The following is a 144,179-nucleotide window of genomic DNA, read 5'->3' as shown; positions in this document are numbered from 1 at the left end:
GCCTTGATCGAGAATCTAACCGAAAAGAAGATCAAAATCTTAAGGACTGATAATGGGACTGAATATGAATCTATGGAGTTCCATGATTTTTGTAAAGAGGTTGGCATAAAGAGGGAGACTACTACACCATATACTCCTGAATAGAATGGTGTGGTGGAAAGGAAGAACCGTACGATTGTGGAAGCTGTCTGTGCCATGCTCCATGATCAAAGACTTCTGAAGTTTCTATGGGCCGAAGCTGCAAACACTGCCGTATATGTACAAAACCGATGCCCTCATCAAGCATTAGGTTCCAAGGCTCCTGAAGAAATGTTCACTGGTAAGAAACCTGACGTATCTCATTTTAGAATTTTTGGAAGCCCCGTATATTTTCATGTGCCAAAAGAGAAAAGGAATAAATTGGGTGCATCTGGAAAGAAAGGAATCTTTTTGGGTTATGGAGAAAATACTAAGGGCTATAGAATTTATGTAGCCGGTCAAAGTGAAGTCGTGATTAGTCATGATGTCACCTTTGACGAAGATATGGCCCTCAGCAAGGTGGACAATCTTCCGACTTTGAGGAGCTCTCAAGAAGCCGACACCAGGGAACCAAAAGAAAAGGATGATGAAACAATGCCTGATGTGGAAGAACCCATGGTTCCTAGTGATCCACCTGAGCCTTCCTCTTGTAGGAAGAGGCCCTCTTGGCTTGGGGGCTACTTGATGATGCCAAAGGACACACTGCGCCCCGAGGAACCTTCTGTGAAAGTAAGAAACCCAACAGGTATCAGGGATACTTGACCATCATGAGCACGATCATACAAAATGAGCCTTCATCATTCTCAGATGCCGTCAAGCATCAAGTATGGAAGGATGCTATGACCGAAGAATATGAATCTATTATGAAGAATGATGTCTGGGAAGTAGTTCCCAGACCCCAGGACAAGACAGTTGTCACTTCTAAATGGCTTTACAAGATAAAGCATGCAGCAGATGGAAGTACAGAAAAATATAAGGCTCGTTTTGTCGCTCATGGCTTCTCCCAGAAGGAAGGTATAGACTATGACGAGATATTTGCACCTGTTGCCAGATATACCACCATCCGCTTGATCATAGCCCTTGCGGCTTCACAAGGATGGAACCTACATCAGATGGATGTCAAGACCACATTCTTGCATGATTCGATCAAAGAATAGGTCTACGTAGAGCAACCCAAAGGATTTGAGATTTATGATCGAAAATCTCATGTATGCAGATTGAAGAAGGTTGTCTATGGGTTGAAGCAAGCACCCAGAGCATGATATGAGAGGATCAACAACTACTTGATGAAGTTGGGATTCACTAGGAGTGAAGCCGACCCTAACCTCTACTTTAAGGTTGAAGATGAGAAACCTCTCATACAGGTGCTGTATGTGGATGACCTCTTCCTAACAGGTGCATACCATCTCATTCACAAATGTAAGAGGGAGTTGGCTTCTGAATTTGAAATGAAGGACCTAGGACTGATGCACTATTTCCTATGACTTGAAGTCTAGAAGAAGCCAAGGGAAATTTTCCTATCTCAAGGAAAATATGTGGTGAAAATATTGGAAATATTCGGTATGGTGGACTGCAAGCCTGTAACTACCCCGATGGAGCTTGACTTTAAGAAGTTAAGCAGTAGCGTTGCTGCACCTGTTTTACGAAATGCCACCAAGTATCATCAACTCGTTGGAGCATTAATGTTCTTAGTGAACTCCCATCTAGATATATGCTTCGCAGTCAACACGTCAAGTCAACATATGGTTGAACCTCACCACATACATTGGATTGGTGCCAAGAATCTGTTAAGATATCTTTGTGGCACAATTACATATGGGTTAAGATACACTGCCGAAGATGTGAGACTACTTGGATACACTGATGTGGATTGGGCAGGCAGTGTGGTGGATTGTAAGAGCACTTCCAGGTGTTGTTTCTCCTTGGGATCTACTTCGCTATCCTGGATAAGCAGGAAGCAGAAGTCGGTGGCTTTGAGCACCGCTGAGGCAGAGTATATTACTGCTAGCATGGCCTCCTGTGAGGCAGTCTGGTTGTGAAAGCTCTTCAGTGAGATGTTTGGATTTACATTGGATACCACCGTGATCCTATGTGACAACTAGAGTGGGATTCGTTTGTCAGAGAATCTTGTATTTCATGATCGCTCCAAGCATATCGATATCAGGTACCACTATATTTGAGATATGGTGCAACGAGGAGCAATAAGGCTCCAACATATTGGTACAAATGAATAGGTCGCCGACATCCTGACAAAGCCCCTAGGGAAGGTCAAATTCTTGACTTTCCGAGAATGACTTGGTGTTGTTCAAAGACCCTCTGATGAGGGTCTTGTATGATGTATTGAGCTTTGGGAGCTCTGGGGGGAGGGGTTGTGGGGTACTTCTTGGAGCGACATATGACCACAGGGTAAAAGAATCAAAACTTTCCCTGTAACACCCCGTGGCGACTATGTAGCAGGATGATTAGTTCTCCTGTGAGGTCTGGATGATGTGTTCTCCATGACGATTATGTAGTAGGATGATTAGTTCTCCTGTGAGGTCTGGATGATGTGTTCTCCATGACAATTGTGTAGCAGGATGATTAGTTCTCCTGTGAGGACATGATTGATTAGTTCTCTTGTTGAGGCATCCTACCCATGCAGTCTGGGACTCATGGGAAGTACCTCTCATCTGATCAATGAGCAGGGAAATGAGGATAGGGACCATAGTAGTATCGATGGACGCATCGTTGTATCTACCGTACGCCCTATGCTAGGATGACCTTCATTGATATGGGATCAATGATACTAGTCTGGGACCAATGGTAGGAGTTGTACCCACTATGACGCGACTTCGGGTCGGTTGAGACTGGTCTAGGACCAGTGGTATACACTCTGAGACTGACTTTGAGTCAGTGGAGGATGATACTGGTCTGGGGCTAATGGTAGGAGTTGTACCCACTATGATGCTGACTTCGGGTCAGTTGAGACTAGTCTGGGACTAGTGGTACACACTCTGAGACTGACTTTGAGTCAGTATGATGCATTCTCAATCATTTCTTCCTCTTCATAATTCAGACAAAGTAGAGTAGATCAGAACATAGCAGAGCAGAGCAGATCATAACAAGGCAGAACAAAACAGAGAAGAGCAGGCAGGATAGAGAAGAGCAGAGCAGGGGTCAAGTTGTACAGGGCAGTGCATTTGATGTATGAATAGTAGCGACCGACAGACAGATTGCAGACGGAGTTCTCCCTAGTTGAGAGGGAGTGTTAAAATTGGAAACTAGGGCCAAACTCCATGTGGGTCATCTTATTCATGGTTGATAATATTTTTATTAGATTCCTCTCATCGAGAGGTGTAGGATTGATCTAAAGATCATCCAATTCCGATAAGTATTGATGGAGATATGAATTTATTTTGATTATGGAATAATTATCAAGCCGACCTACAACTCATGTAGGCTCAAAAGCCCAATAGTCGCATCTATTCAATCATCAATAGTTGTGTATAGATACAGGAGGTCTTTTCCTCATGTGGAATCACTCAACTCATCACATCTCTCTCTCTCTCCTGCACAAAAAAGAGGCTCTTCTCCTACTGCGCAGAAAGAGACTCTTCTCTCACACGTGTGGAAGGAAGGTGCAGAATTTAGGGCTGCAACTGCAAAACCAAAGTTTGACTATTGTTGACCATTAGTATGCCTCTTAGAAATTGTAGGTGAATCTGGATCTCCTCTGAAGGTCGCATTTTTTGGTGAAGGAATCAAGCTGATCCGACGGTTAGTTTGCAAGATATTGTTTGCCCTAGTTTGGCTAATCTAGGGTTTCCTACTGCTGATGTAAATCAGATTTATGTTCTATTTCTCTCTGCTGAATTATTGAAGATAAAGGAAGATTTGATCAAAGGTTTTCCCCACATTGGGGTTTGTCCCTGGCTAGCCGCCACATCTTGTGTCTCTTGTCTTGGCTTGTTTTCTATTGAAAGTTTAATGTTCTATCTGCAATTTACTTTATGTACATGTGATTGCTAATCTGTGGATAATAATAAGAAAGATAAATACACTGCTATAAGCATAGAACATACCATAACTTAACAATATTTGACCGAGAAGTAGCAAGTGGAGGTTGCTGAGCTAGAGTTCTCCCAAACTTAAGCATCATAGTGTTGTGTCTTGTTAGGCTGTCAAGTTGTCTACCCTATTTTGTCTTATATGGGTACAAGTGTAAAATTTAATATTATTTGTAATTATGTTATAAGTGAAATTCCAAGTGTCAATATTGGAATATGAAGAGTAATGATGTAATGTAATGAGTCATTTTGTAAATAAGTTGAAGATAGTCCAAAGGTCATGAAGGGGAGGTGAAGAGTCACCCATTCTCATTATAAATAGAACCTCATAACTCATGTAAGGGGATTTTGGGAGCCAACATTTTGGCTAATCTTAGGCTTAGAAGGAGCTTGGGAGTATTGCAAAGAGCCTTGGCTTCTCCATAGCGTAGAGTGATTATACTTCTTTGGAGGAGCAAGTGTTCTTTACTTTAATGTTCCACTATTGGGGCTAGTGGTCCATCAATGGTGTATGTATTAATGGAACTTGCACTTATAATAATAAAATCAGAGATGACATGCCTTCATGCATATGTTGTTAATATAGTAGGACTATTCTTGTTGTATTTGAAATGTATGTTATTTAACTTATGCTTATGCTTATGAACTATTTCGTTTGGATTTGTATGAATCTTGTTGAATGCATGTTGTTGCATTAATTCATCACTTTAACTTGTGGACTATTCTGCATGTTAGCTTGTGATGTCATTACGCTCATGCGTCCCTTTCAAGTTGCATATTATTACAGGCTTCAAAGGGGTGCACTTCCTTTTACCTTCATGCATCGTACTTGACTTTTCATAGGGTCACACACTTTCTCTCACCTGTAGTTACCGTACTTCACTCTGCGCGTTTTCCCAGTCAAGGCATAACATTACCACCCACTGCTGGTACTCCTACTCCAAATGGTGTGAGGTCTAGTTGGGACTTCATATTAGGGAGATCCCTTGAATGCCGGAGATTCCAACACCTTCAACATTTCTAGTGCTAGAAGGAGGGCTAGATGACAAGCTAAGCCCTTGAAGTCTGTTTTGAATTTCTGCACTCATTTAATGACTTCTTCCACAATCATAACCCTGACATGTTTTTCTATAAATGAAATAATGCAAGTGTTGACAAGTATCATAGATGAATTTTCAACTCTCAATTTCGATGGCGAGGGTGAGACAACCTTGTTTGAGTATACTGCTTATTTTCTTGATTTCTGCACAGAGCACAACATCCACTATGAGGATGTTGGCTGAAGGCTGTTCATTCTCACGTTTGAAGGGTGCATAAGGGAATGGTGTTGCACATTACCTGATGCCTCCATACAATCTTTCGAACATCTTGTCATAGAACTATTTCGCTCTTTTTATATGTATGATTGTAAACGTCCGTGCAAGAAAATTTTGGAATTGTGAAAATCACCTGATGAATCACTATGTCATTTTCACAATCGTTTCATGCATTTTTGTTTTGAATTTTCGAAAGATGAAGTTGATTGGAAGTTCTTGACAGGAATATTTCAATATCTTGTTCACATTTTAGAAAATCCAGACGAACTTGAATCTTTTGAACCTCTCCCAACATACCTCATTGTTAAAGCTTCTAAATTTGCGATAGATGAGGTTGTTGTTCCAAGTGACCCTCCGTCCCCCTCCCTTCAAACAACTCTAGTTCCACAAGTTGAGGCAGGAGAAGTTGAAAATTCATCTATTGATTTACCACCATCTTTAACCACCTCGCATACCTAGAATTTCACCGCAGGTTTGGACTATCAATCTGATGGTTGTGATGAAGTGTTATCTCCTCGTCCTCCATCCTTTGGTCCTCCAAATTGTGATGTTTTGTGTTCATCGCTTTTGAACCTCCCTTTTGATGTTCACGAGGATCAAGTTCTAGATGGAGTTGGTGTTGAACAACCAACCTACGGTATCATTTTCGATGAGTATGTATGGGAGTCTGAATAAGAATCCACGGTAAAGGATTACCTCCTTCTCTCAGCACCTCTTCCACATTATCCTAACATTTTCCATAATTTTGTCATTCCTTTTGAATCTTATGAAAGTCCAATTTCTGTGGATGTTACTACTTTCAATCGTTCTCAGAACACATGGAATTCCAGTTTTTCATCTGAGTGCGAAGAGGAATTTTTTTTTTCTACCTGATCCCGCAAATCTCTCATCTTATCTTTTTCGGAAATATAGAGGGTGAAATTTCTCTTTTTTCATCGTCCCTTATTTACAATTTGTTAGATCATGAGGATGCCTCTGTTTGTAATCTTGAACTTTTTGACCGTGGATGTCATGATTGTTTCATTGATTCATTTGATCGCGATTTTGATTTTTCCACTATTGATCTTTCTTAACCATCGATCTTTGACGATCCATCTTCTGATGAATTTGAACTTCCCCAAGCTATCGAGGCACTTCAGCTCGAGGTGATGGTTATATCAAGTTCCCGTATTCTTAAGGTCAATTCCACTTCCGATAAAAAATGTGTTGAATTTTTCCAAGCTCCTCATCACTCTCTCGTACACATTGAAAATCGATCTATTTTACAATTTTTGCATCCTCCATCTATATCACACGATCATATCGCTCAGTCATTGGAGGAGTCTTATGTGGCGAGCACGGTCGCAAAGAAAAAATTTTCTTCTTTCTTCATGTTCGCTCGTCTTTCAAGTTTGAAATTTTGTGCCTGCATGTCTTTGACTCACAGTGTGTTTAAACACCATGGTGCATCCACAGAGTATCTTCCATGCGCTTTTTGTTTTTACTTTTTTGCGTGTTCATTCAAAATTCGAACATTTTGGTTTGTACTTTATTATATTTATTGTTTGTTGTTATGCTTGTGTAACTTTCTTAACAGTCATTCTGTCGCCTACATAGGCTAACCAATGCACTGCTTGCTGCATTGGAAGTATCACTTTACGTAAGTTTGGCCTATTAATTGTTAGGTTAGGAGAAGGAGTAGTTGTTTTCTTTTATTGTTTGTTTCTTTGAATTTATTTCTTTCACTTTTTTCTTCGCTTCTTTCCGTTTGTTTTTTCTTTCTTTTCAAGCATAGGATAGCTCCTACATGAGACCATGTTTGGCTACTCAGACAAGCTTGGTGAAATCCAAGAGGAAGTTTTAATGCTATCAATGTTTGGTTATTTGTCTATTCCCTCTCTTTATGTGAATATTGAAATTATTTTAGTCGATGATACTTTGATGGAAATTACATTCCTTTCGGAGAAAATCACACGTGAAATCACGATTCTTGCACTTTTAACTAGTACTGCCTACTCTAATCTGTCTCCTATTTTCGGTTAATCCTTGTCAACTAAGTTGAGTAGAGTAAGGAGGGGAGGAAAACCTTAACAAGTATGTCATAGGTGTATATAAATATCCTTCTCTAAAGGGACAACCTATACAAATATTAATAAGTTGGGATCCCTCTTCCGCCCCCATGAAATAAATAAGTGCCTATGCAAAATTATTTGAAAAAAAAATGAAAAATGAAATAAAGGGTGAAAGAAGAGAAATGCTTCCATCGTAGATAGGTGAAGCAAGAAACTCCATTGGGGTACTGTCCAGGCTCGTTGGCGGCGAGGAAATTCATGTGTTCCTAAAGTGATTCCGTCGGGGTACTATCTAGGCCTGCTAGTAGTGGAGCAACACCAGAGGTGAAAACTAAGACTCTGACATTTTCTTTTACTTGTGCATTTATATACTCCTCATCCCTAATTGAAACAACTTAGTCTGACTTGGCTTCGTATGCGTGCTGCTGATGAAGAGAATGGTAGGGACTATATCTTTAACTCAAGCTAAGTGAAGAAGTCGTGACAATCAATGAACTAAACAAAAATTTTAGAAGAGTTAGACATGTGTTTCATGAGACAAGGTTCATATAGAGAGCTAGAGTTCTACCAGTGTGTCGCTAGTGTTGTAGCGGCTATAGCCACCCTCCAAAACTTTGCTTATGCTTCAATTTTGGAGCCTTCCTTCCTATCCACTAGAGCTTATATTACATTGATCCATGTATTCATGCTTCAACTGAGACACATATTTTCATTTGTGCTTCTGATTTCTTGTTTAGCTAATCTTTCTACCTCACAAGCTAATATCCCAACTTGGTCTCACAACAGTTCTGGGTTTGCCTCCAAAAACTACAAAATACTTGAGGGAAAGCATCCTTGATGTTGGGAATTACGCAGTTCTGATTGGTAGTCATCCTTGGGCTCATAAAATGTGTAGTCAGGGAAGGAAATTGAACAATGAGCCCAAAAATTGTGCAATCCCTCACTGAGCTCAGAAATTGCGCAGTGCACTGAGCCAGAATGTTGCCCAGTTCCCTATAATTATGTAGTCTTTCCCAACAGTGTGCATGCAAATTTTCCCTAGAAAAAAGAAAAAAAGAAAAGAAAAAAACATCCCTAAAAAACAGGGATCTATTTTTAGTATCCTGAAGGAGGAACTTTCTTTATTTTTGGAAACTTTCACCAAGTGTCACTTTTTCCATGATTTTAGGAATGTGCGTCATAAACCCTATTTCACTCAAATCTATTTAATCGATGCTTCTAGAGCTCATTTGAATATTCGACCTTGGATCTCTAGCATTCCTGAGGAGATCAAGGAACCTTCGATGCGATGATTGTTGCTTTTTCGGGTGATTTTCACTTTTGTCATCTTTTGCCGCTATTTCTGTTGCTTTTTGTCGTTTCGCTTGTGTGAGTAATGTTTCACTTATTTCTCTTTTTTGCTACTGGTGTTTCAACTTGTAGAAGTATTTTTTTAAGTTTTTGTTCTCCTTTCACAAGTGTCGCATTGGTTTTCCTGTTTTTGCACCAATGGTCGTCGTTGTGGTGACTCCCCTCACGTACTTGATTTTACTTTTGTTTTATCAATTGTTGCACTTGATCTACATGTATTTACTCATAATTAGTCATATCTACACTCAATCTCACACGATATCTCAGATCTTCTCATTTTCCACACTTCCTTTGGGCAGGTCTGCAGTTTCCTTAGCTGATTTTCACTTTGCCCAGTTGGGAACTAAGAAATCCTAAGGCTCAAGCCATAAGATTGGCCTCTCGAATTGTGCAGATCGCAATACAAGTAGGCCCCAACTGGAAACTATGCATTTCTAGGAGGCAACATGTCATCTTGACCATTGAGACTGTGAAATGCGTAGTCTCTCCCAAACCACTGCCCATGCTGAACTATGCATTGCGCAGTTTCAAGCCACAAGCTTCAACTCTAGCTGTTGGGACTGTGTAGTGCGTAGTTTTGATAGGAATTCATTCCCTCTTGTCAATGAGAATTGTGCAATCCTCCGCATCAGGGGCTCAATTTGTTTCTTGAACATGCCTTGGAATTAGATTTGCTAAAGACTGATGTTTGCTTGCCATGAGTGTAATTTATGTCCCACAGGTACAACAGTTGTTGATAACCTCTCCAACGGTCACTATTACCGTAACACTTAAGAGAGCTTCTTCAAAAGAAACCACTGAAAGTAGTACTAGGGAAGAAGTTGAGCAAGCGCCATCAGATTTTTCAGTGTATGCAGGCACTCAATTGTTTATAGAAAATGGATCATCACTGACATGGAAACAAGTTAAGGATGATTTTGCAAAAGTACTTTGAGGTAGACTTAGAGGAATGACAGGTGTATCGCAACATCCAGCAGTCAGAACTATACAAGGTTGGATGCAATTATCCAACCTTCCCATGTGCAGATGTCATTAGTTGGATTGTCTCACATATTGATGAGAAGACAATAACATTGAGCAGTGCCAATAGACAAAAGCTTGCCACCTTCCGGGCAGAAGGCTATTAATGCATGTATCACTTGCCCAAGCTAGTAGAGAGCATGGAATCACTTTTCTATGCCACCCACAGTTATGTGAACACAAGAGACATTGTCAAAGGCTGGGTGAAAGAGCCATCAAAGTTTCGACAGACACCCTTCAGAGCAAAAACCTTTCCTCAAGGGGGGGAAGTCTTATTAGACCAAGTGGCAAATGAGAGGAAGTGTTCAACTAGTCAGATATGTTGGCTCGATAGTTGATGCCGATGTAGCACAGTCTCAGAGTCCTCCCGATGGTGAGTGAGCAAGGTTTTATATGTCTTCATATTTACTAGATACAATTTGTGCAAAACATAAGTTCTTAGGCATGAATTGGACATGGACACCACGAGAACCTATTGTACATATCTATTGCAAGTTACTTACGGATTGTAGTTATCAACGAGTAATGGTGCATCGAACTGACCACTTCATCGTCCCGCTTTACAAGCTCATATTTGAAGAAGATCCACCTTGCATGTCACAAGGAGAAATAGAGGTGATAATAGACATCATAGATTGGTATGCCCCACCAGGTGGCACGTTCCTTAGAGTGTTTGGTAGAGAGAATCCTCTGCATGTTTTACCAAGGTATCTCATCGACAAGCTTTTCATGTAAGAAGTGTCATATCATCTCGCCACAGGGTTGTTAGCAGCATTTCATAGGAATAAGAACGAACCATGGCTCAATCTTCCTTTGCAAATTGGATTATACTAGATAAAGAACTTGAAAGTAGTGGATATTGAGGGAAAGGAGATAGTGAAGTTTTCATTCGATACCCGTGACTTTAATCCGTATGATCCCCGTGATATTTATAAAGAACACTATTTGAGAGTTTACTTTCCATGGATTGGTGGGGCATTCCATTGGCCAAAGGAGGATCCATGGAGGTATTTCTACAATGCCTCTAGAGTCCGTGAGCCGGTCAGTTTAGCAGGGACTTCACATAATGCTCTACAAAAGATAACAACTTTGGAAGAAACAACAACAGAAGGAAAAAATCCCATGCAGGACAAGGGAAAGAGGAAGATTGTCAATAGTCCATAGGGAGAACTAAGATGCAAGATGAAGGCAAAAAGTATTACAATGAAAGGAGTTTTGAAAGTAGAAGAAAATAGGAAGTAAAGGATACAGAGAGTAGAGCGAAGGAAGAGAGAAAAGCAAAGGTTACAGGAAGCAGAACTGAAGTTACAGGAGATAGAGTAGAAAGTAAAGAAAGAACAAGAAGTAAGGAGGAGAGAACAAGAAGAGAAGCGGAAGCAGGAAGAATAAAAAAGGCAAGGCACAATGACAAAGGAAACAACATTGATACAGGTTGAATAGCAAGAAAATAACCAACCAGAAGCTGAGGAGGAAGGTGAATAGATGTAGGATCGGGAGCTTACTCAGTAGATTGAGCACTTGATTTAATTGACAGACATGGAGATGGAACAGGAGCTACAAAATGAAGATGTTGATCTAATGCCGAGCGCACCACATGTCGTCACTTAGTCTCCACCACCTCCAGCAGCAAAGCTAACTCCGAGCGAGGAAGGGGGTGTTGTTCCCCTTGATGATGATCTGGTAATGGATGTGTAAAATTTGTCACTCGATGAGTTCCAAAAGAAGATTGTACAAGCACAGAGAAATAATTTTCCGGATGATCATGCATCACCTACATTTGTTAGAGAAAGGGTGATAGTGAAAGACTGATCCAAGTGGATCTCCAGACACCAGTGGCATGGAAAAGGCTCAAAATTCAAATTGGTGAAAAGATTATGAACTTGACATCAGATCGAAGTTCTCGTCGCCTTGATTCCAACAGTGCGAACCGCACTCCAATCCGAGTCTGGATGAAGGAGATAGAGGTAGTCAAAGTTGGGTTGACTTTTTGATGACTGGGTAGGATTAATGAAGGCACAATTTGGAAATTTTCTGGCGTACAGAATCTGGCCAATTCCAGGCGAAATCGTTGCCTGGATAAAATGACTCCTTCGGTCAAAAATCGAATTTTCAAAAATGCGCAATTTTTGTATATATGAAAAAATATATATATCCACATAACAACAATGTTAATTATGGAGGGGCAGGCCATGACCCTCGGCCCCTCCCCCCATCCCACGGAACGGTTACAACAACAAACAAATGGGGTGGGCGGCCATGACCCCGCCACCCCACACCACGGCTCAATGTATAATGGGTGGTGGGCCGGCCCTTGGGGCACGGACCCAATCATGCCCAAAAAGAACCATCGCCAACCTTAATTGCGATGGAGCCAGCAGAGGTACAGTGGCGGGAAGCCCAAGGTGGGCCCATCCCAACCATATGTTAAATAAAGGACTTGTGGTATTAAAAAAGGAGGAGGCAGGGTTTGACCGCTCGACCTCCTCCATCATAACCGGATCATAAACCAACATGCCAACCGTCAACTTGGGAAAATCTGCCGCAAATTTATATTTAAACGCAGTTTATCAATGTGCACAAGAGAGGAGGTAGTGCATGCAGTTCGAGGCAAAATTTTGCAAGAGGGTCGAATTTCCACTTTGTCAGATTTTGACAAATTTTATATGGTTGCAGAATTTCTTGACACCATGAACGCAATGGCGCTTTCCGTTTCTCCATGAGAGTTTTGCATTTTTCGGCCATTTTTTCAGTATGGAGGTATACAACTCCTTTTTGTAATTGATGCTTGTACTGTTCTTTCTCGTGCCACTTAATGAATGAAGGCCTCCCCATTGATCGAGCAGGGCCCAGAGACGTAGTCCAAGTTGAATGAACTCCGTTATCAAGTTCTGTTGTCATTTTTTTCATACTTTACGTGTTTCTCCTCTTCTCTCATGTGCACATTAAGTTTTCTATGTTAAGCTACAATTTATGCATGTAATTCTTTAACACATCTATAAGCAAAATATTTTGGGATCACAGACACTAGGAAGAATCCAAAGGCCATTGTCGAAGCCAACTTGGACCATGCAGGAGCAACAAGATCAAACATTCAATATTTGATGGTAGAGAATGAGCAATTGGAACAAAACTTGCAAGCTTATAGGAAAGAGGAAAAAAAACTCCGAGCATTAGTACAAAATGCAATTTATGCACAGGTTTACTTAGAGGAGATGAGAGTATCAATACTCAAAGAAACCATGTAGAAGGTCTATGAGGTTTTTATCACCGCACATAAAGCAGTTGTATGTTTGCATGGCTTACTATAGCAAAGCAAAGAGTTTATTAAAAATCTCAAGAACATACAAGTTTCCATTACCTATGCGCAAGAGTGGACAATGCGATACAATGGGGCAATGCTTGAATTAGTGAAGAAAATGAAGCCACAGGGAGAGCTAGAGAAAGTGAATGTTCAGATGTTGATTTAGAACAACAAGCAACTCACTCATTTATTGGTAGCATTCAGTCCTCATATGTACGATTGTTTAGTAGTTTGGATGTCTTGGTGAGAACACACCAGATCCCATCAGTCGGTTCACTCACCAAAGCCAAATCCAGGAACCAAGTCCGATAGAAGATCAATACTTGGAGAAGTTGAGACATATTTCCACCAAGGAGGATTTAGAGTTGAATGAGTAGAACATGCAAAATTACATCGGTGGTCCAACCCAAATCAAAACAATGTTGCTCATGCTTTAGAACGAACTTGAAAATCGTTCTAAAAAATTGCACCCAGATGCCATGGAGGTTATAGTCCGCTTCCAAGCAGACACCATCACGTAGTTTGGGCACATCATCACACAGTACCGAGCTTTACACCAATATGTGACTGAGAAGCAACAAGTGGAGGTTGTTGAGCTAGAGTTCTCCCAAACTCAAGCATCATAGTGTTGTGTCTTGTTAGGCCGTTAAGTTGTCTCTACCCTATTTTTTATTATATGGGTACACGTGTAAAATCTAATATTATTTGTAATTATGTTACAAGTGAAATTCCAAGTGTCAATATTGGAGTATGAAGAGTCATGATGTAATGGAATGAGTCATTTTGTAAAGAATTTGAAGAGTCATGAGGGTAGTCCAAAGGTCCCAAAGGAGAGGTGAAGAGTCACCCCCTCTCGTTATAAATAGAACCTCATAACTCATGTAAGGGGTTTTTTGGAGCCAATCTTTGCCTAGGCTTAGGCTTAGAAGGAGCTTGGGAGTATTGCGAAGAGCCCTGGCTTCTCCATAGTGTAGAGCGAATATACTTCTTTGGAGGAGTAGGTGTTCTTGAATTTAACGTTCCACTATTGGGGCTAGTGGTATGTCAATGGTGTATACACGAATGGAACTTTTGATTATAATAATAAAATCAGATCCGAAACGCTTTCATGCATATGTTGTAAATATAGTACAAGTATTCTTATTGTATTTGCAATGTATGTTATTTAACTTATGCTTATGCTTATGAACTCTTTCATTTTCATTTGTATGAATCTTGTTGAATGCGTGTTTTTGCATTAATTCATCACTTTAACTTGTGGACTATTCAACATCTTAGCTTGTGATTCCATTACGCTCATGTGTTCCTTTATATATGCATACTATTACAGGCTTCCAAGGGGCGCACTTCCTTTTCCCTTCGTGTGTTGGAACCTTCATGCATCGCACTTGAATTTCCACAGGGTCACACACTTTCTCTCACCCAAAGTTATCATACTTCACTCTACTCGTTTTCGCAGTCAAAGCATAACATTACCATCCACTGATGGGACTCTTACTCCAGATGGTGTGAGGTCTAGTTGGGACTTCATATTGGGGAGATCCCCTGAATGTTGGCGGGTCCAACACCATCAACACTCTCGCAGCTGTTAACGGATCTCATCATTGATTGGTAATCATATACTGTTTGCCATGTTCAACTTCGACGCATTCATTCATATGGTTAGACTTGTACTAGCGATTGGCGGTGATGAAGGCCCTGGATCTAGTTTCATCCATCCAAGTTGTGTGGAGTTTTCACGAATGATGTACAAATTCATACTATATGATCATATGGCTATATTCATATTGAGTCTATTCGAGCATGGATCCACGATGTATGTTTGGTGGCCATGACTTTGATTTGTTCAAAAGGATTTTTACACATTTCCATACTTAGGTCTAGAGTTATCAATATGTTATATTGAGTATGGGAATGCCTACCTCAGAGATGATTTCATTATTATATTGCACTGTGATCCTTGATTGTCTACTTTTGGGTCTCTTACCAATTGATATATGATCTGAAATTTTGCATGACAAAGCACTTCATCCCTCATACACGGTTTCTGACTTTGCACTTTAGAGGGCAATATGTTACACGTCATTTTGTCACCATTAGGAAAATTACCCCAAATATCAATCCCTTTCTATTTGAAGAACCCTTCTCAGTAATCCCCTACAAAGTCAGAACAAAAACCATTTTGAAGATCCTAAGAATCCTGGAATACATTGCTTATAAACCCTAATTTTAAGCAGTGTCGCACCTCTCCTAGATAAAAATTGTGACACCATAGGTTAAGTCATTGAAACCTACGTAGAGTGATGCACCATTCTCCATTACAAGTGAGACACCCTTTCAACACGTGTAAAAATGAAAAATTAAAGTCTAGAACCTTGTTGAGGAGTCTTCCCTTAACCAACTAGATCTCGAGCTCCTACCTCTTTGGACCTCATCCCAGGAATGATGGATGTCATCCCCCTTATCATGGAACCAATCCCCTGTAATTGTGGATCTCATCCCTTAGAAGATGAATCTCCAAACTCCTCTCCTCTCCTATAAATATAATGCAGACTAAAGGATTAGGGGTTGACTTTTGAAGTACCCTTACGCTATCAAATTGAAGAGTGAAGGCTTATCATTGCAAGAGGAAGGATTGGGGATTTCTTGGAAGAGATATAATGAAATCAAGGCCCAAAGGGTTGTAATATTATCTTCCCATTGTTAATACAAAGCACACTATTTTTCTCATACAATGTGTTCAATGTGGATCTCATCCCTTAGAAGATGAATCTCCAACCTCCTCTCCTCTCCTATAAATACAATGCAGATTAAAGGAGTAAGGGTTGACTTTTGAAGTACCCTTATGCTGTTAAATTGAAGACTGAAGGCTTATCATTGCAAGAGGAAGGGTTGGGGATTTCTTGGAAGAGGGCTAATGACATCAAGGCCAAAAGGGTTGTAATCTTGCCTTCATATATATATATATATATATTGATATTTTGGTTAGAAATAGCTTGAATTCATTAATATATTGTATGGTTTGATCTTGTGTTGTTTTTGTCATTGCAGATTCCATTTTAGGGATTGAAAATGGAGCAGGATCTCAAGCAAACAATTGATTGAAGGCTTATTTTGGTCATCATGTAAGTTTACCTTTGAATGATTCAACTATTTCACAAGAAGAATTAGTGTATTTTGTTTGATTTTTACTAAGCTTGGTTTCCAAACCTAGGGAGATCTTGTTCTATCTACAGAACAATATTTGTCGAGATAAAAGTTGGCTTTTGGTTGTATTGGGCTTAGTCATCAAGGGAATTTGTGGAGGTCTATTGACTAAAATATTCTCTAGAAAATAGATATCGCTTATGATTATTCATGTTGGGAGGTAGATATGAGTGAGGTACAAGGATATTGTGGACCAAAAACAAGAGATTATGGCCAAATGAACTCTTGGTAGGGTCTAATACAAAAGTTGCATGCAAATGTTGATGTCTTTTGGGAAGAGCTAAACAATGAGATGGAAGAATATTCTCTCCTATTCCTTGTGAGATCATATTCCATGTATATTCAAGTGAGCATTTTGAGGAGTCTTGTCTAGAAGAGAAGGAGAGATTTAACCGATTAGATGAGATCTTAGGGAAGCAAGTTGAGACTTGTCCAAGGACTTTAGAGAACGATGGAAAGGGAATGTACCTTGTTGTTAGAGTTATATGAGTTAAAACAATAGTATGAATAGTCAACCATATGTGTGTTAAGGTAGAAGTAAAAAGTATACCAATGATGGGCCAAGAATGAGGCATTCACAGGTACAACATTGGAATCAGGGAAAGGTTGGAGTATGGGGTTCTTTTTGGAAGGGAATCTACACAACTTTAGGGTAGGAAGATTCTAGAGAGCTTACTAAGAAGATGCAAGTATATTCACGAGGGTTGGCTACCACAAAGAAGGATGCTTTTCTAGTTGCAAGGAAGACTTCACTTGGGAACACCTCATAGGAGGGCCAATATTGTATCATTTACAGGCTAATTACTTTCATTAAAAATGTGTTGTCAATAAATTTGAGTAGATTTTAGATTCGAGGACCTCGAGAGGAGAAAATAATAACCATGACGTCTTTGTCTACAAATAATATATGGTAACTTGGTATCTTTATGGAAGAATTATCATAAAGAAATAAGTGTTTTATTTATTATTTTATTATTATATTAATTTTTCAAAACCCTAACTAGAAAATCCTCTAAGATAGGTCGAATCTTTTCCTAAAAAATTAAGGTAGCAGATAGTATATTTAGCCATCTATTTTTATGGAATCTCACACTCAACAAATTATTTTCCTGGGCGCAAAAAATTAGTGAACCTCTCTCTGTAAATTAACCCAAGCAAAACAAAAGTTCCATTCTTCTGTTTAAATTTACAAAATCAAAAGACTTCCTTTAAAAAAAAATGCAATAAAATACTTATAATTTCATAAAAAGTAATAATCATAAGAAATATTAATCCATGCATTTTGTTAATATACATGAAATAAATTTACTCTTTCTTCCCCTAACTTCTTAAAGGGCATATATTAAAAAACCTCCCACCATATCTTTATTTATAATCGACACGGGAAAAAACACTATATTTATCTCTATTAATAAAACAAAAAAAAACCAAAACAAACCATTGTAACAATACCATTACAATAAATATTTATAACCAACCTTCTTTTTAGATATAATAAAATATTTCCATTTTATTGTCATTCACATGTAATTATAAATAAAAATAATAATAAAGAAATTCGATAGGAATTTTTATTATATATAATACTCAAAATTATATATAATTTTATTGAAAAAAATAGTTTTATTTTTATATTTTTTTATAATTATTATATTTATTAGCGATTAAGAATATAAATTTCATGATTCAACAAAATTGAAATCTATATTTTCATATTATATAATTACATCAATTTATATGATTAATAATTCTATTTTTTTAATATTATTTATAATTTTTATATTTATTATTTATTATTGAATAAGAATATAAAATTTATGGCCCAACAATGCTATGATACCATATGTAACATCCTTAATTATTAATCATATAAATTGATGTAATTATTTGTATATTTTAAATCAGGGGTGTTACATATGATATCAGAGCATAGGTTTCAACTCTGTTGGACCATGAAATTTATATTCTTAATCGATAATAAATATAATAACTATAAATAATGTTATAATTTTTTTTTTTTTGGGTTATTATTGATTATCCCCCGATCGGGGTGATGAAGTGGGGTTGCACAGGCATTATGACTGACAGAAGGAGAGGACGGCCAGGACCGCCGACCACTGCCCACATGCTTGTACAACAGGGCGTGGTGGCGTCCTGCATGACTGCGGGACAACCTAATAAGAGAAGTGGCATAAGGTGGGCGATTATGAGGAGAGAGGGTGGCGAGAACGGTAGCGGCAAAAGGATGGGACGTAAGGTAGGTGTGAAGGGATATGTGAGGGTGGTAAGAGTAGGGAGAAGGAATAGAACACAGAGAAAGGAAGACGGGAGCAGGGCAGCACAGACGTTGGAGACTTCTTGGGCTGTGCATATTGAATCCGGGTATGTTTCTTCCTGTTTCTTTCCTGTAATTCCCACTGAGAATTATAGTATGTCGAGCGAGGGTGGCGAGCTCTGGCACTTTGGGAAGGGGCTGCGAAGGGGTAGGCCTGAGGATAGGGATGAGGGGTAGAGGGACAACCTAGAACTACAACATTTTAGGATCCAGGGCATAGGCGCGACCAGGGAGTGCAAAATTTTGATAAAGGGTTGGCCCTGGGAAACAAAGGATGGGAATTCTCGGGAGGAATGGAGGTTAGACTGCACGACCTCTTTCCTCAGACTGTGGTGGGAGAGAGCCATGAAATCCCAGAGCGACAGAGAGGGGATGAATTGGGTGGGAATTCTTAGAAAGAAAGAGATGCTGAAGGAATGGAAGTGTGAAGATTTTCTAGATCTAATGTTTTATGTTGATAACTGTAAACAGGGTTCTGATAACGATGAGATGGCTCGCCTAGGTAGAGGCAGGGGCCGCGGGGGTCAAGGGCGTTCGAGCCAGGCAGCAAAAGAACCTAGCACCTCGGAGACCGCAGAGCCCAAAAAGGGTAGGAGACCCATCGATGTGGCGGTCAATGAGGCGACCAGAGCATACAAAGTAGGAACAAATGTTGGCATCCGTAAGTTGATTCAGGAGATGGAAGGCAGCATAATGGAGGAAGACTCTGAACCGGAAATGGAAGATTGGAGGGACCTCATCCCTGACCCAGGGAATACTAGGGGCAGGATGTCTCTATTTAAACAAACCTTGCAAATATATTGGGTCATGAAGCGACTGCTAGCCAGAGCTTTGGAACAGGTGGCAGGGGAGATGGCGGAAATTACCCGAGGCATGCCCGACCTCAAAAAAGATCTGAAGAATATGAAAATTCTGTTGTTTATGTAGGACAACAAGCTGGATAGGATCCAACACAGAATTATGGAGCTGTCTCCGGCGCTGGGAGACTCTGCTGCAACACCGGTCATTGTGGATTCCGAGTAGGATGATAACAAGGATTAGTATTTTATGCTCCAGGTTATGCCAGACTTTTTAGCGGATAGCTTTTATTTTTCCTGTCTTAGTATGTCTGTTAAGACCTTAAACTGTGTATCTAGTTGTGAAGTGTATCTAGCTTGGGTGGAAAGACTTGTTAAATTTTGCTACTGGATGGCTTATAACAGATTCAAGTGGCCAACAGACTTGGTTTCCCATTTGGGCAAGTTGAGGCCACCCAGATTTTATATATGGAACAACTTGCTATTATAAATAGAAAAGAGGATCTACTGTAGCTTACAATTTTTATTTATCTATTATCGATTAAGAATATAAAATTCATGGCCCAACAATGCTCTAATACCATATGTAACAACCCTCATTATTAATCATATAAATTGATGTAATTATTTGTATATTTTAAATCAGGGTTGTTACATATGGTCTCAGAGCATAGGTTTCAACTGTGGACCATGAAATTTATATTCTTAATCGATAATAAATATAATAATTATAAATAATATTATAAAAAAAGAGAGTTACATAAAGGTTGTTACATATGGTATGACATCATAGGTTTCAATTCAGTTGGACCATGAATTTTATATTCTTAATCGATAATAAACGTAATAATTATAAATAATATTATAAAAAAATACACTTTGTTGTTACATATGGTATTAGAGCATAGGTTGCAACTCTGTAGGACCATGAATTTTATATTCTTAATTGATAATAAATATAATAACTATAAATAATATTATAAAAATAGAGTGTATTTTCTTATTATAAATTGATGTAATTATTTGTATTTTTAAATCATGGTTGTTACATATGGTATCAAAGCATAGGTTTCAATTCTCTTTGACCGTGAATTTTATATTCTTAATTGATAATAAATATAATAATTATAAATAATAATATAAAAAATACTCTCTTTTTTATAATATTATTTATAATTATTATATTTATTATCGCTTAAGAATATAAAATTCATGGTCCACAGTTGAAACCTATGCTCTGATACCATATGTAACAACCCTGATTTAAAATATACAAATAATTACATCAATTTATATGATTAATAATTATAAAAAAACACTATTTTTATTTCTAGTTTGTTTATTTCTCCCTTTATTCCCAGTGCTATAATTATTTTTTCTTAGTTTAATGTCTAAGAAATTATGGTTTGTTTATTTCTTCCTTTATTCTCGGTGCTATAATTTTTTTTTCCTAGTTTAAAGTCTAATTTTTTTTATGCTTGACCTAATTTTTATTTTTCTTGACATATAAACAAATAATTTTTATAATACATATACATATAAATTAACTAATTGGTTGATGAAGTGATAAACATTTAATTTTAATCCTCTATTATATGATGATGCCTATAGTTAATGAAAATAAATAAATCTAATAATCTAAATAGCTAATTATTTAAAAACAAATTTATATGTTACAAAAAAGGAACTTGTTACAGATTTAGTTTCATATAACTTAATAAATAAACAATTTAATGAATTAACAAACTAATTATTTATTCTTTCCTATTATAATACAAGTCTTTATATAGTTTATGTATTTTTAAAATAATAAAGAAGATAATCAATTATTTAAGATTCTAGTCTTAATTTCAGTTCATAGAAATTAGTTAAAAATAAGATATATTTAGTTAAAAAATAATAATGAATAACTTTACCAAACAAACTAATTAGTATTATTTTCCCTATCCCTTGTCCCAGTCAAATGTAGTCGTTGACCAGTGCTTTCCTTGGTTAAATGTAGCCATTTCTTTCTAGCCGTTGAATGATAGATCTCTCTATTTAACTTGTTGTCGAATCTGGTTCTTCATCTTGTCCTGATGATGAAACACTTGTTGTTTCGAAACGTGTCGACAAATGAATTTTGATGTGATTATCGCCGAAAACCTCTCTATAAACTTGATATGGATCACAAAAGCCTAAATTCAATAATTATTATATTTATTATCAATTAAGAATATAAAATTCATAGCCTAACATAGTTGAAACCTATGCTCTCATACCATATGTAACAAACCTTATTATTAATCATATATATTGATGTAATTATATGTATATTTTAAATTAGGTTTGTTACATATGGTATCAGGGCATAGGTTTAAGCTCTGTTGGACCATGAATTTTTATATTCTCAATTCATAATAAAAGTAATAATTATAAAAAAAACACTTTATTTTTTATAATATTATTTATAACTATGATATTTATTATCGATTAAGAATATAAAATTCATGGTCCAACAGATTTGAAATCTATCATATGTAACAACCTCGAAATTAGAACATACAACTAATTATATCAATCACGCGGTTCATAATCAACACACGACTATTCAACTAATTAGCATAGAATTTTCCAAAAACACGAGTAGAGATGACTTACATGTAACGACAATATTCCTTACTCATGACTCTGAAGTTAAACGCTAGATGAATCCCACTAATCGCAACAAAATTTTGGGGATGACTCTCCACCCAACCATAGGCTCTGTACTACTGCCAGAGGATCCTTTGTCCCACAACATTTTTCTCCCAAGAGAATGGATGAATCTCATCTTCCTCGTCATCCATTAAATAGACTAAACAATTCTAAAAATGGAAAAGGATCCACATGCACAGATACCTTGTGCCAACATGCCAACTTTTATTTTTTTATTTTAAATTTTACTTAATTTAACTCTCTCTTATTATCCTACCGCACATTCAAAGATTACACATTCCTTTTCAGTTTGACTGCGCATTACTTTGCAATTTGACTAAAAATCAAATAGTAATTTGTAAAGTTAACATTGTAAACATATAAATATTTAATTTTTAAAATATTTTATTATATTTTTATTTTATTTTATTGGTTATAATCTTATTTTCTAATGATTACTCTGCATTAATACTTGTACTATTTCAGTTATTATTGTTATATTAGTACTGAGATTGCACTTGTACATTTATGACAAATTTAATTAAAGAACCACCATCCACTCACTAACCTCTGGCTTTTGACGAATATTGCTCGAATGATTTCTTAGTGCAACCCATGAAATTTGCATTCACTAAAGTAAAAATAACTCTCCACCGTAGTCCATTATTACCACAAATCACTGGAAAATAACTAAACACTCTCAAATTCTGTCTTTCACAGCATTGGAACCATTTATAGGATTATTTTATTTGATTTCATTATAACATTTATTTGATTTTATTAATTATTCAATATTTAAAGTTACTATTTTTTTCCTCATATTATGGTCATTATCTTCAACCAAAAAAATTGGTCTTCAATAATAAAATTATATGAAGTTTTTAAATTTTGAATTAAAAAATTATTTTTATGTTGGTTTTCAGATTATCAAGGGTGCCTGTGTGGGCTGCTGCATGGTTGACGTATAATGTTGGCCATATCGCGGGTCCATGAAGTGGTAGAAATAGGTCCAAGTTAAACAGCTCAAGATGCTCCAAAAAAACCGCCGCTATGGGCATCCTTTGTCAGTATGGTTTCTTTATCTCTCAATCGTAGCCATCCAAATCAATGATCATGATTATGGAAATTGGCAAAAACTATAACCAAGACCATATTTCTAAAGAATGTAAAATTTGAACAATAAAATAAGCACACTGATTTAAAAATTATTTTTTAAAAACTTATATATATATATAATATGTAGAATTTGAATAATAAAATAAGCATACTAATTTAAAAACTATTTTTTAAAAACATATATATAATATGTAGAATTTGAACAATAAAATAAGCATACTAATTTAAAAACAATTTTTTAAAAACATATATATATATAAAAGAGTACAAATTATTAATATAATATAATATTATTATAATGATTTCCTTATAAACCAAGAAAATCCTTTCTTGACACTTGAGAGAAACCATATCTATAATAATTCAATTCATGAGGACTTATCACTATTGCCATATGCAACAATACTTAAACCCACCTCTCTTTTCATTGAACCCAATTGTGGTAAACATAATAATGGAAGATGGAACCTTGATCCCCAATTGACCTCAGTTCACCATGTCTCCATTTTATTTGGCAATGAGGTCAAAAAACAATCCTCAAATGCGGAAATAATTATGCAGAAATTGTCCATACACATGAAAACAAAATCTTCTTGCTAACCTGAATATATTATAGTTTTTTAAAGCTATGTTTACACATGCATTGAAATCAGGGTCTTGCTCTTTAATTGTATAGATCATAATTTTACCAATCAGTAAAAAGTAAAAACTAAATTGATCAAATTTTAAAACTTAACAATTCATTTTTCTTACATTATTTTAGTTATATTTAAACCAAGCAACATGATTAGTTACTATGTAGCACTTGTTTTATTCCTTTTTACTTTTTGTTAACTTTACTTATTCTTACTATTTTCATAGTTTACTTCTATATATTTATTTATAACTCCAGTTTATTATTATTATTTTATGTATTTATTATTATTATTATATTCTCTTCATTATTTATTATTTATTTACTATTATTATCTTTTCTTTATTGTTTATTATTTATTATATTTGCCGCAGGCATGGTATAACACATTCAATTTTCCTTGCTATAACACATTCAATTTTGCCTTTGACTGGGTATTAGTTTGTGTTTGACAAAAAAATTATGATTCTTATGCATTTTAGGAATTCAATTTTTGTTATTATTTAAATTTATTTATTTGTAAGGTGATTGACTAAAATTGTTTAGTAACTTCCATTTCTATTAGTTATTAATTTTTTGTTATTTGTCTTTTTTTTTCATGAATTATAATACTTTCACAATATTTTCAATTTAAAATGACTTATTATTATATTTAAAACATATTTCATTGATTTAATTATAAACAATTATATATATTAATAAACATAAAACATATACACATAGATATCAAGTTGTCTTTAGTGCAACTTTTTGGAAGCTTTTCTAGTGGATTTTTCTGGTCTAATTTCTCTAAAATCCGGTAGGAATTCATTGAAATCACAAGCTTGATGGGTAACCCCTGCACAATAGAAGTGCCTTAGGGGTTTTTCAAGCTGTTGAATCCATATATACAGTCAAAAAACTAATTTAAATAACACAAATCAAGATTTCACCTCAATTTTTTTTCGCTGGATTCCAGCACCAAAAACTCCAAAAAGTCACCCTAAAGACAACTCCAATAGATATATGTATGTTAATATAAACAATATTAGTTAATCATGTTTCTTATTTTTTGGTGATAGCATTCAACAATACAATATTTTATTATTTGTTTTATTTTTGTAATGAAATCTTTTTCTTTGTTATTTTTTTATTTAATTAAGCTATATTTAAACTAACCGGCAAGTACTAGCTACTATGTAACCTTTGTTTATTATTATTGTCTTTTCTTTATTGTTTATATATATATATATATATATATATATATATAGATATATATATATTGTAAGCTTGACAGGACTACATCTTCATCATGTCCAATATATCAACCCTGATCGGGGCAGAGAATTGAATTGGTGACTTCACATCAAGGAGTGCCTTAACAGAGCACCCCCATCACTGTCTATCGAAGACCCCATGGACAATATTATATTATATTATTTATTATTATTATTATTAGGGGGCATTACACTCTGATACAACTAATTCTTTCTATTTTTTTGTGACAAAAATATCTTGTTTCGGCTCTAGCCTGGGCTAGCCTTTCCAGTTATTTTCTATTTTCAGACTCAAGCCACTTATTTTCTAAGGCCCCAACTTTAATAATTTCACCTCCATCCTGAGCTTTTGGGATTACTTCTATCATTGAAGTGTGTTGTTTTATTTCCCTTTCTCTTTTCCCTCCTTTGGGATATTGGACGAGTGGCAAGTTTGTTTGTTCCCTTTCTTCCATCCTCTACTTCACCTCCTTATATGTTCAGACATATTGAAACACTAAGTCATTGAGAAGGGACTCATGTTCATAGGAATGAAAAAGTTTCACTAACCTGCAGTGTTCTTTGATTACGCAGTGATGTCTCCTAAAAACATGTGTGAGGAGCTTAAGCTCTTTAAGATTGTCTACTTTTTTTATGGCTTGAGGAAACTTAGTCATGAGTGCATAGTAATTGATTTTTATGGGAAAGCTCGACCACGACCACTTAGAATTGTTGGTTAAAACCAACACTATTCCAACTCTGATTGTCTAATGAGAAATTTCCCTTAACATTAGTTGATTGGGTACCAAATGCAAAATCATGTGAGGGGTCATCGAACAATTGTATATTTAAACGTGTATGTGATGCTCTTCACAATACCAAATTCCCGAACCCTCTAAGAACTTTTCTGGTTTCTTCAGATATCTTAAGGGTTGGAGAATTGAATAGAATTTGATGCATTTCGACCAAGAAATGGTCAGAAATCTCGTAGAAGAACTTGGGGTAGTAGTTTGCTCACAATTCTTGATAGTAGATATGAATGGGTGGAATTTTAGGTGTCCACTTCCATTCATGCTAGGAAACTCATTGGAAACACAAAAGGTATCTACTAGGCCGCTGAAATATATAAAGAGGGGACTTAATTTGTTGGGGATTCCTTTATTTTTAGGAGGGCCTTTAATAAGTTTTTTGATAAAATGCTTGAAAAATTAAATATGCAACTAGTGGAAACTATATTTTCCGCTAAAGGAAACTATTCAATTTTAAAGTGAGAGGCATTGAACTCATCATTTAACCTTCCGATCATCACTGTGGGATGGTGGAATGGTGTATGCAGGTGTTGAGTAAGATAATTCTTGTTGGTGCACTCTATGAATAATTCATTGTCCACCTCCATCCCTTCATAATTTTGATGAATTTAGGATGGGTGGCAAATAAATTGTCTAGGAATTGCTTGTTTAGCTTGATTTCAGGAGGCTTGAGATGATAGAGTCTAGTTGAAAACCTTAGCCTTCAGGGAGGCCACAACTTCCCCTATGATCTTGACTATGGCTTCTTGTTGTAGATTTCCCTTTGCTACTACCCATCTCATCATGTCGTTATATGGCATTGTGGGTTGTCTTATGGCTATTAGATATATATCAAAGTTCCTTATATTGCACATTTCCATGAAATCCTCATCATCTACATCAAATTGGGAGTTGGCATATGTTTGATATATTTCCCCCCCCAATTGGGGTACACGTTGGCCACATCAAAGACTTTAGTATCCCCGAAGTAGGTTTCATTCATAGGAGGGTATAACAAAATGGGTTTAATGACATTTAGATTTTTTCCCTTGCATTTGCATGTGTTTAGACATTATGTTAACTTTCTATGCCTTCAAAACGTAGATGTAATAACATATTTAAGTTTTTTAATGTATAGATTATTCCTAATTAAAAGCATATACATAAAAATATTGCTTAGTCTTAGAAAAATTGAACTCTATACTGGTCATCCTTGAACTGGGAAGCTAGCTTTGGTGTTGAAATACATGAGAGTTGAGAGGGGAATTACGCAAATACTCGACTTAAAATTAGTGAAAGTAGGGCTTGAAGACTTCCTTTATGATGATTAATGGCAACTACGAGAAGGATTTGATGCAATCCTGGGAAATTATAATGCAATCGAGGAGAGTATTAATGCAATTCAGAAAAGATGTCAGTGCAATCAAGGAAAGTTGGCACATTTGTTTTCACCATACATCTAGTTCATGTGAGGATCAGGGAATTGATATCAACGAATCACAATATCATCGTAAAGAGGTCATGTCGATAGCCCTTAGGCCAAGTAAATTGGGAAAATCCATTGGAATGTTTCAAAGAAAATTGTGTTATTCCCCTTGCGAAAGAGTTCAATGGAAAAATCCTTGTAAAGGGCATGGTTGACTCTTGGTGGAAGACAAGGGTCAACGTTGAATAGGAATAAAATGTTAATGTCGGGAAAGGTTAACCTAGGAGAACGTTGACTATTGGGACTTCCTAAATCTTGATTTTCCAAATATGGAATCGACATGGAGAAGTTGGAGAAAGTAAAAATGAAAACAATATTTCACAAAAATTATTTCTGCCACTTCTAACATATGATATAGGCAATTTTTGGGGACTGGAGACAATGTCTCTAAAAATGTGTCGGTGTTGGAGAGTCTAAAAAGGCAAAAAATTTAATTTTGTGATAATTAATTTATTTCCAATCCCTGACATCCAATACAAGGAAATGCGAGGAAAATAAAAGAATATTCCGAGAGATCGTCGGTGTTGGAGAGTTGAAATAAGAAGGTTTGATAATTGATATAATGGATTCTAATCTCCGACCTTTGATATAAGGCGTTGTAAGGGAAAGATAGAATACCCTGATGAGTGTTTTTAAAGCCTTGGGGCCTATTCATAAGGGGTATTCAAAGAATTTGTTTGGTAGTTTCCTTATATTTATGGGAAGAAGACTATGGAGGGACCCCGACATGATTGTTGGATCTTTGCCAATTGTGAGGGAAGGGTTTTTGGGCACAATACAACTAAGTACGAAGGTAAAATTGAAGGTAATGATGAATTTATTTGTTGGTTGCATTGATTTCATTTAACATACTTCATCTCCTATATATTAGAATAGGATTGGATGAATAAACTCTTTAGAATGAGCATTAGATCAGTTTAGTTTTGGATTCACTTATCACAATTTCCTTAGTTAGTTAGTTTTAATTTTTTCTTGTGTGTGGTTATTTATGTGCTTACTAGATTAGTTATCTACTTTGCCTTATGTTATTTATTACATTAGCTATGCAATTTTGTTTTAGTTAGTTGCTATTTCATTTTGATTTATTTCCACATTAGGAAGGGATAAGACTTCAGTCCAACTCCCTCTCAGTATTTTACTCCTATGTTGTGAAATTGTTTCAAGTGACAAGTGGAAGATTATGGGGTTTTCACATCCTCCCCTAGTAGAGCATGTGTTCCATAGTTGGACCCAATTGCTACCTCTCATGTCAACATGGATAAATATATTTTTCAATTGCATTTATCGATGTTTTAGACCCAAGGTCACAAGTCAAAAACCTCGTAATAACCGTGTAAGTCTTTCTATTTAGGTGACCTATATGTTTTGATGGTCAGCTATGGCTTATCCTTTTGGGATAATTCCTTGGTGCCTTCATCATGTATAGGATCAAGAGATTGTGGATGGATCTTAGGGATACCCATGGTTTAAAGGAGCCCTAGTTATGTAGCGATGATCACCGTTGTATGGGCTAGTCCAACCAGCATCAAAGTGCACCTATGTTTTATGCATGATTATGAGTTATAGAGTTTGTATGTGGCTTTGGCCTTGTTTAGTATTCCTTAGACAATTCTCAACATGAAATTCTCACAAAATCAACATTTTCACATTTTCCAAGGCAATTCATGTTTCCTAATGCATGTGGTCTTGGAAGACAAAAATTCCATTTAGTCTCAAAACACTAAACCAAAATCTTGATGAAATGAGACGTTGAAAATTTTCCAATATGTGAAGGCATTATCAAGAAAATGACAGTCAAAGGTGGCCCAATAGTATGTGGGGGAATCTAGGTGGCATAATAGGGATATATTTTGACAAATGAGAAATGCAATATGTCAAAACTGATCTACAAAATTAACCCAACAAAACCCATGTTGTGGAATTTCCAAATTCCCTAGGACGTTGGAGATCCTCACTTGTATCATGAAGATGTCCTTAAATGATGCCACATGTAGGTCAAGGGACTTAGGATGGAGTCAAACTTGACATAAAAATTATGTAAAAAAATTAGTTGAACAAAACCTATGTGGTATAATCCTCAAGTTCTGAAAGGCATTAGAGATCTCATCAAGTGGCCAAATCGACCCTCTTATTATTTTTGGGGTCAAAATTATCCATTTGAAAGTCAAGTTAGTTGTTGGATCTATTTTGGACAAGAAAGTAGAAGGTCAAATCATCTATCCAAGGATCAAAGTGAACCACCAAGGAACTAAGTCAAGTTATTCATGGACCAAAGATGAGAAAATCAAGCAATTTGAACTCTTAAACCTAGCCATCGGGTCATCTAAGTGGACCCTTGAGCATCATTTGACTATTATTTTAAACCTTTTTCCTTTTTGAGGTCAATGCAAGTGGAATATTGGACTACCAAGGGACATTTGAGCAAGTCAAACTCTTTTAGTGGACAATTTCATTATAATGAAAATTATTTTGTTGAACTTACTTAGTCTATGACATGCAAATGACAAATAAAATATAATCTTGTATGAAAGAGGGTGAACTAGCCATTCTAAAAAAAACTAATAAAGGCTAGTCTCTCCTCTGTTTTAACTTGTTATTGATTTGTGAGATCATATTGTGCCATAATAAAGAAAATTCATTTTGCTGACTTCAATGTAAAAGCTTTGTGTGGGTTGGGTTTTCCTATATTTTCCTTTCTTGATTTATGTTGTAATGAGACTTAAATATAAAATATCTACATATAAGTAAAATCAACGTAGATTGAAGGGACAATCCATTGGGGCACTATATTATTGAAATTTGGGTAGCTTTGGGATGGATTTCGGCAAAGGAAAAACCTAAGGCCCAAATGAAGCCCATTTGTCCCAAAGAGAAGAAAGAAACATGATTTAAAGTGGCACAAAGTTGGGCAATCATTTATTAAAGAAAACATATTTAAAAAGGAAATTTATAATTTGTATTCTCCCTCCAAAATTTAAACTGGCTCTCAATGCTTATGTCAACCTCCTCTATTGGACGTGGCCTTTCATATCCGAATACAAATATAAGTACCCTATTATTGTTCATACAAATGATTTTATCCATGATTATGAGATTTAGTATGGTTCATTATAATGTGTAAATGGCTCGCACAGGTTCGTATTGCATCACATGAGCATCACATCTTAGAGTAGTGGCTCATATTATCCTTCTCTTAGCTCACATTACATGATGCATCATACTTTTGTTCTTATATATGTCCGTGGATCAATGATTCACATACATTTGTGGCTCACCGGTGCACATATATTTATGGATCTGATCAATGATTCACATACATATGTGGCTCACTAGCTCGCATATATTTACAACTTTGATCGATGACTCACATGGACTTATGACTCACTGACTCCCATATATTTGTAGCTTAGATCAATGAATTACATACATATCTCTCAGGTGGCATCAATACTTTATAGTAAATCGAATTACAGTGACGCGCCATCCTTGTGGCTTGTAGTTGTAGTTTGATTTTTGGTTATGGGGCATCACTCTATATGTAGCATTACAATGTCTCGATATTTATACGACACAATGGCTGGGATCAAATCAAATTCTCTGTGGTACACAATATTGTTGTGACATTTTCTTTATCTATACAATAGGGGCATCATAATTATTATTTGAATGACCCGCATACATTATAGTAACCTGCGTCATAATTATAGGCATCAGAGGCATCCTAATTAACATCACAATTATAATCAGTGGAGTTGTAATCAACAATGGCATCACGCCAGTCATTACAGTGGACACACAATCCATGGCTTAATCTATTAAGGGGTTTCGTATGCTCAAATTATATGTGGATTCTTTAGCTTGCAACACATATTCAGTGGTAACATCTCTTCCATGAATGCTATACTTTGTGGTGGATTTTCTCTCTACAATGGAATTGTTATCTTTACAGTGCTTTTAATGTAGGAACATGATCTTCATGTATATAACCTCATCAGTGACTTTAATGCAAGACAAATGATATTCATATATACTTATGACAATGATATTGATATGACATTAACTTTGACATGATTGTAACCTTATATGGATAGTAACCTTGTTAACAGTGTGTCAGTGCCATCGTAACAATAAATTTTATATGACAAAGACTTTGACATAGACAGTGACAATGATCGTAACTTTTATATGGAAGTGACAATGATACATGTGAATAATCTTGCGCTTATGATACCTATGATATAATGACCTTGCTCAATGATGACAAGTGAATTTGTTATTATGATATATGATGACAATGAGATATGTGATGACTGTGATATGGATATGATACAATGATATGAAAACAACTCTCTCTTGGACTTGTGTGATTAATAGATCATTCAGTTCACAAATGAAGTTGTGAACTGAGGAATGATGTGATTGATGTATCTCATTCTCATTATAGTTTGTATCTCAACTGAATACTTGATGAATATCTAATATAAGAAGAATCTAGTTAGTTTTTCTCCCTTTGTGGGTTTTTCCCATGGTCTCTAATCTAACTCTTTGTGTCTCAATTATGCATGCTTTTCTTCTACGGTTCTTTATTATTTCGTTGCATTGATGATGTTATTGTTCTTCCTACACAAATGCTAATGACGTTATGATGTTATGGGGTGAATGATGATTTTTTTTATAAATGCAATTATCTACAACAAAGAACAATCTAGCCCTAAAAATTAACATATATAACCATGCATATAAAATGGACTACACGTTAGTTTATTTCCTCTTCTTTTTGTAGGTGGATCACATGGATAAAGGTTGGACCATTCTTTTGAGGAGATAAATTCAACTAGGAGAATAATAGCATTCATCTCAGAGTTGACCCAAATATTGAAGACATCTTACAAGAGGTCGCTCCTAGTCGATAAAATTTCCATAAGTGTCCCCAAACACACAATTTTTATCAACCATAAATAAATCTTACGTAAGGGGGAAGAGTCATAGTATATATATATATATATATATATATATATATATATATATATATATATATATATATATATATATATATATCCTCTCTAGCCTTATTTCAGCATGTCATATGTCCTTGATCAAAAACTCAAGGATAATCACCATGACAAGGATGTGACAAGGCCTACCTATCACCTAGGAAATACAACAAATCTAGAATTCACTTTATTATTCTAGAACTAATACAATCTAGAATAAATTATATATATAGAAAAACTAATTATATAATTATTTAAATAAATTTGTGGATTATGTGGTTAACATTCCCCCCTTTAATCTTGAAGTTTATTTTTACAAATGTGAGGTTCTTCTCTAAACTTGGTGAACTTTATTTTTCCTAATGGTTTAGTGAAAATATCTGAAATTTGATCTTTAGATGGACAATATTCTTGCTTGATGATGTTGTTGTTGATGAGAGTCCTGATGAAGTGATACTTGGTGTCCACATGTTTGGTTTTATTATGAAAAACTGGATTCTTGGCCATTTTGATTATTGATTGATTATTAATGAATAATGTAGTTGGTGATTGTTGAACAATACCAAGATCTTGTAAGATGTGGTGTAGCCAAAAAATTCCACATATTGCTTCCCAAGATTAGATTAATTCTTCTTATGATGAATAATTTGCCACTATTCCTTTATTTTTACAACTCTAAGAAACTTTTGTTGAACCCATGCTCATTAAATAACCCGATGTTGATGTTTTCTCATCAATATCACTTGCACAATTTGCATTTGAATATGCAAAAAGTGTAAAGTTATGGTTATTATTGTAGAGAAGTCAAATATTTTGTTCCCTATATGAATTTGAGGACCCTTTTAGTTAAATTCCAATGACTTTCTCTAGGTTCCTGCATAAATCTTGAAAGAATACTTATTGCATAAGACAAGTCTAGACGAGTGGTAGTCAAGTGTTAAAATAGGAAATTACGGTAAAATTCCACTTTGGACAACTCATTTGATGGAGATGATGATTTCATTAAATTCCTCTTTTCGAGAGGACCAAAATCGACCTAAATATCATCTAATTTGGACAAGGGAAAGTGTTATTTTGAATTATGAGCCCACATGTGCATATTTGATAAGGTCAGCCTTAAAGCAAAATAGACACCCTTGGAAGGCTATAAATAATAGTGACCTCTACCTCATTTGAAAATTATCATGAGACATTATTATATTCTCTTTCTTGGATTTGGCTCGCATTGGTATGAATCACGTCTGCAGAGGAATGGGTTCATTCGAAGATGAAATTGTAGGGTCCAAAGCTCGAATCTCTATTTTAGGATTTTGGGCCCCAGTCGTTGGCACGCCACAGGAAGAAATCGACCACAGTCGCTCGCTAACTAGCTCATCCATGCGACCAAAGAATCTGAATTGTACACACAACTCTTCTTCCATGTGACTGGCATACAAGATTTCATAATCACAATCGTAGGCTCTCTAAGGGCTGAATTCGACCACAATCGCTGAATCTCTAAAGGCTGAATTCCACCACAGTTGCTAGCTTACAAGCTCAAGAGAGCGACTAAAACTTTCCAGTCGCACCCATGACTCCTCCATGTGACCAATACCTAAATGTTGTTTTCCAATTGTTCGAATTTTTCGCCCATTGACCGTAGGGTTTGACAGTTGACTGCAGATAGTGAGAGTTCATTACAGGCTTCTAAATCAGGGTTTTTGAGTATAAGAATTAATGGGTTCATTTTATGGATATTGTTTAGTTTATCATTGTTGGATAGGTTTATGGTTGAAGATATGGATTATTGTATTCTCATTTATTGAATCATTCAATGATGATATAATAAGAAGAAGAATTTGAAGGGTATTCCACATAGTGTGTTTTGCCTTGGTCTCCAACCAATCTCGGTGTCTCTGTGTGAATGCTTTTCTTCTATTGTTCCTTTATGTTTCCTACTGATATTGTTATTTATACATAGTTTCATATGTTGCTGAATAATGTTATGATGTTATAGGGTGAATTTAATGCGTTAATGAAGAAATACAATTATCAAAGCAAAGAATAATGTATCCCTAAGAAAAATTAACATGGTATCAGAGTTGGGCTGAAGAAAAGTCATTGAAGATCACCCCTATGATGACACCATTGATGGAAGGGAGAGGATGGAGGAGACCTAAAATAATCCTAGGGTTTGAAAGAAACCCTAAGAAATTTGTGTATTAGGGTTTGATGGATATTATGAGGTTAGGGTTTGAAAGAAACCCTCGTTTATGGCAAAGATGTGTGATACAAAATCTAGAAACCCTAGCATGGTCAATGTGATATATTTGGTGAAGCCCTAGATGGGATAGTTTTTATTAGGCCTGGTTTATGATGAGGTTGAGGAACATATATTGAAGGCAAGAAGTGGACTATGAATATTGGTGGGAGATTATCACCTATTATTGAAGATAAGAATTTCTTGATTTATGATGCTCCTTTATGTATTTACTTTTGTTTATACTTATAGGTTTGATTATTACCTATACTTCCTGCATGTATATTTGAGTATTTGGTTGGTTCTAAACTGTTGATGAGTTGTGATAAGTGGATCCTTCTTGAGGATCATGGGTAATGCAGGAAGAGAGGAAATAGTAAAGGTAACACATTTCTACTAGATGCCTATGCAAAATAGGAAGGTGCACAAGTATTTGAATACTACAAGGTATGCATGGTATATTGTTTCAATGTTATGTTTCAACTGCAATATTGATGGCAAGGTAATCCCTAAGGTTTGATGATAATGTCCTCTTTACAAATGGCTCATGGTACTTATGACGAGATGGTGCACTTGGTATTGGACAAGTATCTTACATTCTATATTTTTGATATATTGGTATACTTAATATTTAGCACACATCTCTCATTACAAACATGATGGATTTCATGATGATGATGACGATGATGATGGTTAACATCCACTGAGACCAAAATTTTGTCTATCGAACCTAAATAAATGAATTATTTAGTTTGATTTAAGATTTTATTCCTATGCTCAAAAAGCTTGAGAGAAGCCTCCCAAGCTCACTATAATTTTGACAATGTAAAAGGCTAGGAAGGTCAGTATTGCAACAAAGATTTTGAAACTGAGATCTAATGTGGTTATACGCGAGGCACTCTAAGAGGAAGTGATTTTCATCCTCGATGTTCGTATTCTCACAGAGATGGCAGAACCTTTCCATCCATGATGTTTTAGGAATTGCCCAACGACCCATTTCACTATGGAGCTCATAAGAGTTCATTCTAATCTTGGCTATATTAAGTTTCTTCTTTGATCTATTTAAAACAGAGAGACACTTTTGATATTCTAGGGTGGGGTTGATGACCTCCTTATAATATCTTAATTTTCTTTTAGCTGCTAAATATTTCTCACACCACATTTTTTCTTTGAACTTAGAAGTAACAATACTTTTAATGTTATTAATGTTTTGCAATGCAACATTCTCTTCGATCTCCCAATGGTTTAACCAGGTCCCGGTGTCTTTATATCAACCTCATTTGAGCCTTAGGTGGTTTTGGCTGGAATTTAAAGCTAGCTTAGGAAGTCTATGGTCTCCTATGTTATTGAGTTTGTGCTTGTACAACAGAAGCCTAGTCATAGCTAGGCTCTCATAGAAGGCTAGTTCATTGATTCTTATATAAGGTAACTTGATTTGATTATTAATGAGTGTGATGATGATAGCAGTGTAACAATGAGATTGATTTTCATGATCTTCTTGTTACCCTTGGCTAAGTTTTAATGAGCTTAGTAATTATGGCATATGGTGAAATCAAATGTTGTGACTTGATGGATTAAGTTATGTAATGTTGTGATCATGATTTTTGAAGTATGCTCCTATTAACTATTAGACATTAAACCTTGATGGAAATATTGTTGTCATGATGTAATGATAAAGTAACTGATGCTAACATATGACCATGATAAATATGTGATATAATCTGACTTTATGATCTAACAAATTTGCTGATGCATGAAAAGATTATAGACATGTTGATGACTTGAATGAATTATTGACAAATCCAAAGGGTGGCAGTTAATCAGTTTCTCTTATTATGATATTATCTTGTGAATTTTTTGATTATTATTATTTTTTCTTTTGATTTATATTTTCCTATCAACAAGACTAATTCCAAGCAATAAATAGAAGAGGACACAAGATATAGGCACGCAACCAGGAAAAAACCCCTCTAGGGGAAAACTCGGTCAAAATTTTTCCTTCTGTAGATTATAATAGGATGAGATGAACAAGACCCTTACAACTTAGAATCAATACTACCTCCATCAATCAAGTCAATATTGTCATGATACTCACTAAGATAGCACTGGAATTTTTCCACTGTGATATCATCGAGACCTTCTCATTGTGGTAGCATTGAAATCTTCACTGTGATGTATCACTGAAAGTATCCACTGTAATGTGAGTTATGTGGTAATTGTAATGCGATTTCATCTCTACAATTAGCTGAGACTTGTCCAATGTAATATCACTGAATAACATCGAAACTGTAACACTGTAATAACACCGAAACTATCCACTATGATTTCTGAATCCAAGCTTCTGTGGTTACCCAAAAATTATCTCTGTAATTAGTCTGAGTTTTCTATGTTGTGTAATGCGAAGAACTTATACACATATATATAGTTGTTGTCCAATATAAATGAGTCAACACGAGTATTCGAATAATTGTATCTTTATATAGGCCGACATGAGTCCACTTTATGGAATTCGACTTGACGATGAGTCCTTTGACAACAAGGAGACTTTGATGGATGGAGGAGTCTTCAAACAAAATTGACTTTAACAATCCTAAAGCCTATAATGGAGGCTTTACCTACAACAATTGACCCAAGCATGAAACCCATGCTTTAACAAGCCAACTAAATTAATAATAAAAAATCTTTTTGCTTTTATTTTTACAAATATATTACATTTTGACTTCTAGTACAATTATGAAGATCGAACCTAGCTATATTATTCAACACTCCTTCTTAACTAGGGATGTATTCATATTTAAATATAATCAAATAGGTACATGGAATATGTCAAAACATATCATCTATGAAGAAGTTTAGGCACCACAATGCCATGGACTAGATTCCTGACTAGGGAAATCTATCCAAAGTCTGTCAACAATTTAGGCACCATAATGCCACAAACTAGATTCCTGACCAGGGAAATATATCTGAGTGGGACTAAGATGGAATCAAGCTTTCAACCTCTCTAGGTACTATCAAGCTTACTTTCTAACCATCAACCCAGGGATCTAGGTGTGTATCCTAGGTCAGAGCTCTATGACCAACACCACCCTCCCAACTTCGGGACCTAGACATAAACAAAAAGTGTCGTCAAGATGTCCTCCCAGGAAATGCTTCACTAGCAAAGCCTCAACACTACTTGATCCGGTAGATAAAGGACAAAAAATCTCTCCTGATCAAACTAATCGATAACTAGCATGCTATTAAAACTTTCGAGAGATTTACCTGTACAAACACAACCCCAATCAATAATATATTCTCATAAATAAATACAAACCTGCAGGGTCTTCCAATCGACTTGATGTTTCTTTTAAACTTTTCATAGTAGGACTTAGAGATTTCCCAATGAATCCTGACAGAATATTCCTCAACCATGCAACTTCCTTTCCTACTTCTCATGGAACAACATATTTCATAAATCGATTTGGCTTCTCAGCAACCCTTCAAAAATACATTCTCAAATTTCCTTCTCTCACTCATGGCCTTCATTAAAACTTAGGACTGTTAGTCCTGATCTAACCATATTTGTCACTCCCTCTTAGAGAGGATCTAATCATTCCTATACAAGGAATGTTTTCAACCATCCTCTTATCCTAGGGAGTGTTGGCTAGTTGAATTGTTTATGAATTAAACATTCAAGTACCACATTAATTGTCAACCAGGGAAAGTCTTTTTATTTCAAAGGCTACTGCGTACTGTATGTACTCAAAGTCTAAAAGCATCGAAAAGCTGTAGTATACGTAATTCTTACGCTATGTCATTACAGTACTTGTTAAAATAAAAGCAATTAATTAAGACTACGAATCTGGAAAGCGAAATGATGGATGCTCTGTTGGCAGAGGATCAGGACCCTATCCTCCAGATGGGGACGTTCAGCACCTGCCCCTGTAATCAGATTTACTAATGCACACTGCATTCTCATTCACCGGTGAGAAACAAACTCAAGTGATTAATGAAACAGAGTACTAGCAAAACAAAGAATACCAGAGGTAATGCTATCAAATCCAAGCAGAGTACCAGAAAGGAACTATTGCACACTTACACACTTGACAAGAAAGTAAATGGGTGAATCTTGTGAAGAAGGTGGGCCCAGTCCCTCTCACAAGATTCCCCAGGAAAACGAAGACTGGATTAAGTGCTCAAAACAGTTTTATATTCATCTGCCAAAAAGATTAAATACAATAGAGTTCAGACTTGCTGATGTTCTCAGAATCTCTTCTTACAAACCGACCATCGACACTGACTAATCCATTTTTCATGTAGATGTCTCCTCTTTATAGAGGAGACATCTATTACAATAAAGTATTACAGCCTATTCAGTTAACCCATCTTGTCAAAAATAAGCAATTCAGAGTGCTGTTACAACAGTATGATAATACATTCTTTCTTGAGCTTTGGCTGTTACACAGCGGGTAACTGACTTCGACCGTCTTCTCGGGATCTTCATATTCCTTTGCCATTTCCCCATGCTGTTCCTGATTTGGGCCATGCTGACTGTGTTCTTCTTTCTTTAGACTTCCGCTTGATTATGCCACGTCAAGGTTCTTTAAATAGTTGCCATCTGTTGTTCGTGGCTGTTACAAAATAGCTTGCTTTAGGTAATTGCTGTTGCTGACTGTAGCAACTACGGAGTTGCTGCTTCTGGTGTTGCAGCAACTGCGTAGTTGCTGTTTCTGGTGTTACAGCAACTGCGTAGTTGCTGTTTTTGGTGTTACAGCAACTATACATTATAACTCCTGCAAACTTAAGGCAATTATTTGACAATTTAGTCAGCGTTTCCAAGGATAAGTATAAAGATATTCACGAATATGAAATAAACAATTAAACATAGATATGCGGAAGGTTACTTCATACCTTGGGGTCAATATGTCATTATAAAATAAAAGCTTTCAACTTATGACTGCAAAAGGATAATAATACGGCAAAAGATAAGGTCAAAAATAGGTCAATTGTGAGTCCCAACAGGGAGATTCCTTTCATTCAAGTTCCCTCTTAACCTAGAGATATTTCATCCAGGCTCCCTCTTAACTTATGGAGTTATACTTCTTCTTTATGACATTAGAGAATATTTTGTGACTTCCATCCTTCATATCATGCTTATCACATCAAATTTTCTTTTGAACATCTTCACCATATTGAAGATGATGTACTTGCACAAATTTAAATAGCAAGTACAACTAGATCTATAGAAGCATGAAGTTAGCCATAAAAAAATATTATAATAACAGAAGCATTAGATTTTACAAACATAATCAGCAAGAGACTATACTTCAATACTTCAACTTCTTGCCCAAGTTTTGTTACAAACCCTAAATCACATACACAACTCATTAAGATATCAAACTCATCATGTCTAGGGTTTCAATATTCTTTCAATGACAAGTTATTTCATATAGAAAAACCTAGAAACAATTCAGATTAATTCATCTATCAACTTTCAGAATTCATATGTCAGACTAACTACTAGGATTTTCTACAAACCCTAGATTGTAGACATGAGCTACAATAACCATTCACAACTTATTAACATGACTAGCTTCTACTAGGGTTTGATGTAAACCCTAGATTTCTTATTTACAAATTCTCAACAATTACCATATAGATTCATATATTCTAGATTGTTATACATACTAGAGAATTTAACTACTACTAGGTTTTAGTTGCAAAACCCTATATTTCTTGAACAACATCATCCTAGAATATCAAACTCATACAAGGGCTTATATTAAACCCTAAGACATATGACCATCAATAATTAGGTCACTGTAACAACCCTGGTGAAAATTCCATGTAAAAAATATATAAGGCCACGGTCGATGGGACTCGTATTCCAAGCTGAATGGTGGGGGAAACATCCTAGTGGGTGTTGATTCGGTTTATTGTGGCTAAGGAAATTGGCAAAGGCAATGGATAAGGCTTTGGAAAGGCATGAGGAGTTTATTGGCATTTTATTTATGAAAATAATGGAAATTAGGAGAAGAGGAAGGTGAAAGGTCACAGGTTGCATATGAGGAGGAAAATGAAGGAAAATAATGGAAAATGAAGAAAATGGAGGCCCAATTAATAAAAAGGCTTCTGAGGATTAGTTGGAAAGCTCTTGGCTCAAGTTTTTGATAGGTTTTGGTGGAGCTCTCTTCTATTCTCTCTCTCTCTCTCTCTCTCTCTCATACTCTTGGAGACTTAGAGTTTTCTTGGAGCACTTTTGGTGGGTATGGCATACTTAGATTCTTGGAGCAAGAAGCTAAAGCAAGAGAAGGAAAGCGCAAGAGGGCATCGAGACTGACAACTAAAACGACATTTACTTGCAGGTACTGAGTTGCATGTATATTTTCCTCACTACTTTTGGCATGCATGTGGTTTATTGGTCATGATCTATCACTGGCATGGAGGATTGCTTGAATTGACAGTGGATTTTCCTAGCATTTCCATTTCTGGATAGCCATGGTGTTGTGGGTTTATTTGCTTTGTTTTCTGGTCAGTTCTCATGTTTCCTTAGCTTGGGTTGAATTATTAGTTCCTGAAGCCTTGGTTGGAAAAACAATTTGGAAGCCCTGTAACGACTTGGGTTGAGTTAATAGTCTCGTAAACTTGGCTGGACAAATGCTCTAGAAGCCCCATAACAACTTGGGTTGAGTTACTAGTCTCATAGCCTTGGTTGGAAAAACGCTCTAGAATCCCTTGGTGGGTTGAGTTACTAGTCCTAGAGCCTTAGTTGGACAAACGCTTTGGAGCTCGACAACAGTTGTGGGTTGAGTTACTAGTCCTGGAAGCCTTGGTTGGACAAATGCTCTGGAGCCCGACGACAACTGTGGGTTGAGTTACTAGTCTTGGAAGCTGGGTTGGAAAAAACAATCTGGAAGCCCTGGAAGGCTTGGATGGAGACCTATCTGATGATGGTTTTGAGATGTCCGACCGTGAGGTGGAATCACTGTTTTATGGGTTGAGGTGGGTGGCCTCTGGAAGCCTTGGATGAGTTTTGATTGATATGTTCTATGAGATCCCATATTCATGCTTGGAATATGGCATGGGGGTGAATGGTTGAAGAGAGATTTGGCTAAGCCATTCTACGATCAGGTGGAATGCGAAAGTCCCATCCCAGGTTAGATTTTGCATCATCAATAAGAGGTTATTTCTCCTTGTAGTTCTATGAGAATTATACTGGATTATATGAGGTTTATATGGCTGTGATTTCATTGATATTTCTGTCCCTATTATGCTGGTTATGCATATGTTTCATGACAATAGTTATGCATGAATCTCATCATGTTTTTAATTGTAAATGGATGAACAATGTATCTATGACCAAATGGATGGAATGGAAGTTAATGGTGTTGAGGCATCAAAGCTTCATGGTGAATCTCAGATAAGTATGAGACCCCTATGCTCAGATCTGTTATTTACACCTGTAGATTACATATTCGTGATATGTTTGACGAAATTCTTGTCATGGCCAGTAGGGTTCTAGTCAAGGTCTTAAACAAGTATTTGCTTTAGTATTATCATTTCCATGTTATTTTATTATTTTGAAGGCATCATGTCATTCTGGGCAGTGACCTGGCATCTGGTCTTGAAAAAGTGGCTCAAATCCCAGGGACCCTGGCGTAGCACTAACAAAAAGAGTCTCTCGATGCTGGTAGGCAAGCCTGTGAGAACGACTTGAGGTTTCTGGATGATGTCATGCCTATAGCATGAGAGTGACTGGGGCCTAAGTTGTCCAAAAGTTTAGTGGGACCCAAGGGAAAACTGCTTGAAGTGTTGGATTGGTTTTTGAGGGTCCTAAAGCTGTTGTTGAATCTTTGGATGGTGTGTTTCTGTCAGTTCCACTTCCTTAACGTGACTTAGGAGGTCGAATCATATCATAGTGGCCTCTCGTCGCATATTTACTTTGGCTGGCTGGTTGCTTGGGTAGATGTGGGAGGAGGGTGTTACAGAGTAGTATCAGAGCATGGTTCATTCCTCAGACTATATGGTTTGTTTGTTGGTCATGCATTCATGTCGATTTCATGTGTGTTTCTTATGCTTGTAGTCCATGTGCTTGTTGCATTTTCATGGTGTTGAGAATGGTTGTGGTGATGTCACCATGTGAAGGTTGAAGGTGTTGTCATGGAGTAAGTCGTTATGAGTGTATGGTTGTATATGCATTTGTTATGCACGTTAGTGTTCACATGTTATTAAGTGCACATGATGTGGTTGTTGTTGTCATGCATGAGGTCATGGTTTGTGTAGTTGCTATGGTCATGCATTGATGACTGAACTCTAGCTAGAATGATGTGTATATGGTATTATACTCATGTTATACGTTTATATGCAGTTTTTATGCATGTATGGTATTGGTTATAGTTATGCATGAATAGTAGGTAAAACATGCCTTGTGAAGTCATTGTATGCAATTTAGGTCATCATGGTGTTATTGGTTGTTATGATGCTAATGTGTTGGTTGAGATAGAGCAGGAGATGTAGATCATCATAATGAGGTTGCGAAATTAGACTTTGGGATAATATTAGATACATGTTATGTCTTTCATTCTATTGATGTTATGGTTACATACATGATAGATGATGGTTGATTAATATAGTCATATGCACATGTGTCAGATAGTCAAGGATGATAGTAACTTGTGGTTGTATGTGTTGTAACATTATTTGGTTTCAATAAGTTAGTATATTAGCCAACAATAATTTTAAAATGTTAAGTTAGGATATGGATGCAAAACAAAGAAAATTTAAAATGTTAGGCCAATTTAATGTTTTATAGGCATCCATATCAATAAAATGATAGGTGTTAGCTGCTCTAAACAAAGAAAGCAAAAGAGAAATAAAATGTTAGGGAAGTAAAAAGAAAAGAATGACTTCATTTCATATTTTTATAAATGCATAGGCTGCTAGTCAAAATGCACCACATTGGGAAATGTCAAATGTTATCTTCACGTGCAAAAGAAAAGGCAAAGGAGTAAAGGTTTGCTCTAAGGTTTTATATATCAATTAATTTTGGTATTAATCCCCATTCCTAAGTTTTAAATCCCAAAATCACCCTCCTCTCATATTATCCTCCACCCACTTATTCCTAAGTTTTAACACCCCTCTCATACATTGCAAATATTCCCAACTATGCAGTAAATTAACTCCCGCCGGCCCCACTGGGTGTCCCATCACGTCCTGTTAACTCTCCCCAACCTCTCAATCCATATCTGCCCATCTACAAAGATCTGATGGCCCACACTATATTTCGCCCCCCCTCACCATCTCAACTTTACTAGGGGGGGGGAGGTCGGAAATGGGCGGTATTGCAAACCACGCCCGCCCCTACGTGTCAACATTATGGATTTTCGGACCCCCCTCGGGCGAAACCGCTAACCTCTCTTCCCCCCCTCTAAAAATCAGTTTCCCTCACTCCCAATAACACTCTTCTACCCGTTGCGCTGCCACCACTCATCTTCCACCACGTCATTCGCCCATTAACTCCACCAATTACATCCGCTCCCTCCTCAATTAAGCTGTTAAGTAGTAAATGGTTTAGCCGTTAATCCAACGGACCCACACCACCTTCAACCGAAAGCCACACTGTTATATAAACCTCCCTTTCAATTGTTAACAAGTTACTGAATTCATGCACTGTCACTATCTTGCTTTGTTACAGGTTTGCTGGGCTAAACTCCGACGTTTTCACCTGCCAGCGACACTGTCTGCTAAATCGTTTTCAGCCTATTGCCTCTGTTCTTTCCCCCAAAACTTGAATCCTATCTGTGTATTGAAACCTCAAATCCAATTTTCACTCCTATCCTTAGCTTTATTCCAAGATGCCTCCAAAGGACAAGGGACCAGAGGAACCTGTCAATCCTCTAATCTATCCCCCCATTGATTTTCACCACATCCCTTTGGTTGACAGAGACCTTAAAATCCATGAAACTCTCTGTGAATTTGACCTCTTTGAGATGTATTGTTGGCTCGAAGACAAATACATTGACAAATCTGATGACATTCAGCTGTGGGAGTCCAATTTACCCCACTATATTTTTCCATGTACCCACAACACCCCTTGATTTGTTAGGAAGTGTCATGCATCTTATTTTCCAAGAAAAAGGGCCATCATTAACCCTAATGGAGAAATTCTGTTTACTATCACTCCTCAAGCCATAGAATAGATTATGCAAGCCCCCACAGTAGAGAATGCCACCCTTTTTTCCTATGAAGCACTTGTTGAACTTTACTATAAATTAGACTTTGCCATGAGGGCCAAAACCATTGAGTTATTACTTGACAGAAGATGCCCCATTGCCAAAGAAAAATTATCTCTATCCCTCCTCTATTTTCCCTGAGGGAGCCAAACAAATCATCACAGTTGTCTCCTACCTCCTTGGCTACTACTCTGTTGTGGAACTAACCCAGAAATACTATAGATCAGATATGAAAATATAAGACAATGCAAATAAACCCAGAAATAATATGAAATGATTCTCTTTATTGATCAAAACCCTTTAGGTAGGGCAACACCATACATTCACTCCTTAAGGAAGGAGAACACTCCACAAGCCATATGCCTGTTCATACAATAATACTTCTCTTCATCTTCATATCCTCCATGTGGAGTCTCTAGCCTCTATATAGGCCTCATACATACAATACCATGCATCATTACCATGGTTTCCTCATACCATCAACTAATACCATGGACCCATTACATTATTATTAACTACTTGTGGTCCCTTACATGACATGGGTTAACCACCTTATTTATTACTATGGCCCATCCCATTATTACATTATTACCTTGGGTACCTCCCTTGGTACCCCATATTACCCCCCCTAGGTATATAACTGGGGGGTAATATGGGGTACCAAGGGAGGTACCCAAGGTAATAATGTAATAATGGGATGGGCCATAGTAATAAATAAGGTGGTTAACCCATGTCATGTAAGGGACCACAAGTAGTTAATAATAATGTAATGGGCCCATGGTATTAGTTGATGGTATGAGGAAACCATGGTAATGATGCATGGTATTGTATGTATCAGGCCTATATAGAGGCTAGAGACTCCACATGGAGGATATGAAGATGAAGAGAAGTATTATTGTATGAACAGACATATGGCTTGTGGAGTGTTCTCCTTCCTTAAGGAGTGAATGTATGGTGTTGCCCTACCTTAAGGGTTTGATCAATAAAGAATCATTTCATATTATTTCTGGGTTTATTTGCATTGTCTTATATTTTCATATCTGATCTATAGTATTTCTGGGTTAGTTCCACAACAATTGGTATCAGAGCACTTTCTTGGGCAAACAGTGGAGATTTTTTTTTTTATTTTTTGCAGGGTTTCGGGGGCGGCGACTTTGCAGGTCATATCTGTACATTTGGGTGCAAGATCTGTAAAATATAATTACAGATCTGGATTCTTTGTGCAAAAATAGTCGAATTCAAAAAAAAAAATCAGTTGAATCGGAGTCCGGATGAAGGAGATATCACTGATCTAAAAATCAGTGGGGTTGTAGACAATTTTCAGGGCAGCGAGTTTTGCGGAATAGATCTAGAAGTCCTGGTGCAAGATCTAATTGTAGATCTGGAATCCTTGTGAAAAAACACATGATTTCAAAAAAAAATCAGTCGAATCGGAGTCCGGATGAGGGAGATATCGCTGATTCAAAATCAGCTCTTTTTGCAGAAATTTTGGGTGACGCCGGGAGAGTAGTCGCGCAGATATGAAATTATAGTGTCTGAATCAGGATTTTTATCACATGGGCAGATGCAAAATGGTTGTTCCATTTCTAAAAACAGGTTATAATAGAGATTCTGAGCAATATTGACGGATCTGTGACCATTTCAATTTTTCGCCAATATTTTTGTGATGGCGGGCCTAGATCGCTTTGAACAGGAAGACTCTTTTTTGGGTCGTCTCACTAAGCTCCGACAGACTGGTACAGTGGAGGAATATATTACCGCTTTTGAAGCCTTAGCCTTCCGCACTAAGGGTCTCACAGATACATTCTTCAAGGACTGTTTTATCTTCGGTCTTAAAGAAGCCATCAAAGCTCAAGTTCTACTTCACCACCCTTCCACGTGGATGGAGGCTTGCCAGTTAGCTCGTCAGGTCACATTGCCTAGCAAAGATTTTATTTCTACAGAAAAGAAGGAAACTATGGAACCTAAAGGGTTACTTCCTACTGGTATATCCTTATTGCAGATTCATGGATTGATTCAGAAAGAGAAGATCATTGTTTCTATCAATCCTAGTGGTAAACATAATTTTATCAGTGTTAAATTGGCAAAAAAATTGCAAGTCCCAGCAAAACAAATTGAACATACACAGGTGGATCATGAGGATGTTCAAGTGTACAAGGATTTGAAGATTTCTATGGATAAATATGTGTTGCATGGTGATTTTTATGCTTCAGATATGGATAATATGGATCTTGTTTTGGGATATCCTTGGATGGAATCTGCGGGTACAATCAATATTAATGTGCAGAAGAAATTCCTGAAGCTATGGTATAAAAAGAAGAAAATTACATTACAGGATATTTCCATTAATAAGCAGGTAGAATCCAAGGAGGTTGACGCAGAAGATGTTCCAGGGACTGACATATCAGATGATGAGCAGTTGATGGTCGATAATCAAACACAAACAGAGGCTGAAGCAGAACAGGTTACTGGTACTGACACATCTGATGAGGGTTCAGTGGTTGAAGTCATATTGGAAAAGAAGACACCACAACAGGCACCACAACAGGGTGAATTAAAGAAAAAGACATCGTGGGTTAAAACTTCAACATATCATCACCCACATCACCCCGCAAGACAACCATCAAGATGGAAACCAAGTAGTCACATGACGGATAGCGAGGAGAGAAGATCCACCCACTACACATCAACACAGAAGAGCTGCCACAGTCAACTTCCATCTCAAGCGAGCGAGGCACCAGCGAGATTGACGATTCACCTTTCTCTTGGATGGCTAGATGCACGTGCATGGTACCAGTGGACTACTCTTTTGAGTAGATCTTATTATTTGTATTCTTCTCATGTTTCGGGGACGAAACATGCTTAGGGGGGTGGAATGTTATATACCTAGGGGGGGTAATATGGGGTACCAAGGGAGGTACCCAAGGTAATAATGTAATAATGGGATGGGTCATAGTAATAAATAAGGTGGTTAACCCATGTCATGTAAGGGACCACAAGTAGTTAATAATAATGTAATGGGCCCATGGTATTAGTTGATGGTATGAGGAAACCATGGTAATGATGCATGGTATTATATGTATGAGGCCTATATAGAGGCTAGAGACTCCACATGGAGGATATGAAGATGAAGAGAAGTATTATTGTATGAACAGGCATATGGCTTGTGGAGTGTTCTCCTTCCTTAAGGAGTGAATGTATGGTGTTGCCCTACCTTAAGGGTTTGATCAATAAAGAATCATTTCTATCTATTCTATCTTGTTATTTCTTGGGTTTATTTGTATTATCGTATATTTCCGGGTTAGATATACAACATACTTTGATCAGTGGATAGATGAGGCCATCATAGGATTTCTGTCCATTTTCTCTGTTGATTCTAAACCCTACATCATGTTTAACTTTAGCCAATTTCTTGTAGATTCAATTCATTAGTAGCTTATCAAATTCCCAATTGAGGAGGTATTCAAGTATTCTTCTGTGTTAGTTTATATGTTCTTATAATTTCAAGGAAATAACATCAACCTTTCTTTACAAAAGCTGGATGCAGAAGGGAACCAGAATTTATTCATCTTCTGGACTACTCTGGTGATGAAGGAACATAAGGAATACACATATAAACAGTTCATAGAGATGTTTGTGCGTCTAGAAATCAGTTTCCTAGGCGCTAGGATAGAACCAAGGATCAATGAGGAAATTAGAAAGGTGTTGCAGCTATCAAACCAAGTTCATACAGGGGATTGGTACCTATAAAAAAACTATACAAAATTGAGAATATTTGGGTGTGAGCTTGCACCTTATAAGCTGCCTAAATTCCTCCCAATGAGGAATTTTGCTCTAGAGTACATCAAGAAGATGCTAAATATGGATGAAATCCACTTTGTTGCTGCTAAGAAGAAGTCCCAGTTCAAAATCAAAACATAGATTGGGCCTTTCATTGGCAACAATAGGGCAGCAGGGGAAGAAGTAGATAAGATACTAAAAGAAATGCAGCTCAACCTTAGCTTCACTTGGTCATTTGATCCATTAGGGATCATTTCTAAATTAAGAGTAGAAACCAAATCTACTCCTTATTTTCACACTGTCAGACCAGAGATAGAGAAGTACAAAAACCAGTTAGAATGGGTTGAGAATACCCTACAAGAGGCAGAAGAGCAGCTGGTATCATCCTCTACACTACAGACTCTTACCATGTAGGAGAAAACAACTAAGAGAACCAGAGAAGAAGAGTCCCCTTCAGGGACTGAAATTTTCAGTGAGGGATTCAAAATTATGTATAGGAAGAAAGCCAAGCTTAGTTCTAAACTAAGCCTCAGGGAGGACTCTTAGTAGGAGATCATTATCACCACTAATGAGCCACTTGTTTCCTCATTAGTGGGTGATTAGACTACACTATATCCCACTACCTCCACAACTTCACAAGATCAGAAAATTATGGAGACCAACACACCTACTATAGGGGAGGCAGAGAAAATTATAATGGACATTTTTTAGGAGATAAAAGTAAGGAATGCGACCTTGAAGATTAACCTGTACAAACAGTTCTGGAAGCAGACTTCTAGTTCTCAAAGAAGGTTGTTAGCAGCCTTTGATTTAGAAAAAGGGAAAATTCAAATGGCATTCCTCCAGACACAGGTTCCCTAGTGAAAGGCAACATCAGAATACAAGAAGACAACATTTGAGTTTGATGTAAAAGACATACATCCCATTGACCAAATGGAGATGCACAAGAAGACTGGTGAAATGATATTTTCCATTGTAACTAACACTACTATGAGTTTGTCTAAAATGCAGGTTACATTTGCAAATGTCTAATCACAATTGAAGATGCAGAAGGTCTCTGCACTTGCCAAAGACACCAGGATTAAAACTCTGGAGGACTTGGTGATTAAAGTGGGTTATGACCCTTCAAACATCAATGCTGCAAAAGAGCTTATAAAGAAAAAGAATTTAGACATAGAAACATTAAGGAAGCAGTTAAAATTTCTAGCTACAGAAGATCCTTTGGCCAAGGATATTGAAGAAACAGAGACAGAAAAGGCAGATATGATGAAGCTCATCATGGAGTAGAGTGCACAACTGAAGAAAATGGAGACATAAATGGAGAAGTTTATTAAAGAGAAGGAGAAAGCTCCCAAAATGACTGTTCTCCCTTTGGAAGCACTCCCTATCATAGTTATTCCTACAACCATATATTCTACAACAAGTACAGGGGATGCTGCAGATTAGTTGCAAAATGTAGTACAAAGCATGTATCTCCACACTGAAGAGATCAAAAAGTTGCAGGATCAAGTGAAACTTCTACAGGATCATCAAACGAAGACTAAAACTTTTCATGTAGAAGAGCTACAAAGAGCTCAAAATCAGATAGATGCATGAAAGAAGTCAGCAGTTGAGTCTTCTATTGGCTACACACTGGCCCATGTTAAAGAAATCATCTGGAACAATATCATTGAAGAAATAGATGAAATATGGCCATGTATCTAGATAATATTTGAGCAGAAGGAATTGATGGAGAAAGCCAAGCAAACCATTTCTACTATCAATGCTGAATTGAGAGAAATTCTTGCTACAACCAACAACATCATCAAGTTCCTCAATTCCAAAAACATATATGAGCTGGATGATCTAGGAGTAGATGAAATAACAGAAACCATTATGGAGTAAGAAAGTTCTAATAAAGAAGAACTTGGTTGTACAACTGACAGAGAAGTGTCACACTCTAGAGGTAGTAGTTAACAGGTTTTTCACTAGAATAGATGCATTGAACAAGAAAGGTCTGCCTTCCTTATTTGTGATCAATGAAAAATTAATGACCAGGGAAGACTACATGAAGAAGCTTCAGGACATTGCCAAGGATAAAACTAAGTCTTCCAACATCAAAGGTGCTATGACAGGGAGAGTTTTTTACAAAGCTATCAGAAACGTAAGTTTTATCCAACACGAGATAAAACACATTTTTGCATTAAAACCCACTTTTTCTAGGAATATTTAGGTAGATGAGATCTACCGCAAGGTCACAAAGATCACTATTCCAGAAGAAGAGCTGTGGGAAGGTTGTGTGAATTCCAAGATTAAAAAGACAGGTTAGGTTCACCAGCGCAACACCCAAATAGTGGCCACTCAATAAATGTTCTCCTCCAAAGCAGGGCCAGATGTTTAGATCACTTCAACATATGCATTCCTTTTGATTGCATTATTTCTTTTCTGTTAGCTCTAAGTTAATAATAAAATGCCATGTCACTCAGGCATTAATTGTAATATTTTAGTAAATTTTGTTTAAATACTTCATGGTGTCGAAGTATTTGGGGTTGAACCCTTGAACAAGTTATCAAGCAGACTTATACTAAGCTGGAGCATGCTTGAGATAATAAAAGATTTTGGATTTGCCTCATATGGTCTGTCTCTCAGTGAGTTGTATTTCATCTTGTTTATTCATTATGTATTCTTCACATAAATCATGTCTTTTGCAGTTATCTGATTTAAAATTTAAATGAATTTCAGTTTCATTTTGGATCCTCCATGAAGTTGTAATTTAAATAAGAGATAAATTTATAGAACTATCTGTTATTGTAAATTCCTCTTTGAGAATAAATTGTACTAGATCTCTGTGATAGTCTGTTTATATTTTGTTGATCAAGAAAAAACTGTTTTCTTGATTTCTACTTATAAATGGTTAAATACTCAGTTTTAATATTAAATCAATTATACTTCTCCATATTATACTTATCCATCCCACTAAAATAAAAATAACCATGTGCATGTAAAGAACAACCTTTTATTTTATTAAGAATATATCTAAGTTTAAAGCACCTGTTTATAAACAGTTCACTGGCCATCCAATCATTTAAAACAACAAAACATTATAGATGCTTTGGCATAAATAACTGACCTTAGGTTATCTTAAAGGACAACATCAGATTGGCGTCGTTGCCGGGGAGCGAAGAATTGAAAGTTAGATTTTCCATGGGGCAACAATTCTCCCTTTCCTTTAAGGTGTGTTAGCCTCCTGTTGCAACAGGGTATCATTTTTCATGATTGACATTTTTACATGCCAAATATGTCATACTTTGCAAGATGCAGTGTTCCATATTTCCAGAAGAGACCAAAGAAGAAAGCCATGAAGTGTGCTAGTCCAAATGCCACTGCTGATTCCAATTTTGATGAGTTGTTCCAGTTTTGAAGAGTTTTCATTTAAGGGAGGTCCAAACAGTTTAATCTTGGTCTCCCTAGGTTTCAATTTCCCGTTTTAGAATATAGAGAATGATATCTGCCTAAACAGTTTAATCTTGGCAGATCTGTAGATAGGTAGAGAATCAAAGGGACCCAACTGTTTAATCTGGGCCCTCGCAGAAATAAGTGTAGATTTAGATAGGAAAAATTCAAAAGAAAAATTGTGAATATGGGTTTGCAAGTCTAAGTGCACCCAATTCAAAAGAAGAAAAAATGTTAGGAGAGTAGGCTGGGTAGGTAGCTGTGTGGTCGCAGAATAATAATTTATGATCAATTTTGTGTTTTGAAGTGTTATATCTTTACAGATCACAGTGCAGGCAGTTTTGCATTCACAAGAGCTCAAAGCTGGGTATTACTAACTCCCCCTTCTTCTAATTCCCCAAGTCACTTACTAATTTCCCAAAGAGGTCAAGATCTGCTTGATTCTTCTCCATCTCATCATCATCTGTATCAGTTGCCTTGGTGAAGATTTGCTTCACTCAAAGATTTTATTTTTTTTCAACGTCTTTCCCCCAAAATAGCCTGAGGTCCCTGACCTTGGCGCCTGCTTATCATCTCCATATTAACTACTAACAGTGTTATATAACTCCCTATCAGTTTTCCCCTTTCTCCTACTAAAACTTTGTATATAAAATTCCCCTATGTAAATATTCCCCCCTGGCAATATAGCCATATTCTTTCTAAAGTCAGGGAAAGAACAATCCATCTGGGGCTGCTTTTAGCCCATCCGTGTCCAAGCAGGGGTTAGATGACACCTGGTCATGCTAACAACCTCTCCCCTAGCCCTAAAAACCTTCAAAAAGACCCTCTCTCCGCCCCTAAACTAAAGTTCTGTGCATAAATCATTAAACCCGCACGCAAAAAACCATGATTTATCCCTTATCCCTAAGCCCCAACTGTAAATACATTAACCGCGCTCATTTTGAACCCATAAAACCCCTTTCCCTAAGTCTAAACCCTCGCGCGCATTATTAAAAGCGGGATATTCCCTGTATATTCCCCCGCCCTAACCCTTCGTCTCTTTGTCCGCCCCGCCAGCCGTTAGATCTGGCCCGTCCCAGATCTACGGTGGCCGGCCTTTTTGCGCGCCAATTGCTCGAGTTTTAGCATCCGGGAGTTCGGCGGTTTTGCCGCCGTACCCCCGCCACGCGTCAGGCTCTGGGGTGTGGCGGAGCCCCTTCCCCCAAAACCGCCCAGGCGCTAAGGCGGTGCGCCCAAAACTGCTTACCGCCCTCCCCTGGTACGTAAGCCCCACGTCACCTGCCGCGTCACCCCCCTGTCCAGTCACCGCGACACGTCGTCTGCCTGCGTGGCCTCCTGCCACCGTACCGTCGAGTCACCAGCCACGTGGCCTCCTGCCACCGTACCCTGCCACTGTACATGCCACGTCACCGTCCGTACATGATGACGTCACCCGCTGACATCATCCTGCCACGTCATTGCTGACATCATCCGCTGTACAACGTCACGTCATGCTGACGTCATCATCACTTTTTGGCGCGAAGGAGCAAAAATCGCACTTCGGAGCCTCGGAATCAGTTTCTAAGGCAGTTTTTGATGAGCGATTTGCGCCTAGATTTTTTGGGCCAGAATGAGGAATCTTCAAGGAATCTTTTCATTCTGTAGCCCCCAGGAAGCCCGAAAGGCGCCGAATGAAACATTTTTCTTCGCGAAGCTTGCCGAGAGGAGCAGAAAACAGTTTTGAAGGAAACAGAGGCCGAACAGTGGCCATTAATTTGTGATTAGACCCACCAGCACGTCAGAACAACATCGGTTTATTGCCAAAGAGTATCAGAGGAAGATGAAGAGCCAAAGAGTATCAGTCAAGATTTTGTAGGGGCTCGAAGCACCTGAACATTGATGAGGCCCCCCAGAAAGTCAAATCAAGAGGCGTAAGCCCATCCTTGCCCTCAAATCACAGTTAAAGCTTCAAATGCAGACATACAACAAATAAGCAAAAACCCATACACATTTATTGCAGAAAACACTGCACCAAGCCGCCAAGGACTACATCATTTACTCTGTTTTGATACGGCAGCCCTGAGCGCAGCTCGAGATATTTTTTGCATTTATTTTTGGATAGGATTAGGTTAAGTAATGATCTTTCTTTCAGATCTGTTTAGGTCAAGTTGTAATAAAAGCAGTTGTAGAGAGTTTTTCCCTATATATACCGCCCTTAGCATTGTTTTAAGGGTTGGAAAATTGAGAGTTTTCACTAGAGACTCGCATTGTATACCTGAGTTTTTTCTATAATCAAAGATTGCCGAAAGCTTGGAGAGCAAACTGACTGTTGTAAATGAATGTTTTTGGAGATATGAAGATGGAATTCTTGTGCTGCAGCCTGAAGCAATAAGTGCATCTTACCTCTGTTTAATGTTTACCACTATCTAAATAGCAGAAAGAAAGAATAGCTTAGAATTTGTTTAAATACACTCTATGCTCAATTTCTGTTATTTCTTTATGTTTTCCTCTGATTGAATTGGTTATGAATATGAATTCCTCCTGGCTCATGTTTACCCTGATACATTTGTGTTGGCTAATTATCTAGGGATTCTTCACTGCCCCTAGGTAGAGCTCTGTTACCCCCATCTGTTAAGCTGATTGAGAGATTCTTAACTGCCTCTCATTACTTAGCATTCTTTCCATCATTTAAACCTGAAATATTGTTTCATGCGCAGCTATCTTGCTCCATTTTCCCTCTCTTGTGACCAAAGAAATGCACTAGCAGTTCTCCTCCTTGACTCCACACCCAATGGTTTGAAACATACGGACTATACCTTGCCTCTCTGTCTGAAAACATCAATTTTCCCACCAAAAACAAAACAAAAACCCTCTGAACTCAAAACCTAGCCTAAAATCCTTTTCAACAAAGCTAAATCTAAAAGAGAGAGCCCTCTCTGATTGGAGGTTGGCTAGAATCTGCAGTCCAAAGTTGGTCTGTGGTTACCTCGACCGTATCCTTTTCCGGAGCTTAAGGACAACCTGAGTGATAACATAATGGCGACTCCACTGGGGAACTTCCTCAGATAGTTTCACGAAGAAGGTAAGAAAGCTCCGCTGAGACCATAAATCAAACTTTCCAACTGCTGTTTATCTCTTAAAACTACAGATGAAGCCTGAATGTCAGCCAGGAAGCCTTTGAGACTGTTTTTGCTTTGCATTAATAGGAGTAAATAAATGTTGCTTCAGTCAATCTTCATGCTAGTTTTAATTTACAAACAAGCTGTCCCATATTTTAATTAGTCCCTTATTGATTACAAAAACATTCCCAGGAAAAATACCCAAAAAACAATTCAGAAGCTGGCTCCCAAGAAAAATCCACGATATACAAGGTCAAATCCAGACCCCAACCCTCCAGCTGTTTTTGAAAACCCTAACATAATCTCGAAAATCCTTAGGAAGCAAGAAAGACAGGAAAATTTTGTTGATTTGAGCTGTTACACTAAAAAATGTCACCATGACTATTTGCAGTTAGTATGGCTCCATCCATTGTCATACTATCCTCCTTGGCAAGTCTCATGCCTCTGCCTTCCATGTCAAACTCAAAGAAAGAGGGAAAAGTCATTTAAAGTCAAGTTATCTCTGGTACGCAGTTTCTCTCAGCCTTACCTGCGGGTACGCAACCCAAGTTCACAATACCTGCGTACTTGTACGCTCTGTATGTAAAGGGATGGGTGCGTACTCCTGTAAAGGTCAAAAGGCGCAAGTTTCACTCCAAAAAAGTTATTTGTGGTCATTTCTAGAGGCTTCTAGAAGTATGTTTGACGTGTATGAAGCGCCTCCAGATGGTTCATGTATCCCTACCAAAGAGGAACTTATCCCATCAATAAGGGAGCTATCCCATCAATAAGGGAGCTATCCCATCCAAAGAGGGACTTATCCCATTGATGGTGGACCTGAATAACTTCCTCTAGAGCACTATAAATACAGGCATTGGGCCAAAGGGGGAGGAGGTTGAAAGCTGAACATTCCTAAGGGTAGATGCTGCTGGAATTAGGACTTCCTTGTAGAAGCTTGTGAGGAGAGATTACCATCTTTACTTGTTTCCATTGGGAGGTGGGTGAGCTGATCAGAGTAAGGGAGAACTCTTGTGGACCCTGGGAGGAGCTTGCACAACACCAAGGCTCAGGTTGTAATGGTTCCTTTTGTTACCTTTTAATACAAATTAGTCCATTCTTCTCAACAATTTGTTATTAATGAGTTGTTTCATGTACTCCTTGGTCTACATGTTAAATATGTTTTATTTTATGTGATATTCAGGTGCTATTTAATCGTTTGATTGTTGGTGAATGCAGGTTTCGAAGTGAAGGAGGAGCTCATCCGGATCAACGGAGCTGGACTACTACAACAGCGTTGGATTACAGGTAGGATCTAAACACTTGATTTCTCATATTGTAAAAGCATATTTAGGGAAGGATTGCTCTTATTTGTCTTGTTTGTCATTAGAGAGTCTTAGGCTTTCTAGGAAGGTCGGTTGTGTCCGCACTAACGACTCTTTCCACGTGACAAAATGGCGACTCCACTGGGGACTCCATTAATGTGTTTGAGTTCTTTTTGATTTGATATTTTGGTCTGAGAAAAATTGCTTGTTTTCTGATTTTTGGTTGTCTAGTTGTGTATTTGGGTGGGTTAGCTTAGAGTCAATTTAGTTTTTATTTTTCTTAGTCTTGCCAGCAGTACGCAGTCTCTGCGTTTAACACAGTGCGTACTTATACGCACTACGTTTTTGTGCACAGTGCGTACCCGCGCCTGTGTAAACAGATGACCTGCGTACCCCTGTCAATTTTAAGAAAATTTCAATTTTTGCTTTTTGCTCTTTTAGATTTTGCTTTTACTTTGTTTTTACTGCCCAGATCCATCAGTTTACTGTCAAAGATCTTCACCTGAACTTGTCCCGTTAGTGTCGAGGGTTTTGGTGGAATTCATAGGGATTTTGCCTTAGGGTTTGATTTTTAACTGGTCCTGTAGTGACTTTGGCGTTAGGGGTTGTCAAACTTTGGATCTCCCTGGTTTTGATCAGTCCTCTTAGGAGTCGGACCTGTCATAGAAGTCACCCAAGTGAGAGACCTACCTTTGTGTCTTCTCTTTGCGAATCTCGAAAAGTTTGTTTGTTAAAGCTTTGAATTCCATTCTTGAGAAAAAGAACAAAAAGATTTCGATTTTGTTTTTTGTTAGTTTATGATTCTGCATGAACTGATCCTGTTGAGGGCCCCGAAGTCGGGTCAACAACAAAGGGGATACCCACCCGGTCCGGAACCTGGTTGGCGGCTCCTTACCCGTTTGGAGTAGCGGGTCCGACTGGGGATAACGGGACCAGCTTCCCGATGCATGGGATGTGTATGTGTGTGTAAAGTTTGATTATGTTAGTTCTGAAGACATTCTATAACTACTGTAAATCTGACTTGCAAACTGACTCTAAGCTACTGTAATCTAATGGGAACAACACACAAGATCTACATAAACCCGGGATACATCTTTTCCATTATGCAACCTAGAAAGATTTCATACGATAACTGGTAATAAAGATTATTCAGCTATCATAAGAATATAAACCATTTAAGATGAACTGCTCTGCCTAAGAAGTTAGACAAAACAGTTGTGAAAAGCACATCGCATAATCAAATCATTCGCATATCAAGCATAAATAAATAAGTCCACCGTACAGAAGTGCCAAATGATAACCCATGTGTTCATACATTAACATGCAAACAATATCAGCTGTATATCACTCTAAGAATGCAAACAGGAATTAATCAAGAGATAAAAGTACCATTTATGACTAATTCTTACTCACAGACTTCAAGCAATAACGATCTATCTCTACTTGCTTCTAACATCTACCAAGAGTACAGAAGTGCAACATCAGTAGCAGACATTAAGACACAAACATAAATAAATCTCGATCCTTCCATTCATCAAAACCTCCTCTGAGGGTGCAGAAGTGCATGTTCCGAGGACAAGTTTTTGACAAATTTCTGGACCCTTCTCCAATGCAATGAGAAGGGTTGAAATACTACTATCTAATCCTAATAATAGTATTATTACAAAATTTAGGACACGGTTCTCAAATGACCGCCCTTTTTCTAATTCAGTAAAACAAAAAACAAGAAAAAACAACTTTCTAAATGAAATTACTTCTTAATTTGGTCTCTGAAATTGCAGTTTTCAAGCATGGGCTTGAGAAGAGTCGGTTGGCTGACTTCTGTGTTTAACTGGGTTGTGAAAACGGCATCCATAAGAGCTGGCGCCACTTTCTCGGCCGCGTTCATGATGCACCTTACTGTCATGCATTGGCTGTGGGGCTTAACTAAGTAAGTCCAGTAACTTTCCCAGTTTAGTTTAGCCAATGTCTGAATTGTCTTCCCGTTTGCCTGTGCCTTCTGCTTCCATTCTGCCTCCAGCTGTAACGCGCTCGGTAAGTACCCCGGGGTGGACTCTGAAATCAAATTGGCCCTGTGTAAATTTTCATTTACACAGTCGATAAGTATGTTTGCCTGTGTCGCCGCTGACTCTGCTGCCTGTTCCGCCTGTGTGATTTGTTCGTCCCACTTATTGAAGAGCAGTTCCTTATGATTCTCATTAATCTTGGGTGCCCCTGCTTTTTTCCCTTCCTCGTCATTTTGCCAAGCCAGATATTCTGTTACTCTTCTGTTGTCTTGGTCATAGTCGTTCCGCAATTTCACCACCTGGCCGGTGATCTTCTCGCTTAGCTCACAAAAATCCCTCCACTGTGATATTCTGCGCACCATATCTTCCTGTTGCTGTAACAGTTGGTCGTTCAAGCCGATGGACTCTGAAATAAACTCTGTCAGCTTAGGCTCGTCTTTATGTATTTCTTGCACCGTCTGCAGCTATTTTTCCTTTTCTTCAATACTTCTTTGATGGTTCACCTGCATCTGGCGAAAGTCTTCTTGTAGCTTTTCGCGCTGCTTGGAAGCTTCAGCGTTCTCATTGGCTTGTCGCAACTGTTGTTGTAGCAATTGTATTTGACTTTCATGTTCTTTTAGAAGTTGCTGAACTTCAGAGGCCTTGTCGATAGTTGCAGAAGCATATGCTCCAGTAATCTGAGACAATTTCGTGAGATTGTCTGTTGGATTGTTATTCGGGTCTTTCCACAAGACATCTAGGTGTTCAACATTTTGAGACAGTGCGTCTTCAAGCTTCCTTTTCTTTCTTTGTCTCCTTATAACTGCCTTGTGCTGTGGACTGTAGAATACGTCCAGTGGAGGAATTTCTTCTACGCCGAGTAGAATTTCTAAGGATGGAGCGATAGGAAGATGCTCCGTCTCTGCGGCACTATCGACTATGGTCGAGACGACCTCTTGCATTACCTGTGTATTGCTCACAGGTGTCTTCGGGGCTTGATCTTCAAGATTTATTAGTTCATTGAAGGTCTCCCATTCTTTATCTAATTCTGCTGTAACCAGAGGTGCTTTGGTGACGGGAGGGGGAACTTCTCTTGGTGGCGAGGCGGCAACTTGCTGCTGAGCCATCGAACTTGACTGAGCCGTGTCTTTGATTGTTTCTTTGTTCTTCTCTTCTTTGTGCACAGACTCTTCAGGATTTTCAGAGGTTTCTTTTATGGCGCTGGAATTAGATTTGGAAGCGCTTGAATGTTCACTGAGGCTGACGATCGGAGTTGGTTCTCTGGTAACCACTCGCAGTATTTCCAGTGGAATGTTAGCCAGCCTTCTTTCTCTATACAACGTGAATTTCCGGAGGTCGTCTGGGGACAACCTCGACTGAGCTTCTTGAAAAACTTCTTTGAGTGAGTTCTTGTTCTGGAAGAGGTCATCAAACGAATCCTTCCTCCCAGAGAACACACTTATCTTGACGCTGATTGTAAATTCCCGGGCCACTTTATTAGGGTCGAATGGTCTTAGTGAGAACTTAAATAGTTGGAGACACGTCACATTCTCCACCTCGCCAAAAGCATGTCCCACATCGAACAAAGAGAAGGCCCCACATGTGACCGGGAATTGAGGCCAAATGGCTTTCTTTTTGTTCTTTAGGTCCTTAGTTAAACCGCTTTCAGAACAAGTCTGATAAGCGATTTCTCGGGCCAACAATTTATCTGGGATATACAAGGGTAGGACATGCGGAGGTGCAGTGCTTCCAAAAACTCGAATGTAGGTAAACCATTCTTCTCCAAACCATCTTGCTATGGAGGTGATATCGTTTTGTGCCTTGGGAGAGCACCTTGGGGGATCTTTATCATATATCATTCTATGCATGGGCAGTATGAGCCCATGGCAAATCTGGTAAAAATGGGGGGCAAACTGGGAGTCCCACAAGACTTTATGATAGACATGAATGGGCAATGGGTCCTGGGTAGTCCATTGCCAGCCCATAGTAGGGAATTTTGATACAAGACAGACAGAATCCATTATATAGGCAGACAAATAGAAAGGAGGATAGAACCTTTGGGAGAAGGATCTCTTAGAACGGTAGTGGAGAACTGCCGTGTATAGAGTGTCAGAAAGGATTTTGGCCCAATCCACTATCTCAGAATTAGTCGCGGCATCAATTAACGGTAGCCATTCAGATGGAAATTTATTGATATCGGGCTTACCAAATAGCCTACAGAGCATGGCTGCAGCAAAACAATACGGAGAGGTAAGAGAACCAGTGCTATACATACCGTTCTTATCTTTTTTCAGTGGTTCATCCCTTTTTGACCATTCCTTGGTAGTGTCTGATAGGTCTGGATTCTCTGCTGCAAACTTCCTAACAAAATCTGCATTGTAGGTCGTTTGTGGTTCAGGAAGGTGATACATGAGCTTCAGGTCTTGAGCCGCGAACGATCCCACGAGCCCATGTCCTTTGACTTTGAACTGCCTATGATGCAACTCCGCATCATCTAAAATCCACTTGATCATGTCTATATAAGGTAGGATCTTCGGCCTTGCCGCTATTCTGTGGAGGAAAGAGCACGCTAGGTCTTCCAGGGATGCTTCTGAAGGACGTGATGCATCTGCGACAGCAGCAGTTGCCTTGATTATTCTAGGGTTCTCTTCTTCTAACAGCCTATACATGCCTTCCCATGTGGAAATACCTGCATCTTTATTGCATGCGGTATCTGTGTAGAGGGGCGCCATCTCCTTGGTCTTTTCTCTTGTCTCTGAGCTCTGAGCTTTGTTCTTCTTCCCCATCTCGCTTATCGTTTCTGGTTGATTTTGCCTTCGCACCTTGCTCCTGCAGGTTATGAGTAAAATGGAAAGATTGATCAGAAAGGTGATGGGAGAGTTTTAAATGCAAGAGATAAATCAGATATGCCACCTTACGTGAAGCAAATCTGCATTAAGGTACGCGTCTTTATGCCACTTAATAACTGACAACTAATTCATTACTAACATTAAAAGCGCATAATTTCCAAGTTAGGTTATAGTAAGTGGATTTTCTTTGGGTGGCGTGCTCAAAGGAGTCGTACTAAGGTGCTTTTAAGACTTGCCAATGTATCCTTGCATGTCGCGCGATCGCAAATGATAGTGATCGCAACATCGCAGATCGCAATATCGCAGATCGCCACGATTCAAATGTTTGCTAACGTATCCTGCCTCATTTATGCGATATGCGATCGCGCGATCGCAACATCGCAGATCGGCGGACTTGTAAGCTTTTCTTTATGGATGCTAGTGTATTGCGATGCGATGTTGTTCACTAACACCGAGGTGATGTGCATATTGGCTTTTTAGAGGGGAAACGAAGGCGTTTCTTTAATTTTAGTGATGCGACCTTTAAGATTTGCTTTTATGGACACAGGTTTAGGCTTAAGTTGTCCAAGAGACCTTTCCTAAGCTTATGCTCGCAACTTCGAAAGAAATCTTTGTTTTTTCTGAAAATTAACTAAGGGTCCCCATTCATTCTAGCATCATGGCCGATACTAGTTTGAAGGAGGGGGGTTGTTGCTGGCCACAATAGATCCTTAGTTGCATTTTGACTAAGTAAAACATCTGGGAATCATCCTTGTAGGCTTTTGTCCTCATTATTTTTACTCTTAGGTAAATTTTCTTTTGATTTTCTTTTGAATGAATTTGATTTGATTGTATTAGATTTGTTAAATTCGATTTGATAAAATAGTTTTACATGCTTTATTAACATAGAAAAACACAAAAATTCTTTTGGAAAAAGTTTGCTTTTGTAGCATTTGTAGACTTTTGGGAGAAAAAGGAAATTTCGTAGAGTGATTAGTGGTTATGAGTTGTGTGTTTTAAAAAGATAAAGAGAATTGTTTCTTTGATTGTCTTTGCTAAGAAAGTTGTTTTCAATAAAATTTGCATTTTCCAACTCTCTTAGTTAGGAGATTCATTGAAAAAGAAAAGTAGTGTAAATCATCTTAGGTGCATCTTTGTAGTGGTTGCGAGTCGAGTCTACACACCACCAGTTTCATCTCCATCACCTTTTGTCGTTAAGAAAAACCATAAAATTAACGCTTAAAGTAAAATCAACGTAGTAACTTTTATTTACTAGGGCTCTGAAACACCAATTTAGATCAGGCTAGTGTCTTGGAGTAGGAGAGTAATTAACTCTCCAAGACAACAAAACCAAACAAGTAGCTTATCTTGTGATAGAATAAATCCAATTGTCTCATTTGTACTCTGGGAAAGCTCCTCTTAAAGGAGAAGCACGAGCTCGTGTTCGAACCAGTGAGGGGATCAATCCTCCCTCGTTGGGAACGACGCCAGACACGCACGTATTACAAACGGTAAACCTCAGATTAACCATTGTCGAGGAGCCAGGGGTCACTTGTCGGTAAACCTTGGATTATTTTCAAGGAACCGGCAAGGGGATTGAGCTTGATACTCTGCCCTTGTGTGCTGTCGGAGTGTAGACTGTTCCCCCAGGTGCATTTGTTGCGATTGGTAGCCTTAGTGACCATTATCTTTAGGATTCTACCGAGGTGACGGTGGAGGGAAGATCCCAATGTACCTGGAGCAGACGTCGGCTAGACTCACTTGGATTTTCCGAGGGGTTCACTTCACTCGAGACGGTTAAAGTGGAGGAACTTGTGCCGGTCTATTCATTAAGCAGGTTGCCGGGGTAATTGTTCCACCCGCCACTTCTGTACTGAATCCGGCGATGTTGGGTTTCATCTCCAACTAGCGTTTTCGGTCTGGAAGGCTACTGTTTGTGCTTGGTTTGACGCCCTAGATTCTTTAGGCGTATGATTCAAATTTGTTTGGTTCTTTAGAGACTTTAGGTGATTTGTTTTGAGATTTTACTTTGTTTGCGTGTGCAGTAGTTAAAAGTTTTTAACTGTGGCGGAATTACCGAGACAGTCCCGTAGACTTCGGGGCAAGTCACCTGAGATTGTCACCGGAACCGATTTGTTGAGGAAACTCCGTAGATCACGGGGTGGACCTCCTGAAGACGTCCCGGGTCATTACGAAGGTTTAAAGGTCCTTGTAACTCCTCCTAGCGGCAGTAGAGTAGGTTCACCAGAAGAAGGAGAGTCTTCGTTGGTAGTCCATCAAGATTACCAAAGTTTAGAGACAGGTTATAACCCTGAAGCAATTGAAGTTTCTTAGCTTGCTGGTAGTTTTTCATCTACTAGTGATATAGGTGAAGAACCTGAAATATCTGAACCTGTTACTCCAACTTCTAGTGTACCAGATTCACCTAGGGTAGAAAGAGTCATCACCGAAAATCTTCCCACTGATTTGATAGCTATTGAAGAACTTGCTCCAGAGGAAGAGTTAGGCGTGTCTACCCTTGAAGATCAACCTACTCTTGATCTAAGGGAGCGTGAATCTATCTTTTACAGTCCTCCTAGAAGTACTACTTGGTACCTTTCGTTAACCAATTATTTAGACAACTCAGGGGTAGGTTTTTCTCCACCTCGTACTCCTTTTCCACCTGGAGGTATTTATACTCCTGTAAATATGTCAGTCAGTCGTCCGTGTTTACTCAATCTCCTGAATCTTTCTTACACGACGGTCCTTCTGTTCCCACCGGGTATCAATCACTTTCTGGTACCTTTGCGGGGGCATCTCCTCAACCCATTGATCATGGGTTATTAGCTGGAAACAATGGTAATAAACCGTTGGGTGTAGGGGACATTTACATGATGTCAGGTTCAGTTCCCGTTTCTCAACCTCAAGGTGGTCAATTACCGCCTGGGGGGCAGCCTCAATTAACGCCTGGGGGGCAACCTCAAGGTACACAAATTGTGTCTGGGGGGCAGCTTCAAGGTCAGTATGTACCCATGGTACAATACATGCCTCAGGGTCAACCCCAGCCTCAATATGTACCCCAGGGTCAACCTCAGTATCAATATTTACCTCAAGGGTATCAACCCCAAGGGTATCAACCTCAAGGGTATCAACCTCAAGGTCAAGGTCAACCCCAGTATCAGTATTTACCCCAAGGTTATCAACCACCTCAAGGTCAGTCATATGTTCAAGTGTGGGAACGATGCCTTTCAATTATCAATCCTATCCTCAATCCGGTTATGGATCTCAGTATCCTCAACCTGTTACGGGTCAATACCCCAGAATGATAGTGTGGGATCCATCACAAGGTCAACAGGTGTTGCAGCCAAGTATACAGTTGGTACCTCAAGCTGGACAACCCGTAGTTTCTGGTCCACCCCAGCAACCGCAACCTGTCCAGTCAAATGTTCAAACTTCTGTAACTTCGGTAGTTACTCAGCCGCCAATTGCACCTAGTACTCCATCTCAAACGGCTGCTGCAACTACCGCAACATCTACCGCACTTACTTCTGGAGTATCGACAGCTCCGGTTTCTACTGTCTCTGCAACCACTCCTCAGACATCTTTACCGTTGTCCGGATCTACGATTCAAACCACGGTCCAGATGCCTGTAGGGCAGCCTGGTTCAAGTACTGTTGTAACAACTCAACCTCAATTTACTCACCAATAGTACCAGGGACAGTACCAATACGGTCCTGCTGTCCAACAACCGGTTTACCAGTATCAACCGTATCCTGGGTACACTTATCAACAACCTCAACAACCCCAGTACGGTCCGGTTAATCCTGGTTTTCCAGGAGGATATAATATCCCTAATGCGATTCCTGTTCCTAGTTGTCCTGGATATCCTCCTCCTGGGACTGGTCTTGTGACCCAGAGTTTTAGAGATCCTAACCGGCAGTTACCGTTTATCGCAACTTTGGATTTACCAGACTTGACGCGCCTAACGAACGATCCAATTCAATATCTTCCGTTCTGGCCGCCAATGCCAAATAAGTTGCCCAGTGATATACCCAAGTTCGAAGGTAAGTCTGGAGAGGATCCGTCCAATCACGTGATGACTTACCACCTATGGTGTGCTTCAAATTCTATCTCGGATGATTTGATCCGCTTATGTCTTTTCCAGCGTACGCTCATTGGTCTCTCGGCCAAGTGGTACATTGAGTTACCACGGGCCTCTTTTTACAATTTTAGCCAGTTAGCTACCTTGTTCCTAACTCATTTTCAGTTGCCGGTCAGATACGATAACGGCACGAAGCTATTAACTTCATTAAAACAGTCGACCTCCACTTACATTTCCGATCATATTCATGAATGGAGACGTCGAAGACGTTTAGTGAAAGTTTTTATCCCGGACCAAATCTTAGCTGAATGGTTTGTAAAATCATTATTACCGAAGATTACTGAAGATGTAGCTAAGGCCGGAGTAGTTACTGAGGAGCAAGTCATTGCTCAAGCCCAGTACCTTGACTTAGTTTACACTCAGTCGGGTACGTTGCACGAGAAGATCCCAGATATTCCTAAGTCGAATCAAATTGCTGCTACTCCTTCGGGGTCTCATGCTGCTGATGGCATGATTGGTACGGTAAATACTAAAAGTAAGAAGAAATCCTCAAAGAATTCTTCTCCAATAATAACCCTACCGGACTCCCCGACAAGAGAATCTTCTCCTGAAATTACTGCCGATATTCATGCTGTAGAGTCATCTACGGCTAAATAAAAAAACGGTGGTAAGAAGAAAGGCAAGAAGAAAGATAAAGCAGATAAGGCTCCAAAGGAGAAAAAAGAGAAGTCGGAATCTAACGACGAAAAGCGCAAACCTCGCTATCCTTGTTTAATTTGTGAAGAAGATCATTTCACAAGAGATTGCCCTCATCGGGCAGAGGTTGTGAAAATCGTTAAGGGTTCCCCAACTCCTGCTATTTTGAAAGATCCATTTCCGAAGCAGGAGAGTAAAATGATAGGTTCTTCCTCGAGTGCCAGTGAAGAAGCCATATTGATGATGTCTCATGTACGGATTGCGACTCGATCGCAAGATTATGGTAGTAAGAATCCTGTTGATGGTAAAGAAGCAGAATCTTCTCATTCTAATCCATCAACCTCAGCTCCTGGTTCCGATCCACTACAGATCGAGAAACCTAACCCGGACTTGATAATTAAACCGCCCGCTTTCAATCCACATGCGAGAGCAGCTCAGAATTATAACATTGTTGAGGATTTAGCTGTTTCACCCTCAGTAATGTCGGCTTTGGAAGTGCTGCAATCATGCCCAGCACAACGAAAATTACTCTTGTCGGCTATAGGACCTGTTGATATTCAAGACCCGAACCTGATAATCTTTGATCTAAAAAATAGTACACCGCGTCTCCCTCATCAAATGGCTTTCCAGATTCCAGTGATAGTAAAAAACAGGCCTATTCATCAGACTGTAATTGATGAAGGAGCTTCTACGTGTATTATGTCGATTCAGTGTTGGAGATCGCTTGGTTCTCCTTCACTGAACCAATCCCCGACGATTCTTAAGGCCTTTGATGGCTGTGGGTTCCATCCGTTTGGCATTCTACAGGATTTGCCTATAGGGGTTGAAGGAAAAACCGTTAGTCTGGATGTGGAAGTGGTTGATGCCCCTCTAGACTACAACCTTCTTTTGGGTCGCAGTTGGTCTTATGCTATGACAGCAGTCGTGTCATCGGTCTTCAGAGTTATAAAGTTTCCACATAATGGTAAGATCGTGACGATAGACTAGCTGGCTTACTTTTCATCCGACCCAGCCTCTTCAGAGAGTATCCAGCATGTCGGTAAAACGACTATCCCTTACAGGGATGTTGGTGTAGGATTGGTTAAATATTCCGGTTTACTGGGAACTTTTCCCTTTCCTTCCATCAATGCAGACCCTTCATTCGCATCCATTCATATGATTACTTCAGACACTATTATTTACGATGATCCTTGGATTGTCCCATCTGAATCTGAAATAGACTCCTTCGGTAATACAATGCCTTTGAGTCCATATGCAATTGCTTATGAGGCCGTGCAGTCTTTTTCCGACTCCAGTTCAACCCAATTCGACCAAATGAATGTGGTCTGTGAGGAATCACTTTTCACATCAACCTCAGAACGGATAACGTTTCCTGAAGTCGTGTCATCTGACGAACAACTTCGCGAAATCCTAAGTGTAGACGATCTACCATGGGAAGATCTTCATCATAGATCTTCGTTTTTACCTGAGGGTGATGACTTTGAAAATGATTTTTCATCAATTTTTACAGCTGAATATGTCAAGGACGCTTAGAATCCCATGAAACATTCTGATTCAGAGTTGAATTTGGGAAACATCTCCCAAACTATTGCCATCGACATTTCAGTCAAAACGGGAGTTATTGAAAACATTCATATAGGTGCCTCGTGTACAGATAACGAAATTCAAACATACAAGGTCCTATTTCAAGAATTCCGCGACGTGTTTGCCTGGTCCTATGAGGAAATGCCAGGAATTGATCCCTCCATTGTTGTTCATGAAATCAAGACCTACCCGGACGCTAAACCCGTTCGGCAACGTCTGCGTCAGATACACCCTAGGAAAGCGGCTGCGATTAAAGCAGAAGTCGAGAAGCTGTTGAAAGCAGGTTTCATTTATCCGATCCCGTTAACGGATTGGGTATCGAATATTGTTCCGGTTAACAAGAAGCAAGGAACAATAAGAATATGTATCGACTATAGGGATATAAATCGTGCTTGTCCAAAAGACAACTATCCTACACCCTATATCGGTCAAATAATTGATGATTGTGCCGGCAGTGAAATATTTTCCTTTATGGACGGATTTTCCGGTTACAATCAAATCAATATTCTACCTGCCGATCAACCGAAAACGGCTTTCATTTGTCCTTGGGGGACATTTTCTTACTGCAAATTACCTTTCGGACTTAAGAATGCTGGAGCCACTTTCCAACGGGCAATGTCTTACGCATTTCACGACATCAAGCACATTGTGCAACCCTATGTCGATGATTTGCCTGCTCATTCTTTACATCGAGCTGATCACCTTGTTCACTTACGCGCTATTTTTATGAGGTGTCGGCATTATCGAATTCGGCTGAACCCACACAAATGTGTCTTCTGCATAGAAGTGGGACGGTTGCTAGGATTTGTCATTTCAAAAGCCGGTATCCGCGTCGATCCCTCGAAGGTCGAAGCCATCATCAAATTGCCTCCTCCTTCGAGTTTGCGCCAACTCCAAAGTTTGCAAGGGAAAGCAAACTTTTTACGTCGGTTCATTCCTAACTACGCCGAGGTTACAAAGGGTTTCACCCGATTGTTGAAACAAAATGCTCAATTTTCTTGGGATGAGATAACTCAGAAATCTTTTGATGCACTTAAGCACGTGTTGACCCATGCACCGTTGCTGCATCCTCCCAACTACAACCAGGACTACTTTTTGTATCTCGCCGCCTCCCACTCCACCATTGGAATGGTCTTAGTTCAGGAAGATGAATTCGGAACGGAACATGTGATATATTATCTTAGTAGGACGTTAAATCCCACTGAGCTAAAATATTCGCATGTGGAGAAATTGGCCCTGGCAGCTGTTCAGGTTGTCCAGCGTTTTCGTCATTACATTCTTCTCCGTAAAACTACAGTGATTTCGGATTGCAACCCTATGATCTATATTTTGACAAAACAATTGCTAGGGGGCAAGTACTCTAAATGGATTGTTATCCTGCAGGAGTTCAATTTGGAATTTGAGAAGTCCAAGTCTAAGAAATCCTTAGTTTTTGCGGAATTGATGTGTAACTTCCCGCGTGCTGACACAGAGACTGTGGCAGAGGAACCCATTGCGTACGAATCTCTGTTTCTTATCAGCACTTTAGATCCGTGGTATGGGGATATAATCGTCTATCTCCAAACCCAATCCTTTCGGCCCGAAGCTTCAAAGTCGGAACGCCGGAAAATTCGATTCCAGTCCCCACAATACAGAATTATTGGAGATACTCTTTATCGTCGTGGGGCGGACTTGGTTTTTCGTCGTTGCTTAACTCATGAAGAGGCAGAAAGGGTTTTGAATGAATGTCATTCTGGAGCATGTGGCGGTCATATGTCTGGGTATGCCACAGCTCAGAAGGTGTTGCGTGCTGGCTATTTCTGGCCGTCCATGTTTAAAGATTGTATCATTGCGGTCCGAAAATGCCACAACTGTCAAGTGTTTGATCGCAAGATGCACACACCACCTGCTCCTCTCCACCCTATAATTGCCGTTGGTCCTTTTGCTAAATGGGGAATCGATTTTATTACTTGTAACCCTCACTCGGCCGGGGGGCATGCGTATATCATCCTTGCGGTTGATTATTTTACTAAATGGGCCGAGGCGATGCCTACATTCGAGGCAAGCGGCAAAACAGCAGTGATTTTCGTATTCAATCATATTATTGCTAGGTTTGGTGTCCCACAAGCGATCATCATTGACCATGGGCGCCATTTTCGAAACATTATGATGACAGAACTTACAAGCCAGCTTGGTTTATGCCATGATAGTTCTACTCCTTATTATCCTCAAGCAAACGGTTTGGTTGAATCCATCAACAAAGTTCTCGCTATCATGATCCGACGAATCATTGGTATTCATCGGTCAAATTGGCATAACATGTTATTCTCAGCGCTTTGGGCATATCGAACCTCAGTAAAAACATCAACAGGGTTCACTCCTTTCCAACTAGTTTATGGTTTGGAAGCAGTGTTGCCCATTGAATGCGAAATCCCATCACTTCAAATGGCTATCGAATTACTCCCAGCTACTTCTGAAGAGGAGAAGCGTCTGTTATACTTAGCTAAACTAGATGAGACTCGACGTGACGCTGCTTTGGCAATTGAGACTCACGCAAAAAGGATGAAAGCTCAGTACGACCGTAACGTGACCCCTCGTAATTTTTCGGAAGGAGACCTAGTGCTATTATATGATCAAGCTAACGATAAATTAGGTGCTGGAAAATTCGTTCTCATGTGGCATGGGCCCTACATTGTCAAGCGAAAGCTGGAAAAAGGGGCCTATGAGCTGGTAGATTTTGATGGGGACTCTTTGGGTAAGCCCAGAAATGGACTTTACCTAAAGAGGTATTATGCTTAAATGGTGGGTATGGAGATTTAGTTAGTCCTAGTTAGGTTAATTTTGTTTTTAACTGGTATGTTTGCTTAGTTTAGGCTATGTGCTTAGTTTAAAGAGTGTGTTTTTGTCGTTATTCTGGCTTATCTTGGTTTTACTCTTGATATTGCAGATGTCGACGCCTCTCCAAACGTACATTGGATTTGCTGATGGTGCTTGTCATAGTACACGGAATATCTCTTCCGCAGCTTGGGTTATCTATTCGCCCTCTGACGAGTTAGTTTCTATGCATGGGGCGAGCCTCGGTCAAACAACAAACAACATTGCAGAATACAGTGCAGTGATTGAATTATTATCTGAATCTATTTCATTTGGGATTCGGAGTTTGATAGTGAGGTTAGATTCTGAACTCGTTGTATTACAACTTAATAGAGTCTATGCCATTAGAAATCCAGTGTTATTAAGATTGTTTTTGAGGGTGCGTCTCTTGGAATGTGAATTTGATTACATTGAATATCAACATATTCCAAGGTCTTTAAATACATTAGCAGATGCAATGGCATCTCGAATGTTAAATAGACATTTGTAACAATCATAAATGTAAATTTATAAACATTTCATCACATATGTTTAACAAGATAAGCCGGTAATAATGATATATATAGATAGAAGTGTGTCAAAAATATACATCGTCTTCGATCATAGGTTGAAAAACACCTTATGATCGGCAAAAATGATAAGTACAAAAAACCAAAAATGTCATATGTGTCTACAAAAGTGACTAGCCAATCATTGGTGGTGCTCTCTATACGAGACCACTGCCCGCGTTACCCTACACAGGAACCTCCTAAAAGGTCCTGGGACTGCGACCACGTAACGCTGAAGTCGGATAGGAATGTCATCTATAGTGGTCTCTGGTATATCCGCCGTCAGACGCTCTAGATCCTGTTCCAGCTCGGCTAAGGTCTCTGCAGCCGCATCCTGTGGGGCTGGTGCTGGTACAGCTGGTACTCTCCTCTCAAAATCCCGGAGGTTGGCCGGACGCCGTGGAACTACATCTGCATTTTGAAAATTTGTGCTGTCAGTTTTGAGGCGATATATAAAAAACAAAAAAATACATAATTTAAAAACTTGTGAAAAATGAAATACCTCTGTCGTCCCATTGTTCTCCCTGTGGAAGAACCATGTCCGGATCATTGCGAAAATCCATTCCGGCATACGGAAAATCCTGAATCGCAAAGACCTGGCCCTCTAGCGAGTGAAAGTAACCGTCAGGAAATTGAACAACTGCTGCTCCGTCGTCAGGATGCCTGGCCATTACCGCAACCCATCTCGTCAACTTAGGCTCCCGAGGAGCCCCAACTGGAACTGTAAGATGCTGGGGGATCAGCATTGGAACTCTCTCTAGGGCAAATATCATGACTAAAGGCCCATATCCAAAGGTCTTCAGTTGTCTGTTCTTTGCCCTGGTTAGTTGGCCCTTCATATTGGCCAACACAACATCGCACCAGTTGAAAATGGTGCCTCGGTAGCAATCTATCGCCATCCGCATTTGGGACCCGGTGGCAATGTGCAAGGCGGCTGCGCCGCAGAGTCTGGTAACAGTAAAGGCTATCACCATAAGTTCAGGTCGGGATATGTACTTGATTTCTATCCCCTTCTCCTGGTTTTGATTGTTGCACCACTCTAGCCGGAGGCTAGCAAGGGATTGGCCACCCGGCCTAGTCCCGGATAGAGTCAGTTGCTCGCCCCTATTAGGTAAGCCAGAGAGAAAATATATGTTGGAGGGATCTATCTCGAGCTGGTTCTCTCCGATGTAGAAGCATTGATCTTGAATGTTCCACCTTTCAACCATCCACTCAAGGAATGGCACCTTGGCCCTCATGCCAGGTATGGCCCAGTACTTATAGAGTCCGCATGCCTTTAACACATCAATAGAAGGTTGATGACCTATTGTGGCCAAATCAACGTCCTCGTGTTCTCTTTCACGCCAATCAAGCATGGTGTGCACCCTGCACATCATAAAACATCTGTTAGAGTCCATAAAATTTTAAAATTTTGGTTCATTTTGGAGAAATGAGGGTTTCAAAATGCGTTTTGCGGGGTACACACCCCGGCTTTTAGGAACAGAGCGTCTGGACGCAGCTTCCCTTAAGGCCGGGTGTGTACACCTGGTATTTTTCCCATTGAGAAAATATCGGGGTACGCAGGTCAGCAGTGCATGACCTGCGTACCCTGAAGGGCGCATCTTGAAACCACAAGACCTCCAAAAAATCAAATAAAAACCTAAAAATGAATTTTAAACGGATGGAAAGCAAGAGAAGGATGTTGTAGAATACCTGATGAGACGGCGTTCGGTTCTGACGGTCGGATTCTCCGCAATATCCACAGGAAGTTTCTTGTCAAAAGCCTTTTTCTCAACCTCAACAGTAAAATGGTAAAAATGACATGGTAAAAGGTCTTTTTATAGGTTTTTTGGATGAATGAATGCTAAGTTTGTTTATTTTTCACCATGAAAGGATATTTTTCAATGTATTTTTGCCCATCTTAAACAGGTATGAGTAATGTGTTGTTTTTGTGCAGGACAAAGGGACTTTAGGGTAAATTATCATTTTTCACGTCAGAGTCATCTTTTAAGCCCTTTTCTGACTCCTAAAACATGAAAAGATTGCCGAGCGTTTCTTTTACACTCGTTAAAACGGAATTAAAAGACGGTCCCCTTATAGCTCTTTTCTGACCGTAAAAACAGGAAAAGATTGCCGGGTTTTTGTCGTTTCAAACTCGATACGGAAATAAAACGACGTGTCCTTGATCGCTTTTTACTTTTCAGGTCAGAGACACTAATCATGAAAGTACTCCTTGGTCGCGAGATCAAGCGGTTCTCTCAAGTATTATTTTATACTTTTTCGGGCTTGGGAGACACAAATTTACGAAAAAGTTCACCGTGGAGTCTTCTTTAGTTTTTTCAGACTCTCTAAAAATGAAAAACGCCGAGTTTCTCCTATACTGGACTCGTTAAAATTTCACAGTAAAGTACCTGTTCAATTACAAACAGGAACGGACCACTCCTTCTTAGGGTCCGAATCTAAACTAAGTTGGACTCATCCGAAGGATGAGCTTACAATCAAGCACATGTTATCCTCCTCAAGCTTGTAAAAAATAAAGAGGTACTTGCCAGAAATGGTGGGGGAAAAGAGAGAAGAATGAACCGATTTGTCATCCTTTGTTACAGAAGAACCTTATCACCGCTCTTGAACACGACACTTTTCATTCACCTGGGTTGGGAAATCCTTTGCCTTAAAAGTTGATCAAACCACTTTGAAAGTCTTCAACCGTTTCCGGGTATTAACTTTGGGTCAATCGTCACCAAACCATCTGTCGTGTTGTTATGTGTTCAAGAGGTCTCTGCAAATAAACCATTCATATGCAAAATACTTGTCATCCATTCGACCATCCCTGAGTCAGTCCTTACAACAACATTTCTTCAACTTGAACAATGATTTCGTGTTGTGGGCTTGCCTGCAACGAGTCGCTTTCTATCGACATCAGCACATTATCTAGAAAGATGACTTAGAAATCGACAGTACCTTGAAGTCTGCATGCATCAATGGCAGGTTTCTCGCCTTTGACGATAGTTTACATCATTGACTTTCGATCGAAGGATTCAGTGACGTGTTCGACATCAACTCATTCATTCACATTTCATGGATTGTACTGGGTACTTTGAGAACCATTGACATCACTGGTGGTCTCTCCCACACTTGTTAACAGTTTACATCATTGACTGATAATCAAGTGGTTTCTACTATGCTCGACATCAACTCATTTATTCGCATGGATAGAATCGTACCAATTCGGGAAGTATAAATGAAGACCCTGGATTTAGTTTCCACCATCCAGGCTGCGAGGAGTTTTGTATTCATTATATAGTAGACTAATCATAAACAGATGGCTGCGTCCATACTGTGTCTACAAAAGTCTATGATTGTGATGTACGGCAAAATCATTCTTGTATCAGAGCAGTAGTTAGATTGTTAGTTAAAGTTTTCAATCTAAGTATGGGAATGCCTATCTCAGTGATGATATCATCTTATATATGTATTTTGTGTTGAATATTTGCAGGTTCTGACCAGGTCCTCCACAAGATACTCCTTGAAATGATAAAGTACTTCACGCTTCCTAGATCATAAAATCCTAATCTACTAAAGGCTTTGCACTTTAGGGGGCAATCTGTTACACTAAAAAATGTCACCATGACTATTTGCAGTTAGTATGGCTCCATCCATTGTCATACTATCCTCCTTGGCAAGTCTCATGCCTCTGCCTTCCATGTCAAACTCAAAGAAAGAGGGAAAAGTCATTTAAAGTCAAGTTATCTCTGGTACGCAGTTTCTCTCAGCCTTACCTGCGGGTACGCAACCCAAGTTCACAATACCTGCATACTTGTACGCTCTGTATGTAAAGGGATGGGTGCGTACTCTTGTAAAGGTCAAAAGGCGCAAGTTTCACTACAAAAAAGTTACTTGTGGTCATTTCTAGAGGCTTCTAGAAGTATGTTTGACGTGTATGAAGCGCCTCCAGATGGTTCATGTATCCCTACCAAAGAGGAACTTATCCCATCAATAAGGGAGCTATCCCATCCAAAGAGGGACTTATCCCATTGATGGTGGACCTGAATAACTTCCTCTAGAGCACTAAAAATACAGGCATTGGGCCAAAGGGGGAGGAGGTTGAAAGCTGAACATTCCTAAGGGTAGATGCTGCTGGAATTAGGACTTCCTTGTAGAAGCTTGTGAGGAGAGATTACCATTTTTACTTGTTTCCATTGGGAGGTGGGTGAGCTGATCAAAGTAAGGGAGAACTCTTGTGGACCCTGGGAGGAGCTTGCACAACACCAAGGCTCAGGTTGTAATGGTTCCTTTTGTTACCTTTTAATACAAATTAGTCCATTCTTCTCAACAATTTGTTATTAATGAGTTGTTTCATGTACTCCTTGGTCTACATGTTAAATATGTTTTATTTTATGTGATATTCAGGTGCTATTTAATCGTTTGATTGTTGGTGAATGCAGGTTTCGAAGTGAAGGAGGAGCTCATCCGGATCAACGGAGCTGGACTACTACAACAGCGTTGGATTACAGGTAGGATCTAAACACTTGATTTCTCATATTGTAAAAGCATATTTAGGGAAGGATTGCTCTTATTTGTCTTGTTTGTCATTAGAAAGTCTTAGGCTTTCTAGGAAGGTCGGTTGTGTCCGCACTAACGACTCTTTCCACGTGACATGAGCCTGAAACAGCTTACCCTAGCAGTATTCCGACTCCTGTCAAGGTTTTGTTCCGTTCAACCCCTATTTCCCTTAGTTCATCATCTACATCCCGTAGTACTCCTTCCACACCTTCATTCACTGCTCATACTAACACTACTGTTGTTTCCAGCGTTCCAGTTACTCCTGTGATCCCCGTTACTCCAGTTGTTCCATTTATCCCCATTGTTCCACTTATACCTGCCAATATGGCTAATAGATATGCACCCCTGCAATTACCTGCTAATGCTGGGGCTTTATCTCAAGAGTACCAATCTAAAATCACATATTTTGACAGCACCGGTCCTTTCACAACCCTTCAACACACCAAAAAGATGCAAGACTATTTTGAAAACTACGAGATAGATGATGATAGTGTAAGAATGAGAATTTTTGTTCAGAGTTTAACAGGTGATGTAAGAACTTGGTTCAGATCACTTGCTACAAATTCCATAACCACCCCAGATGAGCTTTACCAATCCTTTACCAACAGATGGGAGAAAAAGAAAGACCCCTTGCACATACTAGCTGAATATGATACGATCAAACGAGGTCCTCAAGAGACTGTTTTGGAGTACTGTGCAAGATTCAATAATGTATATAACGCAATACCACAGAACTTAAGGCCTCCACCTGATCTGGCCTTGTACAAATTTCCCGATGGATTCGACCTGGATATGGCATACTAGTTAAAAGAAAGAGCTCCTCAAACCCTTGCGGACATGCAAAATGTTGCTGTTAGCGTAGAAGCCAATTTAATTGCCAAAAGAAACAGAGCTAGAATGGAAAGAAGAACCAACTTTAAGAAAGAACCCTCAGCTTTTGATCAAAAGCTTGATGCTATCATCAGTGGCCTGCAAAGGCTGGGAGAAAGAGTAGAAAATGTTGAGAGAAAAGCATAATGGGAAGGACAACAGTCTAATACCATAAGGAACCCAAATTTTAGGAAAACGCAGAACACAAATGCTGGTAGGCCTAACCAAGACCATGATATAAGACCCCCTTTCCAAGATAATTATGTCGAAGGATCTACTTCTAGTGAACCCATAGAGGACACTCACATGAACTTAATGGATCTAAAGGGTGAGCACCAAACTGTCCTATCCCAAGAAGACCAAAATGAACCCGATTACAATCAGTTTCAGACTAGGTCTGGCGAGTCTTTTGATTTCAAACAAGGTTATGATACCGCTGTGTATGAAGTACACAAACAATATAAGCTGAGAACTAGGACCATTGACATTTCCGAACCTAGTAAAACAAAGGAAGGCAAACAACCCAGCAAGACTAAAGGCAAGGCTATCATAACAGAACCAGCTGATATACCTGTTCCAAACCCGCATCAAGTGACTGTAGAAGACATAACAGAAATACAGCCTTCCAAAGATCAGCCTTTACCACCTCCTTCCTTGAAAGAAAGCTCAAACAGGGTTCCAAAAAACTTTCCTGAAGTTGAAAAACCGCAAGCAAAAACTTCCCATAGCAGTGATAAACAAGAGCAAAACGCAGACAATTCAAATGAAACAGAAAAAACTGCCATTATCACCACCAAGACTCCATTGGAAAAACCATTTAATCTAGAGGCAGAAATAGCTAAGTTGAAGATATCCATTCCCCTCTCAGAATTGGCCAAACACGATGTATATAGGCAGCAAATTCAAAGATCACTTCAAATGCCAGAGGTCAAGGATGATGTAAATGTTTTAGATGACACCCCAGAGCTGCTATTTGGCCCAGAAGTTAATGGAAAATCAACACATAGACCTATCCCACCCTTTTATGTCAGTTTGCATATACATGACAAAGTTTTGCACAACGCTATGTTTGACTCAGGGGCATCGCACAATCTTATGCCCAAAGCAGTTATGGAAAAACTGAATCTTGATGTTACAAGAGCTTACAAAGATTTATACTCATTTGACTCAAGTCAAGTGAAATGTCTAGGCCTCATCAAAGACTTGTGTGCCTCGTTAGTTCAATACCCAAATAAGACCATCCTCATGGATGTAGTGGTTGCTGACATTCCACCAAAGTATGGTATGCTCCTGTCAAGATCATGGGGAGCAAATCTCCAAGGATCCCTTCAATTAGACCTTTCCTATGCCACCATTTCAGTCTTTGGGCAACCAAAGAGACTGTATAGAGAAACGCTCATGAAATATGTGGTAAGTAGTGAGAGCAAGCCTGAAAATTTTCCCATTTACTCAATCCACTCTGATATGGATTCCTTTATTTTGTCTAATGATGATACAGATGTTTCAATTGATAATGAGCCCTTCGCTTTAGAGCAACAAGCACACATCAACGAAGAATCAGTTGCACATACCCTCGAAACTGTCACAGCAGTTGATGCAACCAGCCTACCACAAGAAGTTCCCCAAACATAAATTTTAAATTTGCCCAATCCTAAAACAGCTCAATCTCTTGATACTGACCATAAGCAAGAAATCACATGGTATTTAGAGTTTGATGGCTCTATCAACAAGTTAGGAGCAGGGGAAGGTGTATGGATTCACAACACATATAACAACCATGCAGAAAGTCATGCCTATAGACTGAATTTTAAATGCATAAATAACATGGCAGAGTATGAGGCTCTGCTTTTAGGTCTTAAACTCCTCAAAGCTCTAGGAGCTGCAAAAGTGTCTATTTTAGGAGACTCTGATTTAATCATACAACAGATGAAAGGCAATTTTGTAACCAATGACAACAGAATGAGAGCCTATAGGATTGCTGCTACTAATATACTCCAGGCATTCACTGAATTCAAGCTTGACAAGATTTCCAGAAATCACAACACTCATGCACACAGCCTAGCCACTTTTGCTAGTACATGTAGGCTTCCTTTTGACCCAAACCATCACTTCACAGCTGAAATAAAACACAGGCCCGCAGTCCCAAATAACGTTAAAGACTGGCAAGTATTCGAAAATGATGCCCAGATTAACAATTTCCTCACCCTTGAGCATGAGTTTTTGAATATTAACATCGACATGGATGCTATGACAGATCCAGAACAACAAACAAATGAAAATCAGAAAACTGTAACCACTGCAACAGCCAGACAAATCCTAAAACCAACTATTTTTGACAAAGAAAACATAGAACAGCTGAAACAAATACACTTGGAGGATATAGCCAAAACAGAGGCAAACATCATTGACTTAAAGGACAACTTTCTGCCCGCTGGCCTAACCCCATTAGAAGATATGTTTGATGCTAATGACGTGCCCAAAAAGCCAAAACTGCAGCCTATAAACACTGATATAGAGGAACATAACATTGGGACAGCAGAAAGGCCGAAAATGATCAGACTGTCCAAAAATTTGCCACCTGATCAAAATCCCAAGTACATTGACTTATTCAAAGAGTTCCAAGATGTATTTGCCTGGAGCTATGAGGATCTGAAATCCTATGACACCTCGGTGATCCAACACACCATTCCTTTAAAACCAAACCAGAAACCCTTCAAGCAGAAACTTAGAAGAATTAACCCTATGCTTCTTCCCCCGATTGAGAAGGAAGTAAAGAGGATGTTTGAAGCAGGCATAATAGCACCCATCAGATTTTCTGAATGGGTGTCCAATCTTGTTCCTACCAGAAAAAAGACAGGCGAAATCAGACTTTGTGTAGATCTCAGAAATTTAAATCAAGTCTCCCTAAAAGACCATTACCCTTTGCCCAAAATGGACCACATCTTGCAGAGAGTAGTGGGGTCATCTAGAATCTCCTTGCTAGATGGTTTTTCAGGTTTCAACCAAATACTTGTTCACCCGGATGACCAAGACAAAACAGCCTTTACTACACCGTGGGGAACATTCAAGTATGTAAAGATGCCATTTGGTCTTAAAAACGCTGGTGCTACCTTTCAACGTGCAATGGATATTGCTTTCGCCAAAGAAATACATGACTTCCTAGTTGTCTACCTTGATGACTTAACCCCATTTTCCAAATCTGATGAAGAACACCTCAAGCATCTTAGGCAAATTTTCATGACATGTAGGAAATATGGCATTTCCTTGAACCCCAAGAAGTCTCTGTTTGGCCTCGAAGAAGGCAAATTACTGGGCCACATCATATCAAAGGATGGGATCAGAATTGATCCCGAAAGAATACAAGCCATCCTCCAAATCCCATTTCCAAGAAACATTAAAGAGCTACAAGCATTCCTTGGGAAAATCAACTTCTTGAGAAGATTTATCCCAAATCTAGCTGAGCTGATAAGATTGCTAAGCAACATGTTAAAGAAGGATGACAAGGTAAAATGGTCTCTTGAAACCAAACAAGCATTTGAGAGTATCAAATCAGCCTTAACACAAACCCCTGTCCTAACTAGCCCACAATTTGACAAAGATTTTATCATATTTTCGTTTGCATCTGATCACACTATAGCTGCTGTCCTTTTGCAAAAGGATGAACAGGGAGCTGAAAAACCAATCGCTTTTTTCAGCAGAGCCTTAATAGACGCCCATTTGAAGTACCCAATCATGGAAAAACAGGCCTACGCACTGGTTAAGGCCATCAAGGATTTCAGAGTGTACATTTTATATTCACACGTGATTGCCTATGTCCCACATGCTGCTGTAAAAGACATATTGACTCAAGAGGGATTGGAAGGCAAAAGAGGCAAGTGGATTGCAAACATCCTTGAATATGACATAGAAATAAAACCAACCAAGCTGATAAAGGGACAAGGTTTAGCTAAACTGATGTCCGAAACAAATTTTCAAGCCTTAGAGATTAACCAGCTGGACAATGAACTGGAGCTGGCGACTCCACAGATCAGTGAAATCTTTTTACAATCTCCATGGTACGCTGATATATGCTTTGTATTGTTAAACCTGTGTGCTCCCCCAGGATTGTCCAGAACCAAGAAAAGATTTTTGAAAATGAAGGCTTTAAAGTTTTGTGTTATAGATGGTGCATTATTTTGGAAAAATCATGAAGGTATATTGCTTAATTGTTTAACCATGAATAAAACTAACAATGTCATGAAAGAATTCCATGTAGGTGACTGTGGAGGACATCTATATTGGAAGTCCACTGCTGATAAAATTTTAAGGGCTGGTTTTTATTGGCCCTCTCTTTTTGCAGATGTAAAGAAGTTTGCCATGTCATGTCACAAATGCCAAATTTTTGAGGGCAAGAGAAAGCTGTTACCCCTGCCCCTTAAACCCATCTCAACCGAACAACCTTTTCAACAATGGGGTCTTGACTTCATTGGAGAAATCCATCCCTCTTCCTCAGGCCAACACAAATGGATCCTAACAGCCATCGACTATTTCACTAAGTAGGTTGAAGCCATTCCCTGTAGACAAGCTAATGACACCATCATTATCCAATTCCTTGAGTGCAACATCCTTTCTAGATTTGGATGCCCTGAGAAAATCATCACTGACAATGCTGCTGCCTTTAAGTCCAAAAAGATGATCAATTTTTGCCACAGATTTCATATTACCTTGGGCCACTCCACAACCTATTACCCTCAAGGTAATGGCTTGGCCGAATCATCTAACAAAAGCCTCATCAACATCATAAAGAAAATGCTGGAAAACAAGAAGAACTGGCACAAAAAAATGGTAAATGCCCTATGGGCAGACAGACTTTCAAGCAAAAGATCAATTGGGATGAGCCCTTATGAGCTAGTATATGGCATGGAGGCTAGATTTCCTTCATCCCTGGGCATTCCTACTATCAAGCTGTTAGAAGAGATTCAGGCTGAACCGAATGACATTTAAAGAAGAATCAATCAGACCATCCATCTGCAACAAACCAGAGAACAAGTTTATGACAGAGCTCAAATTGTGCAAGAAAAGCTCAAAAAGATGTTTGATAAAAGAGCTAAGGCTGAGGGTTTCAATGTTGGTGACAAAGTTCTAAGATGGGACTCAAGAAGGGAAGACAAGGGCAAACATGCCAAGTTTGATTTTCTATGGAGAGGTCCATTGGTTATTTCTGCTGTTCAGGGAAATAACATTTATTTTCTCAGATTTGTGGAGGATTGTTCTGCTGAAGAAGGCCCTATCAATGGCCGTATGCTGAAGCATTACCATGACCCCTTTTAAAGGGACACAATGCAGTTTTGTATATATCTTTGTACAGTCTTAGTTGTATATATCAACATTTTGTTTTCATCTTCATAAGCAAGCCGATTGTTTAAAGAACAACAGTAAATTCTGTGAAGACGTAGCTGATGCAAGTGCCCCAGTTCGTAAAACCTTGTCTTTGCACCAAGGCACAAAATAGCAAAAGGAAAATTGTCACATTACAAGCAATTCATGGTAAAAAAGAATTATCCGCAATCAAAGACATGTTCCAGCAGCATTGTACATAATTATCAAGCACGCAGAAGAAAGAAGGCGATGTTGTACAGTTCACAGTAATTCAGTTGAGGAGAAGGTTGTTCACAGTTCACAATTTATATTAAAAAAAAAAAAAAAAAAAAAAAAAAAAAAAGCCAGAACAATGAAGTATTCCCATTCTATAGCAAAAAATAGAAAATCAAGGCAGTCTGACCTGCTGTTCTTGGCTTTTCACAAGAAAAAGCCATCCCCAAGTGGAGCCACTATTAGCCTCCTGTTGCAACAGGGTATCATTTTTCATGATTGACATTTTTACATGCCAAATATGTCATACTTTGCAAGCTGCAGTGTTCCATATTTCCAGAAGAGACCAAAGAAGAAAGCCATGAAGTGTGCTAGTCCAAATGCCACTGCTGATTCCAATTTTGATGAGTTGTTCCAGTTTTGAAGAGTTTTCATTTAAGGGAGGTCCAAACAGTTTAATCTTGGTCTCCCTAGGTTTCAATTTCCTGTTTTAGAATATAGAGAATGATATCTGTCCAAACAGTTTAATCTTGGCAGATCTGTAGATAGGTAGAGAATCAAAGGGACCCAACTGTTTAATCTGGGCCCTGGCAGAAATAAGTGTAGATTTAGATAGGAAAAATTCAAAAGAAAAATTGTAAATCTGGGTTTGCAAGTCTAAGTGCACCCAATTCAAAAGAAGAAAAAATGTTAGGAGAGTAGGCTGGGTAGGTAGCTGTGTGGTTGCAGAATAATAATTTATGATCAATTTTGTATTTTGAAGTGTTATATCTTTACAGATCACAGTGCAGGCAATTTTGCATTCACAAGAGCTCAAAGATGGGTATTACTAACTCCCCCTTCTTCTAATTCCCCAAGTCACTTACTAATTTCCCAAAGAGGTCAAGATCTGCTTGATTCCTCTCCATCTCATCATCATCCGTATCAGTTGCCTTGGTGAAGATCTGCTTCACTCAAGGATTTTATTTTTTTTCAAGGTCTTTTCCCCAAAATAGCCTGAGGTCCCTGACCTTGGCGCCTGCTTATAATCTCCATATTAACTACTAACAGTATTATATAACTCCCTATCAGTTTTCCCCTGTCCCCTACTAAAACTTTGTATATAAAATTCCCCTATGTAAATATCCCCCCCTGGCAATATAGCCATATTCTTTCTAAAGTCAGGGAAAGAACAGTCCATCTGGGGCTGCTTTTAGCCCATCCGTGTCCAAGCAGGGGTTAGATGACACCTGGTCATGCTAACAACCTCTCCCCTAGCCCTAAAAACCTTCAAAAAAACCCTCTTTCCGCCCCTAAACCAAAGTTCTGTGCATAAATCTTTAAACCTGCGTGCAAAAAACCATGATTTACCCCTTATCCCTAAGCCCCAACTGTAAATACATTAACCGCACTCATTTTGAACCCATAAAACCCCTTTCCCTAAGTTTAAACCCCCGCGCGCATTATTAAAAGCGGGATATTCCTTGTATATTCCCCCGCCCTAACCCTCCGTCTCTTTGTCCGCCCCGCTAGCCGTTAGATCTGGCCCGTCCCAGATCTACGGTGGGCGGGCCTTTTCGTGCGCCAACTGCCCGAGTTTTAGCGTCCGGGAGTTCGGCGGTTTTGTCGCCGTACCCCCGCCACGCGTCAGGCTCTGGGGTGTGGCGGAGCCCCTTCCCCCAAAACCGCCCAGGCGCTAAGGCGGTGCGCCCAAAACCGCTTACCGCCCTCCCCTGTGACGTAAGCCCCACGTCACCTGCCGCATCACCCCCCTGCCCAGTCACCGCGACACGTCGTCCGCCTGCGTGGCCTCCTGCCACCGTACTGCCGAGTCACCAGCCACGTGGCCTCCTGCCACCATACCCTGCCACTGTACATGCCACGTCACCGTCCGTACATGATGACGTCACCCGCTGACGTCATCCTGCCACATCATCATGCTGACATCATCGCTGACGTCATCCATCGTACAACGTCACGTCATGCTGATGTCATCATCACTTTTTGGCGCGAAGGAGCAAAAATCGCACTTCGGAGCCTCGGAATCAGTTTCTAAGGCAGTTTTTGATGAGCGATTTGCGCCTAGATTTTTTGGCCCAGAATGGGGAATCTTCAGGGAATCTTTTCATTCTGCAGCCCCCAGGAAGCCCGAAAGGCGCCGAATGAACCATTTTTCTTCGCGAAGCTTGCCGAGAGGAGCAGAAAATAGTTTTGAAGGAAACAGAGGCTGAACAACGGCCATTAATTTGTGGTTAGACCCACCAGCACGTCAGAACAACATCAGTTTATTGCTAAAGAGTATCAGAGGAAGATGAAGAGCCAAAGAGTATCAGTCAAGATTTTTTAGGGGCTCGAAGCACCTGAACATTGATGAGGCCCCCCAGAAAGTCAAATCAAGAGGCGTAAGCCCATCCTTGCCCTCAAATCACAGTTAAAGCTTTAAATGCAGACAGACAACAAATAAGCAGAAACCCATACACATTTATTGCAGAAAACACTACACCAAGCCGCCAAGGACTACATCATTTACTCAGTTTTGATACGGCAGCCCTGAGCACAGCCCGAGATATTTTTTTCATTTATTTCTGGATAGGATTAGGTTAAGTAATGATCTTTCTTTCAGACCTGTTTAGGTCAAGTTGTAATAAAAACAGTTGTAGAAAGTTTTTTGTTATGCTCTTAACCTGCAAAGTAATACCCAAACATAGAATATGCGAAGAAAAGATACCCAGAACACAGAATATGCGAAGAAAATATACCCAGAACACAGAATAGCAATTATTTTATTATTCAGAGAGAAATGTTCACAGGCCTCTTCGAGGGGGCAACCTCCAATAGAGCAGAGCTCGATTACAAAAGAAGACACGATACTCCTCACAGGGAGTCTCTATCCTTTATATATGACTCATACATGCAATACCATGGGCCAATACCGTGGGTTTTATTAATACCATCTATCTAATACTACCACCCATTTACCATCTATCTAATACTACCGCCCATTTGCAACTAACTGTGGTCCCGTCATTAATTGCGGGTTAACCACTTACAAATATTAATATGGGCTTTATTGACTCTTGACTATGACGTGATCCCATGACATAAATAAGGGGGTTAGGGTGGGACCCTAACATGCCCTCCCCCTTAAGACTAGCCTTGTCCTCAAGGCTGAAGCTGCGGAAACTGCTGAAGAATAGTGGCTGGTTCCCAAGTTGCATCTTCCGGAGAGGTGTCTTTCCATTTGACGAGGACCTCCTTAATCATGCGGCCGCGCAGGTGCTTGTCTCGTGTGTCTAGAACCTGTTCAGGTTGAAGCCAGATTGACCCTTCTTCGTCCAATTCAGGTAGACTGGTTTGAACTCGGCAATTGTTCCCAATCACTTTCTTGAGGCACGATACATGGAAAACTGGGTGGATTTTTGCTGTAGGTGGCAAAGCCAACTTGTAAGCCACTTCTCCAATGCGCTGAAGTACTTGGTATGGTCCGTAGAATTTTGGAGAGAGCTTTTGACAACCCTTGTCTTTGAGTGATGTTTGCTTATATGGTTGCAGCCTCAAAAAGACCTGATCCCCTTCTTGAAATTAGCGCTCTGAGCGATGTTGGTCGGCTTGTTGCTTCATACGGTTCTGAGCTTGATGAAGATTCTCGCGCAGATGGGCGAGCATGGTTGCGCGGTGTTGTAGGAGTTCATCCACGGCTTGTACTTTGGAGCACCCCGTGAGATAAGAAGTAGGGGAAGGCGGAAGTTGACCATAGACTGCTTCATAGGGAGTCATTTTGGTGGTGGCATGATAGTTGGTGTTATACCACCATTCAGCCAGAGGTAACCACTGTACCCAAAGGTGTTGCTTTTCTGAAGTGAAACACCTAAGGTAGGTTTCTAGACATTTGTTGACGGCTTCGGTTTAACCATCTGTTTGCGGATGATATGAAGTACTGAGTTTGAGTTGAGTGCCTTGTATTCTGAAGAGTTCCTGCCAAAAATTACTGGTGAAGATCGGGTCGCGGTCGGACACAATAGAAGTGGGCATGCCATGCAATTTGAAGATCTGATCCATGAAAGTTTGAGCAACCAAAGTTGGTGTAAACGGTTGGGGTAGGGCGCAGAAATGAGCATACTTCGACAGTCGGTCCACAACCACCATGATGACTGACTTGTTCCCAGAATTTGGAAGACCTGTAATGAAATCCATGGAGACCTCCGTCCAAATTGACGCCGGAATGGGCAATGGTTGTAATGTGCCTGGTGTGTTGACGGTTTCCCCTTTGTGGCGTTGACAGACGTCACATTCTGCTACGAAAGTAAGGATGTCCTGTTTCATGCCGGTCCAAAAAAATGATCTTCTGGTGCGAGCATACATCTTCTGAAAGCCCGAATGTCCTGCCATGGGAGATGAGTGCAATTCTGCCAAAATGCGACTTTTGAGGGTGGATGTTGGTGATATTACGACTATGTCCTTGTAGCAAAGAATATCATTCTGCCACGAGTAGCCCTTGCTGGAATTAGGATCTACCTGCAATTGAGAAATGAGTTGGGAGAGCCCGGGATGTGAAAACCATTCCCTGCGAGCCTCTTCAATCCAGTCTGGAATGGGGAGGGAAATTGCGAGCAGAGTACTTTCCTCCTCAAATTGGCGCGACAATGCATCTGCTACACTGTTGTCTTTCCTTTTCTTGTAAATGATCTCATAATCATATCCCAGCATTTTGGCTAACCATTTATTTTGTTGTGGGGAAGATAGGCGTTGCTCCAAAAAATATTTAAGACTGTGATGATCTGTGCGGATTTGGAAACGTCGCCCCTGTTAGCACTTGAAATTTCACCTCAGGCTGAAAAGGCAAATCTCAAAGCTACATCAAACCATTCAGCCTCGTAGCTAGCCCTACGGGGCAGGAGAAGGCTCTCTCCGGTCAATCTCGGCAAATCTTCAATGAGATGAGATGACCAATCAAAGGTAACACTGATATTAGGCTAGTAAACTGATTTGAAGGTTGATTTGGGGGTTTTTTGGGTTTTTGGTGGCAAATTGAGGAACTGCAATTTAGGGTGCGGGGATTGGACACAGTTTCTGCAGGGGGGTCTTTGGGGCAAGTTAGGAACCTGTATTGATGTCTTTAGCTGAAAGGGATGATTAAGAAGAAAGATGAGAGGGCTAAAGAGAGCAAACAATGGATTTGAATTCTCTTTAGACAGCAGAAAACATAGAAATTAAACAAATTTAAAAGCAGAGCATGGCTAGCATGAATTCTGACTTTATCACTTCATTTGTTTAATATGCAGCAGTATAGAAAGGAAATGAATCACATAACAAAGCTTACAATATCATGAAGAAACACACCATCAACACCTGAGTCCACATGAATCCCAAAGATGACTGCAAAACCCTGGTCTTCCTTAGCCAAAAATTGCAGAGATACAAGTGAAATATACAATGATAGCTCCTCCCTCAAGAGTCCAAACTTCCAACCTCTGAAAATGATTAAGAAAATACATAATATAGGCAAGCCAAACTCTTCCCTTGCCTCTAGGGGTCGAGCTCATCCTTCTAGGAGCTGTTTCAACTAATTCTAAACTCAGCACTACAAAATAGGCAGTCAAAACAACTTGCCTCTATAAACTTGGAAACCAGTTCATACATTGAATTTTTACCCTTTTACATGAGAGAAACTTCTAGAAGAGTAAAACAAGAGTAAAAGTATCCAAAAAGTGCCACAAGTACAGTCAAAAGGACCACCATCGACCTCAGGAAGTCAAACTGGAGCTAAACTGCAAATTCTGGGCTGAACTGGTCAAATCTGGCACAAATTCCTCAACGGGTTGCGCACATCCTCCTCAACGGGTCGCAAACTTTGGAGCCCTGTTTGGAGGCCTTCCTGGTTTCAGAATGAGGTGTAGGATAGCTCGTTGGAAAGGTCTCTGAGTCTACTTTCCAACGCAACTAGAATTTTTGGATTTGGAGGTCATTTTCCCAGTCAAAAGTCAATTCTCCCAAGACTACTTTTGCAGCTCAAAAAAGGGGCAGAAAGTCAAAATTTGGCTGTATTTTGACCTTTTGGAGGCCCAAAACTCCATGAAAACTCAAGGTAATGCATGGGCATATGTAACTTTGCATGAAAAATCCAAAAATTCTGAGTTTTTGCAAAACGGAGCTACGATGACAAAGGGTCTCACCGGGGGTGAGACCCGTTGAGAAGCCAAAACCTGTAAATTGCCCAAAAATGCAAAAAATGAGCCAAAACTTCCAATTTTTTTTTGTGCTTGGTGCTATGAAGAGGCTAGTGAGTGTCATGATGAGTGAGAGAAGCCTTGGCCAAGATGCGGAGGGGGTTTGTCTTCTTCTTCCTCTTAAGAGCCTCGGTCAACCTTCTTTGGAATATTTTCATCTTTGCTTTACAAACGTGCATCCTAGCCCAATAGTGGTTTTTCATGTTCCTCAGCAGCTTTTTCTCTTGGTTGGCCTTAGCCAACAGCCTCTCCAAGTGTGCATTCACCCGGATGAACATTGACTCTCTCTCCTTAGGCAATAGGTCACCGGGCCTCCTACGGTTTATGACTCGGTCGCTGCGTATCCTCCATAGCTCATCAAGTTCCTTTTCCTCCTCTAATTGCTTGTTGCGCTGCTCAAGATAGTTGATAGCCCATTGAGCCATGTCAAACTTCTGCTGTAACAAGCGGTTCTCCGCCTCTCTCTGCCTGATAATCTCATGAAGATCTGAATGTATATATGCAAGGATATGGGAAATAAGGGAAATACATGTGTGGACAAAGGGAAAATCATGGGGATTGTTTTGGGAAGTTTGTCCACAATGTCCTTTGCAATTTCATCAACTTTTCTTGTTTACAATATGCTTATAGTGAGGCCAGCTAGGGTTTACAGTTTTGCTGTTTTAGGAGGGGGTAGGGTTTTTGATTTTTTGGTGACTAGGGACAAGGGATGGCCTGCACTTTTATTTTCAACATGGCATGGGAAAATAGGGGAAAATGAACATGTGAGTGATAAGGGAAGGGAAAAACAATGTGCAAAGGGAAATCTCTTGAAACCACATAAAACCCTAGCAAATTTCAAACATCAACAAGCAGCCACTGAATGATTTTTTTCACTTGCATCTTTGGAGGCTTTAAAACAAGTATGGAGGTCAATCATTCATCATCAAACAACAAAAAAATTTGTAGAGAGCCTACCTCAACCCAATTTGCAAATTTGAAGAATATTTGAGTGAGTTTGAAGTGAATTTGTAGCTTACAGCTCAACGGGTCGCGCACCTTGCCCAACGGGTCGCGCACCTCTGGCTCAACGGGTCGCGCACCTTGTAGGAGGATTTTGGAGGCCTTCCCGGTGTCAGAATTGGGCACAGGATAGCTCGTTGGAAAGGTCTTTGAGTCTAATTTCCAAACCAACTAGAATTTTTCAATTTGGAGTTGATTTGACCTGTCAAAAATCAAATCTCCCAAGTCTGGTCAAAAAGTGCCAAATGAGGCTGCCTCAAGGAAGAGTGCTGTTGCAGTCAACTTTTGAATGCCTTCCTCAACCCCAAATTGAGCTCATGATAGCTCATTGGAAAGATCTTTGTGTCTAGTTATCATTTTACCCATCAAGAAAATCATTTCGCCAACCCAGCTAGGAGAAAACTTGATTTTCCCAAGGTCACTTCAGAGGTGTCTATGATTCTCCTGAGGCAACGGTATTCTTGACATTTCTCTCAAACAATGACACCTGTGCAAAAAGTGAAGGAGGTTTTTCTTATTTGGCATGTTATGAGCAAAAATGTCTCTCAGGTTTCCAAAATTCATCTTTGATTGCTCTGGAACATCATTTGAGTGCGACTTGTCCCGATGTGTGAAGCAAGGAATTTTGTCGAAATGGAGCGAGATGAAGGGGATAGGGGGCTTCTAAATTCTTGGGGAAATTTGTGGGAGTGAGGAGGGATGTTAGGAAGCAGGGGAAAGTGGAATCTCAGTGATTGAGTGAGGGGAAGGGGTCGAAAAGGGCAAAACACAGGCCCAACCTAGAAAATTGCCAGGTTGTAGCTAGAAACTAGGGTTTGTGGAAAAATGAGGAATTTGGCGGATCTAAGGGATGGGAAGTGTTTGATAAGGTACTTTAAGGATAGGGGAAGGTGTATGAACATCTGGATACAAGTTTTGCTGATGATTTGACCGTCCAAGAGAAATTGGCTTCAAAACCCTAGGAGAGGGAAATGAGCTTGCCTAGGCACAACTGAAGCATGAATAAGTTGTAAAAAGACTCATTAGACACTGACATGATAATGACAACCCTCTGAATGATGATAGGCTCAGCTGAATGATGACATGGACTGACATTTGGGCAAAGCCTAGACCTAATGCCTAGTGACCAAATTTTGCTTGAAGACTCACTGAAATGACAAAATTTGACCTTGACACTCTGAGACCACTTTGTAAGAGCATATTTGATCGCTGTAGGAAGGCTGGAAAGACTGACACTAACAGCCCCAACAAGTAAGGTCGCCAGGTCTCGACTGCATGTAAGATGGCCATCATTTCCTTCTCGTAGGTAGATTGGCCCATATTCCTCCCACTTAGTTGTTGGCTGGTGAAGGCCAATGGTCGCCCTTCCTACATTAAGACCGCTCCAATACTTGTACCGGAAGCATCACATTCAATGACAAAGGATTTGGTGAAGTCAGGTAGTGCTAAGACGGGAGTGGAACACATGGCGGTTTTGAGAGCGATAAATGTCTGTTGTGCTTCCTCGTTCCAGAAGAAGGAATTTTTCTTTAGGAGTTGAGTTAGGGGCTTCGCTATGCGGCCATAGTTGCGGACAAATTTACGATAATAGCCTGTGAGACCCAAAAATCCTCTCAAGCTTTTCAAGGTCTTAGGTTGAGGCCATTCTTGCATTGCCTGGATCTTTTTGGGGTCCACCTTGACACCTTCACGCCCCACAATGTGGGCCAAATACTCAACTTCTTCCATGCCAAACAAACACTTAGACATCTTGACAAATAATTTATGCGTGCGGAGCAGTTGCAAGAGTAGATCTACATGCTGAAGATGTGCCGCCCAAGTGCCACTATAGATGAGGATGTCATCGAAGAAGACAAGGACAAATTTTCTGAGATATGGTTTGAGGAGGTGATTCATAAGGCTCTGAAAGGTAGAGGGGGCATTACAGAGACCAAATGGCATGACCAGGAACTCATAATGGCCTTCATGAGTTCTGAAAGCCGTCTTGGGAATGTCGACTTCCTTCATGCGAATTTGGTGGTAGCCTAAGCGAAGATCCAACTTAGTGAAGAATTGAGCCCCATTGAGTTCGTCCAGCAAATCGTCAACCACCGGGATGGGAAATTTATCTTTGACTGTCAACTTATTGAGGGCCCTGAAGTCGGGACACATCCGCCACTCCCCATCTTTCTTGAGGACCATGACCACTGGGGATGAATAAGGACTAATGCTGGGACGAATGACACCTGCTTCCAACAATTCCTTGATGATTTTTTCTATTTCATTCTTTTGGGTGAACGTATATCTGTATGGTCGCACATTTGGGGGTTGGGCCCCTGGAACCAATGTGATGCTATGATCATGTTCCCCTCGCGAGGGTGGAAGCTCATGAGGCTTGTCAAAGACCATCCGATGTTTATTTAAAATCTGTTGCATCTCAGGATGAATTGGCAGAGACATGGTGTCGACTACCTAGATGGCATTAAATTGAGCTACCACTCCATGATGGCCCTTTTTTAACAAATTTTCCATCCTATGCGAGCTGATGATAGAGGGGGCTCCCGCCTGTAGTCCACGTAGGGTATGTTTGGAGTTGTTCTGCTTAAAACTCATATATAACTCCTAGAAATCCATTGTGATTGGCCCAAGAGTGCGGAGCCATTCCGCGCCTAGGACAATGTCGCAACCCCCCATGTGTATTGCAAACATGTGGGTTTTCAATTGATAATCCCCCATTTGAAGTTTGACATTTTCACAGTTACCTTCACATTTCATTGTGCCCCCATCTGCAATCTGGACTTGGAAGTTAGAAACTGCCTGGACAAAACAATGTGCTGCTTCAACGATCTTTTGATGGATGAAATTATGGGTACTTCCACTATCAATCAAGACTACTACTGGGAAAAGTTTAAGAAAACCCCTGATTTTGAGAGTTTGAGGGGAAGAAATTCCTGCCAATGCATTTAGCGAAATAATTGGTTCATCAGATACAATCTCCTTTTGGTTATCTTCTTCGATCGCCTCCGGTTCCTCAAGTGGTGGATCTTCCTCGGTGGAGCTGTAGTCAGTGGCATCTATTTGAAAAAACTTGGGCTCTTTGCATTTATGACCCGGGGAATATTTTTCATCACAGTAGTAACATAGTCCTTGCTTCCTTCTTTCGGCCATTTCCGCAGGTGACACCTTTTGAATCTTAAGTGTCTGAGTCGTGTTGGGAGCCTGTGAGGGACGACCTTTAGCGGGGAAGTTGGGGCCGCTGGATTGGGCTGTTAATGCACGTTCCACCTTACGAGCTACCTGGCAAGCCTCTGTCCATGTGGGAGGGTGGTGGAGTAGAACCTGAGCTTTGATGGCTTCTTTAAGACCGCTGATAAAGAATTCCATGTAGAACTCATCTGTGAGACCCTTAGTGCGGAAGGCTAAAGCTTCAAAAGCAGTAATATATTCCTCCACTGTACCTGTCTGTCGGAGCTTAGTGAGACGCCCCAAAAAAGAGTCTTCCTGTTCAAAGCGATTTCGAAGAGATTTGGCAAATTGGGCCCAATTCTGAAAATGTCCATTGCAACGCTGATGCCATTCCTTCCATTGCCACCGTTCATTGTCCAAGTACATGATGCCCACCATAAGCTTAGTCCCCTCATCTATGATATGATTCAATTGGAAATACTGCTCCATTTGTGCTAGCCATGCGGACGTGTGAGAACTGTCAAATTTATGCATATCCAACTTGGGAGGTCGCTGACTGGGTGGTGGATGGGTGTGCCAGACATGCGGAGAGTGGCTAGACTCACCCTCATGGTATTCATGGCTATTATACGCCTCCTCGTGGGCTGGCTCCTTGCCCTTCGAGAGTGCATCATGTATCTGGAGACTTATTCCTTTAAGCTCAAGTTGGATATCCTTCACCGCATTTTCGAGGGAGTTCACATGGTCTTCAATTTTGTCTATCCTTTCATTGGCATCGCTTGAGCGCGAGTTTCTACCATACACCAACCTGATGAAAAATTGGGACCGCCTAAAATTTTTTTACTAAGAAATTGAATGGTACCACCGTGCTCAGCTCGTCGTCCTGATTCTGATGGGCTAGATCACCAATAAGCGCCCCGAAAGATCTCAAACTTTTTTTTTGTTTTTTTTGGAAAACTCCTAACGGAGTTTTACTCCTTCCTGATCAATACTGCAGTCGCCAAATCCTCAAAATGTCAATGCCGCCAAAAGTCCTGCGAAAAATATATCCAGGTACAGGAATCCTTCACAACTACTCCGATCTGGTGGATCTGAGAGATCTGAATGGTGGAACAACTGCTGCTACTGATCTAATGGAGCTGCGGGACTGATGTCTGCTGCTGTTGCACTTGCTGATCTGGAATAGATGATGTCTGATCCCCCGATAGAAAGGGAACTATGGTCTTGAGGAGTGTTAGGTGCTACAGATCGCAATATACATAAGGGTCTGACAGTAGTACTCGGCCCAATGTTTCAGGGCTCTAACTAAGGAGGGTCGACCGTACCCTTAGCCATACAACCTGACTACCCTATCGTACGGGCGAGTAATCTCTCCGAGTGCTGTTCTCGGTGTACTGTAGCCACAAGACGGCCGAAGGTTTATCTATGGCGAGGTTTCAAGGGAGCTAGGGGGTTTCCTATATACCCAGAGGGTACGTGGAAGACAGTCCGTGCGCGGTTCTGTCTAATGCGCTACTACTCGAAGGGGTACCCACAGGGGTTACAAGGGAGTCCAACAGACGTGACCACCTCTTGTATTTCCTGCGTGCATGCCTCCCCAAATCTGCAGGTTTATGCGCTTAACGACAGATCCCTTGGTTTAAAGATGCCGGAACACGTCTCTAGCCAAAATTTTTTTTGCTAAAAATTGGAGATCCCACCGAGCCCTGGAAAGTGCTCTGATACCACTTGTTATGCTCTTAACCTGCAAAGTAATACCCAAACATAGAATATGCAAATAAAAGATACCCAGAACACAGAATATGCGAAGAAAACATACCCAGAACACAGAATAGCAATGATTTTATTATTCAGAGAGAAATGTTCACAGGCCTCTTCGAGGGGGCAACCTCCAATAGAGCAGAGCTCGATTACAAAACAAGACACGATACTCCTCGCAGGGAGTCTCTATCCTTTATATATGACTCATACATGCAATACCATGGGCCAATACCGTGGGTTTTATTAATACCATCTATCTAATACTACCGCCCATTTACCATCTATCTAATACTACCGCCCATTTGCAACTAACTGTGGTCTCGTCATTAATTGCGGGTTAACCACTTACAAATATTAATATGGGCTTTATTGACTCTTGACTATGATGTGATCCCATGACATAAATAAGGGGGTTAGGGTGGGACCCTAACATTTTTCCCTATATATACCGCCCTCAGCATTGTTTTAAGGGTTGGAAAATTGAGAGTTTTCACTAGAGACTTGCATTGTATACCTGAGTTTTTTCTATAATCAAAGATTGCCGAAAGCTTGGAGAGCAAACTGACTGTTGTAAATGAATTTTTTTGGAGATACGAAGATGGAATTCTTGCTCTGCAGCCTGAAGCAATAAGTGCATCTTACCTCTGTTTAATGTTTACAACTATCTAAATAGCGGAAAGAAAGAATAGCTTAGAATTTGTTTAAATACACTCTATGCTCAATTTCTGTTATTTCTTTATGTTTTCCTCTGATTGAATTGGTTATGAATATGAATTCCTCCTGGCTCATGTTTACCCCGATTCATTTGTGTTGGCCAATTATCTAGGGATTCTTCACTGCGCCTAGGTAGAGCTCTGTTACCCCCATCTGTTAAGCTGATTGAGAGATTCTTAACTGCCTCTCATTACTTAGCATTCTTTCCATCATTTAAACCTGAAATATTGTTTCATGCGCAGCTATCTTGCTCCATTTTCCCTCTCTTGTGACCAAAGAAATGCACTAGCAGTTCTCCTCCTCGACCCCACGCCCAATGGTTTGAAACATCCAGACTATACCTTGCCTCTCTGTCTGAAAACATCAATTTTCCCACCAAAAACAAAACAAAAACCCTCTAAACTCAAAACCTAGCCTAAAATCCTTTTCAACAAAGCTAAATCTAAAAGAGAGAGCCCTCTCTGATTGCAGGTTGTTTAGAATCTGCAGTCCAAAGTTGGTCTGTGGTTACCTCGGCCGTATCCTTTCAGGAGCTTAAGGACAACCTCAGTGATAACAAGGTGAATAAAGGATAAGGTTATAGGTCAAAATCTTTCACTTGGCGATTCCACTAGTCCAAGCTGGCTTCTTTTAAGCATACTAGATCACGTTCTGATTTTGAGATTTTTAACCCTCTACCAGACCTAGAAAGACTTATTAGGGGAGCCTCTTCAAGGAGAAGACATAGAACCCCTTCTTCTTCTTCAGCTTTACACCCTGAAGATATCTCATCTGTAGATCCTTTTTCATCTGTCCCATCCCATCCTGATTTGATTGAACTACCTCCTAGGGTTTTTGAACTCCATTCTAGAGGAGTAGATCTTCCATGATCCTTTTTAATGCAGTCACTTGAGTCATATCAAGTCCCATCCATTCCTATCAAATCACCTTCATCTAAAGAAGAATTGGGTTTACATTTACCTAAATTCAAGCCTCAATATTTCATTACTCTAACTCCTTATTCTATTCCATCAACCTTGTTGGGCGTGGAATCCCCCCAAGGCATGTTTTGGGGCTTAAAACCCAAGTTTTTACCAAGACTATTGTAAAGACTCCGCAAATTGTGGGTGTGGAGCGCGAAGTCATAATAGAGTCACAAGGTTGTTCACCCTTGTTTTTGTAATGTAATGTCGGTTTGAAATATCTACCCATGGTCTGCGGACCATGGGATTGTATAAATAGAGCAAGGCTCTAAACAAAAAATAGAATCGAAGCATGATAAGTCGAAGGAATTGATTGATTCGAAGTGTAAGTTGTGTCTTTGGGTTGTATAGTAGGAGAATGCTCTACACCTGTGTGCATAGAGGCCTAGTAGTCTGCAGCTAAGTGCGCGGACCCCTGCAGCTGAGTGCGCATGGCGGGTTGAGTCTGTAATCGTTGGAAGCATTAATAAAGAGAAGTTATATCATATTTATATGTACATTTTCCTGTTTTATGTATTATTGGGTATGAATTGCAAGTTTAGTGTTTATTTGTTGCGCGAACTCTTATGAATGTGTTGTATAAATAAATATAACATAAGGCATCCATTTAGGCGAAGATAACTAACTAGTGTAAGAATATAAGTAAGATTTGTGACTTAGGGAAATAGTGCAGAGCGCTACTCTAGCAGCGTGGAAGCCCCACAGCCCCTGGTTAGGGCTGCGCGAAGGCGAATATATCGGGGCGCGAAGGCCAGGGAAGTGCGCGAAGCAACCTGCGTGCAAGGACTGGCAGTTGGACCGAATCAACCCCTCAGACATCTCAAGTGTGTGGAAACTTGGTTCCAACACCCCCCATACTACTTCGGGTGAGACCTCAGTCCATGCTTCGCGAACTGTTGCCGAAAGGGCCACTAGTATAGGGATTTTTTTGGCTAATTAACTCCGAACCTAGGTTAGGCCCCAATAATTCAACAAATGGTTCCGTTGGCGGGACCCGAATCTGCATAGAGATGTCTGATGTCATGTCACTGGAATCCAACAAAGAAAGGAATTGAAGATTGATTGGATAGGAAGATTCACGAGTTTGCGGCACAAGAGAACATGAATCCGCGACTATCAAAAGAAGATTGGTTAGACTGCTACCTATACACAGAGATCCATGAAATTTTCCTTGCATCTTTCCCTACTGAGTTGTACGAATGGATCACGAATCTAGCAGATAGCCAAGGAAGGTGCAAGCTCAATAGACCTATTCTGTGGACTCCAGAATTGGTGCGCATATTGGAAGCATCAGAGGATAAGATCGATCGTGCTGTTGACCACTAGCTCAATCGAATTATAGGAGGATTCATCACTGAGTTCGCGGTAGATACTTCAGTCAGCTATAGCGATGCAAAACGACGCTTCCTCAAAGGACCGTAAGGTAAGTACGTTAAGTATTTGAACACTTGGATTAAAATTCTACTGTGTGAAAAGCAGGTTATGCAAATAAATTGATGTTTGGGGCTACGTGAAGTGGGAGAATTTACAGAAACGAAGGTAGTGCAGAACTAGAAACTAGCCCCTTGATTTCACCTCCGTGGGGGGACGGGGAGGAGCTCACAAAGGTCTCACCAAGAAGTGCTATCAATTTGATAAGGCAAAGGATTTCATGCATACCACCCCCACCCACGCCATCTCCAGTTTCACCATCTTCACCCCCATCTTTGCCCATACCACCTCCGCCACTACCGCAAGTCAATATGGAAAGCGCGATAAAGTTGCCAGTGTTCAAGGGAGTACGAAATGAAGATCCTAACCAATTTTAGTTCGTGATAAGGGTTGTATGGAAGAACAGGGAATCACGAATGACAATATAAAGAAGGCAACGTTGGTCAGCACTTTGCAAGATCGCGCGCTAACCTGGTACATTAAGCATTCTAATGACAATCTGAATGCGGGGATCGCAGACATCCAAACTGCGTTGAATAGGGAATTTAGCAGGCTGAAGTCAGAGGTGTAGTCGATCATTGGGTTCAAGGAGATCACAATGCTACCAGGTGAGACCCCTTGGGACTTGAATAAGAGATTGAAGTGCACAATTTGCGAAGCTAACATGGCGTTGATGGATGGACAACACCACGAATGGTTTGTAGCATCATTAACGTCGCATCTAAGGAACATGCTGTCACAATAGAGGCTAACAACTCAGGCTAAGGCCTTGGAGATCGTGATGAGACTGCATGAAACCCCGATACAGGATCCCAACCTGGGAGTTCAGCAGATTCACATGCAGTTGAAAAACCTGTGCCTTGAGATGCAGAGTCTGAAACTGGATAGGACAACTTGCCTAGAGGTGCGCGACGAAGTATGGTGTGTTAAATGTAAGGGTCAGGTTCATGGTAAGGACCACTTTCTGGTGTTCATGAATTACCTCACGGAGGAGGCCCAACGCCATTGAGACTGGAGGCACAGGTAGGACCGAGTGCAACACCTGCATTGTAGTGCGCGATTTTTCAAATAGGAGGAAAGCATGCTACGGATAATTGCCATTTGTTGCAGAAGTGCATGCAGAATTCGCAACAGTTGTTATGTAATTTCTGTAGGTTAGTGGGACATGATTAGCTCACCTGCAGAAGCTATGAATTGATGATGGATAGGACTCCCACCTACAGAGTTCAAGTCAAAATGAGGCCCCTTGACCAAAAAGCAGGGATGGTGCGAACCGAATTTCAGGGGCGTGGATGAGGCCGAGGTGGAGGAGGACCTGGAAGAGGTCGCGAACAACTAATATGTTACAATTGTGGAGGACTAGGACATTATGCTCATGATTGTATGAATCTAACGTGTCCATCATGCCTGTATTGTACATTGTTTGATCATGAGACGGAGGATTGTCTTACGCTGATAGCAAGGCTGTGCGATAAGGGAGCACTCCAACCTCCCTCGACTCAGAACCTGCAAATGATGAGGTTTGATCTGCGCGAGGAAGAACCTAATGTGAATATTGTGCTCTGAAGTGGAATTACGATAGGGGATGAAAAAGGTAAGCAACCTGAAGAGAGTACTTGGGTTCGCAAGGCTCCGACGAAAGAACCAGAGTTTGATTTGGAGCACGCTAAGGAAACCTTCATGGAAGCCAGGAAGAGCTTCACTCATGTCTCCACTTCAGGAAGAAAAGACAGACCGGAGCCAGAAATGGGTCCATCGATGCTCACGACATTCCTAGAAACATGCATGAAGCTGCTGCGCGACAACAAGGCTGTAAAGGGGCTACAGGAACTCATAAATAGATGCGTTGGGACCGCACAAGGAGAAATGTGTGTAGTCCAAAATATCAGAAAGCACGCGACGAGGACGGGAAGAGAGATGAGATTGACCGTGCAGATTGGGGAATACGAGATGGATCAAGTGATTCTGGACCTAAGATCAGACACGAACGTTCTGCCGAAGCAGACATGGGAGCGCATGGGAAGGCCTATGCTGCAATGGTCTCCTATCCAACTACGAATGGTGAACCAACAAAAGATCCTACCTATGGGAAGATTGTAGGGAATCATAGTGGATATCGAAGGAGCAAGCACGCTAGCAGATTTCGAAGTGATAGAGATTGTTGATGAAAAAAATCCCTACCCCGTGCTACTAGGAATAGATTGGGCCACTGACATGAATGGGGTGATAAATCTGAAGAAGCACAAGATGATTTTTGAGAAAAAATCTCTGCGCATAGTGGTACCTTTGGACCCTGTAGAAGGATCGCGCTACACAGAGCTAGTGCGCGACTATGAAAGCGACGACAACTTGGACTGCATCTACAAGATAACCGTGTGAGAGCAAGACTGGGTAAATCCAACCGCGGATGGACGAATCTCATGGGAGTGTGAAAGCTCCTGCACATCGGATTCTGACGAGGAGATAGAACGATGGCATAACCGGTTACACGAGGTAACCACGCTGAACTGTAACATGATGACGAGATCATTGCACTGCGTATCAACGAAGGTAAGGGATATGCCTATGTATGATGGGTTAAGCGAGGTAGATGACTTCCTGAATAGATTCAAAAAGGAGGTGCCTGAACAACAACTTGTCAAAGCTTTGAAATGGGTACTATGTGCTACGCCCACGAGGTGGTGGGGTATGCACCAAGGAAGCTTGGAGGACTGGTGCGAATGTAGGAGGATGATGTGCATGCGGTTTGGGAAGCCTCAGATGAAATTAATAGACAAGATTGTCAAATGAAATGGTCTACGCGCCCACCTGTCGAGATGGACACAGGCATATGGTAAGAAACCTGTGCAAATTCACACAGCCTTCTCGTTAGGAGACACGGTTAGTAAGCAAGTGCGGGCAAGGAAATGGCATGAACGACCCCTCCGGTTGGAACCACGAAGTATGGAAAGACCATGTGTGTAGAAGGTTATCTACACAGAAGCTTTTAACGAATTATGCGAAGCGCTGAACAAGGTACACAATGCGCAACGAACTGATTGGGACTTGTGCGTACCAGCGGTTCTATGGGCTTATAGGACCACATGTAAGAAACTCACGGCGCGACACCTCCAAGGCTGGAGTATGGAGTGAATGCTGTAATCCCCATAGAGTATGAAATGCGTAGTCCACGCATAGCAGCAGTCGATACGATGGTTTGCGGAACCTTGGAAGAAGGGGTCACGCAGCTGAATGAAGCAGAACACTTGGGACCTGATGAAGAAATTTGACAGGGTGACCTTAGGCTCCAAGAAATTATGAAAGAAAGGGTGTGATTAAGGGAGAAAAGTGCTCTGGTAGAAGCAGAAGTCAAGAATCTTGAGGACGAGATAAAGGTAGATTTTCTTGATAAGAAGACTAGGGTGATAAAACAGGGTGCACACAATTCCCTTGACGAATTTGGGGACTACCACCAAGATTTGATCATCCTGATGCCTTGGATTAGACCGCATATTACTAAACGGATCAACCATGGTGGCACGCTGTAGATGATAAAGTGCGCAACGCAACTAGTAACAATAAAAGGTGGGTATTTTCCAGGAAAAGTGATGGATGACCGGATGAAACCCTATACAGGTGGCGCGACCACCTGACTAGCCATGGGAAGTACAATCTTAGCGCTCCAGGCAGTTGAAAGGAGGCGTAGGACTATAAACTACTCTGCCCGGGAGCTGCGCGCAGGAGCAAAGTGTCACATGGTCTGCGACCGCGCAAGGGGGTCGCGCTGCCACGCGGGTTGGCTGGAAAGTGACTGTTGGAGTCACTATTCACGATGTGATGCTCAACTTGAGACCAAATGGAGCGGGCGACAGGAATTTAAGACGCGCTTTATGGGTGAGATTTGGGAAAATCTACTGCCAAGGGAGCATTAATGAATTGAATTTGGGGGGAATGATCGAATTCAAATTCAAAAGGCGCTATAAATTACAGAGGGCTGCCCAGCAAACAACACTTGGTCATTTGCGAATTGAGCTGTTGTATGCCCTGCGTATTCTGAGCCAAGATCTATTTTCCTTGTGCCGAGCATTGATTGAGCCCCTGATTATGCGATTGAAATATTTTTGGACAAGCAAGATGGCAGCGTCATAAGAAGTTAGGGAAATTGCAGAGATAACTGCTAAAGAGGCCGCACAGGCCCTGACTATGGGGGATGCCCCTAAAGGTGCCAGGATTGTGGCGGAAATCCCTAAATCAACGCGCACGCCGAGACTGAAGAAAGACAAATAGCTGATGATTCTAGTGTGTGTTTCCCCACGAAACTCGCTATGCACCAGGTGAATGATGGAGGAGAAAGGGAAAGCTGTTAACTTGGAAACCAATGAGGAGGAGAAAGACCTGGAGGACCTGATAATTGAAGAAGATGAGGACAAAGGCATGGAGGAAGAAACTGAGCCTATGCACCCTCCAACAAAGTTTCCCGCCTATATCCCCCCATGGAAGGGGAAGGCAAAAGTGCCCAAGGATCTCGACGAGAGCAAGAGCTCTCTCCAGACTCCGCTCCTCCCGGACGACATCATCTTTGAGGGCATGCACTTGGGGTGGGTGCCTAACTTGAAGTTTGAAGATTGGGATCTTGTTGACCATGATAAATTCCCTCATCTAGAGACCACGCAGCTCATGAAGCCTAAGTAGAACACCGTGGTTGGGGTTATCGAATTGGAGTTGCGAAAGTGGTTGTGCGGAGTGGAAAAAGCAGGGTTATTAAACCTGCTCAGGGTGCTGCATTTCCACCGTGCCCCAATAACAATATTCGTCATCAGGCAGTTGCTTTGCCTGGTGCATGGTGGTTGTTTGTGGCTGGAGGAGCCCATCCCCATCACAGACCACTTAATCCATCGCATTACCTGGCTTCCGTGCAAAGAAGAGGACCCCGCAGACATCTCAGAGGGGAAGAGTGGCGATTTGGCCATCGTGGAGGCCATGAAGAAGAAATACAAACTGGAGAAGAAGAAACAAGGCTATGCGATCTCTAGTATCAACAACAAGGCAGTTAGGGTGGTGACTCAGATACTGGCAGGAAAGGTCATGCAGAAGTGCTGCGCGGACGAGGTCCCCACACCGGTGGTGGCACTTGCTGAGCAGTGCGCGGAGGGGGTCCAGTTCAACTGGTCTAAGTTCTTATGTAAATAGTTCCTAGAAAATTTCCGCGAGGCCCAGGAACAAGGAAAAACATTCCACTATGCATGGCTTCTGCTATCCATAGTGCTCGTGGCAGGGGAATTGCTGGAGGACAGTCAGTTCCCCATAATTGACAGGGATCTGCCGGAGGCCACGAAGTACACTTCGCTGTGGGCCACGAAAGACGCGAACCGAATCCACGATAGCAAGATATTCTGGGTGTTCATGGAAATGAACATCAGAGTGGGGATTAATCGCAAGTTGTGGTTATCACCCACTGTCTACAACAGCTTGCAAAGTTTTGCAGAATTTAAAGCAGACCTCCACAGCATATATATCAGAGCGTGCAAGGATCCGACCAAGAAATGGAGCTAGCTACCCTTCATGGCCACAGATGATGTAATTTTCAATGTACTAGAGACATGGTCGTTGGAGTGGCGCGCCCCAGACATCATGGTGTTGGATAAATCTGTGGTACAAAAGAAGAAAGAGGAGTCCAAGTTGCGCATGACACAGTTGGCAGAAAAGAGAAGACAAGAAGCAGCGGAAAAAAAAGCGCAGGAGGCATGGGATGCTGTGCAGACAGTAGTAGAACAGGAAAAGGCCGCAGTAGTAGCAGCACAAGAGGCAGTCGAGAAGGCGCGCGAGGGCCAGGAGTCGCCTTCGCATGGGCAGGAAAAAGAAATGGAAACAGAGGAAGAGGAGGGCGGCACGGACCCACAAACAATGTCCACACTATTGTAGCACTAGGACTCGAGGGAGCGGATAGGGATGCGCAATAAGATGAAAGCATCCAAGCTGTCAATCAACCCGATCACCCTTACTAAGGTTGATTTGCACAACATAGGCGAGACATTGAGCGACGTGACCACTGAGACCCTCCAAACTTTCGCGGAGGAGAATCAGACTGTGTTGGGGGCCCTCAGAGCGCAGATTCAGGATTTACAGCGGCACACTCCTCAGGCTGGTACCCTCTCAACCAGCCTCACGGTAGGGACGACCGGAGCCGAGCAAATGCTGCGTGCTCGAACAATAAACACAATAGTGCTGCCAGAAGGGGCACCGGTTACAACAAATGAGCCCGATAGGCCTACGATTAACGCAGTAAAAGGTATCGGGATCAACATGGCTGCACTCCCATGGGAGACGCTATATGTTCTACAGGATAGGATTACTGCAGAACTGCGGGCTAGGGAGAGCCGCACGCTGCAAGTACTGAGCAAGCAAAAGATAAACATGGAGCAGTTGAGCTTGCAGCGCGATGAAGTGGTGTCGTAGAATAGGAAGATGGTATAGGTACTGGAAGAAGCCTATCAGATGGTCCCTAAGCTGGCCATCCTAGCAGACGCACCAACAGAGGTGCGCATCCACAGACTAGCAGCAAGGGTGTGCGAGGCGCGAGAAGAAATGACTAAGGTTCAACTGGAGCTGAACCTTCAGATAGCAGAGCTGCAGTTGAAGGCACAGCCGTCCACCCCTCCAGAGATAAGAAAATAGCGCGCCAACGCTATTACAACAGGGATGGAAGAGATTAGTAGTGAAGTAAGGGACTTCACCAGAATGTTGGAGGAGTAATTTTGCAGGAGGACCCTAACATCCAATGCTTAGAGACAGAGGCACGTGAGCTCCAACAACAATACGACATCATCAAAGGGACTGCGCAGACGGTGGCACCCACTTAGAGGCTTGCATGAATGCAATAGGTGAAAGCGTTGAAAGAGCAGGTCAATGCAGCATGACATAGAGAAGCAGTCTTGAAGGCGCGCATTCAACCTTGGATCGACGAAGCCTTCGAAATTATAGCAACAATTGAAGGCAAGCTCGTGCAAATTCAAGGGATGTAGGAATAGGTCCAGGGAAGCAGTTCCGACACTGTGGTCTCGGAACAACGGGTACAGGGGATTCAACAGGCAGCCACTCAGTGCGCTGTCAACTTTGCAGCAGTTCGAGCAGAGTTGGAGGGACTCCGCGCGAAGATCTCCACACCGACAGAGTGACTTGAGGGTGAGTCACGATGTTTGTGTTGGGGGCCTGTTGGGCATGGAATCCCCCCAAGGCATGTTTTGGTTCTTAAAGCCCAAGTTTTGACCAAGACTATTGTAAAGACTCCGTGAGTTGTGGGCGTAGAGCGCGAAGTCATAACAGAGTCACAGGGTTGTCTGCCCTTGTTTTTGTAATGTAATGTCACTGTGAAATATCTACCCATGGTCTGCGGACCATGGGATTGTATAAATAGAGCGAGGCTCTAAACAGAAAATAGAATCGAAGTATGATAAGTTGAAGGAATTGATTGAGTCGAAGTGTAAGTTGTGTCTTTGCGTCGTAGAGTAGGTGAAGGCTCTGCAGCTGTGTGCACATAGGCCTAGTAGTCCGCAGATAAGTGCGCAGACCCCTGCAGCTGAGTGTGTAGGGTGGGTCAAGTCTGTAACCATTAGAAGCATTAATAAAGAGAAGTTATATCATATTTCTGTGTACCTTTTCCTGTTTTATGTATTATTGGGTATGAATTGCAAGTTTACTGTTTATTTGTTGCGCGAACTCATATGAATGTGCTGTATAAATAAATATAACATAAGGCATCCATTTACACAAAGATAACTAACTGGTGTAAGAATATAAGTAAGATCTCGTGTGTGACTTAGGGGAATAGTGCAGAGAACTGCTCCAGCAGCACGGCAGCCCCACAACCCCTGGTTAGGGCTGCGCGAAGGCGAATATATCAGGGCGTGAAGGCCAGGGAAGTGTGCGAAGCAACTTGCACATAGGGACTAGTAGTTGGATCAAATCAACCCCTCAGACATCTCAAGGGTGCAGAAACCTAGTTCCAGCACCCCCCCCATACTACTTCGGGTGAGACCTCAGTCCGTGCTCTGTAGCCTATTGCCAAAAGGGCCAGTAGTACAAGGATTTGTTTGGTTAATTAACTTTGAACTTGGGTCAGGCCCCAACAAGCCAACAAACCTCTACTAATCTTGAAGATACATTTTCTGTCTATTCGAATCCTTTGTTTGATAATAAGGAAGAATTTCCACTAGGAGTTCAGAAGTTGGTTATTAAAACCCCTTTGAAATCCTCAAAGAGGTCTCCTCCCTCTTTCTCTCCTCCCTATACTAATACCCCTATGAATTCATCTTCATCTCCTTCATATTCATCTTCATCATCTTCCTCTTCCTTATCATCATCCACTCAGTCACCCCATACTCCTCCTGTTGTTATTGCTTTTCGACCCATTATGCAAGCAAGGTATGTTGCTCTAGTTCTCCGTGGAAATTTGGGAAATTTTCCTGATGGATATCTAAAATATCTACCAAGGTTGAATGGAGAAACAGGTCCCTCAGTAGAGGATCATGTATTAGTTTTCCTAGATTTTGTTGATAATATGAACATAGAGTAGGAAGATGTTTATATGAGATTATTTGTACAATCTTTAGAAGGAAATGTTAGGATTTGGTTTAGGCAACTTAGAGTTGACTCTATTAGAACATGGAATGAGCTCATAACTATCTTTAAAAACCAATGGGGGGTAAAGAAAGGTCCTGTTTACTTTCTAACTGAATTTGAAGAATTGAAGAGAAACCCTGGTGAACCAGTTGCTGAATTCATTAAAAGATTTAACAAACTCTATCATAAAATTCCTGTTGATTCTAAACCACCAGTAGCAGTTGCAACAGTTAGAATTTCCAAAGAATTTGAAGATGACTTTGCAGTTATGCTAAGGGAAATGGTTTCTAATACATTCGAAGACATGCAGACAAATGATATAGAGGTAGAAGCCAATAGGCCAGCTTCCGGCAAACTTAAAACTAAAGTAGAGAAATAAGAAATAAAACTAAAAGCTAGGGTAGATGATTCATCTTCTTCCAAATCTAAACTTGAAGATAAAAAAAATTGATGAAATTACATCTTTACTTAGAAACCTTTCTAATAGGATTTCTAAAATTGAAACACAACCTAGAACTACTCAGCAAATGGCTGTCAGACCTCAAGCTCAAACTCAATTTCGAAGAACTCCTCAAATGCAGATTCTTCGGAGACTAGGTTCTGATCAAAATGTTCAACCACCTTTGTTTATTGATGATCAACAACCACAGGATACAGGCCCTTTAATCACTGAAGATATCAATAATATTGATTCTTCAACAGCACAAATGGCAATAGTTCCTTCATCTTCACCCTAATATTTTGAACAAGAAGAAGGAGATGCTCAACTTTCAAAATACCTAGCATTCTCTGAATTTCTGATTGCAGAATTGAATAAGAGGTATGATCTAAGACCCAGATTAGGTCCTGGTAGACCTTCAAAATATACCACTATAATTGAACTTGCAGTAAAATCCATTCAAACACAAAATCCAACACCTCAGACTACAAAGTCATCCACTGAAACCCTTTCATCTAACAAGACCATTTTGACAACTTTTAATATTGAAAAGGAATTGGAAAGGGCCAAGATTCCTATACCTTTAGCTGAAATTTCCAAAAACCATGGTTATAAAAATCAAGTGTCTAAATGGATATAGTCCTCTAATGTAGATGATGAGGGAGATGTTATTAGTTTGCAAGATGAAAAGCCCTCAATAGTGTTTGGCCCTAGTTCTGATATGATTGATAAAAGTGTTCCACCATTTTATGTAACTTTAAAAGCTCATGACTTTCTTTTGTATAACTGCATGTTGGATTCTAGAGCTTCTCACAACCTTATGCCAAAGGTAATTATGGACCAACTTCATTTACAAGTTCCCCTTTCTTATCATGACCTTTACACCTTTGATTCTAAGAAAGTACCATGCCTAGGGTTGATCAAAGACCTAGTTTTGACCTTAGCTCAAATACTTGTCAAGAGTATAGTTTTAGATATAGTTGTCACTGATATTCCAACCAAGTTTGGTGTGCTCCTATCTAGATCATGTTGTGCTAAACTTGGAGGATCACTTCAGATGGACATGTCTTTTGCTACTATTCCAGTCTACGGAGGTGAACATTTAAGGTTATATAGGGAAGTCAAATTCCTTCATACTGTTTGTAGGATTGATCAAGCAAAAAACCACCCTATCTATGTAGTAGATCGAAATTTTGGTTGCTTTCAGTTATCTTCACAAAATTCATCAAATACTCAACTCGCCATTGAAAATATAGTTTCCAAACCTAAAATTGTAGAATTAGATATCTGGAAACTTTACTTTGATGGCTCTTGCTCAAAGGAAGGAGCAGGAGCAGGAATTGTTTTAATTTCACCAAATAAAGAAAACATAACTCAGTCATGTAAACTCGAATTTGAGGTCACTAATAATGTGGCTGAGTATGAGGAGTTCTTCTTGGTCTTGAGTTATCTAGCAGTTTAAAGGTTCAAAACTTGAGTGCCTTTTCTGATTCTGAGCTTATGATGAACCAAGTTAGAAATTTGTGTCAAACGAAACACCCAAGGCTTAGGTCCTATAGAAATGAAGCTTGGGACACAATTGAAAATTTCTTCCAAGGATTTAACATAACTACTATTCCTAGAGATGAATATATGCATGTTTATTCACTAGCTGTTTCAGCAAGCTCTTTCAAAATCCCTGAGCCAATATTGCTAGAATATCAAATTGAAGTCAAGTATAGACCATAAATTCTTGATAACCTTAAACATTGGCAGATTTTTGAAGATGATGAACAGTTGAAATCTTTCCTTCAAGTCATCGATGAATTCTCAAATATTCAAATTGAAGAAGATCAAAATGATGTTCAAGAATCGAATCACCAAAATCCAGAAACTTCATTCAGTGCTAAAATTCTTGATCATGATATCATCCAATTATCTAATAATTTTATTCCTAAAGGATTGGTTCCATTGGAAAAACTATTTGATAATAATGATGTCTCTAAATACCCCTTGTTTAACTCACCTAAAGAAGAAATCGAAGAATGCAATATTGGGACTTTGAATGATGTGAGAAATGTTAAATTGTCATCAACCTTACCTTTGGATGTAAAAATCACTATTTGAATCTTCTTAAAAATTACAAAGATGTCTTTGCCTGGTCTTATAATGAGTTCAAACCTGTGATACATCTTTGATTGAGCATAAGATTCCTTTGAAACCAGAAGCAAAACCCTTTCAACAATAACTAAGAAGAACCAATCCTATACTACTTCCAACCATTGAGAAAGAACTTAAAAAGCTGCTTGATGCTCATATTATAGTACCTTTAAGGTATTCTAATTGGGTAGCCAACCTTATTCCCATCATAAAGAAAAATGGTGAGATTAGGCTATGTGTAGACTTTCGAAATATGAACATATCATCTTTAAAGGATAACTATCCATTGCCCAAAATGGATCATCTACTTCAGAAAGTTTCAAGTGCAAATAGGATTTCTATGCTATATGGACTTTCTGTTACAACCAGATGATGGTAAGTCAAGCTGACCAAGACAAAACTGCTTTCACCACTCCTTGGGGTAAATTTATGTATGCTAGAATGCCATTTGGGTTAACCAATGCTGGAGCTACTCTCGAGAGAGCCATGGATCTAGAATTCGTAGGTAAAACATCTAAATTTATTGTCATTTATTTAGATGATTTAACTATTTTCTGTAATTCTGATGGAAATAATTTAAAACACTTGAGCAAGTTTTTTGACAGGTGCAGGAAATTCGGCATATCCATTAATCCGAAGAAATCTTTATTTGCTGTAAAGTAAGGGAAATTACTAGGGAATATAATCTCGAAGGAGGGAGTTATAATTGACCCAAAGAGAGTTTCAACTATTCAGACCCTATCTCTACCAAGGAATAAGAAAAAGATACAAACCTTCCTTGGAAATATTAATTTTCTCAGAATATTCATCCCTAATTATGCAGAGATAGTTAAGGATATAACTGATATGCTAAAGAAAAACAATGAAGTGAAATGGACAGTTTCTACTAGATATGCTTTTGATAAGATCAAAAAGGCTATATCAGAGGCCCCTACACTAGCTAACCCTGATTATTCTTCACCTTTCAACATATTTTCTTTTGCATCGGAGACAACCTTAGCTATTGTACTTTTACAGAAGAACAAAAATGGTGATGACCAGCCTATAGCCTTCTTTTCCAAAGTTATGAGGGATGATGAACTTAGGTATGATATTATTGAAAAACAAGCTTATGCCTTAATTCAAGTGCTCAAAGCCTTTAGAACCTATGTCCTGCATTCACACATTATAGCTTATGTCCCTAGTCATGTTGTTAAAACTGTTTTGACCCAACTTGATACTGATGGAAGAAGAGGGAGATGGATTGCTAAAATCCTTGAATTTGACCTTGAAATTAAGACCACAAAGCTAGTAAAAGGCCAAGGCCTGGACAAATTGTTAGCTGAATCTAACTGCAAAGTATTGGGAATAAATATGGTTTCTGAAGTTTCATCTGGGGAGAATCCAAAAGAACCTTCCTTAATATCAAGGGAGAATCCACAAGAACCTTCCTTAATATCTGAGGAGAATCCATAAGAACCTCCTCCTCCTATAGAAGGGGAGAATCCACAAGAACCTCTTTCTTCAGATCAAGCCATTCTTGTCCACATAGATCAAAAATATCTACTCTCTGATTGGTACTATGATATTGTGTAGTTTCTTAGGGATTTTCAATGTCTAACTGATCTTAATTTGAAGCAGTGCAAAGCCCTGAAGCTTAAAGCAGTAAAATATTGCATTATCAATGCTAATCTATACTGGAAAGACCCTCTTAATATCCTTCTTCTTTGTTTAACTGAAAATGAAATAGAGGGAATTATAGATCAGTTCCATGTAGGGTTTTGTGGTGGACACTATGCCTGGAGAGAAACAACCTACAAAATTTTAAAAGCAGGTTTCTACTGACCCACACTTTTTAAAGAAGCCGGAGCAAGAGTAAGGAGTTGCACACCATGCTAATTATTTGAAGGAAAATAGAAAATTTCCGCACTTCCTTTGGTTTCAGTATTGGTTCATGCTTCTTTTCTGCAATGGGGTTGGACTTTACAGGGGAAATTCATCCACAATCAAGTAATCAACATAGATGGATTTTAGCTGCTACACACTATTTTACCAAGTGGGTAGAAGCCATACCTATTAAAAATGTAACTGATACTATTTTGATTAAATTTCTTGAAGAAAACATCCTATCAAGATTTGGATGTCCTCAATAGATTGTTACAGATAATGCAACAACTTTCATAAGTGTTAAAATGATTGATTTCTGTCAAAAGTATTCAATCCTATTACACCATTCTACACCACACTATCCATATGGTAATGGCCTAGAAGAGTCTTCCAACAAGATCTTAGTTAAGGTCATTAAGAAGACTCTTGAAGACCATAAAAAGAGGTGGGACAACCACCTAATCCATGCAATTTGGGCAAACAGAGTTTCTCCTAAGATATGAACAGGAAAGTCTCCTTTCCAATTAGTTTATGGCAAGGAAGCAATTTTTTCCTACTCATTTAGCTTTACCTGTTATGAGATTCCTTCAGGAATCCTATGAAGAAAAAGATGATTTCTCAATAAGGATTAATCAAATTATTGAGTTGAATGAAGAAAAGGATGAAATTCGTTACAAGCTAAGGAAATATGAAAATAAGATGAAAGAGATGTTTGACATAAAGGCTAGAGAAAGAAATTTCAAGAAAGGTGACCTAGTGATTATATGGGATACTAGGAGAGAAGATAAAGGCAAGCATGAAAAATTTGACAACCTCTGGTTTGGTCCATTTAGCATTGCAAAAGTCAAAGGGAACAATACATTCATCCTACAGAATTTGGAAGGAGAGTATTCCTCATTTCCAGTCAATGGGAAATACTTGAAACATTACATTTAGTATTAATTTTTCATCCATTCATTCATCATCTGTAAATATCCGAAGAGTTTATTTTATTTTTGAAAAAAATTGCAAGTGAGTATCTGTTTCAACAAAGACTCCATAGCTCGAGGAGAAGGCACTTGGATCTACTTGTTCTCTACATCCCACAGAGGGAAGCAGTCCCCAACTGAAGCCGATGTTGTAACATTGTTTGGTTTTGATAAGTTAGTATATTAGCTAAAAATAATTTTAAAATGTTAAGTTAGGACATGGATGCAAAAGAAAGAAAAGTTAAACTGTTAGGCCAATTTAATGTTTTATATGCATCCATATCAATAAAATGATAGGTGTTAGCTACTCTAAACAATGAAAGAAAAAAAGAAATAAAATTTTAAGGAAGCAAAAAGAAAAGAATGGCTTCATTTCATTTTTTATAAATGCACACGCTGCTAGTCAAAATGTGCCACATTGGGAAATGTCAAATGTTATCTTCATGTGGAGAAGAAAAGGCAAAGAAGTAAAGGTTTTGCTCTAAGGTTTTATATATGAATTAATTTTGGTAATAATCCTTATTCCTAAGTTTTAAATCCCAAAATCACACCTCCGCTCATATTACCCTTGACCCACTTATTCCTAAGTTTTAACACCCTTTTCATACATCACAAATATTCCCAACTATGTGGTAAATTAACTCCCGCCTGCCCCATTGTGTGTCCCGTCATGTCATGTTAACTCTCCGCCACCTATCACTCCTCCGCACATCTCCCAAGATGTGATGGCCCACGCTATATTTCGCCCCCCCCTCACCATCCGGACTTTACTCGGGTGGGGGGGGGGGGTTCTGAAATGGGCGGTATTCCAAACCGCACCCGCCCCTATGTGTCAACATTATGGATTTTCGGACCCCTCTCTAGGGAAACAGCTAACCGCTCTTCCCTCACTCCCAATACCACTCTTCTACCTGTTGCACCCCCGCCACTCATATTGTGCCACGTCATTCGCCTGTTAACTCCACCAATTACATCCACTCCCTCCTCAATTAAGCCGTTAAGTAGTAAATGGTTTAGCTGTTAATCCAATGGACCCGCGCCACCTTCAACCGAAAGCCACACTATTATATAAACCTCCCTTTCACTTGTTAACAGGTTACTGCATTCATGCACTGTCACTATATTGCTTTGTTACAGGTTTGTTGGGCTGAACTCCGGCGTTTTAACCCGCCAATGAAACTGTCTGCTAAATCGTTTTCAACCTATTGCCTCTATTCTTGCCCCAAAAACCTGACTCCTCTCTATGCATTGAAACCTCAAATCTAATTTTCACTCATTTCCTTAGCTTTATTCCAAGATGTCTCCAAAGGACATTGGGCCAGAGGAACCTGTCAATCCTATGATCTATCCCCCCATTGATTTTCACCACATCCCTTTGGCTGATAGAGACCTTAAAATCCATGAAACTCTCTGCGAATTTGACCTCTTTGAGATGTATTGCTGGCTTGAAGACAAATACATTGACAAATCCGATGACATTCAGTTGTGGGAGTCCAATTTACCCCACTATATTTTTCCTCGTACCCACAACACCCTAGAATTTGTTAGGAAGTGTCATGCATCTTATTTGCCAAGCCAAAGGGCCATCATTACCCCTACTGGAGAAATTATGTTTACTATCACTCCTCAAGCCATAGACCAAATGATGCAAGCCCCCATAGTAGAGAATGCCACCCCTTTTTCCTATGAAGCATTGGTTGAACTGTACCAGAAATTAGACTTTACCAAGAGGGCCAAAACCCTTGAGTTATTCTTAACAGAAGATGCCCCATTTCCAAAGAAAAATCCACCCTATCCCTCCTCTATTTTCCCTGAGAGAGCCAAACAAATCATCACAGTTGTCTCCTACCTCCTTGGCTACTACTCTGATCAGTGGGTAGATGAGGCCATCATAGGATTTCTGTCCATTTTCTCTGCTGATTCTAAGTCCTCCATCATATTTAACTTTAGCCAATTTCTTGTAGATTCAGTTCATCAACAGCTTATAGAATTTCCAACTGAGGAGGTATTCAAGTATTCTTTTGTGTTAGTTTATATGTTATTATACTTTCAGGGAGACAACATCAACCTTGCTTTAAAAAAGCTGGATGCAGAAGGGAACCAAAAGTCAGTCATCTTCTGGACTACTTTGGTGATGAAGGAACAAAAGGAATACACATATAAACAGTTCATAGAGATGTTTTTGCATCCAACAATTAGTCTCCTAGCCACCAGGATAGAACCAAGGATCAGTGAGGAAATTAGAAAGGTGTTGCAGCTATCAGACCAAGTTCAGACAGGGGATTTGTACCTCTACAAAAACTATACATAATTGAGAATATTTGGGTGTGATATTGCACCTTATAAGCTGCCTAAATTCCTCCCAATGAGGATTTTTGCTCTAGAGTACATAAGGCATATGCTAAATATGGATGAAATGCACTTTGTTGCTGCCAAGAAGAAGTCCCAGTTCAAAATAAAAACACAGATTGGGCCTTTCATTTGCAACAACAGGGTAGCAGGGGAAGAAGCAAATAAGATACTAAAAGAAATCCAATTCAGCCTTAGCTTCACTTGGTCATATGATCCATTAGGGATCATTTATAAATTAAGAGTAGAAACCAAATCTACTCCTTAATTTCACACTGCCAGAACAAAGATAGAGAAGTACAAAAACCAGTTAGAATGGGTTGAGAATACCCTACAAGAGGCAGAAGAGCAACTGGTATAATCCTCTACACTACAGACTCCTACCATGCAGGAGAAAACAACTAAGAGAACTAGAGAAGAAGATTCCCCTTCAGGGACTGAAATTTTTATTGAGGGATTCAAAATTATGTATAGGAAGAAAGCCAAGCTTATTTCCAAACTAAGCCTCAGCAAGGAATCAGAGTAGGAGACCATTATAACCACTAATGAGCCACTTGTTTCCTCATTAGTGGGTGATCAGACTACACTATCTCCCACTACCTCCACAACTTCACAAGATCAGAAAATTATGGAGACCAACACATCTACTACAGGGGAGGCAGAGAAAAGTATAATGGACATTTTCAAGGAGATAAAAGTAAGGAATGCGGCCTTGAATATTAACACCTAAAATCAGTTCTGGAAGCATACTTCCAGTTCTCAAAGTAGGCTACTGTCAGCCTTTGATTCAGAAAAAGGGAAAATGCAAATGGCATTCCTCCAGGCACAGGTTCCCCAGCCCAAGGCAACATCAGACTACAAGAAGAAAATATTTGAGTTTGATGTAAAAGATATACATCCCGTTGAAAAAATGGAGATGCATAAGCAGACTGGTGAAATAATATTTTCCACTGTAACTAACGCTGCTATGAGTTTGTCTAAACTACAGGTTACATTAGCAAATTTCCAATCACAATTGAAGATGGAGGTGGTCTCTACACTTGCTAAAGACATCAAGATTAAAACTTTGGAGGACTTGGTGATTAAAGTGGGTTATGACCCTTCAAACATCAATGCTGCAAAAGAGCTTATAAAGAAAAATAATTTATACATAGCAACATTAAGGAAGCAGTTAAAATTTCTAGCTACAGAAGATCCTCTAGCCAAGGATATTGAAGAAACATAGACACAAAAGACAGATATGATGAAGCTCATCATGGAGTAGAGTGCACAACTGAATCAAATGGATAGAGAAATGGAAAAGTTGATTAAAGAGAAGGAGAAATGGAGAAGCAGTCCTTATCACAACTATTCCTACTACCATATCTTCTACAACAAGTATAGGGGATGCTGCAAATCAGTTGGAAAATGCAGTACAAAACATGTCTCTCCACACTGAAGAGATAAAAATGTTGCAGGAACAAGTGAAACTTCTACAAGATCATCAAACGAAGACTGAAACCTTTCATGCAACAAAGATATAGAGAGCTCAAAATCAGAGAGAGGCATGGAAGAAGTCAACAACTGAGTCTTCTATTGGCTACACACTGGCGCATGTTAAAGAAATCATCAGGAACAATTTCATTGAAGAAATAGATGAAATTTGGCCATGTATCCAGATAATAACTAAGCAGAAGGAATTGATGGAGAAAGCCAATCAAACCATTTGTACTATCAATGCTGAATTGAGAGAAATGGCTGCTACAACCAACAACATCATAAAGTTCCTCAGTTCCAGAAACAGATATGAGCTAGATGATCTAGGAGTAGATGACAAAACAAAAACCATTCTAGAGGTAAAGAAAGTTCTAACAAAGAAGAACTTGGTTGTACAACTGACAGAGAAGTGTCACACTCTAGAGGTAGCAGTTAACACGTTTTTCACTAGAATAGATGCATTAAACAAGAAAGGCCTCCCTTCCTTATTTGTGATCAATGACAAATTAATGACCATGGAAGACTACATGAAGAAGCTTCAGAACATTGCCAAGGATACAACTAAGTCTTCCAACATCAAAGGTTCTATGACAAGGAGATATTTTTACGAAGCTATCAACAACATAAGTTTTATCCAACACGAGATAAAACACATTTTTTTAGTAAAACCCACTTTTTCTCAGTACACTGAGGTAGATGAGATCTACCACAACGTGACAAAGATTACTAGTCCAGAAGAAGAGCGGTGGGAAAGGTTGTGTGAATTCCAGGATTAAAAAGAAATAGTGGCCACTCAGCAACTGTTCTCCTCCAAAGCAGGGCCAGATGTTCAGATCACTTCAACAGATGCATTCCTTTTGATCGCATTATTTATTTTATGTTAGTTCTAAGTTAATAATAGAATGTCGTGTCACTCAGGTATTAATTGATATATTTTTTTAAAATTTTGTTTAAATACTTCATGGTGTGGAAGTATTCAGGGTTGAACCCTTGAACAAGTTATCAAGCAGATTTGTACTAAGCTGGAGCATTTTTGAGATAATAAAAGATTCTGGATTTGCCTCATATGGTCTGTCTCTCAGTGAGTTGTATTTCATCTTGTTTATTCATTATGTCTTCTTCATATAAATCATGTCTTTTGCAGTTATCCGATTTAAAATTTAATTGAATTTCAGTTTCATTTTAGATCCTCTATGAAGCTGTAATTTAAATAAGTGATAAATTTATAAAACTATCTATTATTTTAAATTCCTCTTTGAGAATAAATTGCATTAGATCTCTGTGATACTCTGTTTATATTTTGTTGATTAAAAAAACACTGTTTTCTTAATTTTTCCTATAAATGGTTAAATACTCAGTTTGAATATTAAATCAATTATACTTCTTCATATTCTACTTATCCATCCCACTAAAATCAAAATAACCATGTGCATGTAAATAACAACCTTTTATTTTATTAAGAATCTATCTAAGTTTAAAGCACCTGTTTATAAACAGTTCACTAGTCATCCAATCATTTAAAACAACAAAACATTATAGATGCTTTGGCATAACTAATTGACCTTAGGTTATTTCAAAGGACAATAGTATGCATTGCTATTGTTGTTTTATGTTAGATAACTTGATGATTATGTTATATGTTGTTGATGAGTATGTTATAGGTTAACTTCTTGTTGTTATATGATAGTTAGCTTGATGATTAGGGTTATTGCATTTAAGATCTTGATGTTGTATGTATCATACTAAGTTGGATTGGTCTATGCAAATGGTTAGGGTTATGACATTTAGGTATGAGTTAATATGATGTGATATTATGTTGTGCTAATCTGGATTGATTGTGCAGACAAGATAGCCTCCCTTGAGACACATTAAGGTATGAGCTTTCTTATGTCATCTACTTTGTGCTTGACTGTTTGATTATGTCGTCTATTTGGTGTTTGAGTGTTTGGTGTCTATTATGTCATCTAGTTGATTTATCTAACATGGTATGTTTGCGAGTTGTTTGAATGTTTGATTAATTGCATGATATGAGTATGTGTTGCATGAAGAAATGATCTTGTTTTAAGATGATTGTACTAACATATATGTGCTAAGATAGTTGATATGTACTTGAGTGTAAGTAGGTGACAATTGTAGCATTATGTCTAATGACTATGAGTTGAATATGGATTATGACATGATTGGTAGTCTTGCTAAATGTTGATTTCAAATTAATAGATATGATTGTCTTGATATTTGGAACATGTGGTTGACATGTGTGAGCAGTTGCATGGAACATGCTTGGTATTAGTGTGACAAGGTAGTAGTTGATTTGTTTATATAAATAAAAATTAGGTGATGTGACAGTACATAGTAAGCCTCAATTGTAGCAAGGTAAACAGGTAAAGGAAAGGAATTGGGCAAGAATTCCTTGGCAATGTTTGGGAAACCCTAATTCCAGACGAATGAGTGCTTTGCATATAGGAAGCCTTCTTAACCTTGAATTTGTATGACATTATGAGGACATTGTTGAGCTATGGAAAAGGTATGAATTTGCCATTTATTTCCTTATCTTTTCCTTTTATCATAACTCCTTTTATTCCTAAGATGATAATATATCAAAGAATTATACCGAAAAATAGGGAGTTATTGATTATTACGAATTAGTTAATTATTGTCTTTTTCCATGCAGAAAATAGAAGAAATGGAAAACTACCATTTTGAAGGAAAAGAAAAAATAGAGTAACTATTGTTCCTTCACTAGGAATCCGTATCCAGACAAGTAGATCAGGATCAGAGTGCATAGTTAAGGATAAGGATGGAAAATCGTAGCATCAGCGCAAGAAGACAAAGGGATTGACTGGAGTTAGAAGATGGAGTGTATCCCTCAGGATCTCTTGATCCTGAGGGATCGTTGTTTTATAATCTATCTGTTATTCCTTGTTTTATCTACCTATCCATTATAAAAGGGACAACGATTGTAAAGATGAGGGGATGGATTATCAATTATCGTTATTCAAAACTCACTGTTGTATTCCTACTTTGATTATCAACTCTCGTTGATTAAAACAGAGTACGATTGCCTGTAACATTTTCATATGATTAATACATAAGTCAGTTGCTATTCCATTCATTTATACTGAAGTAGTTCGGCGGTGCTTCACTAGTGGCTAAGGGCCCGGCCCTGGTGGATCCACTTGCTATCTGTACCATTACTTTCAATTGTAGTTGTGTGATGGTTTGGTTTGGTTTTCATTCATTTAAATCACATTACTTTACCGTTCTTCGTTTCTAGATTTTATGAATTATCTTACTGTAATTGAATCGCGTTGCCATTCCTTTTCATCATAATAAGATTATTATCTTGAGAAACTATATTATTATGCTGTTCATTTCAATTATAAAGCTTTGCTGTTCATTCCAGTAAACTGACTTTGCTGTTCATTGCAGATTGCTGTTCATTTCTATTAAATAAGATTGCTGTTCATTTCTGTTGAATGACATTGCTGTTCATTTCTACTAGATAACATTGTTGTTCATTTCTTTTCTGCAAGTATTTGGTTTTGCCTTTTAGCATCATTATAGTTAGCACATTTATTCCATTAGCAGCATTGTTGATTTGATTCCTTATCATTTCTCATTAGTCGCTTTAGTGTGGAGTGTGAGATCAACAACTGTAAAGAACATTGGCTACTATTGTTAGAGTTCTCAGATTGTGGATCTTGTTTATGTTTGATTTCATTTTCATCAGTTGAAAAAGGAAAGAGTTATTGCTACTGCATCCTTGACTGATAGTTGCTGTTAATTTCCTAAGTGAATGATTTAGTTTCAGAGCATTGAGTTTCTTTTAATTGCAAATAGGTTTTATTTCAAGCATCCGTTTACTCTTGTATTTGAAGCACTGTACTGCAAATTGGAAAACATTACTCTTGGATTAAATTGCTGCCTCAGACTGAGTACACTCTTGAAATAGAAAATCATTCCTGGATTGATAATTAATGTAGGATAAATAGGAGTTAAAAAGACACCTTTTATACCTCAACATTTTGGCGCCGTTGCCGGGGAGAGTGTAGCCATTTTTTTTCTTTCAGAGAGTAGTGTGCATCTAATAAGTGCCTACTAGGGAAGAATTGGGTATTAAAAACGGAAGGTAAGAACCTACATACGAAGCATGCAACAACCCTGCTCCCTCGCCCGCTTTCTAGCGGAATTATTATTTTTTTGTGGGTAGAAATAAACATTTGAGTTGTGTGTATGACTAAGAAGAAAAAACTTGAAAATACTCCAAAACTTCTACCCAAACCTGACAAAGCCAAGGGACCAGTGACCCTTGGTCGATCAACCTTCATAGACGATATCATTAAGCAAGCCGTATCTCAGCCATCAGTGGGCCCTAGAAAAGTTGCTTCTAGACAACCTACTGGCTCCCTTCGGGCCACAGGTTCACCATCTGTAGCCTTTGCTGAGGTGCACAACAAAACAGAAGAGACTGAGCAAGATTTTCAAGAAATTGAGAATTCTCGCCCAATTTCTTTTCAAGAAGGGAACTCTAGCAATCTCTGCGAAGGAGGAGGAGAAACAGGGGAAATAGAAGAGCCAAAATCCCCTCTCGAAATAGTTCTAACACTCAGCAGCCCAGATAAGGGGAGTGCTATTAAGATCATCCAAAACAAAACAGAAGAACCTGAAGAGCCAAAATCCCCCCAGATAATAGTTCAGCAAGGACCACTCATTATCCCAGACCAAGGAAGTGCTGTCAAGGCCATTCCTACTCCTTCTAGTCAACCTAGGAATAACTCCCTAGAAATCCCAAAAGGATATTGGCACATATTTGATCAAATGGCCCAAAACCAGCAACCACCTCAAACCTCCACACTGCAATATCCCATTGTGGACACTACAGTTAATGCACCTATGAAGGCCATTCCTCTCTAGCATATTCCTACATTCCATGGCCTAACATCGGAAGATCCAGATGCATTTCTGTTTGAATTCGATGTATTATGCCGGGGGTATGACTATACAATGAGTCCCCAAAAACTAAAACTATTTCCCTCCACATTAAAATGAGCAGCTTTACGATGGTTTATGGGGCTAGGTGGAGGTGTTATAAATGACTGGGATTAGATGAAAGGTGCTTTTCTAAAGAAATATCAGGATTATTGTAGGTCCAAAGAATTAAAGGATGAAATATTTCAAATGACAGCAAGACCTAATGAAACACTAGAGGAATATGTAGAACGCTTTCAATACAATCTTCAAAGATCTCCTTATGCATCTTTACCCTTGCCTGACAATGTGTTAAAAACTACATTAATTAAAGGGATGAAAGAACAATGGGTTGAAACATTAAACATTATGGGCAAAGGTGACATATATCAGGAAAATTTTGCTGACATCATTGATTTATGTATCAGGAGTTTGAGAGGCAGCACAAGACTAAAGCTAGCAGAACGTGACATGATCACAAGGGATAGTAAGGTCCCCGGTGGAGGTATAACCCGCGCAGAAATCGGCAATCTACTAGAAGATTTCAAAACTGATATTCTAGGGACTCTGTCAATGCAGTTTGACATCATGCAAGCTAAACAAAAGCAAGCAGAAGCAGAGCAAAATTTGGCAATATTCTGCCCTAGATGCAGAAAGAAACACAGCCACAAAGAGTGCCCGCTGGATACAGTCCAAGTCTGTGCCATCTGCATGAAAGATCACTCCACAGAAAGCTGCCCCTCACTCCCGGGATTGAAAGTAGTTTACAAGGAAGTAGAAGAAGAAACAGAACCGGTTTACCTACTCAATCAGCGCTGCTAGTGGCAGCCACGACAAACAGGTATGCCCGTTGATCCATCCTCTTCTTTTCAGCCTCCTCAATATAATGCTCAACAATATAATGGAATATGGCAGAATCAACCTCCTTTCCCTAGCTGGTCACAACAGCCATTTCCCATATCATCATGGCCAAATCAAACAAATCAAACCAATTGGCTGAACTTTCCTTATTGTCCACCATTTTGGCAAAACAATGCATATCCAACACAATGGTCACCCTCCACCTCACAGAGTCAAACCTGGTAGTTGAACTGGCAAAGACCGATGAATCAGCCAGCTGGAATGATTCCTCTCCCTCAACCTACACTGCCAACACCTTATACATTGCAACAAAACCCCCAGACCAACTTAAGACCGCAACTCCCAGCCCAACCCAATCCAAACCCCAACAATAGACCAGTTCAATCTGTTCAAATAATCGAAGGACCAGAACTAGAAACCGAGTTAAGGGAGTGCAACGACATTTAATTAAGATCTGGGCGCATAATAGAAACAGAGGGGGACAAAAATGCTCAAGTTGAAAATTTGTTACCTTTATAACAAACAATACAAGAAGAGAATTTGGTTAGACAACAAACTCATGAACAAGCAACCACCTCTTCTCCTCCATTCCTAGAACGATTAATCATATCGCGCCTAATAGAACATCCTAATTTTGATCTTCTGGGAGAACTAAAAATTTTGTGTATAAAAATTCCACTCCTCCAAGCTATCCAAGATATCACAATTTACGCAAAAACCATCAAAGAATTATGTATAAAAAAGCTAAAGAGGAGAATAACAACTAACCCAATTGTCCAAGTAGTCAGCACCCTTTCTGACTTACTATTAGGAAGAGAAGCACCTGTGAAATATGAGGACCCAGGGAATCCTATAGTTATGGTGCAAATCAATGGATGCTCCTTCCCAAATGCCTTGGTTGATTTAGGAGCTGCAATCAACATTTTAACAACCACCACTTGTCAAAAGCTTGGCATTACATCATTAGACCCAACCACAACCTTATTGGAGTTGGCTGACCGATCGGTAGTTAGACCAGAAGGTACACTACATGATGTAATGGTATCTGTAGACTCCTGGGAATACCCTGCAGACTTTCTGATTATTAATCCCAAAAACTGACTAGATGGACACCCTTTAATTTTAGGTAGACCCTGGCTGGCAACTGCTGACGCTTACATTGGCTGTCGACAAGGCAGCATGACTATAGCAAGAGGGAGTAATGTCAAGAATTTAGCCTTATACCCTCCAGCCCAGCCAAGCCTCACAATAATTAAAACAAAGAAACAACCTGTATCATACCTGACAGAAAACATTAGATCACCATTAACCATTGAAGATGCCCTCGAATTTAAAGACCAAACAGAGGACGACATTATTAACAACTTCATTAACCAACCAGAAACCAGATCCCATTTACAATGTCACATGATTGAGGCAGCATTTGATAATGATGTAGAAGAAGATCCCTTGAAAGACACTCATGATCAATCAATACCTACCACCTTTGTTTACAACAACAAAACTATAGAAATTGAACCAGGAAAAACTTTGAACATTAACAAAAATATGACTGCTGAACAAGAAGAAAAGCTGGTCCAACTACTGAGAAAATATAAGGAAGCTTTTGCATGGGATTACCTAGACATGAAAGGAATTGATCCCCAGTTGTGTACGCACCAAATTTATACAGAAAAGGATGCTAGACCCATTTTCCAACCCCAATGGAGATTAAACCCTCATCTTAAGGATATTGTGAAAGCTGAATTACAAAAACTTTTGGATGTAAACTTTATTTACCCAATATCTGATAGCAAGTGGGTCTCTCCACTAGTAGTGGTGCCAAAGAAGAATGGGAAGTGGCGCATATGTGTAGACTACAGAGAATTGAACAAAGAAACCTAGAAAGACCACTTTCCCCTTCCATTCATTGATCAGGTATTAGACACATTAGCAGGAAAGAAATTCTTTTCTTTCCTAGATGGCTTCAGTGGATACAATCAGATTCAGATTGCCCCTGAAGATCAGGATAAAACCACTTTTACCTGTCCTTGGGGAACATTTGCTTACAGAGTCTTACCCTTTGGGTTATGCAATGCTCCTGCCACATTTTAGAGGGCCATCCTCAGCATTTTTTCAGATCTAATAAATGAAGGGCTCGAAGTATATATGGATGATTTCACACCTTATGGAGATGATTTTGAGCCAGCATTACAAACACTGGAAAAAGTGCTGCAAAGATGTATTGCCACTAGGCTCTGCTTGAGCCATGAAAAGTGTCATATGATGATGACCAAAGGATTAATATTAGGTCATTATATCTCAGCAGCTGGAATACAGGTAGATCTGGCTAAAATTCAGATAATTTTGTTAATACCTACTCCTACCACACAAACAGAGGTACGCAGTTTTCTGGGATTTTCTGGTTATTATAGAAGATTTATAAAACATTTTTCTCAAATTGCTGCACCTTTATATGCACTAACAGGGAATGTTGATTTCATTTGGACAGATAAGTGTGACCATGCTTTTGAGGATCTGAAAAATCTTGTATCGATAGCCCCAGTGCTTAGGGGCCCAAATTGGGATTTGCCATTCCAAATTTCATCTGATGCTTCAGACACAACAATTGGAGCAGTTCTTGGGCAAGAAGAAGATAAAAAGCCATATGCAATTTATTATATTAGCAAGAATCTATCTCCTGTTGAATTAAACTATACTGTGACTGAAAAAGAATTTTTAGCTGTAATACATGCTGTAAATAAGTTTAGACATTATATAATTGGGTATCCTGTAGTTTTATATACAGATCACTTTGCCATAAAATATTTAGCAAATAAACCGGTTACAAATGGAAGAGTAACAAGATGGTTGATTCTCTTGCAGGAATTTGACATCACAATTAAGGATCAACCTGGAAAAGAGAATCCTGTAGCTGATTTTCTCTCACGAATGCCAAAGCCAGCGGACGTAGTAGTAGTTGAAGATCAATTTCCGGATGAAAATTTGTTTGCTGTTACTGTCAGAACACCATGGTATGCCGACGTTGCAAATTACTTAGCAGTAGGCAAATTACCTAAGCATTTAACGCCTAATGAATGAAAATAGATAGTGCAGTGCAATACCCGATTCTCTTGGATTGGGGGCTACTTATTTCATACAGGGGCAGATATGCACATCAGAAGATGCATCTGAGAAGATGAAATATTTGACATTTTGAAAGCATGCCATGATGGGCCGTGTGGCAGACATTTTGCAGACCACAGGACCGGTCACAAGGTTCTACAAACAGGCTATTACTGGCCCACTATTTTTAAAGATGCTAAAAAGTTTGTTCAAGCCTGTGATAGCTGCCAGAGGGCAGGACGCCCTGGACAATCTGATGAAATGCCTCTGAACCCATAGTTAGTAATTGAGCCATTTGAGCAATGGGCACTCGATTTTATTGGTCCTATTAACCCATCATCAAATCAGAAAACCTACATACTGGTTGCAACAGAGTATGTTACCAAATGGGTTGAAGCAGAGGCACTGCCAAGAGCTACAGAGGATTCTGTAATACATTTTATTTTTCAATTATTTGTGCGATATGGCCTCCTGAGGGAGATAATTACAGATGGGGGACTGCAATTTGTAGGTAATAAAATCGCTGCAACATTAAAAAATTACCACATTCGACACAAAATTACAACCCCATACCACCCACAGGCAAATGGCCAAGTAGAAAGCACTAATAAGGTAATTGAGGCAATACTGACAAAAACAGTTGCATCACACAGATGTGACTGGGCTTCAAGATTGCCGGAAGCCTTGTGGGCATATCGAACAACGTGGAGAAACACCACCAGGTATTCACCATATCAATTAGTATTTGGAAAAGAACCCATCTTTCCAATCGAATTCGAAATTCAAACATTAAGAATAGCGCAGGAGGTGGGTTTGAATTTAAATGAGGCCCAGACTAATAGATTACAACAAATCCATGAGTTAGATGAAATAAGGCTCTCAGCTCTTCAACACATTGCATTAATTCAACAGCAGAGAGAAAAATGGCATGACGCCCTTATTAAAAAGAAGATCTTCCACGAAGGAGATTGGGCACTCCTATACGATTCCAGGTTTCAGGATTTTCCCAGAAAACTCCAGACATGATGGCTTGGACCTTATGAGATATAGAAAGTGCATGACAATGGCACCATTACATTAACTACCATTGACGGATCTGGACATTCTTTCAAAGAAAATGGTCATCGAGTGTGACTTTATCACAAACCGCTTACTCGAGAATCCTTTTACCAACAATTATGGGAAGATTCCACTATGCAGATTCTTGCTGAGGAAGATAACCCCTCCTCAGCATTAATTCACTGAACAATTCCTTTGTTTCTGAATTTTGTACATAAACTTTTCTTTTTAAATTTCACTTGTATAAACTGATTTTTTTGTACAGATTTTTATTACTGTTCCATTTAAGGAACAACTGCTGTTCCTCTTAAGGAACAATAGTCATTCCATTTAAGGAGCAACATATGATTTATTTATTTTATTTTCGTGCTATTCCTCTCAAGGAACATCAGCCGTTCCTCTTAAGGAACAATAATCTTGTGAGCTTATATTTGTTTGTTGTTCCTCTTAAGGAACAACTGCTGTTCCTCTTCAAGAACAACAACCGTTCCTCTTAAGGAACAACTACTGTTCCTATTAAGGAACAACAACCGTTCCTCTTAAGGAACAACATTTTTGTATGTCCCATTTGGCGTTTTCATTTTTGTTGTTCCTCTTAAGGAACAACTGGTATTCCTCCTAAGGAACAACTGGTATTCCTCCTAAGGAACAACAACCGTTCCTCTTAAGGAACAACACTTTTGCGTGTTTGCATTTTTTCTGTTCCTCTTAAGGAACAACTGTTGTTCCTCCTAAGGAACAACAACCGTTCCTCTTAAGGAATAGCACTTTCCCGTGTTTGCATTTTTGCTATTTCTCTTAAGGAACAAATGCTGTTCCTCCTTAGGAACAACAATCGTTCCTCTTAAGGAACAACATTTCCGCGTGTTTGCATTTTTGTTGTTCCTCTTAAGGAACAACTGCTGTTCCTCCTAAGGAACAACAATCGTTCCTCTTAAGGAACAACACTTCCACGTGTTTGCATTTCTGCTCTTCCTCTTAAGGAACAACTGTTGTTCCTCCTAAGGAACAACAACCGTTCCTCTTAAGGAACAACACTTCCGCGTGTTTGCATTTTTGCTGTTCCTCTTAAGGAATAGCTGCTATTCCTCCTAAGGAACAACAACCGTTCCTTTTAAGGAACAAAACTTCTACGTGTTTATATTTTTGTTGTTCCTCTTAAGGAACAACACTTCTGCGTGTTGTATTTTTTCTGTTCCTCTTAAGGAACAGCTGTTGTTCCTCCTAAGGAACATCAGCCATTCCTCTTAAAGAACAGCTGTTGTTCCTCCTAAGGAACAACAGTCGTTCCTCTTAAAGAAAAACACTTCCGCATGGTTGTATTTTCATTGTTCTTCTTAAGGAACAACAACTGTTCCTCTTAAGGAACAACACTTCGCGTGTCTCTATTTTTTTGCTGTTCCATTGAAGGAACAACAACCCGTGTGCATTTTTTTTAGCTGTTTTATTAAAGGAACAACTACTGTTCCTTTTAAAAGGAAAAACAGTTTCACTATCTAAGGAACAACAATTTCGATTTGGAGTGTTTTTTGGCTATTCTGCCGAAGGATCAACACTTTATTTTGCGATTGCTTTACTTGTTGTTTCGCTTAAGGAACAACTGTTGTTCCTTTTAAGGAACATCAGTTTCGCGTGTAATTTTTTCTTGCCATTCCTCTTAAAGGAACCACAGTTTTTTGTGCAGATATTCTTTTTGCTATTCCTCTTAAGGAACAACAGCTGTTCCTCTTAAGGAACAGCAACTGTTCCTCTTAAGGAACAACACTTTTTGAGTGCATTTTTTTTCGCTGTTTCTCTTAAAGAATAGCAATTTTTTTGAGAGTCTTTGTGAATAATATTTCACTCTTCATGATCCTTTCAAGGCAAAGATACAAATACATGCAAGGACACAAAATTTAAAGGTTACTGAAATAAGCAAATCAAAGAAAAATTGTCATCTTTCAAGAGATTGCTTTGTATTGATAAGAAAAAGGAAAGGACACAACTATCTATATCACTTTGCTATCTTTATCTTCACTTAAACTTAAATTGATTGATTATTGTTATCATGTTGGTTCTCCCCTAATTCTCATAATTCTCTTTGATTATTATTATTGAATAAGAATAAGGGCATATTCTCCCCTATTGAGATGTTCAGTTTTCTTCCACCATCCCTACTCTTAAGGAGTGTTGAGCCATCCTCTATAAATATAAATAGGAAGTGCTATATAAAAGAAAAGAAAAAGAAAGAAAAAAATATATCTATATGATTACTAACAATTATATGATTTGTCAGATGGAGGATAGGGGGTCTCATCAAGAGCCAGCCTACCATGATCATAAGAAAGCAGTGAAGTGGCATTCCCACTATGGCCACCACACTAGGGATATGATCCAATGGGCACAATAGAAAAAATAAAAGTCCTTGGAGCAGGAGGTCTCATCACGAGCCGACCTGCCCACCTTTCACTCCTTCCTGGTGAATGACATTGTGATCCAACTAGTTACCAAGCTAGCACAATGGCCTCCATTCTGACATCACAAAGCACTTTCCTAGGCATATATAAAGGATTATGGTTCCAAGGGTGAAAAAGCAACTTTTTCAAGGTTATAAACACCTATGGGCAACAGAGATCTGCTGATGGTATTGGAGTCATATTTTTCAACACCAATAGTAATTATAAACCCTTTTCTTATTTCTTTATATTTTCAAAAGAGGTTATGTTCCCAAATTCCTTTTTGAACCTTTTATGCATGAATATCGTTTAAAAAAATCAATCATAACAGTTTAAGTGGGATGAGGACCGCATAAGCATTTTATCTACGTCAGCTGTCCTTTTCCCTTTTTCGCATCACTCCATAGCATCTCCATATCTATTCACGATTTTCATCATAAGCCTCGATTTCAACAACTCGATACTTTTTGTGATCTTGTCATGGATATGTACATCTTTCCTTTTTTATACTGTACGATTGCCGTCCAGTACGCTGCTCCTCCATTTAAATCGGTCGAGGACGACCTATCATACTTCAGGGGGGCACGGGTGACTTCCAAAATACTCCTGCATACGTGTCAGTTTCCTATTTGGAGGTACTAGACTGCATCAGATCCCTTAATAGCAAGTTTTAACGGTATTTGATGTTAAAAAAAGGGATATTATCCGATATGCACAATTTGTTGTTCCATTGTTATCTCTGTGTATTGCTGTGTAAAATTAACAGTGTGCAGAACTTAGACGAAATGGGAGGTCGATCAGTACGCAACAAGCCACAGGTACTAATAGTTTCCGATGCTGCACGAGAAATTTTGGTAAGAGCAAGATGGATCGCCTATTTTACACGGTTACAGCAGCCCCATGAAACTGTGGCTATCGAATTTTTGCAGAATTTGCAGGACGATCATTCCATAGTAAGAGGAAGGCAAATAACAGTGACAGATACAGTAATTGCAGAAGTATCTGGACTACTAGCAATTGGTCCCATATGGACACATAAGAAAGTGACATTTCAAGATGCCATGGCCACCTTTCAGGACGAGGGACAGAACCTAATCGTTAAAGGAAAAGGAGTCCAGCCTTCATCTCTGGGGAAACCATGGACGGAACTAGCTAGAGTAGTGCAGAGCTACATTACATGTGATGGGAGAAAGGATGTGGTAAGACCACACCACCTCAAATTATTATCAGTATTAAAACATAAATGTGTCGTAAATCTGCCTGCATATCTAAATTTTTTGCTGCATGATGCTGTTGAGAGTATAAAGAAATCCCGTCATATAGGTACTGTAGTGAGCCACCATTGTTTAATTCGATTAATAGTAAGTTATAACCTTGCTCAACAACAGACTAGTTGGGAAGAATTGGTGTTTTCCATAGACGGGGGACTAGCCTTACCAGCCCCAAAAAGAAAAAGAACTACCAACACAGCAAGCAGGCCTTCGAAACACAGACACTCCTCCAGATTAAGAATAGGTAGGGGAATGTTTGAGAACCTCTAGGGTAGCAGCAGCCAACCCTTAGAATTACTCAGTTCTGAAAATGAGCAACCTTCACAACCCGAAAGAAGAGATAACCAAGAGTCAGAATTGGAGGAAGAAACTGAACACACTAGTGAAGAAGAGAGGGAGGGAACTGAACTTCCTTTAAACCCTAGCGCAAGTCCACGCAAAACCCATTGCAGGAGGATGAATTGGCCCAAATTTTGGCCAATATGAGTGAGTATATTTAGCCCCAGAGTCCACTCAACCTCAATATTGAGGCAGAGCAATCACAAGAACACTTTGCCCGCACCAAGAATTCATCAGAAGAAATAAATAATGAGGAAGAAGTAGGAGCAGAAGCCACTCAGGAAGTGGTAGACCAAACTAGGATTACCCCTCCAAAGGAACCTAGTCTGGAGAATGTAAACACTGAAGAGATGCTCCAAACAGAGTATATGGAAACCAGCCAGGGCAAAGGCACAACCCTTGAAGAGCAAAATCCAACTGAACAGGAGCCCAGAAAGAGTAGAGACAGTTAGGGAAATAGATGTTCCTCTCGAGAAGAAGAAGAAAAGTGAAATTAAGAGGCTGTGAAAGGAACAACAAAACTGCAAAATTTAGTTTAACAACTCAGACAGAAGATAAGGGCACTGAAAAGGGGGAAAATGCAAGAAGAGCCCCAAAAATAGTGGATGTAGCCATACAAACTGAACCCCATGATACAAAGGCCGCGGAGGCTCAAACCGAGCCCATATGCATTCAATATGGTAAGGAACAACATGTAGCTGTTACAGACATAGCTGCCCAAACAGAAAATGCATATGTCTGTGATAAAGATGTTCAAACAGAGGCACTATCCTCCAGCAATACGGCCACCTAGACATTCCGTGATAAAGAGACACAGACTATGGGCACTCAGAATTGTGATAAGAGTACCCAGATAAATCTTCAACCCAAAGATGTTTTGATAAACAACCACCTTGGTATAACAAAACTCCAAGAGGATCTGGCACAAGCTCAGCGGACTATAGAAAAGCTTGAGGAAGAGACTGTTCCTCAGAAGAAATACCAAGAATTACAACAACAATTAAGGAACATCAATGCATCAGAGAACGAAGCCTTCGATAAATATCGAAGGGTAGAGGAAAAAGTTGAAGAGGTAAAGAACAACCTGAAAACAGTCAGGAGTCAAATGGATACTCTCTGTTCTTTATATACAGATGTTCTAGCATGTAGGTCACCTGCCAAAAACTATGCTTTATTTCTGCTAGAAAGATATTTACAGTTAAAAATTAAGGCTGTTAAGGCAGGGAAATCTATAGAATTAAAAACTGTTGATGATTTTATAAATTGCTGTAAACACCATGGAGTAAAATTTCAATGATTACTCTGTGAGTTTTATTTACATAATTTTATATTGGAAGAGGAAATGGAGAAAAATCCCAGTCCTTTTGTGGGTGATGTACAGTTTCAAGCATTTATTTCATTTGTTGTTAACCAGTTAAAGTGGCTCAAGGCCCATAATACTTTTCAGAGACAAGAAAATGGGCTGGACCTTTCGGTTAGGAGTGAACTGAAAAACCCATTACAGCTGCTGGCTAAATATAAAAGCTTAATGAAAGGGAAGGAGTGATCCAAACCCTGGGACCCATCCACAAAGAAATTGTCTAGCAAGGGGTAGAATATTTCCTCTCTATCAAAGACAATTCCTTGGCAACAACTAAATTCAGATGGAAGACTTCCAATCAGAATATACAAGATAGAGAGCCATTCAATTACAAGAACTTCAAGTTAGTTGCAGATCGCCTGGTTACCTATAGTAACCTCATTTTGAGGGAAGGCCCGTATTGGCTTGGTTGTAGGTTTCAAAGCCCTATTATCTGGTATCCTGCAGAAGGGTACAAGGCCATATATGAGTTGCCTGAAGGGCAGACAGGGCCCATCTTTGAAGTTTTAGCTACAAATCATGGTTTTAGACCACTGCATGACAATCCCTCTCCAACCTATTCTTTGACTGCTTTGCATGCAAATTACATGGTTTTCATGAGGCCATGAAAAAGGGTAAGCAGGGGGGTGTGTTGAGCTATGGAAAAGGTATGAATTTGCCATTTATTTCCTTATCTTTTCCTTTTATCATAACTCCTTTTATTCCTAAGATGATAATATATCAAAGAATTATAGCGAAAACTAGGGAGTTATTGATTATTGCGAATTAGTTAATTATTGTCTTTTTCCATGCAGAAAATAGAAGAAATGGAAAACTACCATTTTGAAGGAAAAGACAAAACAGAGTAACTGTTGTTCCTTCACCAGGAAGCCATATCCAGACAAGCAGATCAGGATCGGAGCGCATAGTTAAGGATAAGGATGGAAAATCGTAGCATCAGTGCAAGAAGACAAAGGGATTGACTAGAGTTAGAAGATGGAGCGTATCCCTCAGGATCTCTTGATCCTGAGGGATCACTGTTTTACAATATATTTGTTATTCCTTGTTTTATCCGCCTATCCATTATAAAAGGGACAACGCTTGTATAATGAGGGGATGGATTATCAATTATCGTTATTCAGAACTCATTGTTGTATTCCTACTTTGATTATCGACTCTTGTTGATTAAAACAGAGTACGATTGCCTGTAACATTTTCATATGATTAATACATAAGTCAGTTGCTGTTCCATTCGTTTATACTAAAGTAGTTCGACGGTGCTTCACTAGCGGCTAAGGGCTCGGCCCTGGTGGATCCACTTGCTATCTGTACCATTACTTTCAATCGCAGTCGTGTGATGGTTTGGTTTGGTTTTCATTCATTTAAATCGCATTACTTTATTGTTCTTCGTTTCCAGAGTTTATGAATTGTCTTACTGTAACTGAATCGCGTTGCCGTTCCTTTTCATCATAATAAGATTATTATCTTGAGAAACTATATTGTTATGCTATTCATTTCAATTATAAAGCTTCGCTGTTCATTCTAGTAAACTGACTTTGCTGTTCATTGCAGATTGTTGTTCGTCTCTATTAAATAAGATTGTTGTTCATTTCTGTTGAATGATATTGCTGTTTGTTTCTACTAGATAACATTGCTGTTCATTTCTTTTCTGCAAGTATTTGGTTTTGCCTTTTAGCATCATTACAGTTAGCGCATTTATTCCATTAGTAGCATTGTTGATTTGATTCCTTATCATTTCTCATTAGTCACTTTAGTGTGGAGTGTGAGATCAACAACTGTAAAGAACATTGGCTACTATTGTCAGAGTTCTCAGATTGTGGATCTTGTTTATGTTTGATTTCATTTTCATCAGTTGACAAAGGAAAGAGTTATTGCTACTACATCCTTGACTGATAGTTGCTGTTAATTTCCTGAGTGAATGATTTAGTTTCAGAGCATTGAGTTTCTTTTAATTGCAAATAGGTTTTATTTCAAGCATCCGTTTACTCTTGTATTTGAAGCACTGTACTGCAAATTGGAAAACATTACTCTTGGATTAAATTGCCACCTCAGACTGAGTACACTCTTGAAATAGAAAATCGTTCCTAGATTGATAATTAATGTAGGATAAATAGGAGTTAAAAAGACACCTTTTATAGCTCAAAAGACATATGCTATATTCATGAACATGTAATTAACAAGTATATTAGCTAGTCTCTAGCTACAGGTGGATCTGTCAAGGGAATTAGAGTCCCTTGTGAGATGGCGTGGATGTGTTCAGTTACAAGCAAAGTGCTTGGAACATCAAGGTAAGGTATATGGTGTGTTGTTGTATTTATTTATGCACTGACAATTATGTGTTTATGGTAGTTTGATGTAGGAGATTGCATGGCAAAGAGATTGCCATGAAATCTAGAAGAAGGCTTGGGTTGAGATTTCCTTGGAAGCACTTGGAACTAGGAACCATGGGGATTGAGTCATGGTGTCTATTGTTAGTCTTGTGCTTTTGGTATTTTGCGATTTTCTTGCGCTTGATTTGTAGTTTTTCTATGTCTAGTGCATGATCACACTACTATGTTGCGATGTTGTATTTTTATTGATTTTCATGGCCTTCTTTTGTTTTTTTCTTGTATTGCCTTTTAAGTTTTGAGTCTTGGGAATTGGTTGAGAAATAGGAAATTTAATGGAGCTTGGGGAGAGTTTTGTGGTACCCAAAAGGTAATGTAGGATTCAGATGAAGTTCAGTGTGTAACACCCCCTCCTCCTAGGTCCACCCAAGCAGCCAACTAGCTGGGCAAACATATGATGGGAGAGGTTACTATGAGGGATTCAATCTCCTTTGTGACCTTAAGGAAATGAAATCAATGGAACTCATCAAAAAAACCCATCCACATCATCACTTACACCCCTAGGAGACATGTCAGCCACTCAGACATCCTCTCCCTAAGTCCCACTGATGATTTAAACCTTTTAACCCAGAGTCTCTCTCATGCTATAGGCAAGAAAATTACCAACAACTCAAAGCCACTCTCATAGGCCTCTGTGCTAGTGATTGTAGACTTTTCTTAGTAGACTTGTGCCAGCGACTCGAAGATTTGAGCCAATTTTCTAGGCTAGAACCCCAACCTTTGCCCATAACTTGTTACAACCTTTAGGATCATTCAAAGACATGATAACAATACTCAATACTCAAAATCAACCTCAGGATTAGGCCTGGGCATCCTCAACCAGGACTGACATTCTGTCAAACACTTAGCATCAATGCAACCTACAGGTCTAGGATAAAGACAGAGCATAAATGACTGAAAGAACTTATCAAACATAACTAGAAGGATCACCTCCTTCTCCATTGAAATATTATATCATCAATTAGGTCTTGCATCCATCCATTTAACAATTACAAGTAAATACATGAAATAACCATGACATGAACCAGTCACATAACCATGCTTATAACAGGCATTAAACTATATAAATATCAGATATATGACAACCATTAAATACACATGAAAACAAATAAAAAAGTAAGAGAACTTAGATTTTATTAATCATAAACAAATCCAACCAGGTTTGGGACTTCCATGTACCACCCAACCATAGACATGGCTAAACCAAATCTCTCTTTCAGCCAGCCACCCCATGCCATATTCCAAGCATGAATGTGGGATCTCATAGAAAAACCAATCCAAGAACAATTAAGGGAGTCCAGAGGTTAAACCACCTCCACCCTCACCAAACCATGATCACACCAAAACCGGTGCTCTGATCACAACTGAACCAAACTTGGAATGCCATCCAGAATCCATCACTATCCTTGAGGAATTTTCCGTCTTCTTGTCTCTTAGGCTTTACCGCAATCCAATCCCAGATCACTATGCCCTAAATCGAGACCAGTCTCTCAAGATTTATCGCAATCCAAAATCAGATCACTAGGCCTTAAATCGAGACTTCTCCCTCAACCTTTACCGTGTATCCTTCCAAAATTGGCCAAGGAATTCCTAGGCCTTTGGGAATGAACCTTGAGACCACCTTCGCCCCAGATTCTGAAATCCATCTGGAAAACCAAAGCTCAAAACCGAGATAAACATCCCAACATACCATGGCATCTGGAAAAAGGCAAGGCTAGGCTGAAAACCACTGTCATAACCCAACAAAACCATGCCACCAACAACAAGAGAACGATACACGTACATGAAAATCCATGCATGTCCAAAACAGCTAGGAAATCACACATGCAAAAGGTTACCTGCAAGTATTCCTGCTGAAGCTACTTGATCTTTCTCTTCTTCCTTGATCCTTGTTTTTCTTCCTTTCCCTTTGCTTGCTTTTCCTTCCTTGATCCAAATCTAGAGTGCTCTAAGAAAACTATATGTTACTAAGAGTGAGTGAGAGAGAGAATAATGAGAGAGCTCCAAACTTGAACTGATAAAAGGTTACCAACTGATCCTCATAAGACTTTTTATTAATGAGGCCTCTAATTTCTCCATTTTCCATTATTTTCCTTCAATTTCCTCCTCACATGCAACCTATGACCTTTCACCTATTTTCCTTTATTTTCATAAATAAATGAGCCATTTTTTTTTTCCTTTTAATGCGTTTGCCTTAGACTTTGCCAATTTTCGTTAGCTAAAACACACATCTAGTGATACCCGCTACGATATTTTTGCCCAACATTAAACTTGGAGTAAGTGTCCCTTAACCGTGGTCTTATTTTGCCTTTATTAGCTTTTATTACATGAAATTTTCACGAGGGCTATTATAGAACCCCCCCCCCCCCTTGGGGAACACCGTCCTCTGTGTTAAACCACACCATGACCTCAACAAAACCACTGAAAATCAAACATACTACCCATGGAGCTTTATAACTTAGCTCGTTGGAGTATTTACAATGAAAGACCTACTCAAAATCAAAACATAATGATAACATGAAAATATAACAACCATAATAATATGACAACCATACCACTTATTGGAGCTTTATAACTTAGCTCATGGCGGTATTTAAATCCATATACATATACATACATATACCAAAACATCAACAAAACATATTCGAAACATATACCAACATCAAAACAAAATTTCTTTGCCTCAACCGACAAACAATGAAGGATACAAGGCCTGCATCTAATCCGCCATCTCCCATGTAGCTTCTTCAGGCCCAAAGTGTTTCCACTGCACTTTAACTTTCTCTATGGCTCTGTTCTTGAGGATGAGATGTTTCCACTACAATATGCATTGAGGCTCTGGTTGGAACTATCCTTCTTTCTCCACCTACAATACAGACCAATCAATAACATGATGAACTTCCTTTATATACTTCTTAAGCAATGAAATATGGAAAACATCATGTACATTCACTGTTGGAGGCAGTGTAAGTTGATATGCCACTGGTCCAATCCTCTCAAGGATCTCGAAAGGCCCATAATACCACGATGCCAACTTGGCAAATGAACCAATCCTCAAAGAGATTTTCTTGGGCTTGATGCGCAAATACACATTTCCTCGACCTGAAACTCCTTGAATACCCTTTGCTGATCCGCATAAATATTCTATCTATCCCGTGCTACCTTTAGATTCTTATTTATAACCTGCATTTGATGCTCCATGTCTGCCAACATGTCTGGTCCAATAAGTACTTTGTTCACTGGATCACTCCAGCTGATGGGAGTGTTACATACAATGCCTCGAAAGGACTTATCCTCAACCACTCTTGATAACCATTGTTGTATGTGAACTCAACCAATGGAAGATACTCCTCCATTTCTTCTGCTGGTGCATCATGCACATCCTCAACATATCCTCTAAGATCCTATTGACCCTCTCTGTCTGTCCATCTGTCTACGGATGATAAGATGTGCTGAAGGCAAACTCTGTGCCCAATCTTGCAAATAGCTCCTTCCAAAACTTGGAAGTGAACTTTGAATCCCTGTCCGACACAATCTTCTTTGGAACACCATGTAGTTTCACTATCTCTCTGATGAACACATGTGCTACCTCACTGGTTGAATATGTAGTCTTCACTGGAATGAAGTGAGCTACCTTGCTCAATCTGTCAACCATGACTTAATAGAGTCATGCTTCTTTACTGTCCTAATAGGACTTGCGGTGAAATCCATGGAAATGACCTCCCATTTCTATTCCAGAATCGTTATAGGTTGTAGTAAACCACCTCAATGCTTACATTCTATCTTGACCTACTGACAATGTAAAAATCTAGCCATGAACTCTGCCACTTCCCCCTTTAGATTCGGAAAATAGTAGAACTTATTCACTACCGTCAACGTCTTCTGATATCCTGGATGACCTGAGTATGGCTTGGCGTGAAATTCCCTCAAGATAAGATTCTTATGCTCACTACAATTCGGCGCATAGATCCTATATCTAAACCTCACCAAATCATCTGTCATGAGACGATAATCTGCATCCTGATCACCTATACCTATACCTGTACTTGTACTTCGCTATAACTTGTGCATGATCTCCATGTATTTTTCAGCCCGCTTAACTACATGCAAGATCTTGTCATGTAACTCTATCCCATAAGAGCTCATAACTGCTATATGATTTACCTGTACCTTCCTACTAAGAGCATTCGTAACCTGATTCTCCTTCCCTTTGATGTATCTGATCTCGAAGTCAAACTCACTAAGGGTAGCTAACCATCTAGCTTGCTTGGTATTTAGATTTGGTTGATCAAACAAATATCTTAACCCACTATGATCGCTCATCATTGTAAACCTCCTACCAAGAAGATAGTGCCTCCACATCTTCAATGCATGTATAATTTCTGTTAGCTCAAGATCATGCGTTGGATAGTTCTTCTCATGCTCATTCAGTTTTTTTGACTCATAACACACTACCTGTCCTTGCATGAGAACTCCACCAAGTCCTCTCTTACAAGCATTTGTACACACTATAAACTCCTTTTTTGAATTTGCAATCTTTGCACTGGTGCATGCGTCAACAACTGCTTAAGCTGCTCAAAACTAGCCTCAAATTCTTCTGTCCATTCAAACTTCTTACCTTTCCGCTGCAATGATGTGATAGGATAAGCAATGCATGAGAAGTTCCTGATGAACATCTTGTACTAACTTTCCAATCCCATAATTTATCTCACCTCATCCACATTCTTAGGAGCTGCCCACTCCATGATAGCCCTTATCTTTTATGGATCCACTGCTATGCCCTCCTTCGAGACAACATGCCCCAAATAATGTACCTCCATTTGAAATAAGTTTCACTTGCTAAGTTTAGCATACGACTGATGCTCTCTTAGCAACCTTAATACTGCTGCTAAATGCTCGGTATGCTCTTCCTCATTTTTAGAATATACTAGCATGTCATCAATGAACATAATAACATACTTATCCAAATATGGACGTGTTGTAGCGGCTACAACCACCCTCCAAAATTTTGCCTTAGATTTTTTTTGGAGCCTTCCTTCCATCATTCACAGCAACTTGCCTTGCCTCGTCAAGTTCACAAGCTTCAATGTTTTGCTTGCACAACGAAAACCTGTCGATCACAGCCCGATGCACTCCCCTCACAGGCTGATGACCCAGACTTGGTCCAGCTACAGGTTGAGCAGCTCCCCCCAAGAAATTGCACAATTCTAAAGGTCAACCAACCTTCCCTCCAGAAATTGTGCAATCCTGACTAGCAGCCTGTTGGGCTCCAAAATTGTGCAATTCTTCCAGTCAACCTTCACAGAGAAAATTGTGCAATTTTCCCATCTGGGTAGCAGTCAACTACTCTACCCAAAAATTGCGCAAATCTCCTAGGCAGTCAGCCCAGCTCCCAGCTAGAAATGCACATTTCCTTCAAGCAGTTGAACAACCTCTTGCATGTGCAGCTGAGTTGACTGGTTCCCTCCGGGACCAAGAAAAACAGACTTGCATGCATGGGCTGCTTCTACCAAGGCGGCATGTAAATGCATCCCTTGTTTCAGGGTTCTGTGTTTAGTAGTTGGAGGTTACAAGCAAGGATCATGTCAGAAACCTCCCACCAAGTGTTGCTTTCTCTAGATTTGTGGCATGCGCGTCACAACCTTGATGTTATCAAAACTCATCAATTGGACACTGCAGAGCTCATTCCTCATGTCAACCTTGCAACTCTGACATCCCACATCACATCTAGGAGCAGTCGTCACATTCAAATCAACTGTTTTTGGGTAATACTGCTTTCCATGCCTTGTGTTGCATTTTTGTTGCTTTTTGTTTTTTTGCTTGTGTGAGTACTATTTGCCTTATTTCTTTGAAGACTTTCTATTGTTTACATGTATACTAGCTTGTCCTAGCACTGTTTCAGTTTTCGTTGCTATATCACTGTTGTCGCATGCATGAAATTGTTTTTCATGAACGGTCACTAATTCGGTAACTCGCCTCACCCACATGCATGTTGTTTCGTTTTCTGAATTAGTCATTTTCCATTTGCATGCATGATCATTCAATTATGCTTGCACTCAGTATCACCATGCATTTGCACTCACATTCACTTTCAGTTTCCCATCGGCGAGTCTGGGTAGCCTTGGCCCAGACTCTGCCTCACCAAGAGCCTCACCAAGACAACATTATACAATCCTGAGAGGTAAGGCTCTATCTTCCTCTCAGGAAATGTGCATTTCTACCCAACATATGTTCCCTAGGCTTGCTTTGTGCAATCCTGAGGGACAATGACTGCTAGCCCAAAAAATTGCGTAATGAAGTCACTGAGCCTACAACCATTGCCAGCTGAGTTTGCACATTGCACAATTCCAGCAGTCAGAAGCCAGAATGGACTGTGCATTGTGTAGTTCCATTAGTCAGTCAGTCTCCCAGCAACCTAGACTGTGCCTTGCACTATCTTGGTAGTCAGTCTCCCGACCTCCTAGCCAAAATTGCGCAATCTTCATGATCACTCACACAGGTATGATGCAAGTCAGTTCTCAAGTTCATTTTGGTTTTTGACTGACATATTGCTTGCCATGAGTGTTTCCATGTCTCCAGGTATTGCAGAGGTTCATTTGCCTCTCAGCAGTGCAGGTACAATGGTTTCAAGAGAGCAGATTCAGAGACACCATTCAGAGCACACTTGGGGATGCAGTCGATCAAGTGTCTATGAGCTTGCCTACTCACGAAGACATCAAGTTGATCGTAGAAAAGGACATCAAGATATGACAACAACAACATCACATCGAGTGGGATCATGAACAACAGCTGAAGGTAGCATACCGAATGCAACGAATGCAGCAAATGCAATGAATGCAAGTGGAAGGCTGTTGACAACACAAAGGTGGACAAAATTGCAAGATCAAGCAGATCCATTGATAATGGAAGCAACCTTGGAGACTCAGGCTATGAGGTGATGGTGCATCATGAAGATTGCGTGAAGATAGAGAACGGAACAAATAAGGAGTTGCATGTGCTGAAGCACCAACTTAGGAAGAACATGAAGCTACACAGAAATCCGAATTAGTTGCAGCAGGAACATGGACAACAGTGGGTGAAACATGCACTCACGAATGAAACTGCGTCTGAACAAGTTAAAGATCCATCCTAGTAGATGACACGAAGCAGACATGGTGAGTAGTGTTGTTGATCGCATGCAAGGGATTCAGCAACAGGCATGTCATTGTGCACACGCATGTAATCCAACCCATTCAACACGCTCACCAAGGTAAAGACAAGAAGAAAGTCCAACTGGAGATGAGCATGTACTTCGACAAGTTGATGCGCAATACCACCAACACACACTTGAAGATCAACACAGACATTATGCATCAATATGTTTCTGGTTCAACCGCACCCAAGAATACCATGCACATGTTAGCAGACGAGTTGGATGAAGGAGGTGAACCAATGCACCGGTTGCAACGGAGGTAAGAGTTCGCTTAAGCAATATGTCACCATGAGGTGCATGCACACCATCACAGATGACAAAGATTGGCATCGGCTCACCACCTTCACCATCACAAGCATGCCAAAGAGTTGGTCTCATCACAATGGACCAAGTGTCAGTGATGTCTTGCATGACTTGATCAAGCCATGTTGCCTCACATGAGTACATGTGCATGGTAATGTAACGTCATGTCAAGTGTCAATAGTTGGATGTAACAATCATAGAGTAGATGAAGAGTCACGAGGGTAGATGAACTGTCACAAAGGGTAATGTCAAGGGTCACCCCACCCTTTGCTATAAATAGTCCCTCATAACTCATTGTATAGGCTTTTGGTCAGCCAAGCTTCTGATAAGACTATTCTTGGAAAGAGCTTGGACAATATTGTAATGCACCTTGGCTTCTCCACTACATGGAGCTAGTTTATCTCTTTGGAGGAGCAGGAGGATGGTGTTGTAATGTTCCATTGTTGGGGCTAGCAGGTTTACATGGATGTATTGTACGATTGGGACTTAACTTCTTTATATAATAAGAGAAATCACATTTTCATGCATATGTTGTTATTGTAGTTGGATTGTTCCGGTTGCTTAGCAATGTATGTTTTTCAGCTTACGTATTTGTGTATGAACTGCTTCGTATGAAATTATACGATTCTTGTTGCAGATGTGTTGTTGGTTTAACCATCACTTTGGATTGCCGACTGATCTTCTTTCCAGCTTGTGATGCATCTTCGCTCGTGTGTTCCCTTCCCAGCTGAGTACTGATACAGGTTTTCAAGGGGCACATTCATTTCACCCCCCATGTGTTAGAACCTTTCATTCACCTTCCTTGACTCACTGCAGCAGTCACACCCTTGCTACCGACGGAGTTATCTTACATGCCTCTGTGCGACATCACGGTCAAGGAATTACCTTATGACCCACTACTGGGACTCCTACACTAAACGACCTAAGGTCTAATTGGGACTTCTTACTGGGGAGATCCCCTTGACATGTTGGCGGGTCCAACACCGTCAACAAGATGCAACACACTATTCATCAAACACATGAATGCAGCTGGAGCATTAGTCAAACTGAATGGAACAACAACAAACTCATAATGCGCATACCTAGTCCTGAACGTAGTCTTGAAGATATCCTCTTCCTTGATGCATACCTGATGGTATCTCAATCTCAAGTTGATCTTAGAGAACAATGTTGTTCCCTTCAACTGATTAAACTAATCATCAATCCTTGGCAAAGGGTACCTATTCTTGATCGTTACTTTTTTCAGCTACCTGTAGTCAATGCACAATCTAAGAGTACCATCTTTCTTCTTCACAAACAACACTAGTGCACCCCAAGGTTATACACTCGACCTAATGTACCCCTTGTCCAACATTTCCTTCAGCTGCAACTTTAACTCAACCAACTCAGGTGTGCTCATCCTGTAACATGATTTTGATGCTAGGGTTTCCCCTGGCACCAATTCGATAGAAAAGTCTACCTCCTTATGAGGTGGAAACTCTATAATGTTCTCAGGGAATACATCTTGAAACTGCTTGAAAAACTGAGTATCTTCTTAACACATTTGCATCCTCAATCTCCTTACCATTATCACTAGAAATGTGTATTGCAAACATCACACAACCTTTTTTGCAACTACGCTTAGCCTGCATAGCAGTAACCATCCTCACTGATGTAGGATTATTCTTCCCTTACAAAGTCCTCTTTCCCCACTATCATCCACACACTCAATGGCCTTGTTGAAGAAATCCACTTTGGTTCTGTGAAGGTATAGCCAATCCATACCCAAAAGCATGTTATACGAACCCAATGGAAATACATTCAAATGTGCTACTGTAGGAATACCATTTAACTCAAATGCACAATATCTTACCCAATGGTGAACTCACTTCTTTGTACCTATAGCCAACTGTACCAAACCACACTAATCCACTAGGTTAGGATTAATATAACTATAGTTAGATCCATGATACATCAAAATAGAAACAACTTGACCAAAACTTCCATCTCAATGATGGATGCTTGATGACCTGCCTGCCTGTTGTCCACAGCTGCATAGATCCGAGGAATTCTATGAACAACATCACCAACTGTATGCTACTCCTGAGCACTGTATATCGGGGTCTACCACCACTTTGATATTGCAGAAAATCACTCTTACGATGATCCTTACCACATATCCAACACTGTAGTGGTTCCCTACCACCGCCTCTAGCTTGGTGCTCTCCACTTCCTTTCTCAGTTGTATTGAATCTCTTGTAAGGAACTACATTTTATTTCTCACTTGCATCTTGAGGTCTTCCTCTCTTTGGTGGCCTTTTTACTTTAGCTTTCTCATTTCTTTTCAAGTCATGCTTGGGCTTAACTTTGCGCTTCGACTGCTCATAACAATGCTTCAACTTTTGGATGGCCTCCTTCAACGATATAGGCTCATTGAACTTAATCCGGTCTCTGTATGCAACTGGAGATCCACTGATGAATCTCTAAACCTTAGCCTTATCCACCCTAAGGTAAGGCACATATCTCAATAGCTCCAAAAACCTGCTACTATACTCATCATTTGTCATAAAACCCATCCGCAACTCATAAAACTCCTTAGCTATGTCATCATAATACCTCTATGATAAGTACTTCTTCTTGAAGAGCCTTTAAAATGCACGCCAAGTGATATCCTCCTCATATATACCTTTGATATTCTTCACGTCTTCCCATGAAACATGCGCTTTACCTTTGAGACGGAAAATGACTATCTTTACTTTCATGCTTTTTGAATAATCATGCAATCAGAAGAATTTCTTCATACCAAGCAACCATGCTTTTGCATCCTGTGATTTCTTCATCACTCCTCCTTTAAGGATGATGATGATGACGATCATGATGTCTATCAAAACTAGAACTGGAACAATACCTATGTCGATCACCTCTCCTATCTGGAGTGTCCAACAACCTGCTATCTTTGATCGTGTCAGATCTATTCGACTCGTGTCTACTAGGAGACCTACTGCCATATGCCCCATTAGTTCTGTCCTTATGTCCATGGCTGATCTAAAGTGGTCCATGTGGCTACAAATATGACAAAGTTTGAAGTAGTATCACATTCACCTCTACTTGTTTCTCTTATGCCTGCATGATTTTGTCATCATCTGCTTTTAAAATCCTTATTTATTCCTTTAGGCTTCTCAATGTGTCTCCCAGGTCAGAAGAGTGCCCCACACCATGTTTCCCATGTGATGCATAGGGAGATTCTATGTAGTGTACCACCTTGCTAGCCATCTGATCTCTTTCCTACAAGGCATACTATGTCAGCTAAACCAAATCACAATAAACCAACGCACCATAGCATAATTTGGGGATGATACCTTTCCTGCAAGATCAGCAAATCAACGTGATACATATATAACATAATCATAACAACATATAGACATATATCGAATAAGTATATGAACGCATAAACTCCATTCTAGCTAGGGTCCAGTCATCGATGCAAGGCCATATCAACAATGCATGATGTGACCTCATGCATGAAAACGACCATTACTCCATTGCACACATTTCCACATGCAACTATCAACATGCATAAGCAATGCCTAATCAACTATGCATACGTATGAACGCATGTAGTCGAGCATAAGTGATCAATTCTTGCAATCAACCTACAAGAGTGATACATGTAATCGAAACATTCAAGAATGCACCTGACATACAAGGATGTATTTATATAATGAATCCATACATGTGAGAAGAATTTTAGATGGTGGAGGAATACCCTGTTATAGATTTTTATTAACCCAATGTTTCAGATTGCCAAGTGAGTCCATCCTCAGGGGAATGCCAATAGATTAAGAAGCGATT

Source organism: Pinus tabuliformis, chromosome X (assembly GCF_031772625.1).
Source record: "Pinus tabuliformis cultivar Carrire ecotype Pingquan chromosome X, CPIR1, whole genome shotgun sequence".
NCBI classification, from domain to species: Eukaryota; Viridiplantae; Streptophyta; class Pinopsida; order Pinales; family Pinaceae; genus Pinus; species Pinus tabuliformis.
Note: the sequence above shows the minus strand (reverse complement) of the source record.